Source organism: Pecten maximus, chromosome 12, assembly GCF_902652985.1.
Source record: "Pecten maximus chromosome 12, xPecMax1.1, whole genome shotgun sequence".
NCBI classification, from domain to species: Eukaryota; Metazoa; Mollusca; class Bivalvia; order Pectinida; family Pectinidae; genus Pecten; species Pecten maximus.
Window position 1 is genome coordinate 39,190,476 of NC_047026.1, and position 124,825 is coordinate 39,315,300.

The 124,825-nt window shown below is 37.7% G+C and overlaps 2 protein-coding genes across 2 annotated transcripts; one reads left to right on the top strand and one right to left on the bottom strand.

Annotated features, from left to right (window-relative positions):
• Positions 1-12,460: 12,460 nt before the first annotated feature.
• On the bottom strand, positions 12,461-21,491 carry LOC117339461 (protein DPCD-like). The gene is made up of 6 exons (XM_033901045.1): positions 21,388-21,491; positions 20,476-20,556; positions 19,067-19,188; positions 18,328-18,461; positions 17,427-17,529; positions 12,461-16,594 (listed from the first exon to the last, which is right to left on the bottom strand). The coding sequence occupies exons 1-6, from the start codon at positions 21,446-21,448 to the stop codon at positions 16,490-16,492; spliced, it is 606 nt and encodes a 201-aa protein (XP_033756936.1). The 5' UTR covers positions 21,449-21,491; the 3' UTR covers positions 12,461-16,489.
• Positions 21,492-27,823: 6,332 nt separating this feature from the next.
• Positions 27,824-115,805, top strand: LOC117338780. The gene is made up of 25 exons (XM_033900108.1): positions 27,824-28,043; positions 42,387-43,014; positions 49,316-49,475; positions 50,619-50,727; positions 61,350-61,425; positions 62,918-63,185; positions 70,425-70,516; positions 75,849-76,016; positions 79,040-79,232; positions 82,549-82,894; positions 91,403-91,572; positions 92,590-92,747; positions 93,203-93,385; positions 94,234-94,330; positions 94,645-94,872; positions 97,779-97,925; positions 100,055-100,241; positions 101,875-101,940; positions 103,560-103,805; positions 104,129-104,227; positions 105,409-105,587; positions 105,864-105,973; positions 107,836-107,998; positions 109,353-109,495; positions 113,411-115,805. The coding sequence occupies exons 2-25, from the start codon at positions 42,611-42,613 to the stop codon at positions 113,640-113,642; spliced, it is 4,224 nt and encodes a 1,407-aa protein (XP_033755999.1). The 5' UTR covers positions 27,824-28,043; positions 42,387-42,610; the 3' UTR covers positions 113,643-115,805.
• The last annotated feature ends 9,020 nt before the right edge of the window (positions 115,806-124,825 follow it).

The following is a 124,825-nucleotide window of genomic DNA, read 5'->3' on the forward strand; positions in this document are numbered from 1 at the left end:
AATTTACTGTATATACACGTGTACAAACCCATACGTGTGACCATCATACAGTGTCGTTTGGGACAAATAATTCCTGCTATACTGTCGAAACGCAGGAATATTAAAAAAACAAAAAACAAAAAAAACAAAACAAAAACGGCGGCCCATTGGACGTAACGGTCATCTAATTTATAATATATTTTAGTCATTCTGACATCGCCAATCAATCCCTGGGGGTCAGTCAGGGTCAAAATGTTCTTTTCTGTGTGTCTAGAATTTAGACAGATAACGATTTATAGATGAAGACATTTAATAGATGTCATTATATTTGTTTTACCACCTATATTATTCATGTATGGACTTTAACAGCAGGCTAGGAATCCAAACTAAGTCTAGCACTTGGTGCTCGTCGAACAAACCAGTGCAAAGCCTTTATGTAGAGACAAATGAGCCAACTTTAAATGACCGGAGGGGGGAAATGGCCCTACAGTATGCTGCTATATTGAAGTCAAACCCCGAAAACCCGGCTTTTAATCTTATTTTCAATCCTAAATACCGAAACATATTCACTTAAAACGAAAAACTCTTACCAACACTTGGTATAAGAATCTCAAACTTTCTTCAGGAACTTGAGATAATAGTACACCGTGTTTGCTTGTCGAAACACCCGATAATAACCTTGCTCTGCATGAGAGGGCAAAGTTGAGTGCATTACCCGAAGAGCACAAATTATCATTTCGGGAGTGCATTACAGATTTTCCTGATCATGTTCAAATCCACACTGATGGCTCAAAAGATGGTGAGAAGGTCTCAGCAGCATGCTACACCGATCACCATTGTTCTTCAATCCGTTTACCAGATGGATCCTCTATTTTCTCTGCAGAAGCATGTGCCATCGATTTAGTCCTCGGTAATATCGATGAACACGGCATTAAAATTGCAATCATTTGTTCTGTCTCTCTCTCTGTCTTCCAAAGCTTACAAATACGAGATCCTAAAAATACACTCTTACAAAACCGTGTTTGCAAAATAACATTACTTTGGATTCCGAGCCAAGTCAGAATTGAAGGCAACGAACCTGTTGACCGACTAGCAAAACATGCTTTAAATCTGCAACAAACAAATATCAAAATACCATATACAGATTTCAAACCTGTCATTTGTACTGCCATTCAAAGTAAATGGCAGCAACGCTGGTCTCTCGAAACGAGCAACAAACTTTTAAAGTACAACCGAAACATAAAACATTAATTCCAAGTCGGAAAGATCGTAGAGAGGAAGTTGTGTTCTCTCCGTTCCGTACTGGGCACACATATCCTACTCATTCGCTCCTTTTAAAACAAGAAAATCCACCAATGTGCAATGCATGTGACACTCAATTCACAGTAGAGCATTTCCGAATGGAATGTTCCGATTTCAAGCACATCCGTAATAACGACTTTCGAGTTCCGGATATGGAAACTCTTTTCAATTCCATGGATTCGAAAGCACTGTTCAGCTATTTGAAAGAAATCGATCTATTCTATAGACTTGTATGCCCTTTTACTGTACTCTCTTTGACGTTGTATATACATTACAAAGTTTTTATCTGATCTTAAACTCAAATAAAATAGAAAAATAGTATGTTGTTTGGCCCTAAATAGCCAGAGCTGTCGATGGGCCGTAAAACCTAAACAAACAAACAAACAAACAGGAATCCCAAAATCCATATTCATTATTCAACAAGCAGATGTAAAGAACAGTTTGATCAATGTCAACAAATATTGCTGAATATATTTTCTCTAGATTTCCTTTAATAGATTCCAAGCTTCATGAAAATGGTAGTTATTGAAAATTAAGAGACTTTATAACTACACATGATTTTAAGTTTTTATACTCCTGCTTATCGCTCCACTTTTATGAAGTGAGTCGACTGGTTCGGTCGTTGTTATTTTAATGTGACCGGGTAGGTGTTCTGTTCAGTGTCTTCCTTAGTATGATTCAGTGACGTAGCAGGAAGGTTGTGTGAGAAACCCTAAATGAGTACTTCACAGTGTGAACATGACTACAGGGAGACGTATGAGATAACTTAAAACAAAACACAGGCAAACATAGTTACCCCTGTTGCTGGTTGCAAAAGTGAATATATATTGAATACTCTACCAGCGTATGAACGATTCGAGGACTGCATGCCTAATGCATTTCACACGATCAAGGACGTCGTTCAGAACGCAATGAATTCGTCTGCGGGAAACACTGAAGGGTAACTCTGAAGGGTAATACTGAAGGGTAATACTGAAGGGTAACACTGAAGGGTAATACTGAAGGGAAACACTGAAGGGTAACACTGAAGGGTAACACTGAAGGGTAATACTGAAGGGTAACACTGAAGGGTAACACTGAAGGGTAACACTGAAGGGTAACACTGAAGGGTAATACTGAAGGGTAATACTGAAGGGTAACACTGAAGGGTAACACTGAAGGGTAATACTGAAGGGTAATACTGAAGGGTAACACTGAAGGGTAATACTGAAGGGTAACACTGAAGGGTAACACTGAAGGGTAATACTGAAGGGTAACATTGAAGGGTAACACTGAAGGGTAACACTGAAGGGTAATACTGAAGGGTAATACTGAAGGGTAACACTAAAGGGTAATACTGAAGGGTAATACTGAAGGGTAACACTGAAGGGTAATACTGAAGGGTAATGCTGAAGGGTAATATTGAAGGGTAACACTGAAGGGTAACACTGAAGGTAACACTGAAGGGTAATACTGAAGGGTAACACTGAAGGGTAATACTGAAGGGTAATACTGAAGGGTAACACTGAAGGGTAACACTGAAGGGTAATACTGAAGGGTAATACTGAAGGGTAATACTGAAGGGTAACACTGAAGGGTAATACTGAAGGGTAACACTGAAGGGTAATACTGAAGGGTAACAATGAAGGGTAGTACTGAAGGGTAATACTGAAAGTGAACACTGAGGGTAATACTGAAGGGTAATGCTGAAGGGTAATATTGAAGGGTAACACTGAAAGGTAATTCTGAAGGTTAATAATTTTTCGCTCTATCTAATTTGTATGTATCAGGACTAGGCATTTCGCTCTATCTAATATGTATGTATCAGGACTAGGCATTTCGCTCTATCTAATTTGTATGTATCAGGACTGGGCATTTCGCTCTATCTAATTTGTATGTATCAGGACTAGGCATTTCGCTCTATCTAATTTGTATGTATCAGCACTAGGCATTTCGCTCTATCTAATTTGTATGTATCAGGACTATAGGCATTTCGCTCTATCTAGTTTGTATGTATCAGGACTAGGCATTTCGCTCTATCTAGTTTGTATGTATCAGGACTGGGCATTTCGCTCTGTCTAATTTGTATGTATCAGGACTGGGCATTTCGCTCTGTCTAATTTGTATGTATCAGGACTAGACATTTCGCTCTATCTAATTTGTATGTATCAGGACTAGGCATTTCGCTCTGTCTAATTTGTATGTATCAGGACTGGGCATTTCGCTCTATCTAATTTGTATGTATCAGGACTAGACATTTCGCTCTATCTAATTTGTATGTATCAGGACTGGGCATTTCGCTCTGTCTAATTTGTATGTATCAGGACTAGGCATTTCGCTCTATCTAATTTGTATGTATCAGGACTAGGCATTTCGCTCTATCTAGTTTGTATGTATCAGGACATTTCGCTCTATCTAATTTGCAGTCTTTTTTTTATATTAGTCAACAACAAGCAAAGATGGCTGTTTGATATTCCTTGCTATGTAACATAAACAAACTAAGCAATAAATTTAGCCTCCTTAATAATGCATGACCATTTTGTTTACATGTGCTGACCAAGTATGCTCGAAATCAGAATTTTTAAGGGAGTTTATTGCACAATCTGCAATTGATAAGGTCTAGCTGTATTTTGGTATCCAATCCTCAAACTAAACGGAAAAAAACTATACTACAGCATGAAGACGTAGCCATAGGAACTACCACTACATTAGAATTAGGTTGTTTGCATTACGTGCGATATTTCTGTCTTGAAGCAAATTGTTTTCATGATAACAGGAAAATTATGAGAAATGCAAACCACTTCATACCGAAAAGCAGCACTAGGGCAATGCATGTACCGTGAAGTTATTTCATCCAGTTTTGGAGTTATGCTTCGGAAACGATCGGGTGCCAATTTAATACGCGTTTCACCGGGGGTAAGTAGCAGCAGTAAAACATAGTCGCATCGCCAACATTACGTGATGATAAATCCAATAACCGGTCGCGGTGGCATGTTTAGAAATTATATCCAGCAACTTTATTCTCCCTATTGTCTCCCTAAACACTGCCGCATCTCTCTGGGGAAGGCTGGGCGTTGTCCTCTAGTTGGATATTCCAGGGTCTATACCAGTGTAATGCTACTGCCATATTCATTCTGAACATTTAACAATTTTAAATACTGCGAGATTTTCCTCGGAAACTAGAGAGAAACACTTTCTGCTTCCATTCTACGCCAAAAACGTCCCACATCATTGCTTTCCTCGCCAAAGCCATAACACGATATAACTAGTGCAACTTACATGAGTTCAGCAAAGATTTTCCGTAATTTCTAAGTCTTCATTTAACGATGGTGTGAGGATGTGGGTGAAAGCTACAAAAGTTGTAAAAAAAAAGTCTGCCTTCAGTTTTGATATTAAAGACAAAATTATGTATTGAACTTCCACAAGAATCTTTATTTCATTAATGTGATGTTTGAGTGCCGACTAGTGGCGTAACTTTTGAAATCCGCGTTGTTTGGCAGATTTCACAATTAAAACAACACGGCATTGTTCAATCAAGAAATGTTCAATTTAAGGAAACGCACCCGTTCAAGGATAATAAGAGGTTTTTTTTTTTGTGAGCCTGTCTTTTACAATGCTCATCCAATTGTAAGTTTCAATTTATTGATATGACCATTTTTCAGTTCCAAATAAAAAACCTTAAAGTTAATGATCCTGAGAAACGTTTTCATAACGACATTTGATTTTACTAATCATATAAGACTGCCTTCTGTTCATCTCGTCAGTGGTGGCCGAGTGGTTAAGGTGTCCCGACACTTTATCACTAGCCTTCCACCTCTGGGCCGCGGTGGCCGAGTGGTTAAGGTGTCCCGAAACTTTAACACTAGCCCTCTACCACTGGGTTGCGTGTTCGAAACCTACGTGGGGCAGTTGTCAGGTACTGACCGTAGGCCGGTGGTTTTTCTCCGGGTACTCCGGCTTCCCTCCACCTCTAAACCTGGCACGTCCTTAAATGAATCTGGCTGTTAATAGGACGTTAAACAAAAACAAACCAAACATCTCGTCAGAATACAAAGCCTAAGCTGAACACAACAAAACGCTCTTTGTTGGTCTAGATTAAGTTCAAACCCTTCTTAATAACAAAACTCTGCAGATACAATTAATACGTGCATGGAGTAAGAATTGTCACATGCTGTCAGATTGTATGACACGTCAGAGGTGACTAAGTAGGATCTATCATAATCAGGCTTTCTATCGTTCTGGATTCACATTTTGGCATTGGACCTGATCATTAAATCGAACTGAAGTCGGCTCTTTCCTCAATCTTGACATGGTGATTACAATTGCAGTCCATACTTTCCGGTAAGAAAGACAGGGATATATCGCGATATACAATGGGAAACATAATTGACCAATTCTGGTGTCGGTACGATGGACATAGAATTTCAAATATGATCCTGTCCAGGTAGACAACGTCCTTAAATGATATTATTTGTGTTGATAGGGCGTTGTACAGTAAATGTGGCAACATAAATGAAAAACATATAAGAGAACTCGAGATATTGGCGAGACAAAGTGTTATTTCTGACTGTTCTGCGACCTCAGACCCAAAGTCTCTGGATCCTCCTTACACACCCAAGACTCGCCAACAATTAGCTAGTCAATGTCTATTTCCTGTAATTCTAGGCAGGCTATCGGAAAGCGGAGAGAGCTGTGTTGTCAAAACGCGAAGCTATATTTGTACAAGATGAATGTATGTGAAAATTAAACAGATGTGCTCCCGGAAATTATCAGCTATCATCAAAGCACACCGCTGGGAAAATATTCAGAACTTTTCCAGAACGCATAATGACGAATTGTAGATGACGGTTGATATCTATCATTTTATAGTTTTATCCTCTGCACGTGCTTTGTAGCGCGGGGATAGGGGTGGCGAAGGGTTGATATGTCTCAGAGGTTCGTAGGAATATCTCCACTTATACTGGCTACATTTTACGCATCGTTGATGATACGTAACACAGACACATCACCATTGATCTTGTTGATCAATACACGTTATCACCCTCGAGTTTGGCTCGCGGACATCCAAGTACACTCGACCTTTCTTATCCATACACACTTAAACACTGTTTCCGATCGTTTCTGGGATATTTTGCCGAATTCATCTGCGCTTCAACATTTTGATAAGGGTACAATTGTAGTAGCTGGTGGCTACTTCAACGAAAAGTATATACAATATATACCCGGAATGATTTGCAATTTTCTAATCTTGGAGTCGAAAGCACTGTTTCTGTCATCATTTTGGGGAGTTTATCTCCTCTTAAAAATCACTTTGAGGCCGGGTCCCCTTGTAGCAGCTGATGCCTTCCCCAATAAATGATATACGGAATGCCATGTCCCTAATGACCTCTATAGTAAAGAATTCATAACCAACTACCTACCGGAATGGCAATCTCGCGAGATCTAGAGTAGCGTGTCTTAAAGGACACAATTAAAACAGCACATTGCGGTCCATTATCTTAGTTTACCAAGTAAAACCTACAAATTCCAGAAGGGTCTTTAACTTTTCTGACGGAGCCATTCCAACACTAGCCAATTTGGGATATATTTATGTTATATGTGAAATGTTATAAAATTGAAATTCATATTCAAACTACATATCAAATGTGTCAGCAGTGTAATCGTTAACATGTAGCCATGCTGATAAACAACAAACTGAAGCTACATTAGTGTTAGTACATAAAGTCATCAGGTGCGCTAATTTTAGGTGTACTTGGCTTTGTTAAATCTTCAATACGTTTTATTTATAGAAACCCGGGCAAGCATGGGACTTGATAACCAACCAACAATACGCACTTGTGACGTAGAAAACCTTACACGATGTTTGATTTGATTGAACTACGGGAATTCGAGTCATTGTGTGGAAAACGATCTTCTTTATAGAAACATTAACGTTGATATTTGACCCGAAAAGCAATTTCTGAGAAGTGCTTTGGCGCGATGATTGAACCAGGGCAACTCAAGTGGCTGGTAGAAAATGATGTTCTATTTATAGCTACATGTTTGTAATAAGAGTAACCTCTGTCATAGACCATGGGACCTGAAACACCATCTCAGACAATTGATTTATTGCAAATAGGTAAAAAAAAAAAGAATAAAAAAACCGATTTCAGTAAACCTTAAATAGCTGATCGATAAATATACATGTGCCGTACAGTGAGTAAACCTCCATCCAATATCGCCTATTCCCATCCAATATCATGCTATTATACTTGTATAACGTACATTTTGTATTTCCATAATGGGGACCGAATGCTAACACTTAATACTCTGGTAATATAATGTTTTATCGATATTCAATATACGGCGTGCTTTAAGATTGTACAAATAACCGACTCTTATTATATGCGTCCCCTGGGACGGCTAGACCAGACTGAGAACGCCCACCTTCCAAACGGACGTGACCAGAACTGGACAGTCTCCGGCACCGCTGGCTCTTAAACAACCGCTATATAGCATCCTTTGAGAGTCATTCTCGGGGACCGCATGCCACATAGATCGGCTTTACGTTAGCCAATCCGACCACTTGTTATCCTTGATCGGTGAAAATTGGACTTAGTCTCGCTATCACGCGCGAAAATGAAAACCACGGCTAGAAGATAAAAGTTTGTTTTATATACAAGCATTTCGATCAAACTATCACCGGAATCAGCTTCCTTTCTATATCCGGGGTTAACCCCACTCACGGTTTTCGATAATCACATGGCTTATCAACACTCTTCCCTATTTTCCTGATTTATTATAAAGAGGATATTGAATTGTTTCCCGTTTAGTATAACATATATTTTACGAGTATGACAGAATGTCGAAATATTCTGTCATACGAGTGAAATATATGTTATATTAAACGGGAAACCATTCAATTTTCTTTTTATTGCATTTTTGATACTTAAAAACAAATTTAAAACATCGAAAAATAAAAATTGTCAAAAAGTGCGGGAATCAGTAACATAATTTGTGACGTCATTTCTTTATGAGGTTCCTCATTGTCAACTTGGCGGCGCCATTTTGAAAGGACTGATCAACGCAACTTTAAGCGGTGGTTTTTTCTATTATCGGAGAATATGTCTAGTTAGTATTTTGTCAAAAACTAGTCTGAATATTTCAGAAACACAGCAAAATAACAAATTTATCTATTTTCGCTTCAATTGGAAAATGAGGTGAATACAAAGGTTCGCTCTGATTGGTCAAAAACGAAAAACTTATGCTTTCACTGCAAAATCTTATATTTTCACTACTCATCGCTGCAGGAATGTCCTCGTAACAGCCAAAGTAAAATGAGGACTTGTGCCAATAAGACATCTACGATAAGGAAACAAAGAACATAAAGACAGAGCAGCGGATACATCGCATGAGGCGACTAAATTTGGGATATTATCTGTTCTCTTCATTCTAGTAACTTTATACTTCCTAGTGTCTGCCTGTATTTGAGCTTTCGCTCCTTGAGGAAGACACTGGGGTTTGTCCCCTAGTCGACACATACCAGAGTCTATAAAAATGGTAGTTCCTACTTCTGCTTAGCGCTAAGGGGTCCTTATAATAAATGTCCTTAGCTGTTGATAGGACGTTAAACAATACACAGGGGAGGCCGTCCTTAAATGAAGTTAGTTGTTGATAGGAGGGGCGGCCGTCCCTAAACAACTCTGTTGATTTGTTTCCTTATCATTTGAGTTCTAATATTTACACTGCTATAAACAGTACTGATTTTATGTAGCCATAGATGAATCCATCTCCATTCCAACACTGACAGCAATTGTCTCGTTCGTGATGAGTTAAGTCTAGTCCACGTTATGGTTTGGCTAATTATAAGTATTGTTTAACGTCCTGTCAACAGTTAAGGTCATGTAAGGACGGCCTCCTCTGTGTGCGGAATGCATGCGTGTGTTTGGGAGGCTGCGGTATGATCGTGTTTCTTTTCTTCTTGTGACATTGCGAAACTGATGCCGACTACCTCACTGAAGCACACTGCGGAAGACATCCAGCAGGACACCTCATTAGGACACATACTGACAACGGGAGAACCAGTCGTCCCTCTCCCAAACTGATTGAGGCATTAAGCAAAAGCAGAAACTACCATTTTTATAGACTGGCATATTTCGTCCAGGGGAGTAGAACCTACAGCCTTTCTCACAGGGGCGAACGCTCAACTAAAGGTTAAATTTGAGGCATTGTCAAGGGAGACATTAGGAAGGATAAAACTGCTACAAAGAAGAGAAACTATTACTAGTATATCCCGAATTTAGTCGCCTCTTACGATCATGAAATGGGGGCAGCAGGTACAAATCTCAAGTAGAAGGAGTGAAGAGCTTCCTGGGAAATATTGAATCCCAGATTTTGATTCAAAAATGATTGGGCACAAATAGAGGCCATGGGGATCTACTCTTCTCGTACTTATCAAGAGTAGCGGTAACCAACTTCAACTGTCGGTCGAAATCCAGGAAGGCTGCCATCTTAAAATTGAACAAACACAACTAGGGAGTCAGGGGAACCTATCCATCAAGTGTTTCTGAAGAAATAGCGATAACAAACTTCAAAAATCAAAGATGTCCACGTGGTGGCCATTTTGTTTTTGGGTCAGACTTAAAATCAAATGGGCAACACAAGGGACCAATGGAAACCTACATATGAAGTTTAAAAAAAAAGTCCTTCCAGCACTTCTCAAGAAATAGCGATATGAACGATTGTTTACAGACGGACTGACTACGGACGGACGGACGGACGGACGGACCACGGACGAGGAGCGATCTGAATAGCCAACCATATGAGTAGGAATTAAACATTATAGTAAATGGAAAGTGGAAAACGTCAATAGATAGTAATAGAGTCTCCGATACCTGAAAATGATATTAAACTGAACATTGGTATGAAACTAACACAGAGCCGGATCAATGGCACACTTTTACATACCGAAATGTCGTTGGTAATATTAGAAACATTATTGTGTTGGTCCAGGGGAAGCGAATATAAAACTTACTTTATGGATGAACATTCGTAATATTATTCTGTGGACAAGCAAGATAGATGCTGATATCGGGGGAAAACATGTATATTACAGAGAAATGTGTAGATAGAAGATTTACTGGGTGCATTCCTAATACTTTCTTCAAGCCGAAGAAATATGTAAACAAATTGTGCTTTAGAAGAGACTTCACTTTGTCAACGAAAGACCAAGATATATCAAAATACTGCAGGAATGCTAAAATGTCAAGAAACGATGTCAGGCTTGTGCAGGTTAGATGAACGTTTATAAACAGTTCGAGACTTACGTGGCTCTCCATTTTATTGGGAAACATAAATTTATTTGCGTTGATTACAAATTTTAGAACTCATGTGACCGTAAAGGTCCATGGGTCTGATGTTAAATTTACCATAGATTAACGTCACTGTATGAAATAATTAAATCTAACATTGACTTCTATATCTTTTGTGCATCTTACTTAAACCTACAGTTAAAAAAAGGCGACTATCAATCGTTCTACACTGATGGATCCAATGATAATCTGAAAGTACGACAGATGTCGGCGTCCAGATGATGCTTCAATATTCTCTACAGAAGCCCACGCAAACTACTTCACCCTTTTAATACCTTAAAACTAGCAATGTAATGAGAGCAATTATCAGTTCTGACTTTCTATCTGTCTTACAGAGTCTTAACAACAGATATCTAGACAATACATGTATATCTATAAGAAAAATATTCATTTTACTTCATGATCTTACATGTACCTCAAGTGGTCATGTTATATTTGATTTGAAACTTCATTTGATCCTTTTTGAATCATTTGTAACAAATACAATAACAAACTGAATGGGACAATATGTAGACAACAAATTACACTCGATTAAAACAACTATCGATGAATGGTCGCCTTGCTAAAGAAGAGACAATCGCCCAGACGAGGTGGTCCTTGCGCGCCTTGAATTAATCTTGGGACTTATTGAAGCGCCCGGATCACCCCCAGTGGATCACCCCCAGTGCATCGCATGCAATGGATCATTTACATTTAAAAGATTTTATATAGTTGCATTGATCTACAACCTACAGGAGAAAATTTCTATATCTCCAAACTCTTTCACATGATCTGTACAAAAGGACATGAGCAAACATAGCCACACTTATCTAAAAAGCGTTGCCGTGAGTGTACAAATAATACTTTTTCAGATGTTATGTTTTATGACCATTATACTCACTATTTTGTTACAGTGTCGATGGTCGTTCAGAATGCAGTAACTAACTACTACATGTGACTGGTTACAAATGTATGGCTGAAGGTATGCGCTTTGGTAATACAGAGCAATCACCTGTCTAAAAAGGGAAATATTTCGGAAGGTCGACCCTATGGAAAATTAATACAGCTAGAAATCCCTCCGTTATGAAGAAAGGTTTCAAAACTTACGAGAATTACAATTAAGGTACATCTGACAAGAACGGCAAAGTCACCATCTTTGGCCAATCTGATGATGGTGCGCTAATCGTCCGGCGTCCCGTCGTTTCTTTTACTATTCTTGTTATCGCCATTTCTCAGACTTCTTCATGGATCTTTCTCGAATTTCATATCTGGGTTTCCCACGGTCCCTAGTTGTGCATTATTCAATTTGAGACTTTATCTTAAGATAAGCAGCCATTTTGAATTTTTTACAGTTTAAGTTTGCATGTAATCGGTATTTCTCAGAAATCTTGATTTTGTGACTGATCTGAAAATAAGATAGCCGACAGACGGGAATTTGGTTTTGACATTTGAAGTATGTTATTGCTATTCATCAAAAAGTTCTTCAAGAATCTTTCTTAAATTTCAGATGTATGTTTCTCTTGGTACCTAGTTGTGCATGTTCCATTTTGAAAATTACTGGAAAACAAGATGGCTGACTGAAGGCAATTTAGAATTTTGACAGTTGAAGATTTTTATCTTTACGTTCCTCTTGGTCCCTAGTTATTCATGGATATTTTCACCAATACAATGTAGAACCAGAACCTGATGATCTCTCAGTCATTGAGATGTTGATTAATGTCATACATTTGACTAATTCTGATGTCTAATTGGTAGTAGGCCAATGTCATTCATTTGAACAACCTCAGTAGCCCTTCATCATATTGGCCCTTGAAGTTGTTTAAGGTGAAAGATGACCCTGGACAGACATTAATAATATTTTAACAAATTTTATTGTATTATTAATTTATTTTTACAATGTAACATAAACATTTGTATCAGCGCATACAAAATTTTCTGTCATATGAAATCAAGATTGGATATTTCAAGTATTTATCAATTATGTCCACATATCACAATCCAATGAAAAATATTATCTGACAATTAAACTTCACAAGATGGCACTACTGTTGGTACCATACAATGTATATACCACAGCTTTTTATCTAGGGAGAAGGAATACCAGTTTTGATCTGTACTGTATTGTTTATAGGAGAAGACCATAGCAGTTACAACCAGAGTAAAATGGTGTACACTTGTAAAAGTAGCAGAAAAGTAAAACTATACTGATGTGTTAAAAACACATTCGGGTACATACAGCTGGTATCATGTCTTGTAGAAGATGTGAAAACATATTGGGGTATGAGGACCTTGTACAAGTGTCAAAAGTTAAAATATTGAATCTGAGAAAAGATATCAAAGATATGTATACGTGATGTGCAGTTCTCAAGGAAAAGACTCGAGTTGAAAAAGTTAATAAAATAATACCTAAGAGTAATTTGTTTTCACTGTCATCATCATATAACCTATGAGTTTAACAAGTTATATAATTTGATCTGTCACAAGCCTTAAGTTGAATTAATGTTTTAAAAGTTTAATGGATTATACCCAATATTGATTCTGTCTCTGGTTATACAAGACTCTGATTGGTTAACCAGATACTTATATTCGCGAGAACATAACCAAGCTTTCTCCGATAGACGGGCTGTTGTTAACTGGGACAGTGTGTTTCATTAACAAAACATTTGTGTGTTATCATCGATGTCATTCATTAACGATGCCACAATAGTGTTATCACACGTGTCTTACAATTATTTTTAAGTTTGTTGTATTAGGATGGAACTAGATAATAAACTGCTTAATGAATAGACCAAAAACCAAATAATCTGTACACTGTGAAGCAGTTACAAGTTTATAATATAAAGAGTTTTTCTGTTCATGAGAACCAGGCTATTCAGTCTCAAATTATCTATCCTCGTCTAAAGTCAGCTAATGTTAAACGTACGATGACATTAAACTAGTTGACAGTCTTTTTAATAGTGGATTAATTTGTCCAACAGTCTCATGAAACAATACAATTGCATATATATTGAATGTTGGATTTTACATGTATATATAATATTCCTTGTTGAACACAGCATTTTGAATAAAATGTGAAATTACATAGTATAATAATAATTCATTTGGAAAACATGCCAAAAAAATCCCTTGTAAAATAAAATCCTTCAAACAATGTATGTAAACATCTACATGTTGTATACATTGTAGTTATATTTCCTTTCTACGATCATGTTATTCTCTCTAAAAACATTTCTTGTAACATTGGTGTATTATGCTATTACCTAACAAGCATGTACTGTAAGCGCTGTTCCAAAAACAGGAATAATTCCACATTTCCCTCTACAATATAATGGCAGACAGCCAAACAGTTATACTGACCTTCTCCTGTCAATTTGCTGCATTGTAAGGCTAGGATAAGCAATTTATACCCAAAAATGTACAGAAACGCATCTAAGTGTACAAAAAGAGAAATATGGAATTTTCCGGGTTTTTTTTTTGCAATAGCGTTTGTACAATGTACACATGTTGCTCCAACACTTACTTCTCGGCAATAAATAGTTGACACTGAACACACATGATCAAATATTTGCCTTGAAAAGAATTAAGGGTAAGAATTTTAAAGTTAAGCGGAACTGTAATGAAATGAAAAACAAAGTTAAAGATGCATACTCTTTATCACAATGTAACTGAAAAAAATTACATTTTGACAAAATGTGGATGACTTCATGAAAAGGGAGACATCCATTACTTGTGGCATTTACAATTCATGACGTCACATCCTCGTGAATATTATGACGTCACAATCTATTTCTGATTGGAGCAGATGAAAAACAGCCCAGGGTATAGTACACTAGCAACATTATTGCAAAGGCAAAATCACTGGATAAAAGGGTGATCATGTAATAAAATGAATGTTTGTCTGCAAAAGAACCAGGGGTAGCATGGGCTTAGTCAAGTGATGAATACCTGCGGGGCCTCCATCAATGACACGATTATGGTACTGTACAATAGATGATGTCACTTGATTGTGATATGGTTATGCTTCATAAAGTGATGATACAAATGTACCATCCTATTGCGAGTGATGTTTTCAAAATAAGGGTTGGGTATTACGGAGAAATCTCCTGCCCAAGGAGTGATATTCTTTCGTGTATCGTGAGGATCATCCAGTGGTTAGAAAATGAAGAATATCACCCCGAGTGTTGGAAATTTCTCTGTCACAGCTCACAAGGTACAGATGATTATTTTTTCTCCTGTCATACCATTTATTGTATGAGAGTTTTGTTGTTCACATATCAAAAAATATTTTAACACAATGTTGATGCGACGTGATGAATTATCAACGTGACATTGTATTGTTAACATGACGTCATTGTATTAACAGTTATCAGTATATATTATCTGTCATAATGGTCTCCAGAGAAATCACAATCTAGGGGTGGCAGAGAAATCTAACCCTAGGGGTGACAGAGAAATCTAACCCTAGGGGTGATAGATAAATCACACGCTACTGGGATGGACAGAGAAATCACACCCTATGAATGGACAGAGAAATCACACCCTAGGGGTGACGGAGAAATCACACCCTAGAGGTGACAGAGAAATCACACCCTACGGGTGACGGATATCGCACCTCAGGATGGACAGAGAAATCACACCCTAGGGGTGACGGATATCGCACCCCAGGATGGACAGAGAAATCACACCCTAGGGGTGACGGATATCGCACCCCAGGATGGACAGAGAAATCACACCCTAGGGGTGACGGATATCGCACCCCAGGATGGACAGAGAAATCACACCCTAGGGGTGACGGATATCGCACCCCAGGATGGACAGAGAAATCACACCCTAGGGGTGACGGAGAAATCACACCCTAGGGGTGACGGATATCGCACCCCAGGATGGACAGAGAAATCACACCCTAGGGGTTCACAGAGAAATCACACTCTAAAGGTCACAGAGAAATCACACTCTAAAGGTCACAGAGAAATCACACTCTAGGGGTGACGGAGAAAGCACACCCTAGGGGTGACGAATATCACACCCCAGGATGGACAGAGAAATCACACCCTAGGGGTGACGGATATCATACCCCAGGATGGACAGAGAAATCACACCCTAGGGGTGACGGATATCACACCCCAGGATGGACAGAGAAATCTTGAACAGGTAGAAGGGGAGACAAATCTGTGAATGGTGAAAGAAAAATTATCTTTTCTTCACCAAAGATGGGAGTGTATCTGTCAACTGAGGGGAAAATAATTTTCTTCTACAACACTTCAACATTTTAACTGAATTTTTATCAAGTAGGATAACAAAGAATACCTAAGGATTGTCACCCTTGATTCTCCAGGGGTTACGATCATATACACTAGATTTCAATTTTATATGAAAATAAATTGGAAGTACATGTACAGTATAACTTTATAGTAAGACACTTCATGGACCACATATATTAGTCAAGTTAACCTGTGTAATCTGACATACTGTAGGACACCAAGTGTTGGTCAGATTAGACAGGCACACATGATATCAGACATAATGTGGAGATAGACTAAATATCTTATGTCTATGGTAGCTTTCAGCAGTTATGTTGTATGTCACAATACTCAGGGGTCAGATTAGAACGGATATCAGAATACCCACGGGTCTGATATAAAAATATTCAGTAATTGGATTAGACAGATATTCCTAATACTCTGGGTAACACCGGACAATTGTCACTTGCCATGATCATCTCGGTACTATTTAACATCAAATCATTTTTGATGAAATGAACTGCTTTGATATTTAAGGTTTCTCTGAGAAATGAAACCTGAATTAATAGTTTCTTACACAACCTCTCTAGTACAGCAATGTCTGACAGAACTGTGTGTGATTCATACAGCTGCCGGCCATTATAATACACATAAACAACATCAGCTTGGTGTACAGTCAACGTCACCATCTTTACTGGCTTTTAATTTCTTCATTTCTTCAGATATTTTCTTTTCCATTTCTAATATATTCCTTGGTTTTTTATACTGCAAAATAATAAATAATAAATTACTTATTTACACAGGTATAAAAAGTCATTGTCAGGAAGTAGGTTTAGGAATTCAAATATTTCTCTCGTTTTTCCAGTAAATATCTTCTTTGAACACAATGTGGTAGGGCTTAAATGTTAAGAAGCAGGAATTGGGTGTCACGTTCACATGTGTTGTATATGTTTATTTGTCTGTTATGTTTGGTATTTAGTAAGCACATGCTTTTCACGTGGTTTTGTTATGATGCCTGACGTCACGGTAGGTATTGTAAATAGACAGTACATGTAAACCAGAAATGCACGGGCCAGGTGAGGGAACATATACGCATACCTGTTGGTTTGAGCGCCGTTCGTGCTAAGGGATATTTCCCGTTGTAAATATGCACGACCCACGTTACATTGGGCACAATATGACATGTACCAGGGAATACTCCCAGTGACTTGCGCTAAGACAAATGCTCTATAACATTTATATACCTAGTGGCTTTTGATAAAGACCTGTAACTTGTCACAGTTAAATTTTAGCAATCTAATTTAAATCAACTCTGGAGTTAAACTGAACATCTAATTTTAATTAGATTGAGACTTTAAGCAATAGGAAAATCAGACCAAAGAGAGAGATTTCTGTTGAATGAATGGTGACAAACCATGGCTACTGTAATCCTGTAATATCAGGTGGCCATGAAGGATATAAAGTTTGACTCAAAATGGAGGGTGGGCATGACAATGAAGTAGCTATGGTTATTTTCACTAAATGGTTGTAGACATTGGGTGTGTTGGGCATAGGCATATTGTTCATTAAATAATAATTTATATGGTAAAATACTTACTGTGATGATGAGAGTATTGTTCGCGTGGGCAGTGTTGATGTTCTCTTGTGATAATAGGGAGCCAACTCTCTCCATGTCAGGAATCGCAAACTTCTTATAATACCTACAAAAACACACACAACAATCAGTAATAAGTAAATATAAATTATAATCAGAACAGGTCATGTGAAAACAACATGTGAAAACAACACATAATTTACTGAGTGAACAAAAATATTTATTTTCTACCTCCATACTGTATATCCGAAAATACAATCTTATAACTGATTGTAACTGTTGATGTATAACAACATGAATGAAGTACTTTTTCTCTCTAAATATAGATACAAGACAGGTGCTCTCTATCACAGGTAATGCCGCCTCCCAATGATCTACTATGTAGCATGGAAACCTGTGTTTGATGGCATGTGATTGCCTTAACAAGAGAACTATATCTTAGGTTTAGCAATTTGTTGAAGCCATTACCTCAAGAGTGTGATGATCGAACCTCGCCACTAACCAATAAAGCCAATGAACATAATTATACAATAATCTATTACCACCTACCAAAAGGGTGGGACGGTAGGGCAATGAATCCACAAAAACAAACACAAATTAAACATGTCCTTACTGTACAACAGCAAGCCTCACAATGCCCTAACGCTACATACCACATGTCTGAACCAACAACTTTAAATTCATGTGTAATTTCCATAACAATATCATGCACATGCCTGTACAGGTGATGCAGCATATAGTTTCAGGAAGGGAGATAACTTGTACAAGCGTATACACTTAATTGAACACTTGCTAATTTTCTCTTTCTTAAAAAACATTTATTACTTTAAAATGGTAATAATTAAACTTCAATTTAGGAAAATTTACAAATTTTAATGAGTTAAATTTTATTATAAGTGAATACTTTTTGTTTGATGTTCGGATGATGAGTTTCTGTTTGTCGTCGTCAATTGTCACACTATAAACATGTATAGGGTATGGAATGTTCCGAATTCTCCACTGAAATGCCTCTTTGGTATCTTTCCTGACGAAGATTGGCTGTAAAGTAAAAATTTGAGACAATCTTTATAGTGCACCAGTCAAATCACACAACAAACTCAACAATGATATGTCTCAAACCTTTAGAACAGTAAGTCTTCCGCCATCAAACCAATCCTGTGATGTAATCAGACATTATTTATTTATGACGTCATAACAGTATAATTACATGTGTCCTACAATATTAACATCTGGTTTTCCATATGATCAGTTTATCTTAATTTGGTTTTCCCTTTTATTCAGTTTTCCAAATAAATTAAATCATGTTTGTTTTGTCTATCTAATACCATTTGTTCTGATAAACTTATTGTTCCCCTAATTCACTTGTCAAAACAAACATATTTTCCCCTAATCCATTTGTCCCAATAAACTTATTTTCTCATGGTTTATTTGTCCCAATAAACTTATTGTTTCCCTAATCCATTTGGCCTAATGAATGCGTCACCTTTATGATTTCCCTCCTAAACTTTCATCAGGTTGTTCCTTAATCTTATCAAATCAGTCGGTATTCCTTTTTTCTATAGAACAAGTTGGAGTTTTCTGTCCTTATTGATATATTTCTAGTACTGGCGTCAATGATTATCGAACATAATATTTATCCTTACATTACTTGAGCTTTCCATCATTCCTTCAGAGTCAAGATTATTTGCCATCAGTTGTTCTCCAACTTCAAAATCCCAGCTGGTCCCCTTGTTACCAAACGTCCCCTTTCTTCTCCATTTTCTTACTATAAACAACATCAATACTAATATATCAGTATATTATCAATAATGTTGTATGAAAAGACATCAACTCAAAACATATGAGAATTTAAAAAGTGTTAAGTCAAGTTTCCTATTTCAAGTCTGGGAGATAACAAAGTAAATCAGTTTGTATTTCTTGTTGATTACAATTGACTGTTGATTACGATTGACTGTTGATTACGATTGACTGTTGATTACGATTGACTGTTGATTATGATTGACTGTTGATTACGATTGACTGTTGATTACGATTGACTGTTGATTACAATTGACTGTTGATTACGATTGACTGTTGATTACGATTGACTGTTGATTACGATTGACTGTTGATTACAATTGACTGTTGATTACGATTGACTGTTGATTACAATTGACTGTTGATTACGATTGACTGTTGATTACGATTGACTGTTGATTACGATTGACTGTTGATTACGATTGACTGTTGATTACGATTGACTGTTGATTACGATTGACTGTTGATTACGATTGACTGTTGATTACGATTGATTGTTGATTACGATTGACTGTTGATTACAATTGACTGTTGATTACGATTGACTGTTGATTACAATTGACTGTTGATTACGATTGACTGTTGATTACGATTGACTGTTGATTACAATTGACTGTTGATTACGATTGACTGTTGATTACGATTGACTGTTGATTACAATTGACTGTTGATTACGATTGACTGTTGATTACAATTGACTGTTGATTACAATTGATTGTCGATAACAATTGACTGTTGATTACAATTGACTGTTGATTACGATTGACTGTTGATTATGATTGACTGTTGATTACGATTGACTGTTGATTACGATTGACTGTTGATTACAATTGACTGTTGATTACGATTGACTGTTGATTACGATTGACTGTTGATTACAATTGATTGTCGATAACGATTCATGCTTGTAACTTATATAATTAATTGGAAGTTAGGAATTACCAAATCTCTTTCCTAAACATAAACCACCTACATGTAAGTAACCACGTTAGGTTTATTGTACTGGTAATCATCATCAAATAGTATAAATACCAAGGGGAAGTAAACATTCTTGTTACTACTTCAACTCACACCTACATATATAAATGTTTGTTAAACCTTTTCAAAGTTTAAAGAATATATGTGATGCTTTGTTAAACAGATTTCAATATATCACAATATTGTGATGATGATGTTTTGGTCGAAACACTCAGACTGACCTACATCTTTAAAGCTCTCACTTCTTTGTTACAAACTAGTTTGTACAAAAACTTACCAACAAGTTCACCACTTCTTTGATCATATTCCTCCGCCATTTCATTACCGTCAGTAAACGTGTAGTGGACTTTCCTCCTTCCTAAACAAACAAACATACTTAAATAAATATAGAATAATATAAATACCTTATCTATCACAGTCATGTACCACAATTTGTCAGTTCTTATTTGACGGTATAACTTAGTTAGGGGTCCCAATACATGTACACAGGAACTAGAAATATACAGATAAATGTACAGTATTGGTATTTGTTCGATTTTTTTTTTCTTTCTTAACTTTCTAAAAGATAAGTTGCAACTTCCTTTGATTTCACTAAACAATGTAATATGCCCCTGTGCCAGTCATGCCTATAGCCTTGGGCAGCTTTGTGAACTTTTCAAGATGAAATATTGTAGTACATGTACCGTACGTAGTTATTATAACTTCCCTTGTAATTTTATTACCCAACAGCAGCCGCAATATTCTTAAAGTACAGTGTACAAAGATAAAGGCCCAAATCAGACACAAATTGTTTATCAATCCTTGACGTTTCTGCCAGATTACATACCGTAAATATATGTCATTGCATGCAAGTAAACATGAGCATGATTGCACACTGTCTTTCAAATCACTCAAAATGATTCGCTGGCTTTAGCTTATTATTATCAACTGGATAATGGATGATATTTCCGATTCCTACCATCACGATATGAGTTGAGCTAGGTGGTTATCATAACGTGCAATACCAGTAACAGTAAAGCATACTGCAGTAGTTTCAACTAACATTACAGACCATTTTTCGAGAACATTCCAAAACATACTAGTTTAGTATGCTAATTTTATAACAAAATATCGGAGTCTTTTGCCATTTATCGTCACATCTAGCTTACAATTACTCCGTGTGGCAAGTAACAAGGCTATACATGCTCACCTTCCTGCACAATACACGTTTTATGTGCAGAATTTAGATGCAAAATCCATTTATCGGCCATGTTGTTTGTTAGAAACCTGATCTCTGTCCCAAATATGCTTTGAAATCTTTGCTTTCTGTAAACACCGAATTCAAACATTTTAGTAACCACGAAAATAATATAGTTTCCGACTTGGCTGTCTCACCCGAGCGCAAGCTTATATTTCTAAAAATAAAAAAATTAGCAGCTCCCGGAATAATTTCTTTAAAACTCTTAAAAAAGAATTATACGGTTGGTTGCTTTGTTGATATGGCTATCATCACCTGTTTTATTTCGTCATATCCAAATCGAAATACTTTATAGAATCATGCTATGAATCATTATATGTATAACAGGAGAGGAGAAAATGTAGCGGCCAGACCGGGGTTCGAACCCGGGACCTCCGAACACTAGCCGGATGCTCTACCAATTGAGCTACCTGGTCACTGATGATCGACCAAGTCCAGTCCCGCTACACACCTCCCTCCTTTTTTCCAAGTCTTCGCCCTCGAAGACACACGAAACCCTTATACCACCACCGTGGGTATTTTAGTTGGGCGCCAATTTTATAACAGGAGAGGAGAAAATGTAGCGGCCAGACCGGGGTTCGAACCCGGGACCTCCGAACACTAGCCGGATGCTCTACCAATTGAGCTACCTGGTCACCGATGATCGACCCAGTCCAGTCCCGCTACATATGTTTGGAAACATTATCGGGAATGGAAATTAGTTATAAAAGAAAATTATATCACATGAATCAGAGACCTATATCATGTACTAATTATAAAAGTCTCTGGTTGAATAAAGTAATTTCAAGGAAATCGTTTTTTATTTTATTTTTTCAGATTACCTGTGTATGATATACATTTCGTACTTGAATGAATGAATGAATGAATGAATGAATGAATGAATGATCTTTATTCCCTCCATACATGAAGATAAATCATTTAAAGAAACATTGTATAACACACAAAAATATACATTTTGTACAAAGAAAACATATCACATGACTAATAGAGTGATCAAAAATAAGCCGTTCATTTATACGCATATGTATATAAGGGGTGTATAAGGGAGCATTCATTACTTTGAATATGTTTTATCACTTTATAGGTTTTAAATGTAGAAAAGAAAATACTGATGAAAGGTCGCTTTGGAAGACTTAATCCAGGTATCAACTAAGCTTACAGGTGTTCATAGACCTTGTTACAGCCTGTCTGACGAAAAACGCACTGCATTCACGTGCACACGGGTGTATAAATAAATACATATCAGCAGAGACTTGTATATCACATGTGATATACAAGTCTCTGATATCAGACAGCGAGGAAACGGGAAATAATACAACAGGAAACCATCAGGGTGTAACTTCCTGGAAGCATGTTCAGACTTTGGTATTAGCACGTGAAAGCTCCAACGGAATGGAGAGGGTGTGATAAACCATACTGAATCACATCCCCGTAAATTATGTAATTATGGTTCAGAATACCGACGGCCGATGACCGATCAGAAAACGCGATATAAATCTGAAGTTAATTACTTTACCTGTCTGAAATAAACTACCGAAACTCGAAAAAAAATTTAAAGGGAAACGAATTTTCAAGCAATATTGTATTAAGGAAATCATAAACGGAAAGAATAATAGGTAGAGTATAAATAGTGTTTGAAATCATGATAGTATATAGTCACTTACGTACCAAACCATCAAATCAAAAGACTTTCACATGAGGAAATGCATATACATAACACACAAATCAAACAAGTAGATGTGTATATATCGAGGTCAGAACAAAGCACAGAAGGAGTTAGGAGCAATAACTATCACAAAGTGTCGGAACAGTTTATATAACGTTTGTAAAGTACGTAATTAACTCAAAGTTGGCTCACAGGTGTTTGTTGTTAAGGACATATATTAGGTATTTTTATATTTTTATTATTAATTAATTTAAAACTGCAAATGTCTGGCAGCTTCGCAGTGAAAAAGAAAAAAAAACAGATTCTGTCCTTAATTTTCCGGGGTATCTGTAAACGAACTCAAGGCATGAACATGTGTGCAAAGCTCTCGGAAAGCTGAGCCCGGACACATTTCCGAGGACTCCATCCACAGTAACTTATCAGTGAGTTAATTAGAATAATACATGTATATATATTGTAGGTATTTTGGTATATATTAAATCAATAGTGTTTAAAGGCCTGACCCGAAAATTGTACAATAATGGAGACAATAGACAAGCTGCCAGTCTACTTGTATCATCAATTGTATGTGAATACTGTATCGTTGTTGCTAGGGAAGAAATAGCTATACCTTCATTAGGGACAAACTTGTTAAACACTTGTACTTGTGCTTGTCATACACTTCACTTCACTTTTTAATGTTTTGTGGGTAGGTGGTTGAGAGAGGGAGAGAGCATGTAGGTGTGAGTGGGTGAGGGTGTGCTAGCCGCTAGGGTGCTTATTATATATGGTTGTTACATTTTAGTGATAAGTTGTAAAACTTAAGCTAATAAAAGAAACAGAAAAAGAAACTTCACTGCAGGACACACGACATTACCCCCAGGACACACTCTTAAGCCTCGGTCACATCCCCGATTAGGTATGTAATAATAATAATATTAATGAAAATTTAAAGAAAAAAGAGGCCCGACGGTCCTGTATCGCTCACCTGGTCCTACAGCAACTTTGAACTTGATTTAGGTAATTTCTGCAGATACTATGCTGATAACCACTTTATTCAAATACATGTATCAGAGTAGGCTAGGTTTATTCATGTCAATAAATTTTCTAGACCTTAATTCCAGTATAAAATTGACCTAATATCAGGTCTCTTTGCTATCGAGAAATCATTGTTTCAAGATTTAAACATATTTTACTCCTGTGATCTTCAATGTAGGTCAAGGTTATTTATTTAAATAAACTTGGTAGCCCTTAAAATCAGCATGCTTTATGTCCAATATCAAGTCTCTAGGACTCTTGGTTATTGAGAAGAAGTAGACTATTTGACCTTTGTTACCTTGAATGAAGGTCAAAGTCATTCATTTGAACAACCTTGTAAGCCCTTCACCCCAGCATTATTGCTACAGGCCCAATATCAAGTCCTTATGCCTCTTGGTTATTAAGAAGAAGTTGTATGAAGATTTTTGCCTGTTTGACCTTTGTGACCTTGAATGAAAAACAAAGTCATTCATTTGAACAACATTGTAAGCCCTTCACCCCAGCACCCTACAGGCCTAATATCAAGACTCTGGGTATCTTTGTTATTGAGAAGAATTCATTTGAATATCTTAGCCTATTTGACCCATGTGACCTTGAATGAAGATCAATGAGAAGTTGTACGAAGATTTTAGCCTATTTTATCTTTGTGGCCTTGAATGAAGATTAATGTCATTTATTTGAACAGACTTGGTAGCCCTTTACCCCAGCATGCTACAGGCCCAATATCAAGTCCCTAGGCATCTTGGTTATTGAGAAGTTGCATGAAGATTTTAGCCTATTTGACCCATGTGCCTTGAAAGTAGGTCAAGGTCATTTATTTGAACAAACTTTGTAGCCCTTCACCCCAGCATGCTACAGGCCCAATATCAAGTCCCTAGGCCTATTGGATATTGAGAAGTTGTATGGAGCGTTTAGCGTATTTGACCTTTGTGACATTGAATGAAGATCAAGGTTTTACTATGTCTTGTTACTCGCATCACATAAATGCGAGTAACGTGGCGGCTGATATCGGCCATCGTATACAAGCCCAATATCAAGTCCCTAGGCCTCTTGGTTATTGAGAAGAAGTTGTTTAAAGATTTCAGCATGTGACCTTAAATGAGGGTCACGGTCATTCATGTGAATAACGTGGTAGCCCTTCACCCCATCATGACACATTACAAATATCAGGTATCTGAGCCTCTTGGATTTTGAGAAGAAGAAGTTGTTTAAAGGGGAAAGTTGACGCCGGACGGAAGGACGGACGACGGACGTCACACCACGGCATAATAAAGGACATAGCCCATAGGGCCCCTGGTTGTGAATTTGAGGGTTGTAGTATCGAGCCAAGCCTTCTCGTCGAGAGCGGGAATTCCGAAAGTATTCGCTACATGCACACTGTACGTTCTAATGATTGACATTCTGAATCTGTCGTGCAGGCTCCTGGTAAGATTCCAACGAAATTTAAGTCCTGGTTAATCATATCACTTTGACAAAAATGATTCCTCCCACTCAGACCTGCCAGATTGATATGTAATTGACTTATAAACTGAAAGAAAAATAAAACACAATTAGAAATTGTCCCGGTTACTACGGGAAATAAAAAATATGCTAAAGAATGTAATAATGGTTACTTCGGGAGATTATGAATGTAATAATGGTTACTACGGGAGATTTCTATATGCTAGAGAATGTAATAATGGTTACTACGGGAAATAAAAATAGGCTAAAGAATGTAACAATGATGTAATTGAAAGATATTGAACCACTCTGTTGTCTGTGAAAATTTCGTCCGTCTACGTATACGTTTAGTACACCCAAGTTGGTCTAAGGGTACTCCTCTCAAAATGAGTAGCGTTCTATTAGGATTTATTAGGATTTATTAGGATAATTAATGGATGCAGGCTGGAAGCCTCTATATCCATATCAACAATATATGTACATAAAATAAATAAATGATTGATTTCCAGTATATCAATTGCTATGTTTCCTCAATAAATCTAAAATGTTAAACTTTAAAATGAATTTTTTTCCAGTGTTTATCTAGCATTACTTCAAAGTTGTATACAGTATCTGCATCTATAATATGTTGCGACAAATTATTCCATACATCAGAGACATATATATGTCTCTGCATACATCTATTATTCTGTTACTGAAGAAATTCTTTCTTAATTCTAGATTACAACGTTTCTTAAAAATTTTCTCAGAGTGACCTCTCGTCCTACTAGAACTATCCATTTGGAAAAAGTTCGATGTGGTGTTCTAGGTCCATCATTAAAACTGTGTGAAAACATCGCTAACAAATATTGCCAAGACTTCGACTTTGTTGATGTCCTTAATTGCCATGTCATGTGTAAAAAAAAATATGAAAAAAAAAGATAAATGAATTGAAACAAAAATGTTTTCAAGTGAACAATCGTAACTATATATTGTTGGATATTGGATATATTATATGGGCCAGGAATACATGTATGACGAGTTGAAGGGATACAAAGTTTATAGAAATGGATAAACTCAGTTTACTTTCATATTGAAATGAAGAGGGTTTTCATCTTAAAGTAGTCGTATACAGTAAATGACATACGTCAACTTTCATCACATTAATAGCAGGTGCGATACAGGTCCATTGAGCCTCCTGATTTTAGAAGAAATCATCGGGAGCCTAATTAAATGGTGTGAAATAATCAAGAGTCAATAACATATAACTCCAAAGAGAAAAGATTATATTACATGTCAGGAACAACGGGTGAAAAATTAGAACTAGAAAGTATAACATCTGAAAAGGACATTGGAGTGACAGTAGATGAAAATTTAAATTTTAGAACCCATATCCAGTTGGGAGTGAATAAAGCAAATAGTATTCTAGGACTAATTAGAAGAACGTTCACATATTTAGACGAAAAGATGTTCAAACTATTATTTAAGGCACTAGTAAGACCCCATCTTGAATACGCCTCAAGCGTATGGAGTCCCTATAAGACGAGGGACATCGATTTGATAGAGAACGTCCAGAGGAGGGCCACAAAACTCATACCTGGTTTTAAAAACTTGTCGTACCCGGAACGCTTGCAGAGACTGAAACTGCCAACCTTAGAACACCGAAGGAATAGAGGTGACCTAATCAACGTCTTTAAAATCGTGAAGAATATTTATGACGAGCGAGTCACAACAAATATGTTCCAAATGGACACCACCAGCAGGACAAGGGGACACTCGCACAAAATATTCAAAAAACGATGTAACCTAGACATAAGAAAAAACTTTTTCAGCTTCAGGGTAGTAGATGTTTGGAACAATTTGCCACAACATGTTATAGATGCCGAGGAGGTTAAACAGTTTGAAATTGCACTGGACAATCACTGGGATAATACCAACAAATAACTTGTGTATATATATGAAAAAGGACAAATTAACTCATTGCACACCAGATGTATATCACATTGTAAACATTGTAATATCAATTGATATGGACATAGAGGCTTACAGCCTGCGTCCATTATTTATCGTATTAAATCGTATTAAATATATAGCATGCGTGCACATACTATTAGTAGGTAGAGCAGTGTAAACTATTTACGCTCAGACAGGTGTACATTTTTTTCTTGGGTGCTGTTAGTAGCGTTGCACCTGTGCTCTGATTACCAGCCCGCTACTTATAAATAATAATGGACCGGGGTGTTTTATTGTGTAGTCACCGGTAGCTATACACACACTGTAACACAAATACGTCCAACTGAGGAGTAAACCCGGTCGTTCCTCCGAACCAGGAAGTGACGGAGATTTTAGACCCACAACTTCACTTTGTTAAATGTTTCTGGACAAATTAAACAGTACAGCCATATATATCAGTTAGATGTAATCCCTCACTGGTTGTCACGACCTCCACACGGTGATCGGCTGTGTATTGATGACAGTGACCGTTACAGGTGATGAAGAGGACCAGGTAAGTTAAGTTTACTCCTTGATATAATTGCGTTTTATGTCTACTGCTACAATTTGTCTTTTTATACTTGTCAATGATAATATGAGACAAGTGTAGAGAGGTTTTACAGCACTTCTGTAGCTATAGCTGCCTACACAAACAAATGACAAACGTAACTATAGCCAAACACCAGACCTCCAAATTCACATAGCTCACATGTATATTGGTGCATCATCATCATGAATGCTAGGTTTAACGTATTAAAGAGTAATTTAATTATGATAGTATCTTCATTGTAAACCCTCAAGTGTAACAACAACTTATATTACAAATTATTAGCATTAGCTGTGCACAGTACATGTATATAGTTATATATATGTCCAGCATGTTTTAAGATGTTTCACAGCAGCTGTGTCATTCATATTGACTGTAAATGTCAAAGTAAAACTGTTTCATGGTCAAATATATGTTAAAATCTTATTTTAAAAGCATATTCCGGTATATATCACTACTAACAAAGTTATAGAAACAAACCTGTGTAGGATTCACTGTGAGTTTCTTGTTACAGTCATTTGATATAAAATTGGAAATATTCCTTTCCATAACAACATCAACAAAGGTTGAAAAAATCTTTCTACTTCAATTAACATCAATTAGGATAGCAAAATGAAAATTAACAGAGAACTTTCACTGTTTACTCTTGAAAATAGTTAAAGTGAGGTCATTATATATAGTGGCACTATTCCTGTTTATATCACCATACACTGGGCATGAGAGGTGGTCATTGTATTGGAATATTCCTGTTAATATCATCATACACTTAGAGGAGGTGATTAAAGTGGAACATTCCTGTTTATATCACGATACACCGAGAGGAGGTTATTATAGTGGAATATTCCTGTTTATATCACCATACACTGAGAGGAGGTCATTATAGTGGAATATTCCTGTTTATATCAACAAACACTGATAGGAGCTAGGTTATTATAGTGAAACATTCCTGTTTATATATCGCGAGACACTGAGAGGAGGTAATTATAGTGGAACATTCCTGTTTATATCAACATACACTGATAGGAGCTAGGTTATTATAGTGGAATATTCCTGTTTATATCATGAGACACTGAGAGGAGATAATTATAGTGGAACATTCCTGTTTATATCACTATACACTGAGAGGAGGTTATCATAGTGGAATATTCCTGTTTATATCAGGAGACACTGAGAGGAGGTAATTATAGTGGAATATTCCTGTTTATATCACCATACACTGAGAGGAGGTAATTATAGTAGAATATTCCTGTTTATATCAACATACACTGGGCATGAGAGGTGTTCATTGTATTGGAATATTCCTGTTAATATCATCATACACTTAGAGGAGGTGATTATAGTGGAACATTCCTGTTTATATCACCATACACTGAGAGGAGGTTATTATAGTGGAATATTCCTGTTTATATCAACATACGCTGAGAGGAGGTAATTATAGTGGAACATTCCTGTTTATATCACGAGACACTGAGAGGAGGTTATTATAGTGGAATATTCCTGTTTATATCACCATACACTGAGAGGAGCTAGGTTATTATAGTGGAATATTCCTGTTTATATCACGAGACAATAAGAGGAGGTAATTATAGTGGAACATTCCTGTTTATATCACCATACACTGAGAGGAGGTTATTATAGTGAACATTCCTGTTAATATCACCATACACTGAGAGGAGGTTATTATAGTGAACATTCCTGTTAATATCACCATACACTGAGAGGAGGTTATTATAGTGGAATATTCCTGTTTATATTAACATTCATTGAAAGGAGGTTATTATAGTGAAATATTCTTGTATGTATAACTATGTAGTTGTATGTTGATGTTTACTTGTAGATGTTTACTTGTATGTATAAATAGGTAGTTATCTTGTATGTATAAATATGTGGTTATATGTTTATGTTTACTTGTATGTATAAATAGGTAGTTATATGTTGATGTTTACTTGGTACTCGCGTACATATATGGTCAAGTATCTAAATAAAAACAATTTAAAATACTGTCGGGATTACATTGCTCAAATTCCTAGGATCTATGACATATCCTCATAAAAACATCACGATCAATTGACATTATGTTATCACCTACTTTAGATGTAACAAAAATATGAATGAAAATGCATTTTGACTTGAATATTATGTGAGAAATGCAATTTGTGTATGTTGAAACTGGTAGGTTATTGATATCAGTACAATTATAATGAGTTGGTGGAAAATATTCGTCAATGTCTCCTTAATTACAATGTTGACAGTGAAAACAATCGTCATTATCTCCTTAATTGCAATGATGACAGAAACAATTGTCAATATCTCCTTAATTACAATGTCTGACAGTGAAAACAATCGTCAATTTGTCCTTAATTACAATGATGACAATGAAAACAATCGTCAATTTATCATTAATTACAATGACGACGGTCAAAATAATCGTCAATATCTCCTTAATTACAATGTTGACAGTGAAAACAATCGTCAATTTATCCTTGATTACAATGTTGACAGTGAAAACAATCGTCAATTTATCCTTGATTACAATGTTGACAGTGAAAACAATCGTCAATATCTCCTTAATTACAATGATGACAGTGAAAACAATTGTCAATTTATCCTTGATTACAATGTTGACAGTGAAAACAATCGTCAATTTATCCTTAATTACAATGATGACAGTGAAAACAATCGTCATTATCTCCTTAATTACAATGTTGACAGTGAAAACAATCGTCAATATCTCCTTAATTACAATGATGACAGTGAAAACAATTGTCAATTTATCCTTAATTACAATGTTGACAGTGAAAACAATCGTCAATTTATCCTTAATTACAATGATGACAGTGAAAACAATTGTCAATTTATCCTTAATTACAATGTTGACAGTGAAAACAATCGTCAATTTATCCTTAATTACAATGATGACAGTGAAAACAATCGTCATTATCTCCTTAATTACAATGTTGACAGTGAAAACAATCGTCAATTTATCCTTGATTACAATGTTGACAGTGAAAACAATCGTCAATTTATCCTTAATTACAATGATATATGACAGTGAAAATAAATCAGTGTGAGGTATTACGTAATTCATTTATTCAACTTGCATTGAGTCGTTACCCTGAAAGCTGGACATATATTTTCACATATCATTATCCTTTTGACTTTTAACTGTATGAACTCTCATAGTTATACGTGCCTTAGCATGAAATTTGATGATTGTCAGTTAAGTCTCTACTTCCTGAATGGCTGTAAATTTAGCTGGTAGTCATGGTTACTTATTATTTAGCTTAAAATTACAATGATTTTGACAAAAAGGATATGAATTTAACAAAATAATAGATTGTGTACATAATCGACACGAACACTCTACAGATGTGATTAATCTGTGTGACAGAGGCCAGATGTTATACCGGACATAATAACTTCACTATATCCTCTACATACAGTTCTGGGAACAATGCTAGTAAAATTGGTGTAATGGTGTCCCATCATATCTTCTACAGGATATAGTCAAAAAAAAACATAGCCCACAAGCCCTAGTCGGAAACGGCCAGGCAACTAGTCACAAGCCTTATTTCGAAAAGGCACCCCAGGGCCAATAGTCCACAGTGCCTTAGTCCCAACGAAAGGACCGGCCAATAGTCCAAAGGCCTTGTCCGACAAAGGCCCAGCCAATGTCCAAAGGCACTTGTCCGAAAGGCGGGCCATAGTCCAAAGGCCCTTAGTCCGAAAAGGCCAGGCCAATAGTCCACAAGCCCTTAGTCCGAAAAGGTGGGCCAATAGTCCAAAGGCCCTTAGTCGGAAAAGGCCAGGCCAATAGTCCAAAGGCCCTTAGTCCGAAAAGGCCAGGCCAATAGTCCAAAGGCCCTTAGTCCGAAAAGTCCGCCAATAGTCAGAAGGCCTGATAGTCAGAAGGCCCGATAGTCTGAAGGCTCGATAGTGACTGAAGGCTCGATAGTGACTGAAGGCTCGATAGTTAGAAGGCCTGATAGTCTGAAGGCTCGATAGTGACTGAAGGCTCGATAGTTAGAAGGCCTGATAGTCTGAAGGCTCGATAGTGACTGAAGGCTCGATAGTGACTGAAGGCTCGATAGTTAGAAGGCCTGATAGTCAGAAGGCCTGATAGTCTGAAGGCTCGATAGTCTACAGGCAAAATAATCTGAAGACCCAATAGTCCAAAGACCTATTAGTCTGAATGCCCACTAATCAAAAGGCCGAATAGTCCTAAAGCCAATTGTCCGAAGGCCAGATAATCTAAGGCCCCATCATTGATAAGTCTTTTTTTTTGTCTTTTTTTTTTATTGACCTTTTCTCTTCTCTGTTATACTTTCTCTTCAATAAATTATCTTCTCTATTATAAAGCAAAACTTTCCTCTCAATTATGATCTTTCTTTTCCTCCATTAACTGATAATAAACATATAACATTTAATATATATATCGTTACATAATTAGAAATACAACTATACAACTAAGATTATTTATGATATTTATGATAACGGAAGTACGGAAAGGACCTGTATAGGCTTACCCTGATGTCCAATCCATTTTTATATCTAAATTCTATCCCTATTATGAAATATTATATGTAAATTAATTCAAATGCTTGATTGAATATAATAATTTGAAATGAAATTGATAAGTCTGAAGACCAGATAATCTAAGGTCCCATCATTGATAAGTGTGAAGACCAGATAATCTATAAGGCCCCATCATAGATAAGTCTGAAGACCAAATAATCTAAGGCCCCATCATTGATAAGTCTGAAGACCAGATAATCTAAGGTCCCATCATTGATAAGTGTGAAGACCTGATAATCTATAAGGCCCCATCATTGATAAGTGTGAAGACCTGATTGTCCGAAGCTATTTCGTACCCTTGTCTGGCCCTAATAAAAGATTTCAAACCATCATGAATTTGCCTGGAAAACTGTGCTGTGTGAAGAAATTGTGCTAATTAATATTTATGTCAAAACAACATTAAATCATGATAATAAACCATTGTGCTCTAATAAGAAGAAGGGCAATTATTTTGAAGGCTTGTTAGTCCAAAAATAGATAAACATAGTGTGACTGGAAGAATTAATTGATTGAAAATGGATCAAATAAACGTAGAACAAAAATCTACAGTGAAAGAATATTTGTTGTGAAACAGGAAAGTAGTCCACTTCTACAGGAAAGTACAGTCAAACCTGCTTGAACGGTCAACTTGAATAAGCGGTCACCTCCGTTAAGCGGCCAGTCTGTGGTCCGCCCGATGGAAAATACTATATAATGAACCTTAAATAAGCAGTTACCTGTCTAACGCGGCCAGTGGTCACGAAAATCTGGCCCTTACTGTTATCTCATCCTGTATTGAGCGGCCATTGTGTCCGGATGTAAACACCTGAGGTGATCAGATGACCAGATTTTATTATCTTTCGTCACGTGATTTGTTTTTATTTTCGAAAATCTTCAAACTCAGACCCTTCACACTTGTCAAGTCTTTGCACGTTTTCATGACAAACTTTATGTGAAATGTAACAAATAAAGATTTTTTCAGATGCGATAAATTTATGAAAACTTTGGAAAGTAGTTCACTTCTACAGGAAAGAAGTTCACTTCAATGGTGAACTGTCAGTCACATGACAGCATATAATGGGTAAATACTTGTCTTTGATGGATATCGATTCGGGTACCAAAATTAAGACAATTAAGTGTGTTGCTGGACAGAAAATGTACTGGAGGTGTTGTCTCCAGGACTATGTCTTACAGCTGTTGATTTAAAGTTTGATATTGATGATGATCAACAAATTACAAGCACAATATTTATCATTTATGTTTTAATGTATTTACATGTTTACATCCCTGTAAATGTTTACAATTATTTACAAACAAAACAAACAAATACTCACATACATTTTTAAATATGAAAAACATCGGTCTTAAGTTAATTTGTGCTATTTTCTGTTGAAGTCCCCAAGGCACTCATTTGTACCAAATACATTTTTACCTTACCCCTGAAGGGCAGTTAAGCTCCTGCCATAGTGCCGATCAACCTTTGTCCTTCGCAATCGGCTGTCATTCCTTCCACCGTCAACTTTTCCCTTTATACAACTTCTCAATAACTAATTAGTGGCCCTCAGTTATGATATTGGACCTGTACTATGCTGGGATGACGAAGGACTAACAAGCTTGTTCAACTGAATGACCTTGACCTACATTCAAGGTTTAAGGGGTTGAGCATGCTAATATCTTTAAATGATTTCTTTTCAAAATAAACAAGAGGCACATCAACCTGATATTGGACCTGCAGCATGCTGGGATGAAGGGCTAACCAGTTTGTACAAATGACTTAATGTAATCAGATTTCAACCTTCATTCAAGGTCATAATTAATCTAGGGTTCAACTGTGCATAAAACTTTAAACAATGACTTCTTGATAACCAAGTGACCCAGAGACCTGATATATGAAAGGCTGCAATTATTATATAAATCAATAAACCTCTCCAAACCTTATAATTGAATAAATTAGTGATCAGGAAACTGTTAAAGAGTTTAGGAGGAATGGCAGGTATAGACAAAACTCTGATTACACAGGTTTATAATAATGAATATTTTAGTATCACTCAGATGTCAGTTTAGACAGGTTTATAAGAATGAGTATTTTAGTGTCACTCAGATGTCAGATTACACAGGTTTATAAGAATGAGTATTTGTAGTGTCAGTCAGATGTCATTTTAGGCAGGTTTATAGGAATGAGTATTTTAGTCTTAGTCAGATGTCAGTTTAGAGAGGTTTATCAGAATGAGTATTTTAGTATCACTTGGATGTCAGATTACACAGGTTTATAAGAATGAGTATTTTAGTGTCAGTCAGATTACACAGGTTTATAAGAATGAATATTTTAGTGTCACTCAGATGTCAGTTTAGACAGATTACAGAGATATGTAATCAATCCGATTAATTATTGTTCTCTTGATGTGGTAGATAACTACTAAGTCTCACCAAGATCTAGTGACTAAATATCGGTTTAGAATGAGGAAGTGAACTGTTATCTACGTTAATTATTGTGATAAAACTCTGGTATTTGTATAAGTAGTATAAGTCCAGAAAAACAAACACTAGCTGAGTCATCATGTGTAAACAGTTTAAAAGAAAATCTGTCTTTGACATTTTGACAGCTGACCTTACACTTTCAGCTGATAAATTATCTTTTCAGTAGTAATAATAAAATAGATAGTAAGATAACATGAATTTTTAACAGTATTTTGTATATAAGAACCACGGACTAGAGCCAATATTTGTGTAACCATCTACAGTATACTGTAGATGGTTACACAAATATTGGCTCTAGTCCGTGGTTCTTGGTTGGTCTTTAAATAATTTTTTGTACCACTATAAGATTTAGTCATAGACAGATCTCAAATATTGTAAGTGTTTCAACTTAGTCCTTTATTGTGCATGTTTAAAGTTGTGATTTTTAGCTTGTCTCTTCGAAGAAGAGTGAGAGCTTATGTTGTCACTCCGGCATCGGCGTCGGTGTTGGTTTTTCAGATGTTAAGTTTTTGGTGCAAGTGTTGAAAAGAATAGTAATTTATGGTAATATGATCTCTGTGGGGGTTAAACTATCCTTTGCCAGAGTAAAACTAAAAGATTTTTTTGGGAAAAAACAGATTTTTCAAATTTTTGGACTTAAAATATTTCTGCGTTAAGTTTTTGGTGCAAGTGTTGAAAGGTATTAATACATCACTTTATGATTGTACTAGGGTACTGATAATTGGTAATAGAGTCCCTCTGTAGTTGAACTATCCTCTGCCGGAGTTAAACTTAAAAGACTTTTTATGAAAAAAAACCCAGATTTTTCAAATTTTTGGACTTAAAATATTTTTGCATTAAATTTTTGGTGTAAGTGTTAAAAGGTTTTAATACATCACTTTATAATTGTACTAGGGTGCTGATATTTGGCAATAGAGTCCCTCTGGAGTATGACTATCCCTTCCTGGATTAAAACTAAAAAAAAATGTTGTTTTTTTAGGTCACCTGAGACAAAGTCTCAAGTGACCTATTCTAATCGCCTTTTGTCCGTTGTCGTGCGTCGTCCGTCGTCCGTCCATAAACAATTTACATTTTCGACTTCTTCTCCAAAACCCCTAAACCAAATTCAATGAAATTTGGCTGGAAGCCTCTATGGCTTAAGGTCAACCAAAATTGTGAATTATAGGGGCCTGAGGGGTGGGGCTAAAATCCCAAAAAAATTCAAATGTCAGGTGCCCATGGGCCTCTTGCATGTATTACAAATCAGATATGGTGGAATCAAACACTCTTCATAGATGGAAGGGTCTTAAGGTGCTTTACCAAAATTGTGAATTTCATGACCCTGGGGTCTCACGTTTGCCCCTGGGGAGGGGGTAAACTTTACTACATTTGTATAGTTTATATAGGGAAATCACATTTTTGACTATAATTTGTTTGATTTCGATTGGAATTCATTCTAACTTGGTTAACATTATCAGCATGAGATGACAGTTTGATGGTATGCACATGTTGGCCCTGACTAACCCCCAGGGACTGATGGGTGGGGCCAAAAAGGGTCCATTAAATTAACTGAAATATTTCAAATGTCAGGTGGGCCTCTTGTTTTTTTTTAAATGTTTTTTTTTTTTTTTTTTTGTTAAATGTTTGGACTTAGAACAGTTTTGCTTTAAGTTTATGATGCAAGTGTTGAAAGGCATAGTAATACATGGTATTAGGTTCCCTGTGGGGGTTCATTTATCCCTTGTCGGAGTTAAACTGAAAGATTTTTTTTGGGAAAAAAATAGATTTTAAATATTTTGTGCAAATGTTGAAAGCTATTAAAACATATAACTTTATAATTATACTAGAGTGCTGATCTTTGGTAAAAGAGACCCTCTGGAGTTACACTATACCTTCTTGGAGTGAAACTGAAAAAAAAACAATGTGAAAATGCTCACATTAGACAATTTATATGGTTCCACATTTTTTCAAGGGAGACAACTCTCATTAGGAATGATTATCAAAAAACTGAAGAAATAGGTCCAAAAGCAATTATTTAATACATTTTATTCACTCTACAACAGCATAGCTTGTCTCCTGAATGTTTGTCAATAAATGATTTACACATATATATATATATAAATTGGTATGGTTTTGAAAATTGCATGAATACACAATCCGATCAAGTAAACAATATAAATATTATTAATGCAATTTGTGAATCCATACCAATTAATATATTTTAATTATATATTGACAAACATTTGTGAGATGAGCTATGCTGTTCTCCAACAGCTCTTGTTGAATTTGAGATAATTGAATGATTGATGACAGGGCCAGGGTCTGTGACAAATTTTGATAATTGAGTGCTGCATGACAGGACCGGGGTCTGTGACAAATTTCGTCTGTATGTTTTTCCTCAGTATTATTGGTGCATATTCATTTTTAGGACATACAGATGACCACCTTGGATTCTCAGAAAGTACTTTATATATTTTTCCCCAAGTTTCTGGATTCTTAGAAAGTACTTTATAGATTTCCCCCAAGTTCCTGTGTAAGTTTTTGTTAGCTTATGGTCAACACTTGAACTCATTGTAACTTAATTATCAATAGCAGTTAAATTTAGTTTTATGTTGACCTCTAGACGATCCATTTGTTTGTCAACTTTTCCTTAATCTCTATTAGTCATATAAATGACTGACTGTGGATTTTGACCAAATTAGGTCTGAAACATCCTTGGGTGAAGGGGGGTCACTAAGGGGGGGTCATAGTACTACCCATAATAACTGTTACATCACATTCCTAATCAATGACATCTTGAGAACCCCACAACAGGATTTTTAAGATAATGTTTTAACTACTATCATAACATCATGAGGATCTATACACTTATATATATATACACATTATCACGCTCTGGTGGTGACTGGTGCACGGTTAATAGGGTCATGGCTGACTTTTGACCCTTCTGTATGTAGTATGCACAAGACACATTGTTACATAGGAACACAGGGCATGTTGTACTGATGTTTTGTCTCTGTGAAGGCTGCCTGGTATACTCCTGTTTTACTGGGGTAGGGAAGATTGACAGGTGTATTAATTTCATTTCAACAAATTTTATTGACAAAATTGATGGAATATAGTCAATTGGATTGAATAACAGGCTATGCCTATGTAAATTCTCTCCATAATGTAGATGGCAGGATAAATGGACAATGTAATTATGTGAAATTTAAAGATATCAATTATATATGTTAATTATTTTATATTTACCGGTATATTTGAAATGAAAAATTACAAGGAAAGAAAAAAGAAAGAACATAACATATATACATTATTATATGAATAAAGGGAGGCAACTTAGTGTTTAATTAAAAGGAATAACATAAATATTCATCCACACTTCACACACATCCAGGACACATGAAGATAATGATATTCATATTTCATATATACATAAATATACAAGAAAGTTTATTATGTACTATAAGCCATAAAGTAAACACTGACCCAAAAGTCCATGTGCTTTTATGCACAGGGTAGTGTTACCAATAGCTGGTACCAATATATAAATATGATAGTTTGCATATATGTATTTACACTGTGAGAACAAGACAAGACAGACTGGTAAACAAAACAAACACAGAAAACAAAGACAGACAAAAGACATCTAGACAAAACCAAACATGCTCAGCCACAGACATTCAATGTCTTAGTCATATAAGAAACAGGGAGAACAGGTGTAAAATGCAAAATGCAATATAAGTCAAAGACTATATTTATGTAGTTAGATCATGTAAAGATTAAAACGCCTGGATTTACCAATAAATAAATATACATCTTTAAGTATCTGCTTGTTTATAACTCCATCACAATCAGGACAACCTCTGAGAAAGATATTTACATCAGTATGATTATGATTTCCATAAGTATTAACAGAATTTAAAAGTGTACGTCTAAGATCGATATATTTTGGACACTCAAGAAAATAATGATGAACTGATTCATATGCAAAGGAACAAGTACAATAAGGGTTGTTAGTTAAGTGATTGTTAAACAGATCAAAATTTAAATTACTGCAAAAATTTCTAAGTTGGCATAAGATAATATTTGCTCTTCTATCACCATCAGACTTAAAAATTAAAGCTGATTCACTATCAGTAACAGTATTGTGTATTAATACAAAGGGGATTTAAGTTTAGCACTTTAATCTCTTACATATCTGTATCAACTTCCTTGTTCTCTGTAAAGCTTGTGATTAATGACAGATAAATACACTCAGCAGCTCTTTTATATACATTGGTGCCATATAAGGAAAAGTTGTCAAACACAATGCTTGAACTCAAATCAGGAGTAAAACTTTTTGTTTGTTTACAAATAGTGAAACAATTAAGTCTGGGTAGGTAAGGGTGGTCGGGTGGTGTAGTAGTAACACACTAAGTCTGGGTAGGTAAGGGTGGTCGGGTGGTGTAGTAGTCACACTAAGTCTGGGTAGGTAAGGGTGGTCGGGTGGTGTAGTAGTAACACTATAAGTCTGGGTAGGTAAGGGTGGTCGGGTGGTGTAGTAGTAACACTAAGTCTGGGTAGGTAAGGGTGGTCGGGTGGTGTAGTAGTAACACTAAGTCTGGGTAGGTAAGGGTGGTCAGGTGGTTTAGTAGTAACAAGTCTGGGTAGGTAAGGGTGGTCGGGTGGTGTAGTATTAACAAGTCTGGGTAGGTAAGGGTGGTCGGGTGGTGTAGTAGTAACAAGTCTGGGTAGGTAAGGGTGGTCGGGTGGTGTAGTAGTAACACTAAGTCTGGGTAGGTAAGGGTGGTCGGGTGGTGTAGTAGTAACACTAAGTCTGGGTAGGTAAGGGTGGTCGGGTGGTGTAGTAGTAACAAGTCTGGGTAGGTAAGGGTGGTCGGGTGGTGTAGTAGTAACACTAAGTCTGGGTAGGTAAGGGTGGTCGGGGTGGTGTAGTAGTAACACTAAGTCTGGGTAGGTAAGGGTGGTCGGGTGGTGTAGTAGTAACACTAAGTCTGGGTAGGTAAGGGTGGTCAGGGTGGTGTAGTAGTAACACTAAGTCTGGGTAGGTAAGGGTGGTCGGGTGGTGTAGTAGTAACACTAAGTCTGGGTAGGTAAGGGTGGTCGGGTGGTGTAGTAGTAACACTAAGTCTGGGTAGGTAAGGGTGGTCGGGTGGTGTAGTAGTAACACTAAGTCTGGGTAGGTAAGGGTGGTCGGGTGGTGTAGTAGTAACACTAAGTCTGGGTAGGTAAGGGTGGTCGGGTGGTGTAGTAGTACCACCTAAGTCTGGGTAGGTAAGGGTGGTCAGGTGGTGTAGTAGTAACACTAAGTCTGGGTAGGTAAGGGTGGTCGGGTGGTGTAGTAGTAACACACTTAGTCTGGGTAGGTAAGGGTGGTCGGGTGGTGTAGTAGTAACACTAAGTCTGGGTAGGTAAGGGTGGTCGGGTGGTGTAGTAGTAACACTAAGTCTGGGTAGGTAAGGGTGGTCGGGTGGTGTAGTAGTAACACACTAAGTCTGGGTAGGTAAGGGTGGTCGGGTGGTGTAGTAGTAACACTAAGTCTGGGTAGGTAAGGGTGGTTGTTACGTGTTAATTAACACTGCAGTGTAAATGCAAGAAAGGTTCATTGGGGAGTTAACCTTGTGATAAACTAACATTCAAACCAATATAAATGTACATTGTATATGACATCAGTTAGATCAAAAGGATTTTATAATTTAATGTCAATCAGGAAACAAGATAAAAAACATGTAAACAACCTTAGGTGACTAAACACCAGGGATCTTATGTGACCTTGTAAATGTTTGGCTTCCATGCAGTACTTTGTGTATTCTAGATCTGCAGTAACACTACGGTGGTCTCTATGTAAGATAACACTTATAACAGTTGTGTGTTTGATATAGTACAGATCACTTCAGAATGAATTCCTTATTAATATCCCAGTCCTTCCTTGTAATTTTGTATATAGCTTTGTGTTTGGACTGTCATTGTGTTTTGGTCCTTCCTTGTGTAGGAATATTGACACTAAATTCTCCATATGGTGTATTCAGGATCCTACTGTTTACTACCTCAGGACAAGTGTTGTGATGCTGTGTTGGGGTAGCTATCATATTCATTGTTATGCAGTCACATTGTTTTGTTTTTTCATTTTAATGGCTTTGTCTCCATAACTAGTATTAGTTGGACGGTATTGTGCTTGAATGAAAGAATATCCATTTTATTGAAATTAATCACCTTGACTTTACCTTCAAAGTTTTAAGCTGTACTAAACAAGAGGCCCTGAGCAATGATATTGGGCCAGTGTTATGTGGGACTGAGAGACAATACATAATGGATGATATTGATTCTTTATAAGGCCATATAGTAATAGTATGCGGTTAGTGGCAGGTTGAGATAAAGAGCGGTAAAGTTTGTACAAACAAATGTCCTTGCCGTACTTTTAAGGTTACATGAGTTAATATTCATTTATTTTAAGATCAGGGCTGGTGGTTGTCTATGTTGAAGTAATAGAAAGCTCACTCAGACTCATTGGCTTAAATCAACTCTGAAAATTACGTTGATAAAATTGTCCAACAATTTCTTTTAGAACAGGTGAGTGATACAGGCCCATTGAGTCTCATTTAGGATTTTCTAGTGACTAAATTATAGTACATGTATAAATCAAGGTATAAATCAAGGAAGAAAATCACAATTAATCTGTACTCAGACTTAAAACCGAATAATACATCTGATCCATACACCTGCTGATACATGATTGCTACTATTTGCACAGCAGTGAGAGCTAGACTTCTATATTGATGTGAACATAGGAACTTTAAGGGAGATATGGTGCGAATTTTTATGTCACTTTAGGTGAATTGCCTTTAATGTTGCCTGTCATCCATCAATAATTAACATTCTAGATGTCTTCTCAATAACTGAAAGGGCCATGATATTAGGCCAGTAGCATGCTTGAGTGAAGGGCTGCTTGCTACTTTCAAGGTCAGAGGGGTCAGATGTGTTAAATTCTTAAGTTTAAAACTGAACAATAACTATCAATATAGATATCAGAACTCAGGTTAGCATTTAAAGGCCCATGGACCTCTTGTTGATAGGGTTATAGATATTAATTGATACTTAAAATCGGTTGGATCTTGTTGAAATTTGGAATGGTGAAACTGTACATTTGTAGATGTGCATGATAGATAGACATTTTTATATGGCACATTCTTCTATGGTAATATTGAGGTGTTTATTGTAATGTCTTTGGTGAGATGTGAAAATGACAAAATATTTTACCATTGATGATGATTTCTAATTGATTTTATTTTCTTCCAGACTTCCAGGATTCCAGGTCATTTGGAGAAAGTTACATGTGATATGTTCACCGTCTACTCGGCCAATATAACCAAAAGTGTATTCAATATGTAAAGCAATCGGCATCAAATGAACAAAACTTCCCAAGATAAAGGACTCTTTCTTTCATTTTGTATTTGAAGGCTACCAATATGTACATATAGAGTTACCACTGGAAAATTGTCGCCGTTGATTCAGTCTGGCTGATGAAGATGGGATACCTATCTGGATTATTTCATCTAACGGTTGCTGCCACTTTGTGGCATTGCGTTTTGGGAGATGATGCGCTGTTTCCTCCGACGATAACAACGCCTTTGGCACTAGTTACTGATGTTGTGTCGTCTTCAACTTGCCAATCAGCAGGATCCACATATAACTGTAACTACTGTGACACTCGTACCAATTGGCCAGTCCATGACGATGTTTTAGAAAATTTTGGTACTACAGAGTGTTCAAGCTCAGTAGGAGAAAATCCACCGGTATCTGTAAACAATGGAGCTCTTTTAGTTGACAGGAACAACTCTGGTTGTCAATATACAAAATCTATTCCACCTGTCACAGACAAGGGGTATACATTATCCTTCTGGATAAGCTACAGCTGTGACGATTGGTGAGTGTTTTCAAATCACATACTAAGAGATCTACAAAAGTTGTACCTCTGATTTCACACATGTTAATCATTTTGTGTACAGTAGAAGAGTCGGTCTATTGACAAATGTACTGTTCGTCTATCAATCCATCTTTCTGTGGTATGAACCTTTAATTGATTGCGTTTGATTGACACCATAATGTCATAGTGTTCAGTTCTACACCTAATCAAATTTCAGTGGCGGCCAAGGTGGCCAAGTGGTTAAGGTGTCCCGACACTTTATCACTAGCCCTCCACCTCTCAGTTACAAGTTTGAAACCCACGTGGGGCAGTTGCCTGGTACTGACACTATATTTACACTATATTTACACTATACATGTATTTTATACATTGAATAACATCTATATTTACACTATATTTTATATATTAAATAACATCTATATTTACACTATATTTTATACATGATTAAATCACATCTATATTTACACTATATTTTATACATTAAATCACATCTATATTTACACTTTATTTCATACAATAAATCACATCTATATTTACACTATATTTTATACAATAAATCACATCTATATTTACACTATATTTTTTACATTAAATAACATCTATATTTACACTATATTTTATACTATAAATCACATCTATATTTAAACTATATTTTATACATGATTGAATCACATCTATATTTACACTGTATTTTATACAATAAATAACATCTATATTTACACTATATTTCATACAATAAATCACATCTATATTTACACTGTATTTTATACAATAAATTACATCTATATTTACACTATATCTTATACAATAAATCACATCTATATTTACACTATATTTTATACAATTAATCACATCTATATTTACACTGTATTTTATACATTAAATCACATCTATATTTACACTATATTTTATACAATAAATCACATCTATATTTACACTATATTTTATACATTAAATCACATCTATATTTACACTACATTTTATACAATAAATCACATCTATATTTACACTTTATTTTATACATGATTAAATCACATCTATATTTATACTATATTTTTATACAATAAATCACATGTATATTTACACTTTATTTTATACATGATTAAATCACATCTATATTTACACTATATTTTATACATTAAATCACATCTATATTTACACTATATTTTATACAATAAATCACATCTATATTTACACTATATTTTATACATGATTGAATCACATCTATATTTACACTATATTTTATACAATAAATCACATCTATATTTACACTATATTTTATACAATAAATCACATCTATATTTACACTATATTTTATACCTAAACAACATCTATATTTACACTATATTTTTATACAATAAATCACATATATATCTGCACTATATTTTTATACAATAAATCACATCTATATTACACTATATTTTATACATTAAATCACATTTATCTTTACACTATATTTTATACAATAAATCACATCTATATTTACACTATATTTGATAAAATAAATCACATCTATATTTACACTATATTTTATACAATAAATAACATCTATATTTACACTATATTTTATACAATAAATCACATCTATATTTACACTGTATTTTATACAATAAATTACATCTATATTTACACTATATCTTATACAATAAATCACATCTATATTTACACTATATTTTATACAATTAATCACATCTATATTTACACTGTATTTTATACATTAAATCACATCTATATTTACACTATTTTTTATACAATAAATCACATCTATATTTACACTATATTTTATACATTAAATCACATCTATATTTACACTACATTTTATACAATAAATCACATCTATATTTACACTTTATTTTATACATGATTAAATCACATCTATATTTATACTATATTTTTATACAATAAATCACATGTATATTTACACTTTATTTTATACATGATTAAATCACATCTATATTTACACTATATTTTATACATTAAATCACATCTATATTTACACTATATTTTATACAATGTACATTAAATCACATCTATATTTACACTATATTTTATACATAAAATAACATCTATATTTACACTATATTTTATACATTGGATCACATCTATATTTACACTATATTTTATACATAAAATAACATCTATATTTACACTTTATTGTACACATTGGATCACATCTATATTTACACTTTATTGTATACATTAAATCACATCTATATTTACACTATATACCATAGGATGCTTCTATTGTAAGTTGTCTTGTATTCACCTTTGTTTTCAACAATGACTTCTTCAGAGTTTTTAAAAGAGTTATCTGCAATCTCAACTGTCTTCATAGGATCTATATTTTATTACTGCAGTTGTCCCACTACATCCAGCATCTGTTTAACGCAACCTTGATAATTTTATTAATAGCTGGGGATATCCACCCAAACCCAGGACCCAATTCTGAAAGTTCGGTCTCCATGGCATGCAGTGTCCTTAGTTTGCTCCATCTAAACATTCGTAGTTTGCGTAACAAGGTTCAATATTTGAGTTCTTTGATAGACGACATTGATATAGTATGTATATCTGAGACCCATCTCGACAACTCTATCCCCAACTCTGCAATACAAATCGATGGTTTTTCGGAACCCTTTCGCAAAGATCGTAACATGTTTGGGGGAGGTGTTGCCCTATACTTTTCTGAAACACTTGTAGCTAAACGGAGAATTGATCTCGAAATATGGTCATGATGAAATGATATGGTCTCAAATCAAATTACGTAATTCTTTGTATCTAATCTGTAACGTATACAGGCCACCCTCTTATATTGGCGCTGGTTTGTGGCATCATTTAAGACATTCCATTGAAACAGCACTCGAAGAAACGCCCAATCTATTAATTACAGGTGATTTAAATATTGATTTTCTTAAACCCATCAGAGGTGATCTATGTGATATTTTGTCCAATTATAATTTAACCAACGTCATTACCGAACCCACTAGACAAACCGATACCTCCTCAACCCTTCTTGACCCTATCATTGTAAGTGATACTGTAAATGTAATTTTTTCCGATGTTATTGACATTGAGCGAACTATAAGTGACCATGATGCCGTTTTCGCAATTATAAATATTCCTGTTAAAATCAAACATTATTTTAAAAGAAAAGTGTGGCTGTATGATCAAACTGATATTAATAAGTTAAAAGGAATGATAAACAGTATTCCCTGGATTGACACTTTTACCAATCTTTCAAATGTTAATGAAATGTGTAATTTCTTTACTGAAAAATTCCATGATGCTATTGATAAATGTATACCATCCAAAGAAATACTAGTACGCGACAGTGATAAACCGTGGATGAATGGAATGGTTAGACGTAATATAAGGAAAAGAGACTGACTTAAAAAAATAATGTTTAATAATAATTCAGAGTCCAATAAAAATAAATACAAACATATGAGGAATAAAGTAAATAATATGATAAAGAGGGCTAAAGAAATATTTTATGAAAACATTAACACAGTTATAGACAATAGTAATAACAACCCAAAAGTCTATTGGAAACTTCTGGGAAACCTTATCAGAGGTAAAAAAAACACAGATATATCTCCCCTACTTGATAGTACTACAAATGAAATTATATATGACAACAATAGGAAATGTGAACTGTTGAACAATTATTTTAGCTCTGTGTGTACTCAGTCAGAAAATGTCATAGATAAAGAATTACCCTTTTTTGAAAAGAGGACAGATTCTATTTTATCAGCAATACATATAGTTTCCAGTGAAGTTGAAGACATTATAAAAATACTAGATGTTAAAAAAGCGTCAGGTCCTGACGGTATTAGCCACAGAATGCTACAATTACTCTCAAGTGAAATTTCTATACCACTTTCTTTTATATTCAATTATTCTTTGTCATCTTGTATATTTCCTGAGAGCTGGAAAATTGCTCATGTCATGCCTATATTTAAGGCCAATGATGCAAGCATTGTCTCCAATTACAGACCTATCTCGCTGCTAAGTTGTATTGGTAAACTTTTTGAGCGTGTAGTATATAAGCATATCTACAATTTTTTAATCGAAAACGACCTTATTTATAAGTATCAGTCTGGATTCCTACCAAATCACTCCACAACACATCAACTTATTGAAATATATCATTCAGTCATTTCTTCCTTAGAAAATTATGAACATTCTATCTTAATTTTTTGTGATTTTTCTAAGGCATTTGACCGCGTGTGGCACAAAGGCCTATTACATAAACTCGACAATTATGGTATCTCTGGACCTCTTCTTCGTTGGGTAGCTAGTTATCTTTCAAAAAGAAAACAAGCTGTATTTATCAATGATTCACTTTCCTCTCTTAAGCCTATAAATGCTGGTGTCCCCCAAGGGTCAGTTCTTGGTCCACTTTTCTTTCTACTATACATAAATGATATTTCCTGTAATCTTTCATCTCTATCTAGGCTTTTCGCTGACGATACTTCTCTATCCTACGCGTCATATGACCTCAACCTTATTGAGACGGAGGCTAAACGGGACTTATTAAAACTTGAAATGTGGTCCAATGAATGGCTTATGTCCTTTAATCCTAATAAAACCGAGGCCCTCGTAATATCAACTAGACAACTTCCTTTTGTTCCGTCCTTTACATTCGACAATACCCCGATTAAAATAACAAACCACCATAAACACCTAGGAGTCATTCTTTCTGATGATTGTAAGTGGAACGTACATGTAGAATCTATAGTCAATAAAGTAACTAAATATATAGCCACCCTCCGTAAATTAAAACTTATCTTAAACAGAAACACATTAGAAAAAATGTACCTTACCTATATACGACCATTACTTGAATATGCATGTGAAGTATGGGACAACTGCGGTACAACAAACTCATTGTTATTAGAAAAGATAAATCTAGAGGCCGCAAGAATAGTCACAGGGCTGCCCATATTCACATAAAAAGAGTTCTTATATCTGGAAACCGGTTGGTTACCACTTTCGAAGAGAAGAGATGCTCGGAAACTTTCCTTATTCTATTCTATAGTAAATAATCTGGCACCTACTTTTCTTATCGACCTACTACCAATGTATATTGGCAACATAGCTCCTTATAATTTACGAAATGCAGATTTATTTAGGGAACAACACTTTCGTCTACAACTATCAAAAAACTCCTTCTTTCCTTCTACTTCAAAACTTTGGAATGGCTTACATAACACTATCAGAAACTCGCCTACTTTAAGTTCCTTCAAATCTAATCTAAAAAAATCTATGACAGTAAACAATATATATGACAAGCATTTTATCAGTTATGGTCCTCGAAAACTAAATATTCTACACAACAGAATAAGAAATCGAGCAAGTGCACTAAGCTATGATCTTTTTAGAGCCAATCTCGTTGATTCACCTGCTTGTCAATGTGGACATCCCTGTGAAGATTCCCATCATTTTTTCCTTAACTGTCCCCTGTACAACAACTTAAGAGGAACTCTTATTGCTGATTTAACCTGGTACGGTCCTGTTAATGTAAATATACTTTGCAATGGTGACACGAATATCTCCTCAACTGACAATATAAAAATCGCCAAAGTTGTGCAAAACTTCTTGAGTAGGTCGGGAAGATTCGACTAATCATCACTTCCTATCCCCCCCCCCCTTCTTTTCATACTATTTTCCTATAATAAAAAAAACTTTATCCAAAATGCTCCATTTATCCATATAATATAAAAATGTTTTTTCTTCTAATCGATTAAGTATATTTGAATTCATTCCAAACATTTATATGTCATGATCTTTCCCGATGCAGTCATTTAACTTTATAAATGTACCTATCTCCTCCTCCTTCCTGCCCTCTCTCTCTCTCTCTCTCTATCTCTCTCTCTCTCTCTATCTCTCTCTCTCTCTCTCTCTCTCTCTCATTATATTTTCGTTTCTTTATCGAATTTCTGAATATTTGTATATGCCATCATGTGACTATGTTATTGTTAATTATTTTGTTATTATTATGGGAGAAGTCGTCTATAAGTTGGAAAAACTTGCTGACTAATCCCTTTGTCATTATTATATGTCAATAAAATATGTTTAAACTAAACACTATATCTTATACAATAAATCACATCTATATTTACACTATATTTTATACAATAAATCACATTTATATTTACACTTTATTGCATTAAATCACATCTATATTTACACTTTTTTTTAAGTTACATCAAGTCATCGTCAATTGTCCAAGCACTTTTTTTACCATATTGTAAGTAAGTAAGTATGGGATCTGAATGGACTTTTTTTTTTATTGTTCCAGTCCGCTGTTTACTGTCACGTCTGGAAGCCAGGCTTTCGATCTGAAGATTCAACAGTCAGGAAACAGTATTTTTCTGTTTTCAATCGATGGCTCCTCCATCTCGGACAGCGTAGTAGTTGACATGGACAAATCAAAGTGGAATCATATTGGGATGAGATTTGTAAGTTATGACTATCAAGATTTTGAATCTTTCTCATTCTTATTGATATTTGAATACTCTTGACTCTTGAATTACCTACTTGTTTTTAGCTCACCGGTTACGAGTAACCGTGAGCTGATGCTGTACCCCTTGGCGTCTGCATCCCACCCCACTTTAAAGTTTTTGGGATCAGTTTTTGGAAAGCTTCTAAGTCCAAAAGTATACACCTCACACCCTTCTAATTTGGTTTATGCATTCATTAGAGGTCCAGGAGTGATGTTATGGCAAAATTATTCAGAAAAAATTGTGATTTTTTTTGGAATTTTACCATTTAGTGGACTTAATGTTTTTGGCACAAAAACCCTCTTTAAAGATTTTGGGGGTAAGTCCACACCCTTCTTATTTGGTTTATACAAGTGTACATCCATTAGAGGTCTAGAAGCGATATTATATGACGTACAATTTCAAAATGACATGCTTATACATATGTAAAAAATAAATGCATAGTGTGATTGCTGCCGCCGCTGAGCTTTCGCAATCATTGATTGCACTTGTTTAGATTCTCACCAAGTCACTTCCAAAAAGTAGGTCGTTCTGATGAACATTTTGACCTTTTACCTTTACTGTATATCAAAGGTAAAAAGCATTGTTTGGGTCTGATCTGCTGCTCATCTTATTTGGTTTGAACTTCGGATATTACTTACTAATATAATAATGATATTTCTGAGTTAGTTTACATGTGTAGGCCATGTATCAAATCTTCAATGTGTAGAATTAGTTCCAACATAAATTAATTATCTGTGCATTCTTGACATGTAATTTCTTCACATCCATTGGGGGACCAGAATTTACAAAATTGTCAGTTATATGTTAAACTTATGATAACAACATGATCACACAGTGATATATATGAGATATAGATATTTTTCCCTAGCAACAACATGATCACACTGTGATATATATGAGATAAATATTTTCTCCCTAGCAACAACATGATCACACTGTGATATATATGAGATAGAGATATTTTTCCCTAGCAACAATGAGATCACACTGTGATATTTAATTAAGATTGCCTGACAGATCTACAGATGAATTTCAGTTGAAATTGTACATTAAATTTTGTAGTGATTAACCTTCTTTTTCTTATTTATTTTCTAACAGTTTGGGACTTCGTATTATTTGTATGTGAATGGCCAAAGACAAAACGACCATACCAGCGATTGGTTTCCTACATTCAGTGTGGCGGGAACCATTAGCTTTGGCAATTTTAGTAAGTTCAGATATGAAAGATTTACATTCAGCATTGTCTTTTGAGAATATTTACTTGTCAACCGATTTGAGTACATACTGCATTTATGATTATTAGCTCACCTGGTCCAAAGGACCAAGGTGAGCTTATGCCATACCGTTGCGTCCGTCGTCCGTCGTCCGTCCGTCAACAATTGACTTCTTCTTCATAACCACTGATCAGAATTTGACCAAATTTTGTCAGAAGCATCCCTATGGGATGTGGACTCAAAATTGTACAAATGGTGGGGCCAACCCCCCAGGGGTCTGAGGGGCGGGGCCAAAAGGGGTCATTTTGGCAGATTTGACATAAACAACTTTTTCTCTGAAACTAAGCAATAGATATCCCTAATATTTGACTGGTAGCATTCCCTTGGGTTAAGGATTCAAAATTGAACAAATGACGGGGCCAACCCCCTTGAGGATGAGAGGCGGGGCCAAAAGGGGTCAATTTGGTTAAATTGATATAAACAACTTCTCTGAAACTAATCAATGGATATCACTCACATTTGTATGGTAGCATGGTCATGGGGTGGGGATTGAAAATTGTACAAATTTTAGGGTTGACCCCACCAGGGGGCTGAGGGGTGTGGCCAAAAGGGGTCAATTTGGCTAAATTGATATGAACAACTTCTTCTCTGAAACAGCTCATATTTGACAGGTAGCATTCTTTTGGGTAAGGATTCAAAATTTTATAAAGGAAGGAACTGACCCCCTGGGTGCAGAGGGCGGGGTCAAAAGGGGTCAGTGGGTTTAAACAACTTCTTTTCTGAAACTAAGCAATGGATATCACTCACATTTGTGTGGTAGCATCCCTAAGGGGTTGCGCCATAAGTAATTTTTTGGCATAAAAACCTCACGTACTCATATAAAATGCCTATGATATATTGACATAACAATACCAGTGACAAATATACTTAATCATCATTCTTGTTTCATATATCATAAAATCCAGGTGAGCGATACAGGCCCTCTGGGCCTCTTGTTTATCACTTATCATTGGTGTAGAGTCAAATTGATAAAGACTTCTTGCTAGATATGAAAAAATAGTATTTGGCTTTGATATAATTAGGTGAAAGGCCAAAAAACCAATGTGTACAAATAATGATGATCTATTATATCTGGTACTCCTGTTTTTTGAAAGTTAACTGTTCAAGTTGAAACAATAGTTGCTTGAAAGAGTTTGAGTTTTATAAATATACCCCAATTATGATAATACATCTATTGATGATGTATTGTTGTATACATATGTAATTATAAACAATGTATAGATATATTGTTTGTTTGATTATATACAATGTATATATCTTGTTTACTTGTATACAATTGTATACAATGTATTCATATGTTATTTACATAATTATATACAATGTATAGATATATTGTTTACGTAATTATATACAATGCATATATATATTGTTTATATAAGTATATACATATACAATTAATCAATATTGTTTGTATAATTATATGAAATACATGTATATAGATATATTGTTTATATAATTATATACAATGTATATATATATATATATATATATATATAGTTTGTATAATTATATACAATGTATATAGTTTGTATAATTATATGAAATATATAGATTTATTACATTTTTGCCAGTGAAATATAGAAATTTATCAAACCAATAAAACTTATATTTTCACTGCAGCGATGAGCAGTTAAAAAATAAGATTTTGCAGTGAAAATATAAGATTTTGCAGTGAAAATATAAGTTTTGCAGTGAAAATAAAGTTTTCCGTTTTTCACCAATGAGAGCGGACCTTTGTATTCACCTCGTTGAAACCTGCCGATTTTTCCAATCGAAGCGGAGATTGATAAATTGGTTATTTTGCTGTATTTCTGAAATGTTCTGACCAGTTTTTGACAAAATACTCACTTGACGTTAGCTATTCATGCACAGATTCTCCGATAACAGCAAAACACGCTTAAATTTCGCTGATCAGTCCTTTCAAAATGGCACCGTCAAGTTGACGTCGAGTAATGTCACAAACGATGACGTCATTACTGATTCCCGCACTTTTTGACACTATTAATTTTTCGATGTTTGTTTTAAAACTTTGTTTTTAGCTCACCTGGCCCGAAGGGCTGGTGAGCTTATGCCATGGTGCAGCGTCCGGCGTCCAGCGTCCGGCGTCCGTCAACTTTTTCTTTAAATTGCTACTAGTCCTAAAGTATTGAATGGATTTTCACCAAATTTGGTCAGGAACATCCTTGGGGGAAGGGGAACAGAGTTTGTATACATTTTTACTCTGAACCCCCAGGGGCCTGAGGAGCGGGGCCAAATAGGGGAAATAGGGTTAATCCTTTAAATCGCTACTAGTCATAAAGTTATGAATGAATTTGAACCAAATTTGGTCAGGAACATCCTTGGCAGAAGGTGAACAGAGTTTGTATAAATTTTTACTCTGAACCCCCAGGGGCCTGAGGGGCGGGGCCAAATAGGGGAAATAGGGTTACTCCTTTAAATCGCTACTAGTCATAAAGTTATGAATGAATTTGAACCAAATTTGGTCAGTAACATCCTTGGCAGAAGATGAACAGAGTTTGTATAAATTTTTACTCTGAACCCCCAGGGGCCTGAGGGGCGGGGCCAAAAAGGGGAAATAGCGTTACTCCTTTAAATCGCTACTAGTCATAAAGTTATGAATGGATTTGAACCAAATTTGGTCAGTAACATCCTTGGCAGAAAGGAAACAGAGTTTGTATAAATTTTTACTCTGAACCCCCAGGGGCCTGAGGGGCGGGGCCAAATAGGGGAAATAGGGTTACTCCTTTAAATCGCTTCTTGTCATAAAGTTATGAATGAATTTTAACCAAATTTGGTCAGGAACATCCTTGGGGGAAAAGGAACAGAGTTTGTTTAAATCTTTATTCTCAACCCCCAGGGGCCTGAGGGGTGGGGCCAAATAGGGGAAATAGGGTTACTCCTTTAAATCGCTACTAGTCCTAAAGTATTGAATAGCTTTTCACCAAATTTGGTCAGGAACAACCTTGAGGGGAGGGGGAACAGAGTTTATATATAAATTTTTACTCTGTACCCCTAGGGGCCTAAGGGGCCGGGCCAAGTAGGGGAAATAGAGATTAGTCTTTTAATTGCTACTAGTCATAAAGTTTTAAATGGATTTTAACCAAATATGGTCAGGAATATTCATTGGAGAAGGGGAACCGAGTTGGTATAAATTTTTACTCTGAATCCCCAGGGGACTGAGGAGTGGGGTCCGATAGGGAAAATAAGGGTTAATCCTTTAAATCGCTATTAATTATTAAGTTACGAATGGATTTTAACTAAATTTGGTCAGGAACATACAGAAAGGAAGGGGGGAAAGGAAGGGGGGAAAGAGTTTGTATAAATATTGAAGGGCCTGAGGGGCGGGGCCAAATAGGGGAAATAGAAATTAGTCTTTAAATTGCTATTTGCCATAAAGTTTTAAATGGATTTTAACCAAATTTGGTCAAGAACATCCTTGGGAGAAGGGGAACCGAGTTTGGATAAATTTTCACTCTGTACCCTCAGGGGCCTGAGGGGCGGGGCCAAATAGGGAAATAGGGGTTTATCCTTTAAATCACTATTTTTAGCCCACCATCATCAGATGGTGGGCTGTTCAAATCGCCCTGCGTCCGTGGTCCGTGGTCCGTCCGTCCGTCCCTCCGTCCGTCCGTCCGTCCGTCCGTCCCTCCGTCCGTAAACAATTCTTGTTATCGCTATTTCTGAGAAAGTACTGAAGGGATCTTTCTCAAATTTCATAAGTAGGTTCCCCTTGGTGCCTAGTTATGCATATTGCGTTTTGAGACCAATCTGAAATCCACATGGCCGACAGGCAGCCATCTTGGATTTTGACAATTGAAGTTTGTTATCGCTATTTCTGAGAAAGTACTGAAGGGATCTTTCTCAAATTTCATATGTATGTTCCCCTTGGTGCCTAGTTATGCATATTACGTTTTGAGACCAATCTGAAATCAACATGGCCGACAGGCAGCCATCTTGGATTTTGACAATTGAAGTTTGTTATCGCTATTTCTGAGAAAGTACTGAAGGGATCTTTCTGAAATTTCATACGTAGGTTTCCCTTGGTGCCTAGTTATGCATATTGCGTTTTGAGACCAATCAGAAAACAACATGGCCGACAGGCAGCCATCTTGGATTTTGACAATTGAAGTTTGTTATCACTATTTCTGAGAAAGTACTGAATGGATCTTTCTCAAATTTCATATGTAAGTTTCCCTTGGTGCCTAGTTATGCATATTGCATTTTGAGACCAATCTGAAATCAACATGGCCGACAGGCAGCCATCTTGGATTTTGACAATTGAAGTTTGTTATCGCTATTTCTGAGAAAGTACTGAAGGGATCTTTCTCAAATTTCATATGTAGGTTCCCCTTGGTGCCTAGTTATGCATATTACGTTTTGAGACCAATCAGAAAACAACATGGCCGACAGGCAGCCATCTGGGAATTTCACAATTGAAGTTTGTTATTGCTATTTCTGAGAAAGTACTGAAGGGATCTTTCTCAAATTTCATATGTAGGTTCCCCTTGGTGTCTTGTTATGCATATTGCGATTTAAGACCAATCAGAAAACAACATGGCCGACAGGCAGCCATCTTGGATTTTGACAATTGGAGTTTGTTATCACTATTTCTGAGAAAGTACTGAATGGATCTTTCTGAAATTTCATATGTAAGTTTTCCTTGGTGCCTAGTTATGCATATTGCGTTTTGAGACCAATCAGAAAACAACATGGCCGACAGGCAGCCATCTTGGATTTTGACAATTGAAGTTTGTTATCACGATTTCTGAGAAAGTGTTTAAGGGATCTTTCTTAAATTTCACATGCAAGTTTCTCTTGGTGCCTAGTTATGCATATTGCGTTTTGAGACCAATCAGAAAACAACATGGCTGACAGGCAGCCATCTTGGATTTTGACAATTTCAGTTTGTTATCACTATTTCTGAGAAAGTACTGAATGGATCTTTCTGAAATTTCATACGTAGGTTTCCCTTGGTGCCTAGTTATGCATATTGCGTTTTGAGACCAATCAGAAAACAACATGGCCGACAGGCAGCCATCTTGGATTTTGACAATTGAAGTTTGTTATCACTATTTCTGAGAAAGTACTGAATGGATCTTTCTGAAATTTCATATGTAGGTTTCCCTTGGTGCCTAGTTATGCATATTGCGTTTTGAGACCAATCAGAAAACAACATGGCCGACAGGCAGCCATCTTGGATTTTGACAATTGAAGTTTGTTATCACTATTTCTGAGAAAGTACTGAATGGATCTTTCTCAAATTTCATATGTAAGTTTCCCTTGGTGCCTTGTTATGCATATTGCGTTTTGAGACCAATCAGAAAACAACATGGCTGACAGGCAGCCATCTTGGATTTTGACAATTGAAGTTTGTTATCACTATTTCTGAGAAAGTACTGAATGGATCTTTCTGAAATTTCATACGTAGGTTTCCCTTGGTGCCTAGTTATGCATATTGCGTTTTGAGACCAATCAGAAAACAACATGGCCGACAGGCAGCCATCTTGGATTTTGACAATTGAAGTTTGTTATCACTATTTCTGAGAAAGTACTGAATGGATCTTTCTCAAATTTCATATGTAAGTTTCCCTTGGTGCCTAGTTATGCATATTGCATTTTGAGACCAATCTGAAAATAACATGGCCGACAGGCAGCCATCTTGGATTTTGACAATTGAAGTTTGTTATCGCTATTCCTGAGAAAGTACTGAATGGATCTTTCTCAAAGTTCATATGGAGGTTCCCCTTGGTGCCTCATTATGCTTATTGTATTTTGAGATCAATTGGAAAACAACATGGCCAACAGACCGCCATCTTGGATTTTGACAATTGAAGTTTGTTATCTCTATTTCTCAAAGTGCTGAATGGATCTTTCTCAAATTTCATAAGTAGGTTCCCCTTGGTACCTTGTGTCCTGAAAACAACCTGGCAAACAAACAGCCATTATCGTTTAATCTCAAATTTCTTATATAGCAGCCATCTTGGATTTTGACAATTTCAGTTTGTTATCACTATTTCTGAGAAAGTACTGAATGGATCTTTCTGAAATTTCATACGTAGGTTTCCCTTGGTGCCTAGTTATGCATATTGCGTTTTGAGACCAATCAGAAAACAACATGGCCGACAGGCAGCCATCTTGGATTTTGACAATTGAAGTTTGTTATCACTATTTCTGAGAAAGTACTGAATGGATCTTTCTGAAATTTCATACGTAGGTTTCCCTTGGTGCCTAGTTATGCATATTGCGTTTTGAGACCAATCAGAAAACAACATGGCCGACAGGCAGCCATCTTGGATTTTGACAATTGAAGTTTGTTATCACTATTTCTGAGAAAGTACTGAATGGATCTTTCTCAAATTTCATATGTAAGTTTCCCTTGGTGCCTTGTTATGCATATTGCGTTTTGAGACCAATCAGAAAACAACATGGCTGACAGGCAGCCATCTTGGATTTTGACAATTGAAGTTTGTTATCACTATTTCTGAGAAAGTACTGAATGGATCTTTCTGAAATTTCATACGTAGGTTTCCCTTGGTGCCTAGTTATGCATATTGCGTTTTGAGACCAATCAGAAAACAACATGGCCGACAGGCAGCCATCTTGGATTTTGACAATTGAAGTTTGTTATCACTATTTCTGAGAAAGTACTGAATGGATCTTTCTCAAATTTCATATGTAAGTTTCCCTTGGTGCCTAGTTATGCATATTGCATTTTGAGACCAATCTGAAAATAACATGGCCGACAGGCAGCCATCTTGGATTTTGACAATTGAAGTTTGTTATCGCTATTCCTGAGAAAGTACTGAATGGATCTTTCTCAAAGTTCATATGGAGGTTCCCCTTGGTGCCTCATTATGCTTATTGTATTTTGAGATCAATTGGAAAACAACATGGCCGACAGACCGCCATCTTGGATTTTGACAATTGAAGTTTGTTATCTCTATTTCTCAAAGTACTGAATGGATCTTTCTCAAATTTCATAAGTAGGTTCCCCTTGGTACCTTGTGTCCTGAAAACAACCTGGCAAACAAACAGCCATTATCGTTTAATCTCAAATTTCTTATATAGCTAGGATTCCCTTGTGTGAAAAGTACTGGAGGGATGATTCAATTTGCACAGATTAGTAAAATGAAGGGAAAAGTAGAGAAAAGATCAATCTGACATGGAACCTATGAAGATCATTCAATGGTGGGCGCCAAGATCCCTCTGGGATCTCTTGTTCATAAAGTTATGAATGGATTTGAACCAAATTTGGTCTGGAATATCCTTAGGGGAAGGGGGAAAGATAGTTTATATAAATATTGACTCTGACCCCCAAGGGGCCTGAAGGGAGGGGCCAAATAGGGGAAATAGTGATTTGAGTTTTAAATGGATTTGAACCCAATTTGGTCAGAAACATCCGTGGTGATGGGGGAACAGATTTTGCATAAATGGTTACTGTGACCCTCAATCCTATAACTATGTATAGTATCGCTGGGCATTAAGGGATAAACACAATTCTTATGTAAAAATAGGCCAAAGGGTTTTCCCCACCCTAAGGGACTTAGTTTCTTTAAACAACATTATGGTGTAAAAATAATCCATATGGTCTTTCAGAGAGTACATTTTTAGCCCACCATCATCAGATGGTGGGCTATTCAAATCGCCCTGCGTCCGTGGTCCGTCCGTCCCTCCCTCCGTCCGTCCGTCCCTCCGTCCGTCCGTCCGTCCGTCCGTCCGTCCGTCCGTCCGTCCGTCCGTAAACAATTCTTGTTATCGCTATTTCTCAGGAAGTACTGAAGGGATCTTTCTCAAATTTCATATGTAGGTTCCCCTTGGTGCCTAGTTATGCATATCCCATTTTGAGACCTATCGAAAAACAACATGGCTGACAGGCAGCCATCTTGGATTTTGACAATTGAAGTTTGTTATCGCTATTTCTCAGAAAGTACTGGAGAGATCTTTCTCAAATTTCATATGTAAGTTCCCCTTGGTGCCTAGTTATGCATATTGCATTTTGAGACCAATCGGAAAACAACATGGACGACAGGCAGCCATCTTGGATTTTGACAATTGAAGTTTGTTATCGCTATTTCTCAGAATGCACTGACAAGATTTTTCTCAAATTTCATATGTAGGTTCCCCTCGGTGCCTAGTTATGCATATTGCATTTTGAGACCTTTCCAAAAACAACATGGCCGACAGGCAGCCATCTTGGATTTTGACAATTGAAGTTTGTTATCGCTATTTCTCAGAATGTACTGAAGGGATCTTTCTCAAATTTCATATATATGTTCCCCTTGGTGCCTAGTTATGCATATTGCATTTTGAGACCTATTGGAAAACAACATGGCCGACAGGCAGCCATCTTGGATTTTGACAATTGAAGTTTGTTATCGCTATTTCTCAGAAAGTATTGAAGGGATCTTTCTCAAATTTCATTTGTAGGTTCCCCTCGGTACCTAGTTATGCATATTGCATTTTGAGACCAATCGGAAAACAACATGGCCGACAGGCAGCCATCTTGGATTTTGACGATTGAAGTTTGTTATCGCTATTTTTCAGAAAGTACTGAAGGGATCTTTCTCAAACTTTTTTGTAAGTTCCCCTTGGTCTGTAGTTCTGCATATTGCATCTTGGGACCAATAGGAAAACAACATGGCCGACAGCCAGCCATCATGGATTTTGACAAGTGAATTTTGTTATCGCTATTTATCAGAAATAGCTGAAGGGATCTTTCTGAAATTTCATTTGTAGGTTGCCCTCTGTGCCTAGTTATGCATATTGGATTTTGAGACCAGTCAGAAAACAACCTGGCCGACAGGCAGCCATCTTGGATTTTGACAATTGAAGTTTGTTATCGCTATTTTACAGAAGGTACTGAAGGAATCTTTCTCAAATTTCATATGTAGGTTCCCCTTGGTCCCTGGTGTTGCATTTTGGGACCAATCTGAAAACAACATTGCCGACAGACAGCCATTATCGCTTAATCTTAAATTTTATATATAGGTTCCCCTTGTTTGAAAAGTACTAGAGGGCTGTTTCTGAATTTACACAGATTAGTAAGACTTAGAGGAAGGGAAAAGTAGAGAAAAGAACAATCTGACATGGAACCTATAAAGATCATTCAATGGTGGACGCCAAGATCCCTCTGGGATCTCTTGTTGTATATGTATTAACAAATTGAACATGAACATTATTTTGACATTTGGTCAAATCCAACCAGGTGAGCGATACAGGCCCCATGGGCCTCTTGTTAAGTATATGAAATGCAATAAAAAGAAAATTGAATGGTTTCCCATTAAATAGAACATATATTTCACTCGTATGACAGAATATTTCGATATTTTTCACTCGTGTTTCACACTCGTGAAAATATTGATATTCTAGCTGTCATACTGTTATATTTAACGGGAAACCATTCAATATCCTCTATATATTGTTTATATAATTATATACAATGTATATAGTTTGTATAATTATATACAATATATATATATATAGTTTATATAATTATATACAATTTATAGATATATTGTTTATATAATTATATACAATGTATATTGTTTGTATAATTATATACAATATATAGAGATATTGTTTGTATAATTATATACAATGTATATAGTTTGTATAATTATATACAATATATAGATATATAGTTTATATAATTATATACAATTTATAGATATATTGTTTATATAATTATATACAATGTATATTGTTTGTATAATTATATACAATATATAGAGATATTGTTTGTATAATTATATACAATGTATATAGTTTGTATAATTATATACAATATATAGATATATAGTTTATATAATTATATGCAATTTATAGATTTATTGATTATATAATTATATACAATGTATATTGTTTGTATAATTATATACCATATATAGAGATATTGTTTGTATAATTATATACAATGTATATAGTTTGTATAATTATATACAATAAATAGATATATAGTTTATATAATTATATACAATTTATAGATATATTGTTTATATAATTATATACAATGTATATTGTTTGTATAATTATATACAATATATAGAGATATTGTTTGTATAATTATATACAATGTATATAGTTTGTATAATTATATACAATATATAGATATATTGTTTATATAATTATGTACAATGTATAGATATATTATTTATATAATTATATACAATTTATAGATATATTGTTTATGTAATTATATACAATGTATATTTTTTTTATAATTATATACAATATATAGAGATATTGTTTGTATAATTATATACAATGTATATAGTTTGTATAATTATATACAATATATAGATATATTGTTTATATAATTATGTACAATGTATAGATATATTATTTATATAATTATATATAATGTATAGATACATAGTTTACATAATTATATACAATATATAGATATATTGTTTGTATAATTATATACAATGTATATTGTTTGTATAATTATATACAATGTATATAGATATTGTTTGTATAATTATATACAATATATGGAGATATTGTTTGTATAAATATTTACAATGTATTGATGATATTCTGTTTCTCGTTACAGCTGGTAGTTTTACCACTTCAAGCTCCAACTTAAAGATTTTAGATCTCAGTTTCTACAGGGAAGCATTGACAGAGAGGTAATTAATCATAAAACTAAAAAGAATTGTCCTTTATTCCAAGCATCTGTTCATTTCTGTGATAGTAAATCAGCTGGGATGAAATATGGTTGTTTAATTGATGTGTATATCTTCACCCTACATACTGGTGACTTAAATGACTTTTATTTGTCTTCCATGTGCATGCATGGTCCGTCCAAAACAATCACATTTTCGTCTTCTCAGAGGTTCTCTCCAATTCAATTTTAGTTTGGTGAAAATTATAAGAGAATAATTTTGTATCTGCTACATGCAAAACACAGTTTTAGGTCACCTGAGATGAAGCTTTCATGGCCAAATGTTGACCCAAATTGTGAGTTATATGATCCCCACCCCCAGGGGCCTGAGGGGCGAGGCCAAAAAAGGTCAAATTGATTAAAATTTCAAAAATCTTCTTCTCAACTTTCAGATATGGTAGAATCAAATACTCTTCACAGATAGAAATGTCATAAGGTGCTTTACCAAAATTGTGAATTTAATGGCCTTAGAGTATCATGTTTGCCCCTGGGGAGGGGTTAAACTTTTCTATAGTTTATATAGGAAAATCATATTTTAGACTGTCATTTCTTTCAGTTCTATTGGAATTCATTCTAACTTAGTTAACAACTTAACATTATCACTATGGGATGACAGTTTGATGGTATGCACATGTTGGACCTGACTGACCCCCAGCAGCTGATGGGCGGGGCCAAAAAGGGTCAAATTAGCTGAAATCTTCTTCTCAAGACCCAAATACCGTAGAATCAAATACTTTTCATAGATCGTAAGGGTCGTAAGGTGCTTTACCAAAATTATGAATTTCATGGCCCTAGGGTCTCATGTTTGCCCCTGGGGAGGGGATAAACTCTACTATAGTTTATATAGAGATGTCACATTTATCGTTTTTATTTTTCCTTTCTATTGGAATTCATTCTAACTTAGTTAACATTATCAGCATGGGATGACAGTTTGATAGTATGCACATGTTGGCCCTACCTGACCCTGGGGGCTAATGGGTGGGGCCAAAAAGGGTCAAATTTACAGATATATTTCCAAACTTTGGTGACCGTTAAGGCCTATGGCCTCTTGTCTACTACTCCTCAGAAACCAATGATCAGATTAAGATCAAACTTATTGGTATATAGTGCATATTTTCTACTTTTCCTCAGAAACAAATTGTCAGATTAATATTTTTACAAAACTTGAGATTGACAATGAGCCTGTTGAGAAGATCATAAATGTTTTTCCAAAAGGGACATTCCGCTCTAAGGATGTCAACACCTGAGGTTGTAAAGTATTGCTGAACCACATTTTTAGCTCACCTGATTTAGTATAATATAAATCTTAGCTAAAGTCTCAGGATTGTTTTTGCCACCGAAAATATGTAAATGAAACAAAGAAGTTATCTTTTACTGTATTAAATGCACCATTTTGTGTTGTTGTAATCACACAGTGCACTTTTTAGTTCATGACTATGATTTAACAATATTTACAGGGAAATTGAAAATCTGTTCAACTCATCTTCCTTTCCTGACCTGAGTACACCTCCCTGGGATTGTCGCTGCCCCTTAACACACCCTAGAATATCTACTGATCTACTGATTTGTACAACCACAGACGTTTCCTCTAGAGACCCTGTACCACGACTCCTGGCAGAGGCACACCTGCCCATATTTGCCATTGACAATAATCAAGCCAGTAGCTGGGTCACAGAGAAGACAGAGAAAGCATGGATATTTCTTACGATGGATAGAATATACCAGGTAATTATCATACAAAAAAATGTTTGAATTAATGTCTCTGACCAAATTGCTCCATTTAAAGTCTAATATTAAATATTAGGCAGGTTTACACAGCAGATATGGGGCCTGCCTGTCATCCAAACACAGTCAATTTAACATACTGCATGGCTTCACTTGAAGCTTTTGGAGATTTATGCTCCTCCTTGCTGACCAGTACAGGTCATGCCAAGGCTAAATAAACTGTATCAAAGGACATCTCATGTCCGCTTGTCAACTGCACACATGTGCAAATATATACTCAAAGCACCTGCTAGTCTTTATGTTCTCTGTCTCTCAGATAAACAAACCTTATCAAAGCAACTTCCCAGTCTGAATGTAATGGGCACAGATAAGACTTGCATGCAGATATCATCTTGGGGGAATCTAATTACCCTTATCACCCAGTCTTGACCAGTCTGGCTCTATCTATGACCTCCCTGACCCTACGGTTATCTATGAAGGGAGGTTTCACTCCTGCACCTAATTTACATATTCTAATTAAACAGCCCCTTACTAACAAGGTAAGGATGTCAAGAGATCCAATCAGAAGACCACGCTCGGTCACATGGCTAATGTCAATTTCTCCTCAGAAATTCTATCCAAATTGCCATTGTTGTTCTAACTGCTCGAACAAACAGTCATATTCCAAAACTCTCTGTGTTTTGTTGGCCTCTCATCAGAGACTGCTACAACTTCATCCATTCACCGAAATTGTCACAACTTAACAGTTACATCCTCAGCAAGACATTCTTCTAAAACACTCATCAGTTAAAGATATGTCAGGACGTGGAAAAGGTCAACCTCGTGGGCGCAAACGAAGGGCACCTGAAGACAGTAATGACACTCTTAATTCTGCTGTCAGTACGACAGGCGGTAATGACAGCAACTGGGACCCTAATAAGCCAGAAAACTGGACTATAGGTGAACTAAGGACACGACTGCTGGAGCAGAACATCAGACCACCATGTGGTTTTACAAAAACAATGCTGGTCAAACTGTACAAAGAAAATAACACCAGTGTTAGTGATGGTAACAGTGATGTTACGCCACCTACTGAGAATGACCTTACACAGCCTGGCTACCACAGCAGGAATCTCCCATCAAATGAGGCAATGAAGGCTCTACAAGCACATGTTACCAGGCTGGAGCAATTAATACTGTGCCAAAATACAGTAGCAGTCGGACAGGCCCCAGCTGTACCAGGTCATGTCCTGACTGCGACCTCAACAACCTCACCAACCTCACCGACCTTAGAGCCCCCAGCCGTAGCAGGAGGCATACCAAACAATTATGTGCCTCAGCCTGATGTCCTTCTACAACAGACAGGAATTTCATCAGAATCTCTGCCATCAATAGAAGTCGTACCTCAAGCCATACGCCAGCAGATAATAGAAGGTAAGGACGTCAACTTAGCTCTACTATTACTGCCATCTTATGACTATGATTGCACTCGCTACAATCGATTCACTGAAGTTGGGGGGCGTACTGTCCCGCTCCAAACAGACCCACGTCTATGTAAATCTCTCACCCTCGGAGAGTTTGTCAAGGCCTTCTCGATATACAGGAGCATCATGTGCGAATATTACCCTAATCGCAGACAGGAGCTAGACATCTACGAGCGAGACATAGTAGAACTAGCCACAACATACCCTGGTTCTGTATTCTATGAATACCATAAAGCTTTCGCCACTAGGGCCGCAGCACTATTACACCAGCGTGGCATTAAGGTCAACTGGGCGATTCGGGACAATCAACTTTACACCACGATATGTTCCGGATTTCGGAGTAACAGCTGCAAACTGTGCAACAACATGAATCATACCGAAGACTTCTGTCCTCTCATTTTGAATGGACTAGGATCATCAGCAAAAAACCATAAAGGAAACAATAGGAATGGGGACAGCAACACGGACAGTAAAGGAAGGACCAGGGTCATTCACCATGGTAAAGAGGTCTGCAACAATTACAACGACCAAGATGGCTGTAACCGTGACAATTGCCCCTACCTTCACATTAAGAAATCTTCAATTAAATCTGCTAAAACACATAAAACCAACGAATCAGCTAAACAATGACAAAAGGCTAACCTCCAGGATTTCAAGGCGTCAACTCCTATCAATATAGCAGCACTGGAGAGAGAACTAGAAAACCACCCTGATAAGAACTTTGTGCAGTCTTTGATTTCTGGATTATCAGACGGCTTTGACACTGGAATGTCTGCATTACCAGAGACATCTCTAATCTGCAAGAACTTAAAAAGTGCCACTTCTGAACCAGACATCGTCGATGAACTTATAACTAGCGAAGTTAACAAGAAATTCTTACTTGGCCCTTATACAGAACCCCCTTTTGATATATACAGGATTAACCCAATTGGAATAGCGACAGGGAAGTATTCTGACAAGAAACGTCTAATCGTGGACCTTTCTGCCCCCCATGACTCCGAAGGTAACAGCATCAACGAATTAATTGCTAAAGAGGAATACTCATTGTCGTACATTAGTGTTGATGACGCCATAAATCAAATCCAGCATACAGGAAGACACTCCAAGCTGTGTAAACTTGACATAACAGATGCCTTTAAACTTATACCTGTTTCTCCAAAACTCTGGCCTTTCTACGGTATATGCTGGAAACAACAGTACTATTTTTATACCAAACTCACTTTTGGGTGTCGTTCCAGTCCTAAGATCTTTGACCTTTTATCAACCGCTCTCTGTTGGATTTTATCAACTAACTATCAGATAGAATACATAATTCACTACCTGGATGACTTTCTTACAATCGACAGACCAAATGTGGTAGCTGAACGAACAATGGCAATTTTGTCCAAGGTTTTTACAGCACTCAATATTCCAGTGTCTCCTCACAAAACATTGGGTCCATCTGAGAGTTTAGAGTTTCTAGGAATCACTCTGGACACTAGTAACATGGAAGCACGCCTGCCGGCAAATAAAGTGCAGAGAATAACTCAAACAATCAAATCTTTCTGTAAACGCAAAAAGGTCACAAAGCGCGAACTATTAAGCCTTTTGGGACATATGAACTTTGCTAGTCGGGTGATCATTCAAGGACGTTCGTTTATATCTTATCTGTTAAATCTTGCCGCCTCAGTCAAACAGATGCATCATCATGTACAACTTACTGGGGCCTGTCAGCAGGACTTATTTATGTGGTATACTTTCACAGATCAATGGAACGGAAATTCAGTCTTCCTCCAGGAGACGACAACATTAGCTCACGATATAAATCTCTACACAGATGCAGCCGGAGGAATTGGATTTGGTGCTTTTTATGACGGTCAGTGGTTCCACGGCCACTGGCCACATCAAATATCCTTGAACAGTTCTGAAATGTCAATTGCTTTCATGGAATTATATCCTATCGTACTGGCCTGTATGATATGGGGACACAAGTGGTCAGGTCTCAGAATTAGACTACACGGTGACAATCAAGCAACTGTTGATATCATCAGGAAAGGACGTTCTAAATGCGCTTATATCATGCCATTTATGCGACGTTTAACTTGGTGTACCTTTATCCACAACTTCGTTCTCACAGCCATGCATATTCCTGGAAAACAGAATAATATTGCTGATGCCTTATCTCGTTTCCAGATGGACCGGTTCCACGACTTGGCACCAGCAGCAAAGAAGAGCCAAAATCCCATTCCGGATTACGACAATGTGCCTCTATACTAGAACCAGCAGTGCGTGACCTATGGAATGCTGCAGTGGCTCATTCGACTAGAACTACCTACACATCAGGTGTTTCCTGTTTCAAGAACTTCATCCTCATGAATGGTATAAACGACCAAGCAAGTGTGTTTACCAACGTTACAGAAGAATTATTAATACTCTTCGTGACTCATTGTTATCATAACCTCAGATTGAAATATTCTACAATTAAGCTGTATTTATACGGAATTAAGTTCCATTGTACTATGCAGGGGCTCAGCAACCCGCTTGTGAATACTCATGGGTTACCACTTTACCGACTCCAGACCATATTACGGGGATTAAAGAAACTACAGGGAACTCCGGTAAAACCTAGACTCCCCATAACTTTCAACATATTGTCTAAGTTATGCTCAGCATTTCGACAGGGTGTTTTCGATCCTGCCACAGACACTACTATGGAGGCTGCCTGCTGTGTGGCCTTCTTCGCATTCTTACGGTGCGGAGAATTCACATGCACCACTAACACATTTGATTCTTCAATTCACTTGTGTATCAGCGACATTCAAGTAGCACCGGACAGTAACAGCATGACATTGCGCCTCAAGGCGTCCAAAACCGACCCCTTTCGTCAAGGAGTCACCATTCACCTGTTCCGCACCCATCACCATGTATGTGCTGTAGCCGCTGTCATCAGAATGCTAACAGAAAGATTCATGAATGGTTGTCGTCCTTCGGACCCCCTATTTTCCATTCATTCTGCTGCCTTGACTCGACATGTTTTCATTGACAAACTAAGACAGACCTTGATCCGACTAGGTCTAAATCATTCACTATACACAGGACATTCCTTCAGAATAGGAGCCGCAACTACTGCCGCCCAGTCAGATGTCCCCGATCACCTCATCAAAGTGCTTGGACGCTGGCAATCGGATAGCTACTGTCGATACATCCGTACCCCTCATCATATTCTCCGGAAAGCTCAAGCAGAAATGTGCAAGATTTCACCTGATACTTAGTAGCCTAGTGGCTGCCTTCTGTGTTCATAGGAGTCTAAGTGTGTACTCTTTATAGGGCGAGTATATCTATAATGAGTACTAATTATTCCACTGGATTAACATGTATATTGATGTGCTAATCTGTCATCATTCACACAGGATTTATGTGCATATTCCATTGGATTTATATGTGTGTAAATGTGCTTATCTGTCACCATTCAGATGGGATATATGTGTGTATTCGTTTAGGGCGAGTATATCTAAACGGTACTATTACGGCCCTCATACTCAACAACTAACAGAAACGAAGGTAACAGAACACATTCTGTAGCCATGCAGGCCAGCATTCTTGTAAGGATTACATCTGGACATTCCGAATTGGGATACAGAACCGAACTAAATGTTTACTAGTCATTGACATTAGTACCCTGTTTTCTTTTACACCTAAGTATCTCTGAGGACAATAACTGTATTCGATACTGAGGCATTCTGCCAGAATTTGTCTATGACTTGCTGTATATCTTCTCAATTATGTCATATTCTCTCGGTGGCGCTGGGGATAAAGGTGTCTCATACCCTACATTCCCTCTTTGGGGTCCTCGTATCATCACATGCTTATAAACCATGTCTCTCATACTCCTTTGGGCCTATGGCAGTAAACTGACACCATGTAATAACATAATAACATGGACTATTAATGATGCCAGACTACTGCTATACACCACAAATCGGTCAATCCAACCCCAGAACCAAGGGTTAGCTGGACTGCATACATCAACTCTATCTGGCCCAGGGTAAGACAGCAAGTCGAACCCTAAGCCTAAGTGATGTAACTCCCAACTCTTGCCGACTCCTGGACATTTGAGCGACCAGGCTATGGTACCCATGAGCTTCAGGTCAGCCATACCTCCAAGTCATGTTCTCAACGGGTTGTTGGCCATAGCTTTTCAGCACCATGCTCTTCAGCATTACGGGGTTCAAATAGCCCACGGCTATACCCCACCCGGTCCAAGGGAGGTAACTGCTAAGGTGATATGCACCCCTTATCTGCAAACTTTTTAATAAATACTGTAAATTTATCTTACATCGTTTGTTATTTTGTTGTGTAAATTAAAGTCTAATATTAAATATTAGGCAGGTTTACACAGCAGATATGGGGCCTGCCTGTCATCCAAACACAGTCAATTTAACATACTGCATGGCTTCACTTGAAGCTTTTGGAGATTTATGCTCCTCCTTGCTGACCAGTACAGGTCATGCCAAGGCTAAATAAACTGTATCAAAGGACATCTCATGTCCGCTTGTCAACTGCACACATGTGCAAATATATACTCAAAGCACCTGCTAGTCTTTATGTTCTCTGTCTCTCAGATAAACAAACCTTATCAAAGCAACTTCCCAGTCTGAATGTAATGGGCACAGATAAGACTTGCATGCAGATATCATCTTGGGGGAATCTAATTACCCTTATCACCCAGTCTTGACCAGTCTGGCTCTATCTATGACCTCCCTGACCCTACGGTTATCTATGAAGGGAGGTTTCACTCCTGCACCTAATTTACATATTCTAATTAAACAGCCCCTTACTAACAAGGTAAGGATGTCAAGAGATCCAATCAGAAGACCACGCTCGGTCACATGGCTAATGTCAATTTCTCCTCAGAAATTCTATCCAAATTGCCATTGTTGTTCTAACTGCTCGAACAAACAGTCATACCATCCACCTCCCCACCGCCACCTTTATCTAATTGGTTGCTTGTGACTTTATCGGTTTCAACCTTTGGGCCTATGGCAGTAAACTGACACCATGTAATAACATAATAACATGGACTATTAATGATGCCAGACTACTGCTATACACCACAAATCGGTCAATCCAACCCCAGAACCAAGGGTTAGCTGGACTGCATACATCAACTCTATCTGGCCCAGGGTAAGACAGCAAGTCGAACCCTAAGCCTAAGTGATGTAACTCCCAACTCTTGCCGACTCCTGGACATTTGAGCGACCAGGCTATGGTACCCATGAGCTTCAGGTCAGCCATACCTCCAAGTCATGTTCTCAACGGGTTGTTGGCCATAGCTTTTCAGCACCATGCTCTTCAGCATTACGGGGTTCAAATAGCCCACGGCTATACCCCACCCGGTCCAAGGGAGGTAACTGCTAAGGTGATATGCACCCCTTATCTGCAAACTTTTTAATAAATACTGTAAATTTATCTTACATCGTTTGTTATTTTGTTGTGTAAATGTAGGTTTAGAGGAGGTGTGGATGGTGGGTTTGAGGTGGAGAGTCATGGAGTGGTGGGTGGGGTAGCAGGAATGGGGGAGGGTGGGATGGAGGTTGGGGCGGAGGTTGGGGCGGAGGGTGGGATGGAGGTTGGGGCGGAGATTGGGATGGAGGGTGGGGCGGAGGTTGGGGCGGAGGGTGGGATGGAGGGATGGAGGGTGGGGTAGAGGTTGGGGCTGTGAAGGATGGTACATGATTACACACATTGTACAATATTGTTCATTCAAGATTTACGTTTTTTATAATATTTTAATCAGGTTGATGGAATTAGGATAGAAGTCAACAACACTCTCCCTTTGTATGTCACCATCCAGTTAGACTCATCACTTGGTTCTGAAGATCCTTCCAGGTAAACATCCATTTGTGACCATCAGGTAAACATCCACAGGTGACCATCAGGTAAACATTTTCATGTAAACGTCAGGTAAGCCATCTTCGGTTGATCATCAGGTAAGCCATCCTCGGTTGATCATCAGGTAAACATCCTCAGGTGACGATTAGATAAACATCCTCAGGTGACCATCAGGTAAACTTCCTCAGGTGACCATCAGATAAATATCCTTAGATGACCATCAGGTAAACATCCTCAGATGACCATCAGGTAAACATCCTCAGGTGACCATCAGGTAAACTTCCTCAGGTGACCATCAGATAAATATTCTCAGATGACCATCAGATAAACATCCTCAGATGACCATCAGATAAACATCCTTAGGTGACCAGCAGGTAAACATCCTCAGATGACCATCAGATAAACATCCTCAGATGACCATCAGAGAAACATCCTCAGGTGACCATAAGGTTAACATCCTTAGGTGACCATCAGATAAACATCCTCAGATGACCATCAGGTAAACATCCTCAGATGACCATCAGATAAACATCCTCAGATGACCATCAGATAAACATCCTTAGGTGATCATCAGGTAAACATCCTCAGATGACCATCAGATAAACATCCTCAGATGACCATCAGATAAACATCCTCAGGTGACCATCAGATAAACATCCTCAGATGACCGTCAGGTAAACATCCTCAGATGACCATCAGATAAACATCCTCAGATGACCATCAGATAAACATCCTCAGGTGACAATCAGGTAAACATCCTCAGATGACCATCAGATAAACATCCTCAGATGACCATCAGATAAACATCCTCAGGTGACCATCAGATAAACATCCTCAGGTGACAATCAGATAAACATCCTCAGATGACCATCAGGTAAACATCCTCAGGTGACCATCAGATAAACATCCTTAGGTGACCTTCAGATAAACATCCTCAGATGACCATCAGGTAAACATCCTCAGGTGACCATCAGGTAAAGATCTTCAGTTGACCATTACAGTAGGTAAACATCCTCAGGTGACCATCAGGTAAAGATCTTCAGTTGACCATTACAGTAGGTAAACATCCTCAGGTGACCATCAGATAAACATCCTTAGGTGACCTTCAGATAAACATCCTCAGATGACCATCAGGTAAACATCCTCAGGTGACCATTACAGTAGGTAAACATCCTCAGGTGACCATCAGGTAAAGATCTTCAGTTGACCATTACAGTAGGTAAACATCCTCAGATGACCATCAGATAAACATCCTTAGGTGACAATCAGGTAAACATCCTCAGATGACCATCAGATAAACATCCTCAGATGACCATCAGATAAACATCCTCAGGTGACCATCAGATAAACATCCTCAGGTGACCATCGGGTAAACATCCTCAGGTGACCATCAGATAAACATCCTCAGATGACGGTCAGGTAAACATCCTCAGGTGACCATCAGATAAACATCCTTAGGTGACCATCAGATAAACATCCTCAGATGACCATCAGGTAAACATCCTCATGTGACAATCAGGTAAACATCCTCAGTTGACAATCAGGTAAACATCCTCAGGTGACCATCAGATAAACATCCTCAGATGACGGTCAGGTAAACATCCTCAGGTGACGATTAGATAAACATCCTCAGGTGACCATCAGGTAAACTTCCTCAGGTGACCATCAGATAAATATCCTTAGATGACCATCAGGTAAACATCCTCAGATGACCATCAGGTAAACATCCTCAGGTGACCATCAGGTAAACTTCCTCAGGTGACCATCAGATAAATATCCTCAGATGACCATCAGATAAACATCCTCAGATGACCATCAGATAAACATCCTTAGGTGACCAGCAGGTAAACATCCTCAGATGACCATCAGATAAACATCCTCAGATGACCATCAGAGTAAACATCCTCAGGTGACCATAAGGTTAACATCCTTAGGTGACCATCAGATAAACATCCTCAGATGACCATCAGATAAACATCCTCAGGTGACAATCAGGTAAACATCCTCAGATGACCATCAGATAAACATCCTCAGATGACCATCAGATAAACATCCTCAGGTGACCATCAGATAAACATCCTCAGGTGACAATCAGTAAACATCCTCAGATGACCATCAGGTAAACATCCTCAGGTGACCATCAGATAACATCCTTAGGTGACCTTCAGATAAACATCCTCAGTGACCATCAGGTAAACATCCTCAGGTGACCAATCAGGTAAAGATCTTCAGATTGACCATTACAGTAGGTAAACATCCTCAGTGACCATCAGGTAAAGATCTTCAGTTGACCATACAGTAGGTAAACATCCCTCAGGTGACCATCAGATAAACTACTAGAGTGACCTTCAGATAAACATCCTCAGATGACCATCAGGTAAACATCCTCAGGTGACCATTACAGTAGGTAAACATCCTCAGGTGACCATCAGGTAAAGATCTTCAGTTGACCATTACAGTAGGTAAACATCCTCAGGTGACCATCAGATAAACATCCTTAGGTGACCTTCAGATAAACATCCTCAGATGACCATCAGATAAACATCCTTAGGTGACAATCAGGTAAACATCCTCAGATGACCATCAGATAAACATCCTCAGATGACCATCAGATAAACATCCTCAGGTGACCATCAGATAAACATCCTCAGGTGACCATCGGGTAAACATCCTCAGGTGACCATCAGATAAACATCCTCAGATGACGGTCAGGTAAACATCCTCAGGTGACCATCAGATAAACATCCTTAGGTGACCATCAGATAAACATCCTCAGATGACCATCAGGTAAACATCCTCATGTGACAATCAGGTAAACATCCTCAGTTGACAATCAGGTAAACATCCTCAGGTGACCATCAGATAAACATCCTCAGATGACGGTCAGGTAAACATCCTCAGGTGACGATTAGATAAACATCCTCAGGTGACCATCAGGTAAACTTCCTCAGGTGACCATCAGATAAATATCCTTAGATGACCATCAGGTAAACATCCTCAGATGACCATCAGGTAAACATCCTCAGGTGACCATCAGGTAAACTTCCTCAGGTGACCATCAGATAAATATCCTCAGATGACCATCAGATAAACATCCTCAGATGACCATCAGATAAACATCCTTAGGTGACCAGCAGGTAAACATCCTCAGATGACCATCAGATAAACATCCTCAGATGACCATCAGAGAAACATCCTCAGGTGACCATAAGGTTAACATCCTTAGGTGACCATCAGATAAAACATCCTCAGATGACCATCAGGTAAACATCCTCAGATGACCATCAGATAAACATCCTCAGATGACCATCAGATAAACATCCTTAGGTGATCATCAGGTAAACATCCTCAGATGACCATCAGATAAACATCCTCAGATGACCATCAGATAAACATCCTCAGGTGACCATCAGATAAACATCCTCAGATGACCGTCAGGTAAACATCCTCAGATGACCATCAGATAAACATCCTCAGATGACCATCAGATAAACATCCTCAGGTGACAATCAGGTAAACATCCTCAGATGACCATCAGATAAACATCCTCAGATGACCATCAGATAAACATCCTCAGGTGACCATCAGATAAACATCCTCAGATGACCATCAGATAAACATCCTCAGATGACCATCAGATAAACATCCTCAGGTGACAATCAGGTAAACATCCTCAGATGACCATCAGATAAACATCCTCAGATGACCATCAGATAAACATCCTCAGGTGACCATCAGATAAACATCCTCAGGTGACAATCAGATAAACATCCTCAGATGACCATCAGGTAAACATCCTCAGGTGACCATCAGATAAACATCCTTAGGTGACCTTCAGATAAACATCCTCAGATGACCATCAGGTAAACATCCTCAGGTGACCATCAGGTAAAGATCTTCAGTTGACCATTACAGTAGGTAAACATCCTCAGGTGACCATCAGGTAAAGATCTTCAGTTGACCATTACAGTAGGTAAACATCCTCAGGTGACCATCAGATAAACATCCTTAGGTGACCTTCAGAAAACATCCTCAGATGACCATCAGGTAAACATCCTCAGGTGACCATTACAGTAGGTAAACATCCTCAGGTGACCATCAGGTAAAGATCTTCAGTTGACCATTACAGTAGGTAAACATCCTCAGATGACCATCAGATAAACATCCTTAGGTGACAATCAGGTAAACATCCTCAGATGACCATCAGATAAACATCCTCAGATGACCATCAGATAAACATCCTCAGGTGACCATCAGATAAACATCCTCAGGTGACCATCGGGTAAACATCCTCAGGTGACCATCAGATAAACATCCTCAGATGACGGTCAGGTAAACATCCTCAGGTGACCATCAGATAAACATCCTTAGGTGACCATCAGATAAACATCCTCAGATGACCATCAGGTAAACATCCTCATGTGACAATCAGGTAAACATCCTCAGTTGACAATCAGGTAAACATCCTCAGATGACCATCAGATAAACATCCTCAGATGACCATCAGATAAACATCCTCAGATGACCATCAGGTAAACATCCTCATGTGACAATCAGGTAAACATCCTCAGATGACCATCAGGTAAACATCCTCAAATGACCATCAGGTAAACATCCTCAAATGACCATCAGATAAACATCCTTAGGTGAACGTCAGATAAACATCCTCAGGTGACAATCAGATAAACATCCTCAGATGACCATCAGGTAAACATCCTCAGGTGACCATCAGATAAACATCCTCAGGTGACCATCAGGTAAACATCCTCAGATGACCATCAGGTAAACATCCTCAGGTGACCATCAGATAAACATCCTCAGATGACCATCAGATAAACATCCTCAGATGACCATCAGGTAAACATCCTCAGATGACCATCAGATAAACATCCTCAGATGACCATCAGATAAACATCCTTAGGTGACCATCAGGTAAACATCCTCAGGTGACCATCAGGTAAACATCCTCAGGTGACAATCAGGTAAACATCCTCAGGTGACCATCAGGTAAACATCCTCAGGTGACCATCAGGTAAACATCCTCAGATGACCATCAGGTAAACATCCTCATGTGACCATCAGGTAAACATCCTCATGTGACCATCAGGTAAACATCCTCATGTGACCATCAGGTAAACATCCTCATGTGACCATCAGGTAAACATCCTCAGTTGACCATCAGGTAAACATCCTCAGATGACCATCTATCTACAACATCGATAAAAAAATCTCTTTACAAATTGTTCTGACCCACCAAGATCTCTTTACAAATTGTTTTAGGAATTTTTAATTCTAAATATTCTAAAATCAAGGTCATATTGTTCTTCAGCTCTTCACCAAGTGGGAATATCTTTGAGTTGTCAGCAGGGTCGGTAGATGAGATCCTAATCCGTCCTGACTTGATGGGGCGATTAGGCAGTTCTATCAATATCACCCTTTCTGGTCACGCTGATTCATCAGATGTTTTCCATGTTGTGGAGATTCAAGTCAATAGAAGGTTTGTTTTGTTATATATTGCATACAGATATTGATATTGTCAGCAGGACAGACATCTACACCTTTATATGTTTACTGACTTTCTCTCACTCTTGGTTAACTCCTAACAAAGTTATACATAACAAGTAAACAACATTAAATTTTTGAGCACCATACATTTATTTGACGTGCATTGGTGTAAATTATGATATTCAAATTAAAACTGCGACTTAAACAAGAGACATGAGTATTTATTTTAACATTAAACTTAAAAACAAAAAGGACATCTCTATTTAGAGATTCGGACTAAATAAAAAAAAAAAAAAAAAAACCCAAAAAAATAGACATCTCTATTCAGAGAATTGGACAAAAACAAAATTGAAATGAAATACAAGCATATAAAACGGATACAGGTATCAACCTTTGATTGGTGACTTTGACTTATAACTAGAAATGTAATTCTAATTCAGTTCTAACATAAAAGAAAAATTAAATTTATTATTCAGCTATAGCCAAACACATTCCTGCTGGAAGCACTTTCTGTTGTATCCATACATATTGACATTACCGGCACATCCGAGACGTGTACATGTACCTATGTAGCATGGCATTTTGAATCATGGTGAAATGACCCTGAGGTCAAAATACCATTATGGTAAAATTACCCTCCACACGGTAAAGTGACACCCCCTCCCCATCAAGACACTAAGCATTGATTTTTTTTACCTAATCTTCTATTAGTAAAGTTTACTTTAATTATTTTATACATCAAAACTTGAAAAAATAAGTTTGGGATAGGCAAGTGATAGAAACAGAGAAAGTGATTAATAAATTGAGGTTTATTGAAAAATATTTTGTGAAAAAAATTCAATTGGCAAAAAACTGTGGTCATGATAGTGTATCGACAGGCGTGTAGACAGGTGTGTAGACAGGAGTGTAGACAGGAGTGTAGACAGGTGTGTAGACAGGTGTGTAGACAGGAGTGTAGACAGGCGTGTAGACAGGTGTGTAGACAGGCGTGTAGACAGGAGTGTAGACAGGTGTGTAGACAGGTGTGTAGACAGGAGTGTAGACAGGTGTTTAGACAGTTGTGAAAACAGGTGTTTAGACAGGCGTATAGACAGGTGTGTAGACAGGCATATAGACAGGAGTGTAGACAGGTGTGTAGACAGGTGTGTAGACAGGCGTGTAGACAGGTGTGTAGACAGGTGTGTAGACGACGGGCGTGTAGACAGGCGAGTAGACAGGCGTGTAGACAGGTGTGTAGACAGGCATGTAGACAGGTGTGTAGACAGGTGAGTAGACAGGCGTGTAGACAGGCGTGTAGACAGGCGTGTAGACAGACGTGTAGAAAGGCGTGTAGACAGGCGTGTAGATAGGCGTGTAGAAAGGCGTGTAGACAGGCGTGTAGACAGGAGTGTAGACAGGCGTGTAGACAGGCGTGTAGACAGGCGTGTAGAAAGGCGTGTAGACAGGCGTGTAGACAGGCGTGTAGACAGGAGGTGTGTAGACAGGCGTGTAGACAGGCGTGTAGACAGGAGGTGTGTAGACAGGTGTGTAGACAGATGTGTAGACAGGCGTGTAGACAGGCGTGTAGAAAGGCGTGTAGACAGGCGTGTAGACAGGCGTGTAGACAGACGTGTAGACAGGAGTGTAGACAGGCATGTAGACAGGTGTGTAGACAGGCGTGTAGACAGGCGTGTAGACAGGTGTGTAGACAGGTGTGTAGACAGGTGTGTAGACAGGTGTGTAGACAGGCGTAGACAGACGTGTAGACAGGCGTGTAGACAGGCGTGTAGACAGGAGTGTAGACAGGCGTGTAGACAGGCGTGTAGACAGGCGTGTAGACAGACGTGTAGACAGGCGTGTAAACAGGCGTGTAGACAGGAGTGTAGACAGGCGTGTAGACAGGCGTGTAGACAGGCGTGTAGACAGGCGAGTAGACAGGCGTGTAGACAGGCGTGTAGACACAGGTGTGTAGACAGGTGTGTAGATAGACGAGTAGACAGGCGTGTAGACAGGCGTGTAGACAGGCGTGTAGACAGGAGTGTAGACAGGTGTGTAGACAGGAGTGTAGACAGGCGTGTAGACAGGAGTGTAGACAGGCGTGTAGACAGGAGTGTAGACAGGCGTGTAGACAGGCGTGTAGACAGGCGTGTAGACAGGTGAGTAGACAGGCGTGTAGACAGGCGTGTAGACACAGGTGTGTAGACAGGTGTGTAGACAGACGAGTAGACAGGCGTGTAGACAGATGAGTAGACAGGCGTGTAGACAGGCGTGTAGATAGGTGAGTAGACAGGCGTGTAGACAGGAGTGTAGACAGGCGTGTAGACAGACGTGTAGAAAGGCGTGTAGACAGGCGTGTAGACAGGTGTGTAGACAGACGTGTAGACAGGTGTGTAGACAGGTGTGTAGACAGGCATGTAGACAGGCGTGTAGACAGGCGTGTAGACAGGTTTGTAGACAGGCGTTTAGACAGGCGTGTAGACAGGCGTGTAGACAGGCGTATAGACAGGCGTGTAGACAGGCGTGTAGACAGGCATGTAGACAGGTGTGTAGACAGGTGTGTAGACAGATGTGTAGACAGGAGTGTAGACAGGCGTGTAGACAGGAGTGTAGACAGGCGTGTAGACAGACGTGTAGAAAGGCGTGTAGACAGGCGTGTAGACAGACGTGTAGACAGGAGTGTAGACAGGTGTGTAGACGACGGGCGTGTAGACAGGCGTGTAGACAGGCGTGTAGACAGACGTGTAGACAGGTGTGTAGACAGGTGTGTAGACAGATGTGTAGACAGGAGTGTAGACAGGTGTGTAGACAGGTGTGTAGACAGGTGTCTGTATTAATTGGCTATTGTTTGCTGCCTCTGTGTCCTATTATTATTTTAATATACCAAATTATCAGAACTTTTACAACAATCTGATACAATCAATAAACGATAACCCTATTAGGTACAATGTTACCATCTCCTGGATGTCATTTGTATCAACCATTCTTCTGTTAATCTGTTACTTTACCATAGTTAACCAAATTTTTTTCACTCATCAGAGTAAACTGCTTTGGGAACGCTGACATGCTGAGTGGTGATAACTGCTTCTGTGTACAATCCACAAAAACAACTGGTCAGGATTGTGGGACATGTTCAGAGGGGTATTACAGAGAACCAACAGATTTTAGCTGTTCCCTCCGGTGTAATTGTACAAGTGCTCCAGGAACAAAAACACCTGGAAAGTGTAACCAGGTATATTTTATATGACTGTGTAATCAGGTATATTTTATATGACAATGTCACCAGGTATATTTTATATGACAGTGTAACCAGGTATATTTTATATGACAGTGTAACCAGGTATATTTTATATGACCGTATAACCAGGTATATTTTATATGACAGTGTAACCAGGTATATTTTATAGGACAGTGTAATCAGGTATATTTTATATGACAATGTCACCAGGTATATTTTATATGACAATGTCACCAGGCATATTTTATATGACAGTGTAACTAGGTATATTTTATATGACAATGTCACCAGGCATATTTTATATGACAGTGTAACCAGGTATATTTTAGATGACCGTATAACCAGGTATATTTTATATGACAGTGTAACCAGGTATATTTTATAGGACAGTGTAATCAGGTATATTTTATATGACAATGTCACCAGGTATATTTTATATGACAATGTCACCATGCATATTTTATATGACAGTGTAACTAGGTATATTTTATATGACAATGTCACCAGGCATATTTTATATGACAATGTCACCAGGTATATTTTATATGACTGTGTAACCAGGTATATTTTATATGACTGTGTCACCAGGTATATTTTATATGACAGTGTCACCAGGTATATTTTATATGGCAGTGTCACCAGGTATATTTTATACAATAATGTATGACCGTATAACCAGGTATATTTTATATGACCGTATAACCAGGTATATTTCATATGACAGTGTAACCAGGTATATTTTATATGACAGTGTAACCAGGTATATTTTATATGACAATGTCACCAGGTATATTTTATATGACAATGTCACCAGGTATATTTTATATGACAATGTCACCAGGCATATTTTATACGACAGTGTAACCAGGTATATTTTATATGACAGTGTAACCAGGTATATTTTATATGACAATGTAACCAGGTATATTTTATATGACAGTGTAACCAGGTATATTTTATATGACTGTGTAACCAGGTATATTTTATCGGACATTATAATGTAGGTGTGTATATGTGTAGGACTGTATTGTAATGTAGGTGTGTATATGTGTAGGACTGTATTATAATGTAGGTGTGTATATGTGTAGGACTGTATTATAATGTAGGTGTGTATATGTGTAGGACTAGTATAATGTAGGTATGTATATGTGTAGGATTGTATTATAATGTAGGTGTGTATATGTGTAGGACTGTATTATAATGTAGGTGTGTATATGTGTAGGACTGTATTATAATGTAGGTGTGTATATGTGTAGGACTGTATTATAATGTAGGTGTGTATATGTGTAGGACTGTATTATAATGTAGGTGTGTATATGTGTAGGACTGTATTATAATGTAGGTGTGTATATGTGTAGGACTAGTATAATGTAGGTATGTATATGTGTAGGACTGTAGTATAATGTAGGTGTGTATATGTGTAGGACTGTATTATAATGTAGGTGTGTATATGTGTAGGACTGTATTGTAATGTAGGTATGTATATGTGTAGGACTGTAGTATAATGTAGGTGTGTATATGTGTAGGACTGTATTATAATGTAGGTGTGTATAGTGTAGGACTGTATTATAATGTAGGTGTGTATATGTGTAGGACTATTATAATGTAGGTGTGTATATGTGTAGGACTGTATTATAATGTAGGTGTGTATATGTGTAGGACTGTATTATAATGTAGGTGTGTATATGTGTAGGACTGTATTATAATGTAGGTGTGTATATGTGTAGGACTGTATTGTAATGTAGGTGTGTATATGTGTAGGACTGTAGTATAATGTAGGTGTGTATATGTGTAGGACTGTATTATAATGTAGGTGTGTATATGTGTAGGACTGTATTGTAATGTAGGTGTGTATATGTGTAGGACTGTATTATAATGTAGGTGTGTATATGTGTAGGACTAGTATAATGTAGGTATGTATATGTGTAGGACTGTAGTATAATGTAGGTGTGTATATGTGTAGGACTGTATTACAATGTAGGTGTGTATATGTGTAGGACTATTATAATGTAGGTATGTATATGTGTAGGACTGTATTATAATGTAGGTGTGTATATGTGTAGGACTATTATAATGTAGGTGTGTATATGTGTAGGACTATATTATAATGTAGGTATGTATATGTGTAGGACTGTATTGTAATGTAGGTGTGTATATGTGTAGGACTATTATAATGTAGGTGTGTATATGTGTAGGACTATATTATAATGTAGGTGTGTATATGTGTAGGACTATTATAATGTAGGTGTGTATATGTGTAGGACTATATTATAATGTAGGTGTGTATATGTGTAGGATTGTATTATAATGTAGGTATGTATATGTGTAGGACTGTATTATAATGTAGGTGTGTATATGTGTAGGACTATATTAAAATGTAGGTGTGTATATGTGTAGGATTGTATTATAATGTAGGTATGTATATGTGTAGGACTGTATTATAATTTAGGTGTGTATATGTGTAGGACTATTATAATGTAGGTGTGTATATGTGTAGGACTGTATTATAATGTAGGTGTGTATATGTGTAGGACTATATTATAATGTAGGTGTGTATATGTGTAGGACTATATTATAATGTAGGTGTGTATATGTGTAGGACTGTATTATAATGTAGGTGTGTATATGTGTAGGACTATTATAATGTAGGTGTGTATATGTGTAGGACTATTATAATGTAGGTGTGTATATGTGTAGGACTGTATTATAATGTAGGTGTGTATATGTGTAGGACTATATTATAATGTAGGTGTGTATATGTGTAGGACTATTATAATGTAGGTGTGTATATGTGTAGGACTGTATTATAATGTAGGTGTGTATATGTGTAGGACTATATTATAATGTAGGTATGTATATGTGTAGGACTGTATTATAATGTAGGTATGTATATGTGTAGGACTAGTATAATGTAGGTGTGTATATGTGTAGGACTAGTATAATGTAGGTGTGTATATGTGTAGGACTGTATTATAATGTAGGTGTGTATATGTGTAGGACTATATTATAATGTAGGTATGTATATGTGTAGGACTGTAGTATAATGTAGGTGTGTATATGTGTAGGACTGTATTGTAATGTAGGTATGTATATGTGTAGGACTGTATTGTAATGTAGGTATGTATATGTGTAGGACTGTAGTATAATGTAGGTGTGTATATGTGTAGGACTGTATTGTAATGTAGGTGTGTATATGTGTAGGACTGTATTATAATGTAGGTGTGTATATGTGTAGGACTGTATTGTAATGTAGGTGTGTATATGTGTAGGACTATTATAATGTAGGTGTGTTTAATTATGTGTTGCCTAGGATGGAGGAGCATGTCTCTGTAAAGCCAATGTGGAGGGTTACTACTGTGATACCTGTAAACACCTTACCTCTAACTTCACCGCCTCCAATCCCGACGGATGCACGCCATGTTCTTCCTGTGATCAGACAGGAAGTAAACTCTGTGACGATAATGGAACGTGTTTCTGTAAAAGTAATGTGGATGGATCACAGTGTGACAGATGTTCACCCAACCATTATGGTCTACAGGACCCGGGATTTGATGGATGCCAGCCCTGTGCTTGTAGTACAAAGGGTACTGATTCCTCAAAGAAAATGGAATGTGATGTGGTATCAGGAAACTGTACATGTAAAGATTTTGTCTCAGGTAAGGAAGAGTCAAAATTAATGTATTTCAATATTGTGTTTCTTCTGGCCATAATGGGAAATTTGCAAAAAACATGTTAAATAAGGGGGGAAATATATCGATAATGAAAATAAATGGACTGAGAAATATAGACATTAAGACAGCTATATATTAAAATGAAGACATAAAAACAGTTTTATATTAAAATTAAGACATAAATAACTTAAAGACATCTTTATATTAAAATTAAGACATAAACAGCTTAAAGGCATCTTTATATTAAACTGAAAGGGTTAATTTACCAGCTTATAGCCACACACTTGCTTGTAACCATCACCTAAGAGGTCTTAGAGGATGAAGATCTTAATTGTTGCTCTTCTATAGATGTTATTCCTGGCATCCTAACACTCAGTCAGTGATAAGTTTTAAGTCACCTGAGTGAAACATTCTCCAATCTGTCCTTGCCCATCATTTTACACCTTTTCCACCTTGGCCAAAGGTCAACCAAAACTGAAAGTCATATGTGTCACATGTCAACATTTAGACCGTTTAATAATGGTAAGTATAAGGCTGTTGGACTTGTAAACAGGTAAGTATATTTGAAAAAACAAAAAACAAAAAAAAAAAGTTTAAAACTTCCTGCATTTAATTAAATTCAAGTACAAATAATCCTGGAGTTGGTTCATGACATGAGGATCGGGAGTTTGCATGAACTGCTGTATATCAATATTAATAATACTATGATATATCTGCTGATGTAAACTTCTGAAATGTTCAAAGTTATTTGATTAGGTTCTACTTACTGAAGTTCTGTAATTACAATTATCAAAAGAAATGTTCAGACAGAGAGACATTACATGTAATGTTTTCCTTATTCTGCTTGTTCACTTTAAGCCCATTTTTTTCAGTCAATAGAAATTATACACAAGCTTCCTTGTCCACAATATATACTAGGTATCTTAGTTTTCAAACACACTGGGTTTGATCATCAATATTATTCATTTTCCCAACGATTTGGCATTTTGCATGCATATGCATTTCCTGGTTGGTCAACCAACTCTACATAAACACACTTGTAGCAAATAGACTGCAACGGTACCACACAGATATGTTGATTTTTCTGTGCATTAACCACTGCTATGTGTTCCAAGTTTGCTGTGGGAAGTTCATAATCATGATCCTCATGTGCTAACTGTGTTGGTACTTTTTCCATGCTCAAAACCAGAGCAGCATTAATTGGAGGACATCCACAATTACGTGTCGGCACATTATGTTGTTTACAATATTGAATCTGAATATAACACTGTACTTGTCCAATTTGAACATCTGTTGTCTGGCCATAATATGCTATTGTATAGCTGTTGCGTGCATAACATCTCCGATACATTTCAGAATGAAACATATTTGATCCAATTCTCATTCGTTTGAAGGTCAGGTTGTCGGCGAAATGACATCCAAGATAGTGAATCACAGCAGCTTGGTTTTTCTCTGATAATCGTTACCTTGATAAGGCACCTACTGCATATATATTGTCAAACAACAGCTTATCATTTCTGTTTGGGACACCCTTAATTGCATTCAACAATACCATTTCTCGTGATCCGGGAGCTATGTGATCATTTTCCAACTCTGGTAGTCTTTGCATCATACACACACTTTGGGCAATTTGCACATCAATATTTTGAGTTCCATGGAATAATTTCAGTAGCACTCCATTGGCGTTTTCAAATGCAAAACAAGAATAGGTCCACAATGGACCCATGTCAAGAACCATTTGCGGAAGGTGAAGGAGTTGATGTACATTGCATGTCATGTATCTTTCTCCATACAAGGCTGAAAACATACAGCAGAAACATTTCACGAGACTGTCCGCTTTTGCTACCTCCTCTGCAGAGATGTGGTCCTGCAGCAAAATGAAAATTGCGTCAAACAACAGAAGGTAATGCTGAAAGTACTGTTCCTCTTGAAAATCTCTCAAAATGGGGATGGAGTAGTACAACAACCATGATCGTAGCTCAGATGCTTTCCGGTGTTTCAAATGCTCTCGTATCGATCTTGGAGTTCTTTTGATAGTGTTGGGTGGTTTAATGTGCTCCAGCCTCATATTTGCCAAGTCTACAAATTCAGACAGTGAAAACAGTTCTCCATTGTATTCTGCTTTAAACCATAATGACAACAGAAGTTTTGTTATTCCCAACAGGACTCCATGCATATAATCTATGCAAATTCCGCCGACTAAGTTGTTGTATTTCAGGCATTGCAAAAAAGATGGTCCCTTAATACCATTACATGGACTACATGTCTGAATGGCTTCAAAGCTATATTGAATGTTCCCTGCGTGAGTTCGGGGTGGTCCTTCAGGATGTTCGCTTTTGAAGGGGAAAACATGCACATGACCTCTCGGTCCAGTCTTGAATGTTTCACCAGGTTGCAAGCATTTGCTACATCCAAATTTCCCATTGTACTGTACTGAATTGCAAATTATGCTTCTTGCAGGTAGATCTGCTGTACCACCGATAACAATTACTTTACAGTTGAAGTTTCCTTCACTTTCATGGTCAATGTCAAGGCCCAATTCTTCTAAATCTTGAAGACACTTCAGAAAAGGTTCTGTGTAGGACATGATGGTTGGCTTTTTTGATCCAAACCAATTTAAGCCCCCCAAGAATCATGTTGTCAGGATCAGATCGCCTTGGAAATGAAAGTTCATTCACTTGAAAAAAACAGTGGCCACAATGACATATTAGACGACTTGAAACAGGGAATACCATCAGTGTTCCACAGTAAAGATAAATTATGTGGATCTTTCAGTATTCCTCCTTCTCCAGCTAAAGATTTATATATATGTCCATCATAAATGTCATCAATAGAATTTGGATTTTCTTTTTGACGGCTGAATCTGTATTTGATGTCATCCAGAAATGTTGGTCTTCGAAACAAGGCCCGAATCTGATCAGCTAGGGGTATTTCAATAAAGTGTGAAGCAGCAGAGATATCCGAGAGATCTGTATTGCACACTTGGTTTGAACAAATGCGTACAATATTGTCATCTTTGATTAGTGTATGGCAATTCGAACAATACTTGTGAAATATCAGTGGAGTTTTTATGTCTTGAAACCACTTTTGAAATTGTCTAACAGTTTTTGGTACCATATTCTCGGGTTCACAGAAAGAGTCTATCAAATCCAGTAGTAACTGTAAAGATTCACCGGTCAGAGATGCCTTCTGTGCAAAAGAAGCAATCAGCAGCATGCCTGCACCAACAGTGAGTGATGTACCCGAGTACACTGGAGCAAAGGCAGTTCCATGTGTATTCACATGTACATTTGGTACAACAGTAGAATATTCATTCAAATCTGAATTGTTCAAGTCATCAGTTTCTTCATCAAGATCATGAACTTCAAGGTTGATGTTTACATCGTGTGACATTTGATAATCCTGTAGAAGCCGAATAAAATTGTCATCTTTATAATGAGAACTGTCAACAGTTGCTTCGCTCTGCTCTTGAATTCTTGAGTTGGACAGGCTTAGTTCAGCATCATCTACAAAAAAATGAAAATAGATTTTTAATATAATGTTTTTGTTTAAATCCATTATAGGTTTTTTTCCCTTCAAAATTAAAGCTGGTTATAAAAATACATCATGTATATGTATTCAAGTCTTTTGCAATCAATTTTTCAAAACAAAACATTCGTTTTAATATGAAAGATTGTTACCTAACTCTTTCTTATGCAAGTTAGTCAGGCTACTGAACTAATGCATTTGATTTTCTTTTTTATTTACTTTCAAGAAGGCAATTTATTTTTCCAAAGACAACAACACATGCAGTTGATCACGAATTAGCAATTCCTTAAAATGATTTCATTGAAACTGGACAATATCCAAATTTGACCGGTCAGAATTTGAAGCTGAGGCAAATAAATTATAAATCAGCTTATATGATCCTTTAGTGCACTACAATCTTAATCTTAGCAATTTCAAAATACAAAGCTGTGATATTTCTTAGCCTGACATTGACTCTGAGAAACTAAGAAGTAATTTTGAACTTAATCCTGATGTAGATTCAACTAAAGTACCAGTCGGTGCTGGTCGGATCAATAGTGCACCATGTTCAAGCTTAACTAACAACTCAGAACTCTTATTTGAAATTCAGAAATGTATATTCCAAATAGCCCAATAAACGTTAAATACTCTGGTTCACAAGGAAATAAGTAATAGTCCTGACTGAGGGAGTACATAGTTTGGGAGAATGTGTAATGGTCCTGACTGAGGGAGTATACATAGTTTGGGAGAATGTGTAATGGTCCTGACTGAGGGAGTACATAGTTTGGGAGAATGTAATGGTCCTGACTGAGGGAGTATATAGTTTGGGAGAATGTGTAATGGTCCTGACTGAGGGAGTACATAGTTTGGGAGAATGTGTAATGGTCCTGACTGAGGGAGTATATAGTTTGGGAGAATGTGTAATGGTCCTGACTGAGGGAGTACATAGTTTGGGAGAATGTGTAATGGTCCTGACTGAGGGAGTATATAGTTTGGGAGAATGTGTAATGGTCCTGACTGAGGGAGTACATAGTTTGGGAGAATGTGTAATGGTCCTGACTGAGGGAGTACATAGTTTGGGAGAATGTGTAATGGTCCTGACTGAGGGAGTACATAGTTTGGGAGAATGTGTAATGGTCCTGACTGAGGGAGTACATAGTTTGGGAGAATGTGTAATGGTTCCTGACTGAGGGAGTATACATAGTTTGGGAGAATGTGTAATGGTCCTGACTGAGGGAGTACATAGTTTGGGAGAATGTGTAATGGTCCTGACTGAGGGAGTTATAGTTTGGGAGAATGTGTAATGGTCCTGACTGAGGGAGTACATAGTTTGGGAGGAATGTGTAATGGATCCTGACTGAGGGAGTACATAGTTTGGGAGAATGTGTAATGGTCCTGACTGAGGGTGTACATAGTTTGGGAGAATGTGTAATAGTCCTGACTGAGGGAGTACATAGTTTGGGAGAATGTGTAATGGTCCTGACTGAGGGAGTACATAGTTTGGGAGAATGTGTAATGGTCCTGACTGAGGGAGTTATAGTTTGGGAGAATGTGTAATGGTCCTGACTGAGGGAGTACATAGTTTGGGAGAATGTGTAATGGTCCTGACTGAGGGAGTACATAGTTTGGGAGAATGTGTAATGGTCCTGACTGAGGGAGTTATAGTTTGGGAGAATGTGTAATGGTCCTGACTGAGGGAGTACATAGTTTGGGAGAATGTGTAATGGTCCTGACTGAGGGTGTACATAGTTTGGGAGAATGTGTAATAGTCCTGACTGAGGGAGTTATAGTTTGGGAGAATGTGTAATGGTCCTGACTGAGGGAGTACATAGTTTGGGAGAATGTGTAATGGTCCTGACTGAGGGAGTACATAGTTTGGGAGAATGTGTAATGGTCCTGACTGAGGGAGTACATAGTTTGGGAGAATGTGTAATGGTCCTGACTGAGGGAGTACATAGTTTGGGAGAATGTGTAATGGTCCTGACTGAGGGAGTACATAGTTTGGGAGAATGTGTAATGGTCCTGACTGAGGGAGTACATAGTTTGGGAGAATGTGTAATGGTCCTGACTGAGGGAGTATACATAGTTTGGGAGAATGTGTAATAGTCCTGACTGAGGGAGTACATAGTTTGGGAGAATGTGTAATAGTCCTGACTGAGGGAGTACATAGTTTGGGAGAATGTGTAATGGTCCTGACTGAGGGAGTACATAGTTTGGGAGGATGTGTAATGATCCTGACTGAGGGAGTACATAGTTTGGGAGGAATGTGTAATGGTCCTGACTGAGGGAGTACATAGTTTGGGAGAATGTGTAATGGTCCTGACTGAGGGAGTACATAGTTTGGGAGAATGTGTAATGGTCCTGACTGAGGGAGTACATAGTTTGGGAGAATGTGTAATAGGTCCTGACTGAGGGAGTACATAGTTTGGGAGAATGTGTAATGGTCCTGACTGAGGGAGTACATAGTTTGGGAGAATGTGTAATGGTCCTGACTGAGGGAGTACATAGTTTGGGAGAATGTGTAATGGTCCTGACTGAGGGAGTACATAGTTTGGGAGAATGTGTAATGGTCCTGACTGAGGGAGTACATAGTTTGGGAGAATGTGTAATGGTCCTGACTGAGGGAGTTATAGTTTGGGAGAATGTGTAATGGTCCTGACTGAGGGAGTACATAGTTTGGGAGAATGTGTAATGGTCCTGACTGAGGGAGTACATAGTTTGGGAGAATGTGTAATGGTCCTGACTGAGGGAGTACATAGTTTGGGAGAATGTGTAATGGTCCTGACTGAGGGAGTACATAGTTTGGGAGAATGTGTAATGGTCCTGACTGAGGGAGTACATAGTTTGGGAGAATGTGTAATGGTCCTGACTGAGGGAGTACATAGTTTGGGAGAATGTGTAATGGTCCTGACTGAGGGAGTACATAGTTTGGGAGAATGTGTAATGGTCCTGACTGAGGGAGTTACATAGTTTGGGAGAATGTGTAATGGTCCTGACTGAGGGAGTACATAGTTTGGGAGAATGTGTAATGGTCCTGACTGAGGGAGTACATAGTTTGGGAGAATGTGTAATGGTCCTGACTGAGGGAGTATATAGTTTGGGAGAATGTGTAATGGTCCTGACTGAGGGAGTACATAGTTTGGGAGAATGTGTAATGGTCCTGACTGAGGGAGTACATAGTTTGGGAGAATGTGTAATGATCCTGACTGAGGGAGTACATAGTTTGGGAGAATGTGTAATGGTCCTGACTGAGGGAGTACATAGTTTGGGAGAATGTGTAATGGTCCTGACTGAGGGAGTACATAGTTTGGGAGAATGTGTAATGGTCCTGACTGAGGGAGTATATAGTTTGGGAGAATGTGTAATGGTCCTGACTGAGGGAGTACATAGTTTGGGAGAATGTGTAATGGTCCTGACTGAGGGAGTACATAGTTTGGGAGAATGTGTAATGGTCCTGACTGAGGGAGTACATAGTTTGGGAGAATGTGTAATGGTCCTGACTGAGGGAGTACATAGTTTGGGAGAATGTGTAATGGTCCTGACTGAGGGAGTACATAGTTTGGGAGAATGTGTAATGGTCCTGACTGAGGGAGTACATAGTTTGGGAGAATGTGTAATAGGTCCTGACTGAGGGAGTACATAGTTTGGGAGAATGTGTAATGGTCCTGACTGAGGGAGTACATAGTTTGGGAGAATGTGTAATGGTCCTGACTGAGGGAGTACATAGTTTGGGAGAATGTGTAATGGTCCTGACTGAGGGAGTTATAGTTTGGGAGAATGTGTAATGGTCCTGACTGAGGGAGTACATAGTTTGGGAGAATGTGTAATGGTCCTGACTGAGGGAGTACATAGTTTGGGAGAATGTGTAATGGTCCTGACTGAGGGAGTACATAGTTTGGGAGAATGTGTAATGGTCCTGACTGAGGGAGTACATAGTTTGGGAGAATGTGTAATGGTCCTGACTGAGGGAGTACATAGTTTGGGAGAATGTGTAATGGTCCTGACTGAGGGAGTACATAGTTTGGGAGAATGTGTAATGGTCCTGACTGAGGGAGTACATAGTTTGGGAGAATGTGTAATGGTCCTGACTGAGGGAGTACATAGTTTGGGAGAATGTGTAATGGTCCTGACTGAGGGAGTACATAGTTTGGGAGAATGTGTAATGGTCCTGACTGAGGGAGTACATAGTTTGGGAGAATGTGTAATAGGTCCTGACTGAGGGAGTACATAGTTTGGGAGAATGTGTAATGGTCCTGACTGAGGGAGTACATAGTTTGGGAGAATGTGTAATGGTCCTGACTGAGGGAGTACATAGTTTGGGAGAATGTGTAATGGTCCTGACTGAGGGAGTATACATAGTTTGGGAGAATGTGTAATGGTCCTGACTGAGGGAGTACATAGTTTGGGAGAATGTGTAATGGTCCTGACTGAGGGAGTATATAGTTTGGGAGAATGTGTAATGGTCCTGACTGAGGGAGTATACATAGTTTGGGAGAATGTGTAATGGTCCTGACTGAGGGAGTACATAGTTTGGGAGAATGTGTAATGGTCCTGACTGAGGGAGTACATAGTTTAGGGAGAATGTGTAATGGTCCTGACTGAGGGAGTACATAGTTTGGGAGAATGTGTAATGGTCCTGACTGAGGGAGTACATAGTTTGGGAGAATGTGTAATGGTCCTGACTGAGGGAGTACATAGTTTGGGAGAATGTGTAATGGTCCTGACTGAGGGAGTACATAGTTTGGGAGAATGTGTAATGGTCCTGACTGAGGGAGTACATAGTTTGGGAGAATGTGTAATGGTCCTGACTGAGGGAGTACATAGTTTGGGAGAATGTGTAATGGTCCTGACTGAGGGAGTACATAGTTTGGGAGAATGTGTAATGGTCCTGACTGAGGGAGTAATAGTTTGGGAGAATGTGTAATGGTCCTGACTGAGGGAGTACATAGTTTAGGAGAATGTGTAATAGTCCTGACTATATTTCAGGTAGGAAATGTGACCAGTGTAAACCTGGATACAAAAACCTAGATTTTTCAAACACGAGAGGATGTACTGACTGCCAGTGTAATAAGGTTGGTTCCCAGAACATCTCCTCATGTAACTCCTCCTCGGGGCAGTGTTTATGTCTGTACGAAGTCACCGGCAACCTGGAATGTGTGAGTACATTATTTTCATTTTGATAACATGTTAGCTTAATTTACATTAGATATCTACCGGTACATAGTGTTACGGCTGCTACAATCATGACATGGTCCAAGTGTACCATATTTGGTACAGGTTCATATTTCAATCACCTGATTTCAAAAATTAGGTCACTGCTTAAATATTAATAGATTTTCAATCTTCTTGCTCTAACTGATCACTTTATTAATTATCCAGTTGTCCTGAAACTTTAATTAATACACTTATACTTACAACCAGTATAATTCTTTTGACTGAGTTCACATTTCAATCACCTGGGGTCAAAATTAAGGTCCCTTTCTATTAATAGATTAGTAATGTCCTTCGTCTACTGATTTCTTCTAAATTATCCAGTGATGTCCTGAAACTTCTTAATTACAACCATCATTATTGAACAATTCACATTTCAACAACCTGAGGTCAGAATTGAGGTCACTTTTACTATTAATAGATCCTCAATATATCCCCACTCTACTGATTTCATTGATTAACTTATCATCCTGAAAATTCATACACTTACCGACAACCATAATATCCCTTGTACAAGTTCACCATTGTACATCATTCTGTGATAAGTTATGCATTTTCCCAATGAGGTATTTACAGGATAAAATATCTCAATAGACAAAATTCACTTAAAGTGGAATATAGTGAAACTTCTGTCACTCAAAATTTTTTTGCTACAAATGGTTCTATCATATGTGATGCATCATATTTACTGTGAATGTCAACTGAAAGCAAATTTATTTGAATTATGAAAATTCTGTAATTTCAATTAAGTGTGTGTATATTAATTGTAAATATTATAAAAGGAATAACCTCCATGAACAAGATTCATTGGTCATCCAGTGTTATATTCAATGGAAACTTTAAAATCATGATCTCAATTATTACCAGGGTCCATGGCATTCACAGAAGTTATGAAGACAATATGAGTATGATAGGATAAAATATTGTCATAAGTAGTTGATTTCTTTTTTTCTTATTTTCAGAACCCCATGTTTGACTCTGAAACTTTAGAACCTGCATTCGGTCCAATTGCTGGTGGCACAGATGTTACAATCAAAGGAAACTTCTTCAAACACAGCAATGAGAGCACAGAAGTTAAAGTCCTGATCACGGGGGAAAACAAGTTCCTCCCTATAAAAAGGTCAGGCAACATTCTCAATGATATATCAGTTATGTCCAGGTGTGATATTTCAGTGTGATGACACTACAATAGTGTCTGTGATATTTCAGTGTGATGGCACTACAATAGTGTCTGTGATATTTCAGTGTGATGACACTACATGGGGGCAGGGACACAATTGCATTGAACTAGTCTGATGTCACCTACTGATATTAGTGATATTCCTGAATTTATTCACCTCGGTAACACCAAATTTAATTCATGATTTATTGTATAGGGTGGGACTGTCAAACATTCACAAATTCATCATTGATCTGTACATTCTAATTGCATACAAGTTGCCATCCTGTGAGAGACTGTAATTTATATAATTGTATTGTTGTGTTTATTGGGTGTAAAACATTATACGATAATGAAAACATTAAAATATGTAAGACAAGATTGTATTCATGATAAGACTATTAATCTTATTACAGAATGGAGGAGAAGATGCTGGTGTTCGTCACCAACAACATGAGTGATATTGGTCAGTTCAAGATACTTGTACAATGGCCAAGATCTGTGGGATTCAGTGAGAAGGACTTCTCACAAGAATTCACCTTCACTTTCAAAGCCAACCCAGTTGTCACTGAACCAATGGATGCTACTGTATTTAAAAGGTGCATTATAGAGTGTAACTCACATTGTTAGTGAATCTACCTGTCAAAAACATCTACAATTAATCATATACCATATTTATACCTGTGATGAATCCATTACATACATTATCTTTATTACCCACCTGTAATATATCTGTGTTGTGATTGAGTTGTATTCCTATGTGCACCAACATCTTTTTATACCCCCCACAACAACTTTGCTGGGTTATACTGTAATCTGCATGTCTGTTTGTTTGTCTGTGGATACAATTCTGTATAATTTTCCTTTGAAACACTACTCCTCCTAAACCTTTTAGCGGATTACAATCAAATTTCATTTTAATTTGGTGTGAAGCATACTTCTGGGAGGACAATCATATTTTATATAAATGAGGCTGGTGTGATCTAACTATGGGTCCTGAGTGGCAGGGCCCCAAAAGGGGAACTTTGCTGTAATTTCGCTTATTAAAACCCCACTCCTCCTAAACCTTTGAGTGGATAACAACCATATTTGATGGGAAACATCATTGAGGAAGGCCGATCTTTTGTTATAAGAATGAGGCTGATCCGACTGTGGAGACAGAGGGTTGGGACCTTAAGAGAGGAACTTTGGTGAATTTTTGCTTGAAAACACTACTCCTTCTTTTCTCGTGTTGACAACATCCAAATTTTGTGTGAAACATCATTGGGAGAGAACAATCAAACTTTGTATAAGTCAGGCAGGTCTGACCTCTCGGGACAGAGGGACAGGGTCATATCACATGGACACTTGTTAGATGGTTCAACTGTCACATGACTGTTACGGGCCATGGTCCTCATTTTAATATTAAGTACTGTTCAGGGATAAATAAGATTTCTCTTTTCTTCAGTGGCGGCTGTGATGTGAAGATCAAGGGAAGAAACTTTGGCAGTGTGAACGAAGCGAGGCTGATAGCTCATGTAGGAAACACGGAAGTTGTGGATAGGGTTAGTCTCATCAAACCAATATATTCCTCCCTAAGTAAATAATTATATATATATATAAACGATGATATTTCCCAGGAAAACTTGGTTTGTATTGATATAGCCATGCAGATGTGCTTTCTAGGATGAATACGGTACTTGGCATCATTAAACGATATTTACAACACCATTTCATTATTATAGTAAGAATTGGAGGAATATACTAAGTTGTTAATTCTTGCCCTACACTATCATGCATACTGTTTCTCTGTCTTCTACAACATGAAATAGGTATCTAAATAAGAGATGTTTAGTAATTCTTGGCCATGTTTTGTTAGCCCTGTATCAATATAGGCGAAAGTCTGATCAGCTGTCCGTCACCTAACCTCACCAGTTACACAGGTGTAATGACAATCAGCTATGGACTACAACTGGATGGCATAACCATGTACAGAAATCTAAGCAATTATCCTGCCGCAAGAATCACAGTCTTCGAGGACCCGACAGTTGATACCAACGATGATTTGACAATTGACAATATCTTCTCTGAGCATCTCGTCATCAAGGTCAGAATTTCCAAGATTAAGCTATTCATTAGGACCTTGAAGTAAAACAAAAGTGACCTGGGAGGACATTGTCAATCAGAAATAAGTTTTAACCTGATTTAATTAATCCATAAAGAGGCATTACAAACATTTCATAATACATGTAGTAGAATGTATTTAGTTAGTGATACAAAGGTAAAGGTCACAAGGAAAAAGTCCTGTACGTGTATAGATGTATGTCAAGGTCACATGATCACAAAGATGGTCACAGATATGGGTCAGTCACACTGATGAATAATATACATGTCATTTTTATTAGCTCACCTGCCCGAAGGGCAAGTGAGCTTATGCCGTGGCGCGGCGTCCGTCGTCCGTCCGGCCGTCCGGCCGTCCGTCCGGCGTCAACTTTTCCATTCAAGCAACTTCTTCTCAATAACCAAAAGGCCCAGAGACCTAATATTGGGCCTGTAGCATGCTGGGGTGAAGGGCTACCAAGTTTGTTCAAATGAATAACGTTGACCTTCATTCAAGGTCACAGGGGTCAAAAAGGCTAAAATCTTTAAACGACTTCTTCTCAATAACCAAGAGTCCCAGGCAGTTGATATTAGGTCTGTAGCATGCTGGGGTGAAGGGCTACCAAGTTTGTTCAAATGAATGACCTTGACTTTCATTCAAGGTCACAGGGGTCAAATATGCTAAAAAAAAATTAAACGACTTCTTCTAAATAGCCAAAATACCCAGGGACTTGATATTGGGTCTGAAGCATGCTGGGGTGAAGGGCTACCAAGTTTGTTCAAATGAATGACCTTGACCTTCATTCAAGGTCACAGGAGTCAAAAAGGCTAAAATCTTTAAACGACTTCTTCTCAATAACCAACAGATCCAGAGACCTAATATTTGGCCTGCAGCATGCTAGGGTGAAGGGCTCCCAAGTTTGTTCAAATGAATGACCTTGACCTTCATTCAAGGTCACAGGAGTCAAAAAGGCTAAAATCTTTGAACGACTTCTTCTCAATAACCAAGAGGCCCAGGGAGCTGATATTTGGCCTGTAGCATGCTGGGGTGAAGGGCTACCAAGTTTGTTCAAATGAATGACCTTGACCTTCATTCAAGGTCACAGGAGTCAAAAAGGCTAAAAATTTTAAATGACTTCTTCTCAATAACCAAGAGGCTCAGGGAGTTGATATTGGGTCTGTAGCATGCTTGGGTAAAGGGCTACCAAGTTTGTTGAAATGAATGACCTTGATCTTCATTCAAGGTCACAGGAGTCAAAAAGGTTGAAATCTTTAAACGACTTCTTCTCAATAACCAAGAGGCCCAGGGAGTTGATATTGGGTCTGTAGCATGCTTGGGTAAAGGGCTACCAAGTTTGTTGAAATGAATTACCTTGACCTTCATTCAAGGTCACAGGAGTCAAAAAGGCTAAAATCTTTAAACAACTTCTTCTCAATAACCAAGAGTCCCAGAGACCTAATATTTAGCCTGTAGCATGCTGGGGTGAAGGGCTCCCAAGTTTGTTCAAATGAATGACCTTGATCTTCATTCAAGGTCACAGGAGTCAAAAAGGCTGAAATCTTCAAACGACTTCTTCTCAATAACCAACAGTCCCAGGGAGTTGATATTGGGTCTGTAGCATGCTGGAGTGAAGGGCTACCTAGTTTGTTCAAATGAATGACCTTGACCTTCATTCAATGTCACAGGGACCAAACAGGCTAAAATCTTTAAACGACTTCTTCTCAATAACCAAGAGTCCCAGGGAGTTGATATTGGGTTTGTAGCATGCTGTGGTAAAGGGCTACCAAATTTGTTCAAATGAATGACCTTGACCTTCATTCAAGGTCACAGGAGTCAAAAAGGCTAAAATATTTAAACGACTTCTTCTCAATAACCAACAGTCCCAGAGACCTAATATTTGGCCTGTAGCATGCTGGGGTAAAGGGCTACCAAGTTTGTTCAAATGAATGACCTTGACCTTCATTCAAGGTCACTGGAGTCAAAAAGGCTAACATTTTAAAACGACTTCTTCTCAATAACCAAGAGTCCCAGGGAGTTTATATTGGGTCTGTAGCATGCTGCGGTAAAGGGTTACCAAGTTTGTTCAATTGAATGACCTTGACCTTCATTCAAGGTCACAGCGGTCAAAAAGGCTAAAAATTTTAACAACTTCTTCTCAATTACCAACAGTCCCAGAGACCTAATATTTGGCCTGTAGCATGCTGGGGTGAAGGGCTCGCAAGTTTGTTCAAATGAATGACCTTGATCTTCATTCAAGGTCACAGGAGTCAAAAAGGCTAAAATCTTTAAACGACTTCTTCTCAATAACCAAGAGTCCCAGGGAGTTGATATTAGGTCTGTAGCATGCTTGGGTAAAGGGCTACCAAGTTTGTTGAAATGAATGACCTTGACCTTCATTCAAGGTCACAGGAGTCAAAAAGGCTAAAATCTTGAAACGACTTCTTCTCAATAACCAAGAGTCCCATGGAGTTAATATTGGGTCTGTAGCATGCTGGGGTAAAGGGCTACCAAGTTTGTTCAAATGAATGACCCTGACTCGCATTCAAGGTCACGTCGATCAAGTATGCTTAAATCTTTGAATGACTTTTAGTGAAAAGCCAAAGTGCAGAGAAACATTATTATATTGGTCCTGTAGCATGCTTTCAAATAACTGCAGGATCCATATATGAAAAGATCACTGCATTGCAGGTGAGCGATTTGGGCCCATTGGGCCCTTGTTAATTTATGGTATTGCAAAGTTATATTTTCCAAAATTGGTTGTAATTTGCTTATAAATAACAATCACTGTTTTTGTAGGTACAGCTACATGGCATGCCAAAGTATATAGGGTTTATGTTCTATGCAAATTTCATTTGATTTCCATGACAATTAGTGGGTTGTATTTCAATCTTTCTATTTTCTCTTTAATTCAGGGTTCTAACTTTGACAAAGCCTGTCAAGGTAATTTTGAGATAAAACTTGGAAATGATGTCTGTCCAATCGAGTCCATGACCAGTAATGAAGTGAAATGTTCTCCAGTGATTGTGTTTCCAGGAGAGACTAGGGAAGTAGATCTCAAGGTAGGTAATCCATCCCCACCAATATCTACAGAGAAATGTTCTCTAGTGTTTGTGTTTCTATATTAGACTAAGGATGTAGATCTCAAGGTAGGTAATCCATCCACACCAATATCTACAGAGAAATGTTCTCCAGTGATTGTGTTTCCAAGGGTAACTAAGGATGTAGATCTCAAGGTAGGTAATCCATCCCCACCAATATCTACAGAGAAAAGTTCTCCAGTGATTGTGTTTCTATATTAGACTAAGGAAGTAGATCTCAAGGTAAGTAATCCATCCCCACCAATATCTACAGAGAAATGTTCTCTAGTGTTTGTGTTTCCAGGAGAGACTAAGGATGTAGATCTCAAGGTAGGTAATCCATCCCCACCAATATCTACAGAGAAATGTTCTCCAGTGATTGTGTTTCCAGGGGTAACTAAGGAAGTAGATCTCAAGGTACAGTAGGTAATCCACCCCCACCAATATCTACAGAGAAATGTTCTCCAGTGGTTGTGTTTCCAGGAGAGACTAAGGATGTAGATCTCAAGGTAAGTAATCCATCCCCACCAATATCTACAGAGAAATGTTCTCCAGTGATTGTGTTTCCAGGAGAGACCAAGGATGTAGATCTCAAGGTAGGTAATCCATCCCCACCAATATCTACAGAGAAATGTTCTCCAGTGATTGTGTTTCCAGGAGAGACTAAGGATGTAGATCTCAAGGTAGGTAATCCATCCCCACCAATATCTACAGAGAAATGTTCTCCAGTGAATGTGTTTCCAGGAGAGACTAAAGAAGTAGATCTCAAGGTAAGTAATCCATCCCCACCAATATCTACAGAGAAATGTTCTCCAGTGATTGTGTTTCCATATTTGACTGAGGAAGTAGATCTCAAGGTAAGTAATTCATCCCCACCAATATCTACAGAGAAATGTTCTCCATTGATTGTGTTTCCAGGAGAGACTAAGGATGTAGATCTCAAGGTAGGTAATCCATCCCCACCAATATCTACAGAGCAATGTTCTCCAGTGATTGTGTTTCCAGGAGAGACTAGGGATGTAGATATCAAGGTAAGTAATCCACCCCCACCAATGTCTACAGAGCAATGTTCTCCAGTGATTGTGTTTCCAGGAGAGACTAGGGATGTAGATCTCAAGGTAGGTAATCCATCCCCACCAATATCTACAGAGAAATGTTCTCCAGTGATTGTGTTTCCAGGAGAGACTAGGGATGTAGATCTCAAGGTAGGTAATCCATCCCCACCAATATCTACAGAGAAATGTTCTCCAGTGATTGTGTTTCTATATTAGACTAAGGATGTAGATCTCAAGGTAAGTAATCCATCCCCACCAATATCTACAGAGAAATGTTCTCCAGTGATTGTGTTTCCAGGGGAGACTAAGGATGTAGATCTCAAGGTAAGTAATCCATCCCCACCAATATCTACAGAGAAATGTTCTCCAGTGATTGTGTTTCCAGGGGAGACTAAGGATGTAGATCTCAAGGTAGGTAATCCATCCCCACCAATATCTACAGAGAAATGTTCTCCAGTGATTGTGTTTCCAGGAGAGACTAGGGAAGTAGATCTCAAGGTAGGTAATCCATCCACACCAATATCTACAGAGAAATGTTCTCCAGTGGTTGTGTTTCCAAGGGTAACTAAGGAAGTAGATCACTGTGTATGATTTGGGAACTGTTTGTTTGTTCGCTTGGTTTTATCGTCCCAGGATTTACCAGGGTCATTTAGAGCCGGGGTCTCGTTGTAGTAGTTGGTGGCTGCCTCACTGAACAACATATGTGAGGCCCATTGTATGCCATCCAAAGCAGGTAGGGTAAAGTGTCTTGGCCAAAGACACAACAACAACAGCACGAAAAAGTCAATTCCTCAGTTTACTGAGAACAAACCGACATAGGGAGTGTCAAACCCTGCATCTGGGATCTTCACCTTAAAATCCAATCTTATACAGGCAAGTATGCTACCACTGTACCTCTGGGTACCCTAGGTGTTTCAATAATTTGGAATATGATAAAAAAAAAGTGAAAGATTTCATTACTGTATTTAGCAGAAATATATATATCTCTCTAGAGCATTTAATTTTTAAACTTTTATGTCCATGAAACCATCGTCTGCCATTACAATCTTGTTTCAGGTTTTCATTGGAAATTTCCAATCAACAGTGGGAGTTGTGAAGATAAAGTCTTTCTGGGTCACTTGGCAGTTCATCATCATTGCAGCAAGTATCGGAGGATGTATACTTCTCATCATCGTCATTGCCATTGTTGTCAAGTGTTGTCGTCACTACAGAGCAAATAAATCAAAACACATAAAGACTTCAAGTACGTATAGAGTTAAACCTGGTTATACAACAGTTACACCTGGTATTACTACAGAGTTACACCTGGTAATACTACAGAGTTACACCTGGTAATACTACAGAGTTACACCTGGTAATACTACAGAGGTAACTTGGTAATACTACAGAGTTACACCTGGTAATACTACAGAGTTACACCTGGTAATACTACAGAGGTAACTTGGTAATACTACAGAGTTACACCTGGTAATACTACAGAGTTACACCTGGTAATACTACAGAGTTACACCTGGTAATACAGTAGAGTTACACCTGTCATACTACAGAGTTACACCTGGTAATACTACAGAGTTACACCTGGTAATACTACAGAGTTACACCTGGTAATACTACAGAGTTACACCTGGTAATACTACAGAGTTACACCTGGTTATACTACAGAGTTACACCTGGTTATACTACAGAGTTACACCTGGTAATACTACAGAGTTACACCTGGTTATACTACAGAGTTACACCTGGTTATACTACAGAGTTACACCTGGTAATACTACAGAGTTACACCTGGTTATACTACAGAGTTACATCTGGTAATACTACAGAGTTACACCTGGTAATACTACAGAGTTACACCTAGTAATACTACAGAGTTACACCTGGTTATACTACAGAGTTACACCTGGTAATACTACAGAGTTACACCTGGTAATACTACAGAGTTACACCTGGTAATACTACAGAGTTACACCTGGTTATACTACAGAGTTACACCTGGTAATACTATAGAGTTACACCTGGTAATACTACAGAGTTACACCTGGTATTACTACAGAGTTACACCTGGTAATACTACAGAGTTACACCTGGTAATACAACAGTTACACCTGGTATTACTACAGAGTTACACCTGGTTATACTACAGAGTTACACCTGGTAATACTACAGAGTTACACCTGGTTATACAGTAGAGTTACACCTGGTTATACTACAGAGTTACACCTGGTATTACTACAGAGTTACACCTGGTAATACTACAGAGTTACACCTGGTAATACTACAGAGTTACACCTGGTTATACTACAGAGTTACACCTGGTAATACTACAGAGTTACACCTGGTAATACTACAGAGTTACACCTGGTAATACTACAGAGTTACACCTGGTAATACTACAGAGTTACACCTGGTTATACTACAGAGTTACACCTGGTAATACTACAGAGTTACACCTGGTTATACTACAGAGTTACACCTGGTAATACTGCAGTTACACCTGGTTATACTACAGAGTTACACTTTGTTATACTACAGAGTTACACCTGGTTATACTACAGAGTTACACCTGGTTATACTACAGAGTTACACTTTGTTATACTACAGAGTTACACCTGGTAATATTACAGAGTTACACCTTGGTTATACTACAGAGTTACACCTGGTAATATTACAGAGTTACACTTTGTTATACTACAGAGTTACACCTGGTTATACTACATAGTTGCACCTGGTTATACTACAGAGTTTCACCTGGCAATGCTGCAATGGAATTCTAGCATGCACAGCATATTGGCACAAAGAATAAAAAGTATTGCAGAATGTAAATTTAATAATAAAATGAAGTTTTATAATTTAGTTTCCATTTTGTTTCCATGTAGATGAAGGTTTGGTAGACAACGTTGACTTGTTGTTGTATACTGAGAATAGAGAATCAGACACCAGGTGTAAGTTAAACTATTTCATTGGCATGGACAGAGTTATCTTTCCCTTACATTTTCATGGACAGAGTTATCTTTCCCTTACATCTTCAAGGACAGAGTTATCTTTCCCTTACATCTTCATGGACAGAGTTATCTTTCCCTTACATCTCCATGGACAGAGTTATCTTTCCCTTACATCTTCATGGACAGAGTTATCTTTCCCTTACATCTCCATGGACAGAGTTATCTTTCCCTTACATCTTTATGGACAGAGTTATCTTTCCCTTACATCTCCATGGACAGAGTTATCTTTCCCTTACATCTCCATGGATAGAGTTATCTTTCCCTTACATCTTCATGGATAGAGTTATCTTTCCCTTACATCTTTATGGACAGAGTTATCTTTCCCTTACATCTTCATGGACAGAGTTATCTTTCCTTGCATCTTCATTGACAGAGTTATCTTTCCCTTACATCTTCATTGACAGAGTTACCTTTCCTTTACACCTGTTCATCAGGATTGAATTCTTTTTTATGATTCACAATGCAGGAACATATCTGTGTCTTTCCTGTAGACATAGCATGTTTGATTGGTAACAGAGAACCTATATGAAGTACTTGTAATTATCCGAGTCACATTTATTGACAATTTGAATCACAGAATTGTCGGTTGTTCCGTTACATCAATAGTCAAGCCTGCCCTTTATACAGTCAGATTCAGGTCAACGAATTGTGTTTAATTGGGAACTGTTAGTAGTAGTTTTTGTAGACAGGTTTTTATTATATAAAGGTGACAATTTAGGGAAGGTTCTGCTGTCTTTTGAGAATAGCTTCACATGATCATTTGTACAATGGTAGCTACCATGTTGTTATTCATTAAAATAATTTGTCAGCATGTCCTGCCTGTTTATTAACAAAGTCAGTGTTTATCTATATCTTTACATATCATTAGCATGTACAAGTCTGTTAACCCAAACATTTCATATTTCACTGTTATAGTAGAACTGCAGAGTTAACCCAAACATTTCATATTTCACTGTTATAGTAGAACTGCAGAGTTCTGACTGAAGAAAACATGCAGTCCCCATAGTTATTGGATAATTGGCCAGTAGCATGCTGGAATGAGGGACTACCTAGTTTCTTCAAATGAATGACCTTTAACTACTTTCCAGGTCAGAGGTCAGAGGTTTAGGGTCATGACATTGCGTCAATAGCATGCTGGAATGAAGTGCTACCAAGTTTGTTTGAAATATTCTGTCCTTGTCTTGTTCAAAACATTTACTGTAAACGGCTTCTATTGAAAATTCAAAAGTATTAAAGTGATGCCTTGTAACCAATGATATACTGATATAAAAAGCCACTGAATTTCAAAATTAAATCTAGGGTTAGGTTGGGGATGAAGGGCTTACATGTTTGTTCAAAAGAATTACCTTCGTCCATTTTCAAGGTGCACTGAGGTCATATGTTAGAATCTATAACAACATTTCTGAATAACCAAGAGGCCTAGGGTGATGATATATAGCCTGAGTAACATACATGGAACCAACGTCTTGGATCAATGTCTGGTGAATGGTGCAGGCCCATTGGACCTTTTTTTCAATCAAATTATCTTTACTACAACTGAAGCTTGAATCTATTTATAGCCTCCACACAAGGAGTGAGCCAATTTGACAGTTTAGGATCACCAATATTAGCTGTGAAAACATCCAATCCACCACGTCGTAACAGCTATACTGATATGGATGGGGTGCCATTGTCAGATGTTGAAAGTGAGGAAAGCATCGTAGAAAAATTCCTTCACAAATTAGATTCTACATTACGTGATGAGGTGAAATCCAGCCTGTCCAAACGCTCCATCATCAAGCTTGGACTCCGCTGTACACAGAAAGGTAATAATGTATAACTAACTGATCTCGATTCAGACATTCAAGTTTGAGTTAACTCAACCTCATTCAAATAAAATTCATCCTTTTAAAAAGTAGGTAAAATTTGTTTCTGACTGTATTGTTACATTTGCAATCATAATTCTAAACATCAGAAACCACAATTATTCCTAAAGAAGTTCCTTCCTTGAATTTGTTGATTTTGGTGAATCATTCAATCATATTATTCATAGAAGAAGCATTAAGGTTATATAAAGTTACTAATTTGTCTAATTTCTGTTAGGAATTGGAATGGGAAAATAAGTACATGTATTTAAAACTTTTTCCAGGGGCTGAGATTCGCTTGATCGACGGTCAGTTTCAAGAGGGCCCATTTACTGGTCAAGATGCTACAATCAAAACTCCTGTTGCAGAATTCAAAGACTTAGGTAAGAGAGTTGTTTTAAGTTAATTATCAATTATCTGCTTATTTGGTCCAACATTAATAACCCCAGAGTCCAACACATAAATGAGCCCAGAGTCCAACACGTCAATAAGCCCAGGTTCTAACACATCAATAAGTCCAGGATCTAACACATCAATAAGTCCAGGGTCCAACACATCAATTAGTCCAGGATCTAAACATCAATAAGCCCAGGGTCCAACACATCATTAGGTCCAGGGTCCAACACATAAATAAGTCCAAGGTCGAACACATCAATTAGTCCAGGGTCCAACACATCAATAAGCCCAGGGTCCAACACATCAATAAGCCCATGGTCTTTCACCTCAAAACGCCCAGGGTCTTTCACATCAAAACGTCCAGGGTCTAACACATCAATAAGCCCAGGGTCTTTCACATCAAAACGTCCAGGGTCTAACACATCAATAAGCCCAGGGTCCAACACATAAATACGTCCTGGGTCTAATGCATTAATAAGTTTATGGTCTAAAACATCAATAAGTCCATGGTCTTACTCATCAATAAGTCCAGGGTCCAACACATCAATAAGCCCAGGGTCTAACACATCAATAAGCCCAAGGTCTAACACATCAATAAGTCCAGGGTCCAACACATCAATAAGCCCAGGGTCTAACACATCAATAAGCCCAAGGTCTAACACATTAATAAGCCCAGGGTCTAACACATCAATAAGCCCAGGGTCCAACACATAAATAAGCCCAGGGTCCAACAAATCAATAAGCCCAGGGTCCAACAAATCAATAAGCCCAGGGTCTAACACATCAAAAAGCCCAGGGTCCAACACATCAATAAGCCCAGGGTCTAACACGTCAATAAGCCCAAGGTCTAACACATTAATAAGCCCAGGGTCTAACACATCAATAAGCCAAGGTTACAACACATCAATAAGTCCAGGGTCTAACACATCAATAAGCCCAATACTTGTCATCTATATTTCTTTATTCTTTTACCCGTACATTCCATATCATTATAACTTAATGATTCATTGATTGTACTGCCTTTCCGTGTTTTACTTTTAAATAATTTGATTATTGCTATCCAGAGGTCACAATACAACAAGTAAAACAAATTAAATCCTATGGATGGTGCAGAAACATGTTTTGGACACCATCAAGATTTTTTTGTTCCACTCTCTACTTCCAATAGGTGAAGACATTTTGCCACGCTGGATAGGCACAGGTTTAGCAGAGACATTACGTTTCCGAGATTGCTTCCAGGAAAATCTCCACCGGAGCTGTGGCATCACCATTGACCAGAGCCGTTTCTACGTCCTTTATCCGGCCACAAACAGAATCCTGAAGGAACATTTACGAGACAGAAAGCAGGTATAGTAACAGTTCTATATTTTCTGCCAATAACAAGCATACAAAGCAACAAATGAAGTTTCATTGTCCTTGAATTACCAAAAATAAAACAAAATAACAAGAAATACTCCAAATTCTGACTGCAGATTATCAAAATGGAAGACGAATATATGACTTTAATAAAGATTTCAATGGGAAGTAACTCTCATCTGAAAATAAAATATAGGATGATATTCCTTCTCCAAAAGCAGAGGAGGTACAGTGGTCATCTTTAGTGTCTCAATTTTACTTTTACAGGAATTCACATCCTTCAGTTTAATCGAGATATGTCTGAAGATTGCAGAAGCCATGGACTACCTCTCCTCAAATAACATCGTCCACCGTGACATAGCTACTCGTAACTGTGTGTAAGTGTCCCCATCATAGCTACTCGTAACTGTGTGTAAGTGTACTCATCATAGCTACTCGTAACTGTGTGTAAGTGTCCCCATCATAGCTACTCGTAACGGTGTGTAAGTGTACTCATCATAGCTACTCGTAACTGTGTGTAAGTGTCCCCATCATAGCTACTCGTAACTGTGTGTAAGTGACCTCATCATAGCTACTCGTAACTGTGTGTAAGTGTACTCATCATAGCTACTCGTAACTGTGTGTAAGTGTCCCCATCATAGCTACTCGTAACGGTGTGTAAGTGTACTCATCATAGCTACTCGTAACTGTGTGTAAGTGTCCCCATCATAGCTACTCGTAACTGTGTGTAAGTGTCCCCATCATAGCTACTCGTAACTGTGTGTAAGTGTCCCCATCATGGCTACTCGTAACGGTGTGTAAGTGTCCCCATCATAGCTACTCGTAACTGTGTGTAAGTGTCCCCATCATGGCTACTCGTAACGGTGTGTAAGTGTCCCCATCATAGCTACTCGTAACTGTGTGTAAGTGTCCCCATCATGGCTACTCGTAACTGTGTGTAAGTGTCCCCATCATAGCTACTCGTAACTGTGTGTAAGTGTCCCCATCATAGCTACTCGTATTTGTGTGTATGTGTCCTGTGTGTTGGTGTTGGTGTCCTGTGTGTCGGTGTCCTGTGTGTTGGTGTCCTGTGTGTCGGTGTCCTGTGTGTCAGTGTCCTGTGTGTTGGTGTCCTGTGTGTCGGTGTCCTGTGTGTCTGTGTCCTGTGTGTTGGTGTCCTCTGTGTCTGTGTCCTGTGTATTGGTGTCCTGTGTGTCGGTGTCCTGTGTGTTGGTGTCCTCTGTGTCGGTGTCCTATGTGTTGGTGTCCTCTGTGTCGGTGTCCTGTGTGTCAGTGTCCTGTGTGTCGGTGTCATGTGTGTCTGTGTCCTGTGTGTCGGTGTACTGTGTGTTGGTGTTGGTGTCCTGTGTTGGTGTCCTGTGTTGGTGTCCAGGGTGTTGGTGTCCTGTGTGTCAGTGTCCTGTGTGTTGGTCTCCTGTGTGTTGGTGTCCTGTGTGTCGGTGTCCTGTGTGTTGGTGTCCTGTGTGTTGGTGTCCTGTGTGTTGGTGTCCTGTGTGTGGTGTCCTGTGTGTGGTGTCCTGTGTATCGGTGCCCTGTGTTCGTGCCCTGTGTTCGTGTCCTGTGTGTTGGTGTCCTGTGTGTGGTGTCCTGTGTATCGGTGCCCTGTGTTCGTGTCCTGTGTGTCGTTGTCCTGTGTGTCGGTGTCCTGTTTGTGGTGTCCTGTGTGTATGTGTCCTCACAGTGTGTTGGTGTTCTGTGTGTGGTGCCCTGTGTGTATGTGTCCTCACAGTGTGTTGGTGTCCTGTGTGTATGTGTCCTGTGTTTGGTGTCCTGTGTGTCGGTGTCCTGTGTGTCGGTGTCCTGTGTGTCGGTGTCCTGTATGTTTGTGTCCTGTGTGTTGGTGTCCTGTGTGTGGGTGTCCTGTGTGTTGGTGTCCTGTGTGTTGGTGTCCTGTGTGTGGGTGTCCTGTGTATTGGTGTCCTGTGTGTATGTGTCCTGTGTGTCGGTGTCCTGTGTGTTGGTGTCCTGTGTGTCAGTGTCCTGTGTGTCGGTGTCCTGTGTGTTGGTGTCCTGTGTGTCAGTGTCCTGTGCGTCGGTGTCCTGGGTGTCGGTGTCCTTTTAGTGCCTCATGATTCTAGAAGTTGGATGCTAATTTATTTTCCTCCTAAATTTTATTTTGTGCAAAATTATATAATAAAATGTTTACACAAGACATATTCTGATGGTAACACTGTTTGTTTAAAAAGATCCTTGTAATGAATATCTGATTTTGAATGTGGATCTTTTTAACAACTTACAGAGTGTGCTCTGGTGACATGGTGAAAATTTCTGATGCTGCATTTTCTTGGAGCCTGTTCCCAGATGAGTATATGTATGATTCTGACCGTGAACGATGGCTTCCTGTGCGATGGATGGCCCAGGACAGTCTTCAGTCTGGTTTCTACAGTACTACTACAGATGTGGTAGGTTTATACAGTACTAGTATAGACGTGGTAGGTTTCTACAGTACTAGTATAGACGTGGTAGGTTTATACAGTACTAGTATAGACGTGGTAGGTTTCTACAGTACTAGTATAGACGACGTGGTAGGTTTATACAGTACTAGTACAGACGTGGTAGGTTTCTACAGTACTAGTATAGACGTGGTAGGTTTCTACAGTACTAGTATAGACGTGGTAGGTTTCTACAGTACTAGTATAGACGTGGTAGGTTTATACAGTACTAGTATAGACGTGGTAGGTTTCTACAGTACTAGTATAGACGTAGGTTTCTACAGTACTAGTATAGACGTGGTAGGTTTCTACAGTATTAGTACAGATGTGGTAGGTTTCTACAGTACTAGTACAGACGTGGTAGGTTTCTACAGTACTAGTACAGACGTGGTAGGTTTCTACAGTACTAGTATAGACGTGGTAGGTTTCTACAGTATTAGTACAGATGTGGTAGGTTTCTACAGTATTAGTACAGACGTGGTAGGTTTCTACAGTACTAGTACAGACGTGGTAGGTTTCTACAGTACTAGTACAGACGTGGTAGGTTTATACAGTACTAGTACAGACGTGGTAGGTTTCTACAGTACTAGTATAGACGTGGTAGGTTTCTACAGTATTAGTACAGACGTGGTAGGTTTCTACAGTACTAGTACAGACGTGGTAGGTTTCTACAGTATTAGTACAGATGTGGTAGGTTTCTACAGTACTAGTACAGACATGGTAGGTTTCTACAGTACTAGTACAGACGTGGTAGGTTTATACAGTACTAGTATAGACGTGGTAGGTTTCTACAGTACTAGTATAGACGTGGTAGGTTTCTACAGTACTAGTATAGACGTGGTAGGTTTATACAGTACTAGTACAGACGTGGTAGGTTTATACAGTACTAGTATAGACATGGTAGGTTTATACAGTACTAGTATAGACATGGTAGGTTTCTACAGTACTAGTATAGACGTGGTAGGTTTCTACATTTCCAGAATAGATGTAAATAAGTTTAAACTGTTTTTGAAGCTGTCATCAGTTGTCAATCTGTCCAGCAACAAATGTCAGGTTCAAGGTCACAATATTAGGCTAGTATCATTCTAGCATGAATAAACCTGACCTATATGTAAGTTCATACTTAAATGTGCTAAAATTTCAAACAACTTTGTCTAAATAACTGAAAAGCTCAATAATATTTTGCCAGTGGCAATCTACATCAATGACCTAGCATGTCAATCTAAACTTGAAAGGTCTTCTCTTCATAAGCTGGAGAAGGTGGAGTTGTTATTGACTATTTGATCATTGGCAATTTAATTATTCTAGTATTTATATATTTCAGTGGTCATATGGCGTTTTAATGTGGGAGGTGATGTCACGAGGTGTTTTGCTGCCCTACTTTGATATTGAAAATAATGAGGATATCAAAGATCATGTGATTAATGGCTATCGTCTGGGGAAACCGGATACGGTACCAGATGAAATGTAAGTATTAAGTAAACCTGTAGTTATCGTCTGGGGAAACCGGATACGGTACCAGATGAAATGTAAGTATTAAGTAAACCTGTATTTATCGTCTGGGGAAACCGGATACGGTACCGGATGAAATGTAAGTATTACGTAAACCTGTAGTTATCGTTTGGGGAAACTCGCGGATACAGTACCAGAATCGAGACCCTGCGTCATATCACATAGATAGCCTGACAGACTGTACCAAGTGAAGTATTACTCTGGTTTCCCATCCCAGACAGAATCATATTAATTCTAGCTGAAATCTAGAATGAGAAATGACAAAAGCTTAAATAGTGTTGAATTTTTACCTGTACAAATCATCACTATGTCTAATAGATTTGACATTGACTCCCAGAGGCAGTGTGACCTGATTATATTTTTGCTGCTTTTCTTGGAGAATGTTATTTATACATATACGTTTGTATCTAAACTACTATATTTAATGTCAATATATCTTCTGTTGTCCTTATAATAATAAATTGTGTTACTTTTTCTCTTGATAAATACTTTATATTTCACACAATGATTGTAATATCTCGGAGGAGTTTGATGTTAACAGTTTTTGGGTCAAGGTCACTTTTACTATTTTTAGAATTGGTCGCTAGGGGAAATGAATTGCTTTATCAATACCCAGTATGTTTGTTAACTTTAACCCAAATAACCCCCTATGGCGAGTTGGCAGGTTATATTGCAGTGTTAAGAGTATCATAGAGGAGGGGCAGGTTATATTGCAGTGTTAAGAGTATCATAGAGGAGGGACAGGTTATATTGCAGTGTTAAGAGTATCATAGAGGAGGGGCAGGTTATATTGTAGTGTTAAGAGTATCATAGAGGAGGGGCAGGTTATATTGCAGTGTTAAGAGTATCATAGAGGAGGGGCAGGTTATATTGTAGTATTAAGAGTATCATAGAGGAGGGGCAGGTTATATTGCAGTGTTAAGAGTGTCATAGAGGAGGGGCAGCTTATATTGTAGTATTAAGAGTATCATAGAGGAGGGGCAGGTTATATTGTAGTATTAAGAGTATCATAGAGGAGGGGCAGGTTATATTGTAGTATTAAGAGTATCATAGAGGAGGAGGGGCAGGTTATATTGTAGTATTAAGAGTATCATAGAGGAGGGGCAGGTTATATTGTAGTGTTAAGAGTATCATAGAGGAGGGGCAGGTTATAATGCAGTGTTAAGAGTGTCATAGAGGAGAAGGGGCAGGTTATATTGTAGTATTAAGAGTGTCATAGAGGAGGGGCAGGTTATATTGCAGTGTTAAGAGTATCATAGAGGAGGGGCAGGTTATATTGTAGTATTAAGAGTATCATAGAGGAGGGGCAGGTTATATTGCAGTGTTAAGAGTATCATAGAGGAGGGACAGGTTATATTGCAGTGTTAAGAGTATAGAGGAGGGGCAGGTTATATTGTAGTGTTAAGAGTATCATAGAGGAGGGGCAGGTTATATTGCAGTGTTAAGAGTATCATAGAGGAGGGGCAGGTTATATTGTAGTGTTAAGAGTATCATAGAGGAGGGGCAGGTTATATTGTAGTGTTAAGAGTATCATAGAGGAGGGGCAGGTTATATTGCAGTGTTAAGAGTATCATAGAGGAGGGGCAGGTTATATTGTAGTATTAAGAGTATCATAGAGGAGGGGCAGGTTATATTGCAGTGTTAAGAGTGTCATAGAGGAGGGGCAGGTTATATTGTAGTATTAAGAGTATCATAGAGAAGGGGCAGGTTATATTGTAGTATTAAGAGTATCATAGAGGAGGGGCAGGTTATATTGTAGTATTAAGAGTATCATAGAGGAGGAGGGGCAGGTTATATTGTAGTATTAAGAGTATCATAGAGGAGGGGCAGGTTATATTGTAGTGTTAAGAGTATCATAGAGGAGGGGCAGGTTATAATGCAGTGTTAAGAGTGTCATAGAGGAGAAGGGGCAGGTTATATTGTAGTATTAAGAGTGTCATAGAGGAGGGGCAGGTTATATTGCAGTGTTAAGAGTATCATAGAGGAGGGGCAGGTTATATTGTAGTATTAAGAGTATCATAGAGGAGGGGCAGGTTATATTGCAGTGTTAAGAGTATCATAGAGGAGGGGCAGGTTATATTGTAGTGTTAAGAGTATCATAGAGGAGGGGCAGGTTATAATGCAGTGTTAAGAGTGTCATAGAGGAGAAGGGGCAGGTTATATTGTAGTATTAAGAGTGTCATAGAGGAGGGGCAGGTTATATTGCAGTGTTAAGAGTATCATAGAGGAGGGGCAGGTTATATTGCAGTGTTAAGAGTATCATAGAGGAGGGGCAGGTTATATTGTAGTATTAAGAGTATCATAGAGGAGGGGCAGGTTATATTGCAGTGTTAAGAGTATCATTATGGAGGGGCAGGTTATATTGTAGTGTTAAGAGTATCATAGAGGAGGGGCAGGTTATATTGTAGTGTTAAGAGTATCATAGAGGAGGGGCAGGTTATATTGTAGTATTAAGAGTATCATAGAGGAGGGGCAGGTTATATTGTAGTGTTAAGTGTATAGAGGAGGGGCAGGTTATATTGTAGTGTTAAGAGTATCATAGAGGAGGGACAGGTTATATTGTAGTGTTAAGAGTATCATAGAGGAGGGACAGGTTATATTGTAGTGTTAAGAGTATCGTAGAGGAGGGGCAGGTTATATTGCAGTGTTAAGAGTATCATTATGGAGGGGCAGGTTATATTGTAGTATTAAGAGTGTCATAGAGGAGGGACAGGTTATATTGCAGTGTTAAGAGTGTCATAGAGGAGGGGCAGGTTATATTGTAGTGTTAAGAGTATCATAGAGGAGGGGCAGGTTATATTGCAGTGTTAAGAGTGTCATAGAGGAGGGGCAGGTTATATTGCAGTGTTAAGAGTATCATAGAGGAGGGGCAGGTTATATTGCAGTGTTAAGAGTGTCATAGAGGAGGGGCAGGTTATATTGTAGTATTAAGAGTGTCATAGAGGAGGGGCAGGTTATAATGCAGTGTTAAGAGTATCGTAGAGGAGGAGGGGCAGGTTATATTGTAGTATTAAGAGTGTCATAGAGGAGGGGCGAGTTATATTGCAGTGTTAAGAGTGTCATAGAGGAGGGACAGGTTATATTGCAGTATTAAGAGTATCATAGAGGAGGGGCAGGTTATATTGTAGTGTTAAGAGTATCATAGAGGAGGGACAGGTTATATTGTAGTGTTAAGAGTATCATAGAGGAGGGGCAGGTTATATTGCAGTGTTAAGAATATCATAGAGGAGGGGCAGGTTATATTGTAGTATTAAGAGTATCATAGAGGAGGGGCAGGTTATATTGTAGTGTTAAGAGTATCATAGAGGAGGGACAGGTTATATTGTAGTGTTAAGAGTATCATAGAGGAGGGGCAGGTTATATTGCAGTGTTAAGAGTATAGAGGAGGGGCAGGTTATATTGTAGTGTTAAGAGTATCATAGAGGAGGGACAGGTTATATTGTAGTGTTAAGAGTATCATAGAGGAGGGGCAGGTTATATTGCAGTGTTAAGAGTATCATAGAGGAGGGGCAGGTTATATTGTAGTGTTAAGAGTATCATAGAGGAGGGGCAGGTTATATTGCAGTGTTAAGAGTATAGAGGAGGGGCAGGTTATATTGTAGTGTTAAGAGTATCATAGAGGAGGGGCAGGTTATATTGCAGTGTCAAGAGTATCATAGAGGAGGGGCAGGTTATATTGTAGTGTTAAGAGTATCATAGAGGAGGGGCAGGTTATATTGCAGTGTTAAGAGTATAGAGGAGGGGCAGGTTATATTGTAGTGTTAAGAGTATCATAGAGGAGGGGAAATTATTGTTCTTATTTTCATTATTTTATTTTGTTTGGTTGCATGTATTACATAGTTACCCCGGGTATATGTCGGTTTATTTTAGGTACACCCTTATGATGTCCTGTTGGGATACCAATCACAGCCAGCGCCCTGCTTTTGTACGCATTATTGAGCGTTTGATAGACATTCTGAATCCACAAGAACCATCACATAGAATGTATCAGAACCAGGAGGAGCTTCCGGAGTACGGAAATTTAACAAATGATCCACCGAAGCTTCCATCACGGGCGAACATGCCAGCAAACAATGGCAATGTCAACTTTGGCTTCAGATAATGATAAAGAGGTGGTTGAGCCTTGACTGAGGTCAAGGTCATGGATGTGGTTGAGCCTTGACTGAGGTCAAGGTCATGGCATCATCAGGGCAAGATAAGGATTTTTTCGTAGGTTCATAGTTATCACACAATCAGTTTGTGAGCATGTTCAATCAATGATCACCTTAATGACTAGATGTTCGATTTGACAAATCATTTTGTGCCATATCTACTTAAGAAGTATTTATGTTAGCATTCATTTAGTGTTTGTTCAGTTGTTTCCCCATGAACATTCCTGTAGTAGCTGGTGGCTACCTCATTGAACAACATACTATCACATGCCATCCAGATCTAAAGCAATGAGGGTAAAGTGTCTTGCTTAAGGACACAACTACAACAGCATTGACTGGTCCATTTTACAGCTTCTGAGAAACGCGTCAAACCGTCACAGGTAGCGAGCATCAAGCCATGCACCTTTGACCTTCACCAGTGGTTATATAGGCTGGTGCTCTAGCTGACCGAGTTATTACTGTCTCCTCTCTATTCAATGAAAGGAGATATGGACATCTCATCAAAACAGATATATGTAGGATATGTGTGTCTGGTACTACAAAATATGGTCAAACAAATTGTATCTGGTTCAACAAACTATTCATTTTATCTAGACATGCACTATAAAATTTCTCCAATGAAACAAGATATCCTCTTTTTATTCTTCTGTCCAAGAATAAAGGTTTTCCCTTAATAGAATAAAGACAAGCTTAATGCTGTCTATGGATAAATGATTGTTAAAACTAGATAAGACTAGAAAGGGAAAACTTTTCGCAAAGACAGAAAACTTTAATCTATTTTATTTTTTAAATAGAATGAACTGATTTGGATCTCGATGATAATCTTCGAGATTATCAAGATAAATACAGAAGTTGTACCCTTTCTAAACAATGTCTGTCTAGATGACCTGGAATGTGATTTTGTTCGGCACTGCTTATATCACAATTTGTCTTTCAAATAAAAAAAAAGATATTGTCACATGTGATGTGTACATAATTGAGTGATCAAATATATTTTTATATTTTTATATGAGAAATGCATGATGCATAATATCGATACCAAACTTTTGTATAAACAACATGTTGTATGTAGCCAGGGTATGATAAAGGTCTGCCAGTGTATGCTTGTGTGTATTTAATTCCCTTTATATGTTATAAACATGTATCTGGCAAGACACATGGCGAGACTTAAACATATAATGATATATTACCTAGAGACACTAAATCATATATATATGTATATATCATGTTTTATTTGGCATATTCATGTCAGGGATAATTCTATAAGCCCAAAGTCTCATGCTCAAATTTGGTGTCGAAGGTACTAAAAAATTTTACTTTAAAAGTATTATGATATAAGATTGGATAAATTTTTTTTCGCCTACCTGCCGGCTTGTACAGTTATTATAAATCTGTACACGCCTACAACACAAAAAACTGTGTAAAGACCACGAGTACCACAAAGGATTTTTGCAATGATGATTCAAATTTTTGTGGTTATACAAACATAAGAAACCAAATTGTTTTGTTCTGGTTTGCAAAATGAAGCAAAGCTTAATTTACTCTACTGAATATTCTGTTTTGGAGAACCTATTTTTTTGCAATTGTATCATTAATATTATCGAAAATATCCTAAAGAAGAAGCTAATAAATCGACAGGGTATATAATAATGACATCCACATCTATGTCTCCCTAAACACGTGGTGGTGTTATAAAAATAATCCCAAGGAATTGTGATAGTGTAATCTCATTTTTATATATGCATATTAATTTTAATTAATTTTCATTTCTAATTTATGTGCTTTAATTAATATGATTAGTTCTCTCTCTCGATAACAGGGGAATGTTAAGTTTTTTGGTGCAAATGTTGAAAGACATCTCGGTAAACTCCTATATGTAAGTGTATTAGGGTTCTAATATTTTGTTTCAGGGTTACTGTGTGTGTTTATACTACCCAGGAATTATTTTCCGGAGTCAAACATGTTTCATAATATGTTCAATGCTTACTATATTGCAAAACCTAATTCATGCTACATGTATGTCTGTTTTACCTTTAAATATTGTAGTATTTTTTTGTTAAAATATTAGTATGTTGCAATATAGATTCCAGTTGGTGAACTCAACCACAATGCTTGTCGTGGTATAGTGATATACAGTGTGAGGCAAGCTTTGTACCGATGGTGAACTCACCCCCTAATTCTAGTGTGAGGTATAGTGATATACAGTGTGAGGTATAGTGATATACAGTGTGAGGCGAGCTTTGTACCGATGGTGAACTCACCCCCTAATTCTAGTGTGGGTATAGTGATATACAATGTGAGGCAAGCTTTGCACCGATGGTGAACTCACCCCCTAATTCTAGTGTGAGGTATAGTGATATACAATGTGAAGCGAGCTTTGTACCGATGGTTAACTTACCCCCTAATTCTAGTGTGAGGTATAGTGATATACAATGTGAGGCGAGCTTTGTACCGATGGTGAACTCACCCCCTAATTCTAGTGTGAGGTATAGTGATATACAATGTGAGGCGAGCTTTGTACCGATGGTGAACTCACCCCCTAATTCTAGTGTGAGGTATAGTGATATACAATGTGAGGCGAGCTTTGTACTGATGGTGAACTCACCCCCTAATTCTAGTGTGAGGTATAGTGATATACAATGTGAGGCGAGCTTTGTACCGATGGTGAAGTCACCCCTGATTCTAGTGTGAGGTATAGTGATATACAATGTGAGGCGAGCTTTGTACCGATGGTGAACTCACCCCCCAATTCTAGTGTGAGGTATAGTGATATACAGTGTGAGGTGAGCTTTGTACCGATGGTTAACTTACCCCCTAATTCTAGTGTGAGGTATAGTGATATACAATGTGAGGCGAGCTTTGTACCGATGGTGAAGTCACCCCCAATTCTAGTGTGAGGTATAGTGATATACAAAGTGAGGCGAGCTTTGTACCGATGGTGAACTCACCCCCAATTCTAGTGTGAGGTATAGTGATATACAAAGTGAGGCGAGCTTTGTACCGATGGTGAACTACATTGTACTATAGAATTGACAGTATAGTTTGTATGGGAGAACAATATTCAAATCTGTTTTTGCTGTGACCTGAGATTCATTACATTTATGACATTTACATTGGCAAAATACTATTCAAGCTCAAGGTAATTTGATGAATTCATGCTTGAGGTTGATAAACAAGTGCTTGAGGTAATTTGATAATTTCATGCTTGAGGTTGATAAACAAGTGCTTGAGGTAATTTGATAAATTTGCGCTTGAGGTTAATAAATTTGTGTTTGAGGTTAATAGATTTGTGCTTGAGGTTGATAAATTGGTTTAAGATTGATAAACCGGTGCTTGAGGTAAATAAATTCACGCTAGAGGTTGATAAATTTGGATTTCCTGTTTGATAAATCAGAGTTGATCATTCTAAATGTGTGTACATTAGAGCTTACACTCTTCAATGCTAGACTGTTACTTCTGCGTAATCAATATTTATCAAGTTTTTTTTTACAGATCCTAGAAATCTGTTATATTCATTGTGATATCAAATGTTACATTTCCATGCTTAGTGTCTACAAATGACTGGACGTTTACATGGTATAACACGGTTTTATTTTAATGACTGGACGTTTACATGGTATAACACGGTTTTATTTTGATTAAGGAAAACCTGAAGATAAATACAAGATTACTTTAGAAAAATCTGTTTATCAAAATGATCTTTGGTCTTTTGACCAAATTTTAAAGTCTCTATATTGTTTTTGCTACATAATTATATAAAGGTATGTAAAATCTGGGAAAAAAACCTGTATATAGAGTAAAGGACACCCCTTTTGTGGTTTTGTAACGCTAACTAGATCAAATACTGAACTAGGTTGTTATGTCGACATTCCCTACCTGTTATCTAGCTGTTATTTGCATTTCTTATTTAAAATTGTTACATTGAATCTCTTTTGTATAACAAAAAGATATTTTTCTAACTTTTATTTAAAATACTTTCATTTTAAAGTATACCTTGTACCAATGAATGCTTTACTTAATACTTTCTAATATTTGTTATGATTTATACATTTCCTGGTAAAATAAAGTTGAAATCCAAATGATATGTTGTTCATGTATACAGTTTTTATATCATTTGCCTGAATCTATGTTTATACTACAGGTCCACACCCGTACAGAATGTTTATATAACTACAGGTCCACACCCGTACAGAATGTTTATATAACTACAGGTCCACACCCGTACAGAATGTTTATATAACTACAGGTCCACTACCGTACAGAATGTTTATATAACTACAGGTCCACACCCGTACAGAATGTTTATATAACTACAGGTCCACACCCGTACAGAATGTTTATATAACTACAGGTCCACTACCGTACAGAATGTTTATATAACTACAGGTCCACTACCGTACAGAATGTTTATATAACTACAGGTCCACACCCGTACAGAATGTTTATATAACTACAGGTCCACACCCGTACAGAATGTTTATATAACTACAGGTCCACTACCGTACAGAATGTTTATATAACTACATGTCCACACCCGTACAGAATGTTTATATAACTACAGGTCCACTACCGTACAGAATGTTTATATAACTACAGGTCCACACCCGTACAGAATGTTTATATAACTACAGGTCCACACCCGTACAGAATGTTTATATAACTACAGGTCCACACCCGTACAGAATGTTTATACTACATGTCCACACCCGTACAGAATGTTTATATAACTACAGGTCCACACCCGTACAGAATGTTTATACTACATGTCCACACCCGTACAGAATGTTTATATAACTACAGGTCCACACCCATACAGAATGTTTATATAACTACAGGTCCACACCCGTACAGAATGTTTATATAACTACAGGTCCACACCCGTACAGAATGTTTATATAACTACAGGTCCACACCCATACAGAATGTTTATATAACTACAGGTCCACACCCGTACAGAATGTTTATATAACTACAGGTCCACACCCATACAGAATGTTTATATAACTACAGGTCCACACCCATACAGAATGTTTATATAACTACAGGTCCACACCCGTACAGAATGTTTATATAACTACAGGTCCACACCCGTACAGAATGTTTATATAACTACATGTCCACACCCGTACAGAATGTTTATATAACTACAGGTCCACACCCGTACAGAATGTTTATATAACTACATGTCCACACCCGTACAGAATGTTTATACTACAGGTCCACACCCGTACAGAATGTTTATATAACTACATGTCCACACCCGTACAGAATGTTTATATAACTACATGTCCACACCCGTACAGAATGTTTATATAACTACATGTCCACACCCGTACAGAATGTTTATATAACTACAGGTCCACACCCGTACAGAATGTTTATACTACATGTCCACACCCGTACAAAATGTTTATACTACAGGTCCACACCCGTACAGAATGTTTATATAACTACAGGTCCACACCCGTACAGAATGTTTATACTACAGGTCCACACCCGTACAGAATGTTTATATAACTACAGGTCCACACCCGTACAGAATGTTTATATAACTACATGTCCACACCCGTACAGAATGTTTATACTACAGGTCCACACCCGTACAGAATGTTTATCACTACAGGTCCACACCCGTACAGAATGTTTATATAACTACAGGTCCACACCCGTACAGAATGTTTATATAACTACATGTCCACACCCGTACAGAATGTTTATACTACATGTCCACACCCGTACAGAATTAGAAAGGTAGGTTAAAAGATATTCTCATTATTGATTTGGGAAAGGTGTATCTCAAGTTGAAAAAAATATTGATTAAGATTCTTTAATTTTTAGCTCACCTGGTCCAAAGGACCAAGGTGAGCTTATGCCATACCGTGGCGTTAGGCGTCTGTCGTTCGTCCGTTTGGCCAGCCGTCCGTCCGTCAACACAATTGACTTCTTCTAAACCGCTGATCAGAATTTAACCAAATTTGGTAGAAAGCAACCCTAGGTGGTTGAGATTCAAATTTATACATATGATGGAACTAACTCCCCAAGGGCCCGAGGGTCAGGGCCAAAAGGGGTCCATTTTGCAATATTGATATTAACGACTTCTTCTCTGGACCCTAAGCAATGTATGACATTGATATTTAAACACAGTCATTTCTAGGTTATATCTATGAAGCAGTTGAGATCTTCACCTCATAATCATACATATACCTAAGTAATGTATGACATTGATATACAATGTAGCATTGTTAGACATTAACAAATGTAACATGAACATTATTTTTATGCTCAAATAAACCAGGTGAGCGATACAGGCCCTCTGGGCCTCTTGTTAAGAATTGTATGAAAATAAATATTTAATGACAAGTCACAATTGGATTTTATTAAATGAATATCATGATAATTAAGTTAGTGTGTGTTTATAATATTTTTAATATTTCTAATGTCAACAACTTTTGCTGATATTTAACACTATTATGAAAAACGAAGTCAGATGTTGTTACGATGTAAAATCCATTTTTATTTTTGATGAAAGAAAATTATTTAAGAAATAATTACTTGTTAAGTTGATGATTACATTACTATATTCCCCTTCTAGTGAAAACAGGAGAACAATAAATTTCCTCTCACGCTCTCTTGTATGCCAAAGTTTGTCAGCATTGTAGCAGTTTTATTTCTTGAGGGACTTTTTTGGTCAAACTTTACACAATAATTAACAAAGGACCATAATATCTCCGACAAGTTCAAGTTTCAGGGTTTTTGGGTCAAGGTCACTGTTACCATTTTTACTTGGGGCCGGTAGGGGACATGTATTGCTTGTTATAGTTATGTCAATACATTTGAGCTGTTAAGCAAGGATCAACCATTTTTAAAACAGGACAATGGGAGGATTAATTGTACTTGTTTTTATGCCCATTGCTTGCTTATGTCTGATCAAATTAGTCAACATTTGTAAGATTTCTATTGTTGCATATTTCATTAGTAATGCTTGATCATCGTACTTTTATTGTACATATACTTCACATTATAATGTTTATATCAATGGTTATTAGCTCACCTGGTCCGAAGGACCAAGGTGAGCTTATGCCATACCGTGGCGTCTGTCGTCCGTCGTCCATCTGTCGTCCGTCTGTCGTCCGTCCGTCCGTCAACAATTGACTTATTTGACTTCTTCTTCATAACCGCTGATCGGAATTTCACCAAATTTCGTCAGAAGCATCCCTATGGGTAGGGGACTCAAAATTGTACAAATGATGGGGCTGACCCCCTGGGGGCCTCTGGGGCGGGGCCAAAAGAGGTCAATCGGGCTTTATTGATATAAACGACTTCTTCTCTGAAACCGAGCATTGGATATCGCTCATATTTGCCTGGTAGCATCACTATGTAGTGGGGATTCAAAATTGTACAAATGATTGGGCTGACCCCCCAGGGGCCTGAGGGGCGGGGCCAAATGTGGTCAATTGGACTATATTGATATAAACGACTTCTTCTCTGAAACCAAGCAATGGATATGGCTCATATTTGCTTGGTAGAATCACTATGGGGTGGGGAATCAAAATTGTACAAATGATTGGGCTGACTCCCTGGGGACCTCTGGGGCGGGGCCAAATGAGGTAAATCGGGCTATATTGATATAAACGACTTCTTCTCTGAAACCGAGCATTGGATATCGCTCATATTTGCCTGGTAGCATCACTATGTAGTGGGAATTCAAAATTGTACAAATGATTGGGCTGACCCCCCAGGGGCCTGAGGGGCGGGGCCAAATGTGGTCAATTGGACTATATTGATATAAACGACTTCTTCTCTAAAACCAAGCAATGGATATCACTCATATTTGCTTGGTAGAATCACTATGGGGTGGGGAATCAAAATTGTACAAATGATTGGGCTGACTCCCTGGGGACCTCTGGGGAGGGGCCAAATGAGGTCAATCGGGCTATATTGATATAAATGACTTCTTCTCTGAAACCGAGCATTTGATATCGCTCATATTTGCCTGGTAGCATTACTATGAGGTGGGGACTCAAAATTGTACAAATGGTGGGGCTGACCCCCAGGGAGGCTGAGGGGCGGGCTAAACAGGGTCAATTTGGCTAAATTGATATAAACAACTTCTCCTCTGAAACTAAGCAATGGATATCTCTCATATTTGCCTTGTAGCACCTACTTTGGATAGGAATTCAAAATTATACAAATGGTGGGGCTAACCCCCTGGGGGTCTTAGGGGCGGGGCCAAAAAGGGCCAGTTTGGCTAGATTGATACAAACAACTTCTCCTCTGAAACCAAGCAATGGATATTGCTCATATTTGCCTGGTAGCACCCCCTTGGGGTAAGGATTCAAAATTGTACAAATGATGGGGCTGACCCCCTTGGGGCTGAGGGGCGGGGCCAAAAGGGGCCAGTTTGGCTAAATTGTTATAAACAACTTCTCCTCTGAAACTAAGCAATGGATATCTCTCATATTTGACTGGTAGCATCCCCTTGGGGTAGGGATTCAAAATTGTACAAGTGATGGGGCTGACCCCCCTGGGGGCTGAGGGGCAGGTCAGAAGGGGTCAATTTGCCTTAATTGATATAAACAACTTCTTCTCTGAAACTAAGCAATGGATATATCGCTCATATTTGCCTGGTAGTATCCCCTTGGGGTAGAGATTCAAAATTGTACAATTGGTGGGGCTGACCCTCCGGGGGCTGAGGGGCGGGGCCAAAAGGGATCAATTTGGCTAAATTGACATTTTTAGAATTACAATAAAACCAATGTTCATGTACCCATATAAAATGCTTATGATATATTGACATAGCAATACCAGTGACACATATACTTATAGCATAGTTCTTGTTTCATATCTCATGAAACCAGGTGAGCGATACAGGCCCTCTGGGCCTCTTGTTAATATGTGCGACAGTTTTAAAATAACTGGCGTATTATTGTACGTATACCTGGGAGTGTCTGTTACTGTATATTTCACCAGTATAACCATGGCACTAAATTGTTTAAATTAGATTATTAGACTCACTGTTCAGTATCTATTATATTTAGGATTAGGTGAGATCACTTTTTTCAGTTTTTAATCCAGCTCTTGTGGGTTTGGTAAACAGCCAGCCTAGAAATATTCTTAAAAAAAACAATTCTGAATTTTTACTATTTTTTGAAACCCCCAACCCCCAAGAAGTCTGACGAGATTCACGTCTCTGGATCTAGAAGTCTAAAGAGATTCGCATCTCTAGATCTAGAAGTCTGGTGAGATTCACGTCTCTAGATCTAGAAGTCTGTCGAGATTCACGTTTCTAGATCTGGAAGTCTGACGAGATTCACGTCTCTAGATCTAGAAGTCTGACGAGATTCACGTCTCTAGATCTAGAAGTCTGGTGAAATTCACGTCTCTAGATCTAGAAGTGTGGCGAGATTCACGTCTCTAGATCTAGAAGTCTGGCGAGATTCACGTCTCTAGATCTAGAAGTCTGTCGAGATTCACGTCTCTAGATCTAGAAGTCTGGCGAGATTCACGTCTCTAGATCTAGATCTGTCACAATTAAGGTCTGATCTTTTCTTTAACATCACACCATTATAATCAATTGTAGGACATGTTTAGGTGGGAGATGAGATACGTCTATCTACTTACAGATTTCTGAAGCTCATATCTTTGTAACAAGTTTAAGTTTATGTTACTCTTTTTATGAAATAAGTAATTTCCTGAAATCGCAAAAATAACTCAAAAGTAACTCTGATTACAGTATTGCTGGCTTATCATCAGGTAAAGAGTTCTACAATTTATACAAATTCCTTTAATATTTTAAATACTTCAATCACATTCCAATAATATTTTGAAAATTTTAAACACGTATGTTCCAATATTGTAATACTTCAGACACATTTCAAATACTTCAAACACATTACAATAATATCTTAAATACTTCAAATGTATTTCATTTTATACATGTATTTAAGATAATCAATATTTTTAAAATACTTTAAATATATACATTCAAATCCTACTTTCAAGATTCAGATACTTTCACCGACGTTTATACTACAAACCTCAACTATATTGATACTAGCTGTTGTGTAAATATTTAGGGCTTTATGAATGGAACTCTATAATTACATCTCAGCGAAATTATGTTGGTTTCTATTTATTTTGTGAAATAAAATTTTACATATTAACAGATGATAATGTTGTTTGTTATATTCTGGTAATACTGGACACAATTTGTACTTAGATTTTTATAAATACTTTCTAAAAATTCGAAGAGTGTGCCCCATTGAGTCATATACAGTGTATTACTTTTAGGACTGATTGGCTAATTGCTGATAGTCAGCCGTGTTGGATTTTGTAAATCAAATTTGTCATGGGACTTTCACAGTTTGGTTTATTTTGTTTAACGTCCTATTAACAGCCAGGGTCATTTAAGGACGTGCCAGGTTTTGGTGGTGGAGGAAAGCCGGAGTACCCTGGAGAAAAACCACCGGCCTACGGTCAGTACCTGGCAACTACCCCACGTAGGTTTCGAACTCGCAACCCAGTGGTGGAGGGCTATGTAGTGTTAAAGTGTCGGTACACCTTAACCACTCGGCGTACCAACACTTCCACAGACTAACTGAAGGGGTTGCGAGGTGTCATAAGCTTTCTTGTGCACAAACATTTTATTAGCTTATCTGGCCCGAAGGAATTTTGAAATTTGCCCCCTTTTAGCCCAAATTTGCCCCCTTTTAGCCCGACCTCAGCTCCCTGAGGAGTAAAGCTCACCATTTGCACAATTTTGAATCCCCACCACTCATGGACGCTTCCAGTCCAAGTTAAAGTCCAATCATTGGTTGTGACAAAGTAAATTGAAGAAATTGTTGATGTATGGACAGACAGGGGGGCCGCAGTGGCCGAGTGGTTAAGGTGTCCCGACACTTTATCACTAGCCCTCCACCTCTGGGTTGCGAGTTCGAAACCTACGTGAGGCAGTTGCCAGGTACTGACTGTAGGCCGGTGGTTTTTCTCTGGGTACTCCGGCTTTCCTCCACCTCCAAAACCTGACACGTCCTTAAATGACCCTGGCTAGGACGTTAAACAAAAAACAAACAAAGTATGGACAGAGGATAAATTACGGACACCATGGTATGGCATCAGATAACCTTGGGCCTTC

What these genes read in the sequence shown, in the direction of transcription:
- LOC117339461 (XM_033901045.1), bottom strand. Translation starts at nt 21,448, where the DNA reads ATGGCCGATAAATGGATTTTGCATCTAAATTCTGCACATAAAACGTGT. An exon ending in ATCCGAACATCAAACAAAAA is followed by an intron (nt 17,530 to 18,327) that starts GTATTCACTTAT and finishes GTGTTTTTGTAG; the next exon opens with GTATTATAAGAAGTTTGCGA. An exon ending in ACAATACTCTCATCATCACA is followed by an intron (nt 16,595 to 17,426) that starts GTAAGTATTTTA and finishes ATTATTTTGCAG; the next exon opens with TATAAAAAACCAAGGAATAT.
- LOC117338780 (XM_033900108.1), top strand. Translation starts at nt 42,611, where the DNA reads ATGAAGATGGGATACCTATCTGGATTATTTCATCTAACGGTTGCTGCC. An exon ending in CACCTGGAAAGTGTAACCAG is followed by an intron (nt 79,233 to 82,548) that starts GTATATTTTATA and finishes TGTGTTGCCTAG; the next exon opens with GATGGAGGAGCATGTCTCTG. An exon ending in ATGTAAAGATTTTGTCTCAG is followed by an intron (nt 82,895 to 91,402) that starts GTAAGGAAGAGT and finishes ACTATATTTCAG; the next exon opens with GTAGGAAATGTGACCAGTGT.